Source organism: Neofelis nebulosa, chromosome 1 (assembly GCF_028018385.1).
Source record: "Neofelis nebulosa isolate mNeoNeb1 chromosome 1, mNeoNeb1.pri, whole genome shotgun sequence".
NCBI lineage: Eukaryota > Metazoa > Chordata > Mammalia > Carnivora > Felidae > Neofelis > Neofelis nebulosa.
The window spans coordinates 180,783,528-180,927,706 of NC_080782.1; the positions used below are offsets into that span (position 1 = coordinate 180,783,528).

The 144,179-nt window shown below is 36.9% G+C and overlaps 1 long non-coding RNA gene, 1 other non-coding gene and 1 pseudogene across 2 annotated transcripts; 2 read left to right on the forward strand and 1 right to left on the reverse strand.

Annotated features, from left to right (window-relative positions):
* Positions 1 to 26,960: 26,960 nt before the first annotated feature.
* On the reverse strand, positions 26,961 to 27,105 carry LOC131489335 (U4 spliceosomal RNA). Its single transcript, XR_009250491.1, has one exon. It is a non-coding gene; the product is annotated as a U4 spliceosomal RNA (small nuclear RNA).
* Positions 27,106 to 52,246: 25,141 nt separating this feature from the next.
* On the forward strand, positions 52,247 to 78,576 carry LOC131495932 (uncharacterized). The gene is made up of 5 exons (XR_009254228.1): positions 52,247 to 52,345; positions 62,939 to 63,049; positions 72,083 to 72,200; positions 74,017 to 74,118; positions 77,786 to 78,576. It is a non-coding gene; the product is annotated as an uncharacterized LOC131495932 (long non-coding RNA).
* Positions 78,577 to 127,408: 48,832 nt separating this feature from the next.
* On the forward strand, positions 127,409 to 128,727 carry LOC131489802 (heme-binding protein 1-like; annotated as a pseudogene).
* Positions 128,728 to 144,179: the final 15,452 nt, after the last annotated feature.

Here is a 144,179-nt window from a genome sequence, read left to right on the forward strand (position 1 = left end):
CATCGACAGTGTGAAAGGGTTCCTGTTTCTCCACATCCTCTCCAGCATCTATAGTCTCCTGATTTGTTCATTTTAGCCACTCTGACTGGCATGAGGTGGTATCTCAGTGTGGTTTTGATTTGTATTTCCCTGATGAGGAGTGACATTGAGCATCTTTGCATGTGCCTGTTGGCCATCTGGATGTCTTCTTTAGAGAAGGGTCTATTCATGTTTTCTGCCCATTTCTTCACTGGATTATTTGTTTTTCAGGTGTGGAGTTTGGTGAGCTCTTTATAGATTTTGGATACTAGCCCTTTGTCCGCTATGTCATTTGCAAATATCTTTTCCCATTCCATTGGTTGCCTTTTAGTTTTGTTGATTGTTTCCTTTGCAGTGAAGAAGCTTTTTATCTTCATGAGGTCCCAATAGTTCATTTTTGCTTTTAATTCCCTTGCCTTGGGGGATGTGTCAAGTAAGGAATTGCTGTGGCTGAGGTCAGAGAGGTTTTTTTCCTGTTTTCTCCTCTAGGGTTTGGATGGTTTCCTGTCTCACATTCAGGTCCTTTATCCATTTTGAGTTTATTTTTGTGAATGGTGTGAGAAAGTGGTCTAGTTTCAACCTTCTGCATGTTGCTGTACAGTTGTCCCAGCACCATTTGTTAAAGAGACTGTCTTTTTTCAATTGGATATTCTTTCCCGCTTTGTCAAAGATTAGTTGGCCATACTTTGTGGGTCCAATTCTGGGATTTCTATTCCATTCCATTGGTCTATGTGTCTGTTTTTGTGCCAATACCATGCTGTCTTGATGATTACAGCTTTGTAGTAGAGGCTAAAGTCTGGGATTGTGATGCCTCCCACTTTGGTCTTCTTCAAAATTACTTTGGCTATTCGGGGTCTTTTGTGGTCCCATACAAATTTTAGGATTGCTTGTTCTAGCTTCGAGAAGAATGCTGGTGCAGTTGTGATTGGGATTGCATTGAATGTGTAGATTGCTTTGGGTAGTACTGACATTTTAACAATATTTATTCTTCCAATCCATGAGCACGGAATGTTTTTTTTTTTCCATTTTTTAAATCTTTTTCAAATTCCTTCATAAGCTTTCTATAGTTTTCAGTATACAGATCTTTTACATCTTTGGTTAGGTTTATTCCTAGGTATTTTATGCTTCTTGGTGCAATTGTGAATGGGATCAGTTTGTCTTTCTGTTGCTTCATTATTAGTGTATAAGAATGCAACTGATTTCTGTACATTGATTTTGTATCCTGTGACTTTGCTGAATTCATGTATCAGTTCTAGCAGACTTTTGGCAGAGTCTATTGGGTTTTCCATGTATCATATCATGTCATCTGCAAAAAGTGAAAGCTTAACTTCATCTTTGCCAATTTTGATGCCTTTGATTTCCTTTTGTTGTCTGATTGCTGATGCTAGCACTTCCAACACTATGTTAAACAACAGCGGTGAGAATGGACATCCCTGTCGTGTTCCTGATCTCAGGGGGAAAGTTCTCAGTTTTTCCCCACTGAGGATATTAGCTGTGGGCTTTTCATAAATGGCTTTTATGATGTTTAAGTATGTTCCTTCTATCCCGACTTTCTCGAGGGTTTTATTAAGACAGGATGCTGAATTTTGTCAAATGCTTTTTCTGCATCGATTGACAGGATCATATGGTTCTCATCTTTTCTCTTATAAATGTGATGTATCACATTGATTGATTTGCAAATGCTGAGCCAGCCCTGCAGTCCAGGAATGAATCCCACTTGATCATGGTGAATAATTCTTTTTATATGCTGTTGAATTCGATTTGCTAGTATCTTGTTGAGAATTTTTGCATCCATATTCATCAGGGATATTGGCCTCGTTCTCTTTTTTTGCTGGGTCTCTGTCTGGTTTAGGAATCAAAGTAATGCTGGCTTCATAGAACGAGTCTGGAAGTTTTCCTTCCCTTTCTATTTTTTTGGAACAGCTTGAACAGGATAGGTATTATCTCTGCTTTAAATGTCTGGTAGAATTCCCCTCGGAAGCCATGTGGTCCTGGGCTCTTATTTGTTGGGAGATTTTTGATAACTGATTCAATTTTGTCACTGGTTATGGGTCTGTTCAAGTTTTCTATTTCTTCCTGTTTGAATTTTGGTAGTGTGTGGGTGCCTAGGAATTTGTCCATTTCTTCCAGGTTGTCCAGTTTGTTGGCATATAATTTTTCATAGTATTCCCTGATAATTGCTTGTATTTTTGAGGGATTGGTTGTAATAATTCCATTTTCATTCATGATTTTATCTATTTGGGTCATCTCCCTTTTCTTTTTGAGAAGCCTAGCTAGAGGTTTATCAATTTTATTTTTTCAAAAAACTCTTGGTTTCATCGATTAGCTCTACAGTTTTTTTAGATTCGATATTGTTTATTTCTGCTCTGATCTTTATTATTTCTCTTCTTCTGCTGGGTTTGGGGTGTCTTTGCTGTTCTGCTTCTATTTCCTTTAGGTGTGCTGTTAGATTTTGTATTTGGGATTTTTCTTGTTTCTTGAGATAGGCCTGGAATGCAATGTATTTTCCTCTCAGGACTGCCTTCGCTGCATCCCAAAGCGTTTGGATTGTTGTATTTTCATTTTCATTTGTTGCAATATATTTTTAAATTTCTTCTCTAATTGCCTGGTTGACCCATTCATTCTTTAGTAGGGTGTTCTTTAACCTCCATGCTTTTGGAGGTTTTCCAGACTTTTTCCTGCGGTTGATTTCAAGCTTCATATCATTGTGGTCTGAAAGTGTTTATGGTATGCACTCAATTCTTTTATACTTATGAAGGGCTGTTTTGTGACCCAGTATGTGATCTATCTTTGAGAATGTTCCATGTGCACTCGAGAAGAAAGTATATTCTGTTGCTTTGGGATGCAGAGTTCTAAATATATCTGTCAAGTCCATCTGTTCCAATGTATCATTCACGGCCCTTGTTTCTTTATTGATCCTGTGTCTAGATGATCTATCCATTACTGTAAGGTAGTATTAAAGTCGCCTGTAATTACCACATTCTTATCAATAAGGTTGCTTATGTTTGTGATTAATTGTTTTATGTATTTGGGTGTTCTCGAATTTGGTGCATAGACATTTATAATTGTTAGCTCTTCCTGATGGATAGACCCTGTAATTATTTTTTTTAATTTTTTAAAAATGTTTATTCATTTTTGAGAGACAGAGAAAGACAGAGCATGAGCGGGGAAGGGGCAGAGAGGGAGGGAGACACAGGATGTGAAGCAGCTGTTAGCACAGAGTTGGATGTGGGGCTCAAACTCACTGACCATGAGATCATGACCTGAGCTGAAGTTGGACACTTAACCGACTGGGCCACCTAGGCGCCCCATTTACACATATATTTATAAAGACCATTTAATCATGTTTATGATGACACCTATTTATATCCAATAAGGGTCCTTTTTATATAGATTTTGGAATATAAAGAAGCCAACATTAGTAGTAACATAAGCACATTTTGTATTCATTATCTTAACGTGGCTTGTGAAATGGTACTTTAAAGGGTAACTGGTAGAAAATCAAACTTAAGTATCTTTTCTTGAAAAATATTTATTCAGAAAAGTCTTTGAAAAAAAGTATTTTGCCTCAGACTTTTATCCACAAAATTCTTTAACTATATTACTTTTGATTTAACATTACTAGATTCATCTGTGTCACCTCTTTCCAAACAGGACCTTCTAGAGTGAATTTCTATTTGGTATAATTTATCCTTCTCTTATTCAATTTTCCCTCTGAAAGTACCAGTCTTGGGGCACCTGGGTGGCTCAGTTGGTTAAGGGTCTGACTTCAGCTCAGGTCATTATCTCATGGCTTGTGGGTTCAAATGCTGCATTGGGCTCTGTGCTGACAGCTTGGAGCCTGGAGCCTGCAGCCTTCTTCCAATTTTGTGCCCCAACCTCCCTATCTCTCAAAAATAAATATTTAAAAAATAAAAATAAATAAAAGTACCAGTGTTAACTCTATGTTAATACTTATGATATCATAAATACCTGATTTATTTCCTTTGATGACATGTATTCCTATCAATATTCCTAACCTCCATGTCGTACTCCATAAATATTTAGATTAAGTTTTAAGTCAGTTTTTAGCCTATTTTTTAAGTAACTGAAATAATGAAAATTGTTTCAATTGTTTTTGTTTCATCACAAAGTTACTTTTAAGAGGCTGGAAGCAAGAGTAAAGAAAAGTTCTATATACTGAAATATATTGAATGGTTATATGTGCAAAAACTGTTTTCACATGTATCATTGTTTTTGATCTTTACAACAATGCTGTAGATTGTTTGGAGGTTATGATCCCTAACTCCACACAGACAACAGGATATAGTAAAAAGTGTGTAGACTTGAATCCTTACAACTTCTCTTACCTCTCAGATCTTTTACCTGAATTAAGACTTCATATAATTTTATCTATGCAGAGTTTCCTCAATGTAATATCAGAATAGAAATATGTTTTGTTCAACTAATGACTGCATCAGTGGAAATAATGAGAAACTCTAGCATCAAAGTATCCACTAATGTAAGAAAGGTTTAAATTAAAGGAGATCAGATACAAATGGCCCAGGCAAATCAAGTATATTTGTTCCTATAAAGGATGAAGAAAGAAGGTAGCCAGTTATAATAGACAGCAGGAAAATCCACACTATTTTTAAAGACAGACAGAAGTTTAAGTTTCCAAGTTCTCTACAAAATTTCAGAAGTGGACACACAATTGAAAATCCTTTGAGTAAAGGAAAGGGTCACATGGGAACTTTTGAAAGCTCAAAGGCCTCCTTTCCCATCCAGGCTTAGATAAACATGGCTGAGAACATTCAGTGCACATACTAGAGACCACCTAAATTTAGGCAGGTGCACTTCATCTATCTTGGTGTAATATGTACCCTATGAATGAAGGACACAGCTGAACCCAGCACAGTGCACTCAGGAACAACTGGTCCTCATTTTTCATCTCAACATCACCACTCTTGGCTTAAGCTTACAACTAAAGGATTGAAAAGAGAGTTTGTGACCAAGATGTCCCTACTCTGCAGTCACTTTGATTAGCTACAGATATTATTTGGCAAGTCATTATGTTTACTTTCTACTTTCTGTGTATGTGTCCATAACTCATCCAAAGAACTTGACATTCACATTTTGTTGCAAACATCATATTCTCTGTGCCAGGGAGTCAGATACCCAAAACAGATAAAGTGGTCAGAAGTAGGGAAAAAGAGGAGGGACAACTGTGTTTAAATCCTGTCACCTAATGTATAAGAAGATGGTTTCCAATGACTATTAGTCTAATAGAATTAAAACACAGATCTTTTGGAACCTCCATAATTAGATAGTCATATTGAACAGTTTAGCTTGTAGTCAATTCCTGTCAACCCGAATCATAGGCGATTAGAAGACTAATGAGGACACAAAGGGTTGCACAGTGCAGATATGTCTGAAAGATGAAAGTAATTAACAATAACCAGGAAACTCAATCCAAATTACCTGCCTCACAAGTAAAATACTGTTCTTGAAATCCCAGATGGGAATCTGGGCTGTAGTCAAGGATATGATCCCAACAACCACTCCTAGTTCATTTGGGATTTGGGAGATATTGAAAATTGTGCTTTTGAAATTGTGAGGGCAGTATTTTTATCCCATCCAGATGAACTCATCCCTACTCCCACCTCCATTCCCCATTATAACAAGGCTTTTCAATATTTTCTCACTCATTGATTTAACTAGAAATTTTGAGGTCAAATCAGCTATAGCAACTGTTATTCTAGCTCCATATTTAAGAGGTAGTCAGGACCTAAAAAATTTATTATTGATAGGATTAGCCTGCTGAGTACCAGTTGGGATCTAAATTTTTCCTCCAGGCCTTTCCCTTGAGTACACACTCTAATCAATCATTCTGAGCCCTACTAATCATGGTCAGACCCTTTCACAAATATATTTTTATTGGAATTGCTTGAGACAAAAATATATTTACATATTAAAATTTCATAAAGTCCTACATTGCTTCCTGTTTCATTTCACCTCAATCTTGGCAAAGTTTTAAATTTTTTATTTTTCTTTTACATAGTCTTAGTCAAAGCAGAATACTGCTAAGCAAGGCATACACGTACTTTGATCAGGAATGATGAGTTCACTAATAAGGAAGGGTTAGAAGAGGAGACTTTTCAGTGTTTCATACTCCATTTCAAGTTCTTTTACAAGTACATTTCATAATAGTACTGACAGTGACTTAGAGTATTTTTTGAATTCCTACTACATACCCGATACTGTAAATGATTGTTATTTTCTTTTAATTCTCCTAAAAATCCTGAGTGATGTGCTAAACTTACTCCTTTCTTCCTCTATTTCCTTCTACCTCCTTCCTTCCCTCCTTATTTCAGATAAAAAAAAAAGTTGGCAATCTAGTTATAGCTTACAGGTACATCTGAGCTGTCTATACAACTGTGCTTAATGGAAACTGAATGGCTTGGAGATTAGTAAAGGAGGGATCATGAGGAAAGGAAAGTGGACACTATTGAGAAGTTTCCAGATCTTCCTGCAGGTGGCTTTAGGGGCTAAAATAATAGATTCACTAAGGATTGAGGTTGATATATATTATGAAATAATTCAGAAAAAATTATATAGCTTTAAAATTTTATTTTCGAGGAAGTAATTTTAGGCAATTATATCTTGTAGATTTTTAACAAAGTGATCCATTTTGATTCATTACCAAGTTTAAGGGTGCACTAATCCAGATATGTTTTTTTTTCTCTTTGAATAATCAATAACTAAGTTGTAATCATGAACATGTATAATGCAGTAATGGTAATAGAAATGATGTATTTTTCAGTGGAGATAAGTTAGTAGAATATTATAGGAAAACAAACTTAGTAAAGAGAATGTAACTGCCTCTGGATAACTGAATCCTTTATCTTGTTGAATGCTCAAAATTGTCACATAATTTTAATGTCTACAGTTTTGACTTTCAAAATCCTAAAAAAAAAAAAAAATGAAAACACTGCAGTCAGCCCTTAAAAACCTCTTAAACTGCAAGATACCCACATTCATCAATTTGTGATTTATCCTGGACTTATAATTGATTTTCATTTGAAATCATAAATATAAAATAGTTTCCATTAAAATAGACTCACAATCTTAGCACTGCACTAATGCACTATTCTTCTGACAATACAGAGCTGAAGTTCAAGTTCATAAAAGGAAGTGCTGGATTCAAGTAGCTGACAACATGCAGAATCAGATTTGCAACTGGCTCTCAAGACTAAGAAGATGAATGGAGACAAATGAAAGTACTTTTGCATCCTGAATAAATCATTTTAAGTAGAGTGATGTGCTAAGAAGATTTTGTCAAACAATTATTTTTATTATTTAAGCACTGTTTATAATATAATTCTTTGTTAAACTTGCCACTCCTCTTTTAACAGACATCTGGACTTAGCATGGAGATAAATTTGAAGCATTTTTATTGTTCTGAACTCTAGCATTCCCTCCCCCTCTACCCACAGACACTTTTTCCATCTTCAATATAATTTGTAAGCAACCCAAATGCACCTGTAATGGCTGAGCGGGCACTGATATTAAATAACGAAACAGAATATGATGGCATTACAGCAGAAAAGAGTTTGATATAGGATGCAAATAATAGTAAATTTCACATGTTACCAAAATGATGAAATTGAACCACATAAAAAAGAAAGCAGAAAAGGCCCATTAATAAACAGTATAGGCAAGAATATTTTGTTAAAGGGAGATGGTCAATGTATGTATGAAGAATGTATGGTCTCATTTCAAATTTCATTTCTAATCACTTTTTGACAGAACAAAAGATATTTTGAATAAAGATACGATGAGGTGGTCTCTTAGTATTCCAATAGATTCTTATTTCTTCAGAATTTAGCAATGGAAATATCTGAACCACTATTTGAGTCATGTGAAATCCCGCAGATAGTTCAGGTTGGTTCTGGGGTTTTGAGAGCCCAGTGTCCCTACCAACTGTTATGAAAGTCAAGGGAGTTGAAGACTTTCCCCCATATATTCCCCCAAATCTTATCCCTTCCCTCTGAAGCCCACTGAAAGCACTTATGACTAGGCACTGAGTCTCCCTACTCTCCAGAGCAAACCCCTGATCCTCTCCTACATTGAAAGAGTCTTCATTTCTATGCCAGCGCATATCTGACTCTCCCCCATGTCCTGGGAAAAGTCTGAATCCATCATAAGAGTCCGTTATACCACCACCAACTGAATGCTTTTGGAAAGTTCATCAATATTAATGAGAACAAGGGGATGTTTATTTCATGTGCATCTCTGTGTGCACATGTTTGTGCACAGGTGTGAAAAAGACTCTTAGCGATATCTGTTCCTATATTCCTGAGTAAATATATGGATTAATATGTTTTTCCATGGTCTGGGACCAGTTACTAACTAGGAGTTAAACATTTCCGTGGGGATATGTACACTGCATCCTAAGAAAAGAAAAAAGTATAGAATTCAAATTCTGGTGTTTTACTGCATCGATATATCAGCCTAAACATACCACAAATAGTTAACCAAATACAAAAGAATTAGAACATATTCAATATACTTAACATGTAAATGGTATTTGACAAATTTCATTGTTAATCATCTTCAGAGTTATCATTAAAATTTCCTTCTGCAGCATGACAAATGCAGAAAGAATAGATTTCTTCAAAACCACAGCTGCTGAAAAACATATATGTGTTCAAATTATTTTTACATTCTAGTTTGTTTTATTTTATCTGTTTTAAAATAGATATGAATCATCTGAGTAGTTCACATGTTTCAATCTGGATAAACATGCTCTGAGGTAGCTCATTAAAGAAAACAAAACAAAAAGTTATGTGCCCCAAACATGCTGCTTCAAATGAACATAACACATATCTCCTAAGCTCCTTGTCAAACTAGGAAAAGCAGGGAACGTTCTGTTAAAATGTGATGATGCTTCCATCAGAAAAAAAGAACAGTATTAGGGGAGACAATAGTTTCCCCCGCATCCAAGCTGCAGAGAACATTCTCATGTGGACAGTGCAGTAAGCCAATCCCAGGCTGCGAGCAGTTCTGCCAATGCCTAGAAATAATGGGGCATGTGACTGCTCAGGTCCACTGGCTAGATCTCCTGGGGCAGCAGTGTGACTGGGCAAGCGTGAGTCCTAGTCATTATTACCTAATCTGTGGTCCAGGAAGCAAGGGGAAACTGGAGGCAAAGTTAAAAATTACACCTGATATCTAAAGCTTCGATATACGTGATACAGCTTCTAAAAGTTGGGAGTTCTTTGTGATTTGGTTGGAAGTAAGGAAGTTTGACAAGCTCCTTCTTGGGAGGCAGGATGCGGTGGGTCCTGTCCCTTGACTGACGGAATCCCTTTGTGCCAACCAGCTGTGTGTCTACTGTGACGAACTGGGAGTCCTGAGGAGCCCGCATCACTGAGCCTATCAGGCTTAGCTGTGAATTCATCTTTTTTTTTTTTTTTTAGCTCAGCCCAATAGACTACAACTTTTATTTAGTTTATACAAGAGTGAGCTCATATCCTCCAGGCCTCCACCTGGGTTCTCTCTGAGACTACTACAGACCCTGCACTAGGTGAAGTAAATGGCATGGCACATAATATCGGAAACAATGATTTTATGTTAATTGGAGCAAGAGTACCCATGTAACTTCTCCTTATAAGCCTGTTAATAGGTGTTAGATGACAAAAATAAATTTATAGACAAATTCTTTTAGGACACATTGAATTTACAAGTTTAAACAGATCTCTTTACTGAAACACACAGGACTTTAGATGAGCTACTGTACATTGTGACTGTAAACTTCTCAAAGATTTTTAGAAACTCCCCTTATATCTACCCTCCGTCGCCACAGTGTAAAGATTGATCTTTTTATACCTGGTTAAAATTCCATTTACATGTGGCTTAGGTTTACTTAAAGAACATGAACTATATAGATAAGCGATCTGACATCCTATGTAGCAAATTTGCAAAATATTTCTGATGGATTAGACCTTAACAAATGCATTGTGAAGATGACCACTGACTACACCACATTTCCTCCTACGGGTTCTGAACCAACAGCATAAGACTGGGATCCCATCAAATGCATGGATTTGATATTAACCCTTGATTGGCCAAATGCTTCTTAAGACTTATTCCCAAGTCTAGGCCTTGGGATGGCCCAGACAAACATTATCAGGTTCTGCAGAGAGACAATGGCTGATTTAGATCATTCTACCCACGTTAGGGAAAGGGAGCTTGTGGGTACAGGCGGAAAGACAGGGAATCTTATAAGAGCTTTTCTCCTAGGCCCATGCATGCCAAGTTTCTCAACCATGGTTTAACCAATTACATCAGAATATCTTGAGAATAGGACCAACGGTGCATTTTTAACACACTTCTGAGGTGGGAGCACTTAGATCCAGGCAGAGGAGAAAAGCTCCAAAACAAACTCTTTCCTACAGCACCCTACAGTTCTAAAGTGGGGAATTTCAACTCTATGAACAAACATGAAAATCCTGGGGGAGAAGAAAGTGTTTCCTACTACAAAGATAAGATGATCACTCTTTTATTATGTTGGTGCTTCATCTTATACTGTATTGGAGAGAAGCCCTAAACATATTTTCAGCCAGAATTCAATCATTTTAACCCATATTTGCCTAAAACAAGCCCAGAGGAATGTGTGTGTGTGTGTGTGTGTGTGTGTGTGTGTGTGTGTGTGTGTGAGACTGTTTATTTTCAAGAAAGAACACTTTATGTGCCAGAAAGGTGACAACATCTAGTTAAAAAGACATTTGACCTTGGATGGAGAAGGCTTTGAGTCCCAGAGCTGATTCAGACTAATTGTATTGCACATATAATCTCTCACATCCCTCTTGGGTCTAAATCCCCACAACTCTTACTTAGTTCAGGACCCTCTTGGTTCTGCTTCAGTTTCCCTTTCTCTTCCAGCCTACCTTTCTCTCTGCTTTTAAGATGTGCCTTGCAGTTTCCTCTATCCAGGATTACCTGCTGCTTATTTTTATAGTCTGGATTTCCATCTCTAACCTTTACCCTTGTGCATTTAAACTCTTCCCATAAAGTGATCTTCTTTTAGTTACAATTTTATAAATAATAAGTTAATATTGGGTCTTACTAGCTTAGGCAGTCCCTTTCTGGACCTTTTTATTCAATTGAAATCTGAACAATTCCTTTATCCAAATGAATGAACAGTAACTTTCAGTTCTCAATGCAAGATTAGGATAGAATAAAATTTTTAAAAATGTTCTTCCCCAAACATTAATAAATATATACTTATGTGTAAAGTCACCTGGGGCTTGAAATAGTGGTGACCTTCCCATAATTAATCTAGTGTTAGGTCTTTCCATAAATTTCCCAATCTCTTTCAATGTACTGTGATTCACTAACATAGATATCTTGATGTTACTTCTAATCAGGTTATCCTTATTGCTATTTGTGATTTTTCTTTTTCATGGCTGATGAACATAAAGTTTCAAAAAGGATAAAAACAGTTTTATGTAGTTTAAAAAAAATCTATGTAACATTTAACCTAGGCATAACATCTAATGTTCAACAGGAAATGTACATTTAACCCAGGAACTGAAATTCACTGTATCTCAGAATGTGTTAGGACCTCAGGAGCCACATAATTCAAAAACACAAACTGTCTTCTGTGATGTGTGAGCAATTCAATTTATCCAGTCAATAAAGAATAATACAGAGATGAAGTCAGAGGTATATTTCCTCTCAATTAACTGTTTTCTGGTTATTGGTTTTAGATTGTTTTCTAACAATTTGATGTTTCTAATAAATTATATGCTATGTTCAATTGTGCTCCTTCTCCCCATACTGCTGACAGATCTTTCTAAAAAGCAAATCACATCATGTTACTCAGCTAATTAAAATCTTTTTTCTGGTTCTCATGGTCTAAAACATTGGTTTTTGACACTGGCTACACGTTAGGCCTGAAAAACTGGAAAATGATGCCCTTCTAAACCTATCACACATGAATCTTTCAGGATAGAGCTGGCCATAGTCATTTTTAAAATTAGGATCCTTGGATGACTCCAAATACAGTATTTGGAGTATCCCATTTCTACAAATGAGAACAGTTGGCTAAATATTCAAGCCCCATTTCCTCAGCAGAGCATATATGCAGGATGCTCACATACAGACTACTTCTCTAGTGTCCTAATTCTCTTCCCAGCTGCACTTTGTTGCCCAAAATACACGAACGCTCATGTAGACACACACATATACCTGCTCAGCAGACATGTGCTTTTAGAGCAGTTTAAGATTTACAGCAAAATTGAAGGGAAGGTAAAGAGATTTCCCTTATATCCCCTTCACCAACACGTGCATAGCCTCCCCAACTAGAGTTATCAATATCCTCCACTAAAGTGGTACATTTGTTACAACTGGTGAACCTAAATTGACACATCATTATTACCCAGTGTTTATACTTTCCATTGTAGTTCACTCCTGGCGTTGTATATTCTATGGTTTGGGACAAATATATAATCATATGTATCAATCAATCAATCAATCATTACGGTATCATACAGAGTATTTCCACTGTCCTAAAAATCTTCTGCCCTCTATCTATTCATCCCCCTACTCCCTGCCAACCCCTGGCAGCCACTGATCTTTTTCATTCATTCATTATTTAAATTTAATATACAGTGCAATATTGGTTTCATAAGTAGACTTCAGTGATTCATCACTTACATACAACACCCAGTACTCATCACAGCAAGTGCCCTCCTTAATATCCACCACCCTTATAGCCCATCCCCTACCCACTTCCCTCCATCAATCCTCAGATTGTTCTCTATCCTTAAGAATCTCCTGTGGTTTGTTTCCCTTTCTTCTCTTCCCCCCACCCTTCCCATATGTTCATTTGTTTCTTAAATTCCACATAGGGGAGAAGATATTTGCAAATGACATATCTGAAAAACCTATAAAGAACTTATCAAACTCAACAGCCAAAAAACTAATAACCCAGTTAAGAAGTGGGCAGAAGACATGAATAGACACTTTTCCGAAGAAGACATCCAGATGGCTAATAGACACATGAAAAGATGCTCAACATCACTTATTGTCAGGAAAATACAAATCAAATCCACCATGAGACACCAGCTCACACCTGTAAGAATGGCTAAAATTAACGACACAAGAAACAACAGGTGTTGGTGAGGATGTGGAAAAAGGGAAACCCTCTTGCACTGTTGGTGGGAATGCAAACTGGTGCAGCCACTCTGGAAAACAGTATGGAGGTTCCTCAAAAAACCTGGTCTCTATAGTTTTTCCTTTCCAGAATGTTGTATAGTTGGAATCATATATAGTCTTTTCAGATTAGCTTATGTCACTCTTAGCTGCTTTAAAACTGCTTGAAGTTTCATAAATGAACCTCAGAGGAGAGTTAAAAGCTAGGTGAATGTGGTCAGTCTAAGTTCTGGATCATCGTGTCACACAGGGAAAACTTTAGAAGAACTCTAGTTTGCTCAGGTACCTTGGTCCAATGAAGAAGAGCTGCACCTCACCTCCTCCTCTCTCCTGCTGCAAGGTGAACCACAGGGATCTCATAGAAGGGGTATGCACTGACTGCACCACCACACCCACACTGAAGGCACACAGCTAACTGGACCGTGGAGGAAATGTCTCCTCCACAGCCCAGGGAAGGACCATATTGTGTTCTCTTGCTTTCCCTGCAAATATGTGAAGACCAGGAAGGAAGCAAAGACCAACTTTAATTTCCAGCATCTAACATGCCACTAGAATTCTGCTAGTCCTGGTTATTTGCTGTGCTCCACAGATCAGTTGGGACAAAATCCCTCAAGACCCATATCCCATACCCATAGTTCTAGAGCTAGCAAAATGCTTTTTTATTTTTATTTTTATTTTATTTTATTTTTTTTTAATTTTTTTTTTCAACGTTTTTTATTTATTTTCGGGACAGAGAGAGACAGAGCATGAACGGGGGAGGGGCAGAGAGAGAGGGAGACACAGAATCAGAAACAGGCTCCAGGCTCCGAGCCATCAGCCCAGAGCCCGACGCGGGGCTCGAACTCACGGACCGCGAGATCGTGACCTGGCTGAAGTCGGACGCTTAACCAACTGCGCCACCCAGGCGCCCCCAAAATGCTTTTTTAATAATAACCTAGGCTAAAGTTTATTGATAAATGATAATAGTAATCATAGCTACCATACACTGAGTGTTTCCTGTATACCAGAAACTGAATTACATGGTTCTTATATGCTACCTTTGTATTTTAATTCTTACAAAAAACTATGGTTGAGGAGTATTATCTCCATTATACTGATGAGAAAGAGGATGATGAAAATCATCACATAATTGAAACTAAATTTTAGTTTTCCTTTTTGCTAGTCACTATACTAAGTGTCTTAGCTATACTAAATCATTTAATTTTTATTACTACCAATTGAATTATAGGCCAATATTATTCTACTTTTGCAAGTGAGGAAATTGGAACAGAGAGAAGTAAACTTGCCCAAGGTTACTCAGCTACTATCTAACATAAGTACTTTGACTTCAGAGCAGTGGTCTTAATTATGATGCAGTACACTGTTATTTAAACACTGGCCTTGGACTTCAACTCCCTATTATTATCCAATATTTAATAGTCTATAATGATTACATGACTTACAAAAATTATTCCTCTTCTAAAATTGTAAGCCATATTTGTCAGGCTTTTTTGTAATACACCATCTAGAACGCAGATATTTAACAAACAGATACACGGAGAAAGAAGCATATCTAGAAATTGAAAAAAATAATTTTACTATGACTTGAGAAATAAAAATAAATTTCATTAATTGAAAGTATTTTTAAGGAGTATATTCTATTAGTCCCCTAGGCAACGTTATTCATTTGCACAGTGGTGCAAGGCCATTGGCCTATATTTAGAGGATATTTTAAGAAACTATCTCTATGAATCTTTGTGCTTTACTTGCATATGGCTGCTGATGAGGTAGTTGTTTATATTTCACAATGTCTTCTTAATTGGAACCATTGGGGAAATGTCTCTCTGATCTCATTTTCATTAAAAGTTGTGCTTCCCCTGAGAAAATGATTTGCTTTAATTTTATGAACCTTGTAAATCATGTAACATATTTTGATTACCCCTTCATACTGGCTGCCAAAAATTGCAGAGACAAATTTATAACATACCTAAAGCAAATATTTAGAGAATCATAGCCCATATTTGGTATACTAACTTCAGTAAAAACTGTATTTTGCATTCCTACATTTATTTCATCATGAATGCTAAAGTATCTTTGCAAGCCAAGGCTATGTGAATATTATCATTAGTGTTCATCTGACCCAGTAGATGAAATCTACCCCAATCAAGTTGACTTGATAAAAAAAAAAAAAAAAAAACCTGAAAAAAATATAATCTATTTTTGGAGATTAAGAGCACAGAGGACCTAAAATGGAAATAACCAAACCATGAGCGTTCTTGAATTTGCAGAATGTAAGAAAAGGAAATGCTATTTTGTAGGGAAGGACTAAATGTGAAAGTACAACACAATTGTTTCAAATAGCAAAAGCTGTGATCTTCACTAGATGTTAGTGGCTAAGTGCACAGACTCTGAAGCCAGACCTCTTGGGTTCAATCCTATCTCTTATTAAAAGAACTAAGTGAGTTACTTAGCATCACTGTATCTCAGTTTCCTCATTTGTATAGTAGAGATAATAGTTCCTACTGTATAGGAATTGCTGCAATGATTAAATGAATTTACATAAACTTCTTAACTGTGCCTGTCATAAGCACTATAGTTGTTAGATATTGTTTGCTGGATTTTCCACAAGTGCTAATATTATCAAGAATGATATTAACAGTAGAGATAGAAATGACCTAAAGTTAACGTAGTCAGTGAAAGAAGAAAACTAACTGGGAGGTCAGTTTATGATGGCTTAGGGAGGAGTGGTAGGAAAAGTCCTTCAAGACAATGTGTGCTTTGAAAGATGCAAGAGAAAAAAAACCAAAAACCAAAACCCAAAAACCAAATGGAAGATTCTACAGCATCAAGCAGGACAATACTCCCACCTCTAGATTCTGGAGTAAAGGGTGTGATGAAAGCCAGGTCTCTGAGAAGGCTGCAGGGGAATATTAACAGTCTCAGAAGCTACTTTTCAGTTAAGAAGGTAATGGAAAAAGCTACGTAAATTTGGGGATTATAGGGGCACCTGGGTGGCTCAGTTGGTTTAACATCTGACTCTTGGTTTCAAGTCAGGTCATGATCTCAAGGTTGGTGGGTTTGAGCCCCGCATCAGGCTCCACTTTTGGGATTCTCTCTCTCTCCAACCTCTCTGGCCCTCCCCCACTTGTGCTCGCTCGTGCTCTCTCAATAAACATTAAAAAAAATCAAAATTTTAAGATTATAGGTATTTGTTATTGCCTATCAAAAGTTACAGTTTGAAACTAGTTTTCTTATACTCCTTCCCTTCTCTGTGCTAACAACTGCCATGATGTGTTTCTTAACCATTTCAATTCTTCCTAAATGAGATATTTTCCATTTTCACAGACATTACAAGCCTCTTCTGAATAGCTAGATGCTTAAGTTCTCCAACTACTTACATACTGTGACCTACTACCACTTCTATGTTAGATGCTTCACATACGTGCTTCCTTTTTTATGTTTTTTAAAAAATTTATTTTTGAGAGAGTGAGCAAATGAGCAAGGAAGGGGCAGGGAAAGAGGGAGTGAGAGAATACCAAGCAGGCTATACACTGTCAGCATAGAGCCCGACGTGGGGCTTGAACTCACCAATTGTGAGATCATGACCTGAGCTGAAACCAAGAGTCAGGTGCTTAACCGACTGAGTCACCCAGGTGCCCCTGTGCCTCCTTCTTATACCTAAAGTGGAAACGACTGCTTATTGTGCATAGTGTCAATGTGAAGGAAATGATTCCTTCCACAGTTTATACTGGAATTCTCCAAAGGGAATAATTGATATAATCTGTTAAATTTCATCTCTTGAAAAGCATTATGCTGAAAATACATCATCTAGAATACCAGACATCATCAATAACACTTCAGAAATCATTGTGGAGTAGAAGATAAACTAAGATATTTTATTATTGATTGGTAGGCATTTACATCTACAACATTTTTCACCTTCAAATAATAGGAAGCTGAGAAGAAAACATGGATCCAACATGAATTTTATTTGGTATGTGAGGCAGAAAAAAAACCCAGAGATGTTGGAAATATCCAAGATACCTGGAGGCAATCACTATTAAATATTGTCCATTTCACTGAAATGATTATTAAATGTGCCCTTAAAGCTTGTAATAAGAATATTCCAGAACTCAATTTTGGGTCTGAGCACAAAGTTCCACCTGAGAATACTTCAGGAGAGCAGCATTCACATGAAAGTCAGATCTTAGTTAATGTACTAAAGTGACAGAAAAGCCAAACGAATTTAAAGATTAGAGGGTTTATTGGTCAATCCACAGTAATTTCAGAGAGTACAATGGAAAGGTTTTGTAGAGCTCAGATTACAAGATACACAGAGGGGTGGTGGTAAAATAGGTGCTCTGGGAGTTTTGGGTTTCTGGAAGTTAGATGTGAATGGCCATAAGGCATGGAGAGATTGCTCTTGAAAATTGTTTAAAGAAAGGTGGTCTATCTATTTAAGCTGAAATTAGTAATTGCCTGGCTTCATGAAATCGGGCTTCTGAACAGCAACTCCCTTCAAAGACCCTGGGTGACTGATGGACATGGAAGGACAATCTAACAGGGAACTCATGATAAGTAAAGACATCAGTGATACTGCTTTCACGGGCAGCCATAGAAGGCATGACAATACCAGAGACAAATTCTAAGTAGTAATCCTTTAGAAGACTGTTTTTATTTCTGTTAATGTCGTTAAAATGAGTGAGGGTGTATATTAAGTGGATTTATCCTGTAAAGGGCCAGACAGGTATGGAATAAATGGATATATCGCTGAGAAGTTTCCCAGTGATGGAACATACACCCTGCTCTTCCTAAATTTGCTAGCTGTTGGAAAGCAAGAAGTCATGAAAAGGCTTACATAAGTAACAAAAAGTAAAATTCTAGGAATAGCACAACTCTTAGGGTTGAAGTATGATGGAATTTGCCCATTAGAGAGGTTGAGAGGTCAAAGTAGCTAAAGTTGTGAAGAGGGATGAAACGGAGCAGCAGGTGTTAAGCAGACCATTTTAGGAGTGGTTTTAAGCCATGGACACACTTTAAGCAGGTGGCTAAAATAATGTCCGCTTTCAAGAGGGCTAGGGGTGTAGAATGAACAGCTATAAAGCTGTATCAATAGTACTGATCAGAGGAATTTGAGCGAATTGTGGAATTCAGCGGCCAACTGAGACGCTCCTCTCCAATGAACCCAAATTTCTGTAGGAAGTGCACCCAGTCCCCTTAATTCCTTTTAATTCTTCAGGGATCATGTTCCGATGATTACTTTTTAACTTGATTTTCCACTGCTGTTGGACGCTTGGTCTGTCACAGCTTATTCCAATTGCTGAACCTCTCTCTGCCTCCAACTTGATAGCCACAGATCGCAGTTCATTCTCCATGCTTCATTCAGTACAGCACTCACACATGACCTTTTGACTTGGTAACAGAGGCTTTTTTGGTGACGAAAAGAGCAGTCCACCAACAGTAAAAAAGAAACCCAAATTGAAATCAGACGTAATAGTGCCTAGTATTTGGCTACTAACCCTAACAGCTCAACATTCATATTGTGTCGCATTTCCCCATCTGCTGCCGATAGTGCACATTCTCAACCCTTCAATATCTCTACCTCCCAGCTCCTCAGGCTGTTTCCACACCCCGAATTTAGATGAATTCACATGCAGAACACTTTAGCTGTCATTCTGTCACTATTGTACGATCTCCCTCCATTCACGGAAGTATTTTAAACAAAAAGCAACTTATATCAGAGGAAAAATTATGAAAATATTTTTGTGCAGAAGGGACAGCAGTCATCTGTGTGGTTTTAAACAACACGTTTTTATACCTTAAAACAACAACAACCAAAGAAAACAACACACAGGCAGCTACTACCACTTACTGAGAAAACATCAGAGGAAGTTTCTAATAGAGATCAGGAGTTGTATTCAAATGGAATCAATCAAATTGAGTTTATCCCTACCTGCTAACATCTGGGCAATCTGCCAATGCAATAAAAATTCAATAAACTTATAAATTATTACCAGAGCATGCAGGCCTCTTTTTCTACCAGTGTGCATAAAGATTGCTTATGGTATTAAGCATGTGAAAAATTAATTAAAAACTACAACTGTTATTTTTGTAACTATTTACCGTTACTGATTTCCATTCTTTGCTTTAAATATAGTGCTATGGGAGAAATGAGGATAAACAGGGAAAAAATAGTCTTAAAGATTTTAGTTTTAAGATCTGCAGCTGAGACGAGAGAGGAATGTAGCCTACAGGAAGTGCATTTGTTTCTACGTCGTTGTCCATAAATCTAATTATACTTTTACTTCATGATGAACTTTCAAGAACAAAGAAATTTCACTGAGATAACAGAGTATATTTTTATGTATCTTAAAGCAGATTTCCAGGTAGAAGGATTAACATGTACATTTAAAAATAACAGGTACCCATTTTTAAACAAACTGGATTCACCAATAAATTCACCATCTTGTGGAAAAACATAGTTGATTTCCAATGCCAATTATGCTTTTGAGTTCTTGAATGAGCCACTGATTCTGGAATAAATACTTGAAGCAGCTTTGTTAGAAAAACCATTTAGGGATACGACAGTTTTTTGCCAAGTCTAGGATTCATCCAAGCAGTGCTGGCATTAGGAATTACTTTGTATCATACTCAGTAGGTACATAAAAATATATGTGTCAAAGTAATTTTTAATCCATTTCTGATGCGATTTATCTGAAAATAAAGGATTTCTTTTCAGTCAGTATTGAATTAACTCCTAAGTACTGATGAAATCATTGATTTAACTGTATATGGCATTAGAGTCAGTCCACAAGGGGGCTCCCTTGCTTTAGATTTCCTTCAAAACGGATTATGACACTTTAGATGATTTTTTTTTTACCTTTGCAGAATTTAATAAACCAATTTTAAATGCACCAGAAACTCTGAAATGTATTAATGGGTCACATTAACCTTAAAGAAAGAAGTGCAGCCTCCACACTCTCTGGGACATCTGATTTTTCTTAGCAAAAACTTTTTTTTTTCTTTAAACAAATGTCATACCATTCGTCAACTATCACAAAATCGTGCTTCTCTAAGTTGTATATAGCCAACTCTATCAATGATACACAAATGCTAGGAGACAACAAAACTGCAATGGTTAGTTCTGAGAAACCCCCATGATTTCCACATGACAAAATATGTCAAATGCGCATATAGCACATGTCATTTTTTTAACGAGTCAAAGAAAAAAAAACTATTTTGCTTCTTCCATAAAATAGGATTTGGTGATCTTTGAAAATATCTACTTGACTATGCATTTGTTGGGTTCTCTTTCACCAATCCCACTATTTATTCAATTCCAGAGATTTGCTGGAGTGTGTACTTCATCACAAACCTTGTTTTCAAAACTGGATGGATTTTACAGATGAAGACAAACTGATACCTCCAAGCAGCTTACAGTTTCCTAGTAGGAGTGAAATGATATGTACACAATTGTGTGACAACATGGATGGAGGTGTTGAATATGGGGAGGTTTGTATCTTCACAAGCTAGAAAAACTATGCAGCTATGTTTACAAATACATGAAATATTGCATAATTCAAATGTGAAGAAAATTTTTGCTGCTTATTTGTCTTATACTAGTCCCTGCTGGAGATATTTTTTGGGCATCCTTTTATATAATCTTCATACCCTAAACCATGCCATGGCCTATATTTCTATCTGTTGAGCTCTTATTTCCCTGCAGACAACAATGGAGGACTAAAAATCCAGTGATGCCCAGTTTGGTCTCTAGGTGGCAAACAAGCCCTTTTTTGTTATGAAGCAGAAGTCCCTATCCTGTTCCATCCCCTTTTCTAAGAAAGAGTAAAATTCCTCAGGAAATGATAGGAGCTTTCAAATCTCACAAAATTCTGTGAGTAGCAACACAACTTAGATGTTAATTCGAAAGAGGAATAGAACACGTGACTGGAAGTTTTATGTTACCAAGAACAACTCTCAAATAACTGAAATATTTTTATACTGAGGGGAAGGGACTAGGAAGAGATAACATGGAATTGGAATATTAGAATATAAGCTGATTCTGGAATGTAAGCTATAAAAGGACAAGGATCCTTATGTTTCTGTTGCCCCATTTCTATATTTCTAGCGCCTAATATATAGCAAACGTTATTTGGTCAATAATCTGCCTCCCCACTTTCTTCTGTTATGACTTAGAGAATAAATATTTTTGAGTTTGTTAGCCATACTGGGCCTGTCCCAACTATGAAACTCTGTTTTTAATTTGACAGCAGCCATGTCCAATGATAATAATAAAAGAATGAACATGGCTATGTTCCAGTAAAATTTATAAAAAACAGGTGCCCAGCCCATCGTCTAGGTTCTTTGGCTCTCACTACATATCTTCTTTCTTGTTCCTTAGTGGCTCAAGAGTTTATAAAGTCATACTTCATGGCTCATGGCAAACCAGATATTCTGGGAGTATAGAACCATGCCTTAAAATTTACAATGGGATCTTTTTGCTTAGACAATTTATTAACAGAGGTCTAATTTTATTAGACAATTTATTACCAGGGCCCAATTTTGTCTCTTCTAAAAGCAGTGGTCCTTTGTGAGTACCTGTAACTGGACTGAACCAGCCTCTCTAATCCCACATTTTAAGTTAATAGTAGTTGAAAATGAATAATAGTTGCCTATCACATAGCAGATTAAAGCAGAGGTCTTTACTATCTGACGGTTTTCAGTTTAAATGTTTGCTTGCCCTATAATACTTCTGTTACAATAGTCACTTGAAAAAAATGTACAATAAAAAACTGCCTCCAAACTTCTCTCAATTTATATGGCTTAGCAAAAAATAATATCAGCCAGAGAGTACATGAATTCCTAAAGAAGCAAGTTTAGTAGCCATAACTGTGCAAATCCTGTTGCCTTCATTCTCTGCTCCTCCATCCCTGTATCCCTAACGTCAGATCTTTACTGTAGTATCAGTGAAAAAGAGATACTGCAATCAACCTAATAAACAGAGATATACTTGGAAAAAGAACAAGGGTGCACATCTATTTGCACACCTATTTCTAATTAATCGTTGACATCTGATGGTAAATTTAATGTGTCAACTAGACTGGGCCACGGGATACCCAAGTATTTGCTCAAACATAATTCTGAGTGCATCTGTGAGGGTATTTGGGGATGGGATTAACATTTAAATCAGTAGACAAAGTAAAAAAAGATTGCCCTCCACAATGTGAGTGGGCCTCATCCAATCAGAAGCCTAATGAAACAAAAAGCCAGACCTTCTACTGAGAGAGAATTCTTCCTGACTAAAGTTCTTTGAACTTGGAGATAGTCTTTTTTCCTGCCTTTGGATTGGAACTGAAATATAAGTTCTTCCTGGATATTAATCCTGCTGAAACTTTAGATAGGAGTTTCACCATTCTCTCTCTCGGTTCTTAAGACTTCAGATTCAAGCTGGAATTAAGCCATTGGCTCTTCATTCTCCAGCTTGATGACTCACCCTGCAGATGCTGGGACTTCTCAGCCTCCATATTCATATGAAGCAATTACTTATAACAAACCTCTACGTAAGTCTTTAATATATATACTATATACTATGTAATATACACATACCCCATTGATTCTCTGGAGAACACTATATACACACACGTGTGGTTTCACTGGGTACCGAGCTCCCTTTCACAGTCCAGATACTCTCCTATACTCTCTGTGCTTCATCTGTGAACACAGACTCAAGAGCCTTTCTCTGCTTTGACTAGGAATTCAATGAACGCCTCACTTCTTTAGGATATTTGCTACAGTTGAAATCTTGATATTCTTATCTCTACAATGAATGTTTTCACTATTCAAGTTGAGTATAGGAAGGGAACCTACTTCTTCTGCAGGTGAGCACATACCAGAGGAGGATGATGTGGTTGACATTCCAAATTGGAACATCATTGTGTTTTCCTAGTACACTCTGGTGAAGCTGAATTCCAAAGATATTTTAATTTTTTAGGGTTTCATAGAAAATCAACATTATGAAATTTTTAAATATATTCAATCTTCCACCTAATTCTCTAATAACTCTTGGAACATGGCATTGATGCAATTTAGAAACCAAGAAATGCTATTGTTCTTTTGGTTGGTTGCCCAATTTCTTAAAGTTTGGATTGACTTTATAAGTCTCCAGCTTGTGGATATATGCTGATTTGTTTAATCTACTTAATGGATAAAAAAGCAGTCTTTGAACTGCACTGACATTAGTGATGAGGCTGAAGAAACCAAGGCATTTGGTTTACATAAAGTTCTATTGAAATGTCTGGAACCAAAGCAGCAGTGTGTATTTCAAGGCTGTTTAGAAAACAAGACATAAATCTTTACTTGATAAGAGGAACAAATCAATAGAAAACAAAACACATTTATATGCTCCTGATAGCACTACAAATGGGGAATAGAACACTTAGCTTAACCTATTGCTCAAGAAGAGCCATTAAACTCTGTTGTACACAGTGAATATCATTCAGGAATTTTGATACTTTTTTTGAAGGGCCTCTATTTTTTAAGTACCTCTAGCCCCTCTTGTATGAGTTGAAAATTTAATAAGTTTTCTTATTTTTAACACTGTGAGATTTCCCTGCAATGTGCTGAAACAAACAGAAAAAGGAAACAGTGTGTTCTCTTACAACTAAAGAAAATCTACCTTGGCATTCATAGTTTGCTAGGCAAAGTCATTGGTTTTGTTTTGGTTTTTGAAGAGCTAGAAAATATGTAGTGAGGAAAGAAAATAACTGTGACCCAATACTGAATATTAAATCAAATTAACAGGCAAAGATAGAGTTATGACCCCAGAGATTACACAATGAAGGAAATTTCCATCAGATCTTGAATTTGATTTATATCTGTTAGTAATGAAAATAATGAAGAATTATCTTTGTGTTATACTCTCTTAACCCTGTCAAAAAAAAAAAGCTTTTTTTCCCATTTTCAAATGGTTCTGTAGAAAATTCCTAGTGATTTACTACTTGAAATGGAATCTAGCATTGTGAAAAATGAATTCCTCATTGCAACTCTTTCGTCTTATGCTCTCAGTAGACATTAAGTTTGTGCTTCAGAAAGTGATTGTACATAAAAGCAGAGAGAGGCATGGATCCTATATTCCTCTTCTAAGACTGAAGCCTTGCAAAGCCAGGTTTCATCACCCCGTTTTAAATCCCATGGGATTTTGGACATTCCATTTAGAGATGGATTTTTTAATTTTAAAAAATCCCCATGTGTTCTTTTATACATTATAATAAAATACGTTTATCTCTGGTCACATAGCACAAGCTTGTTGCTTCTGCTCTGACATGGTTAGTTAGCACACTAAAGGGTATTTAGAAAGTATTCAGATATGGTATGGCCATGGGTCACACAGATGTTGAGAAGTTTCCTCTGTGCAGTCTGAAGCAGCAAGTGTGATTAAACTATGAAGTAGTATTTCTAATCCAGTGCCAAAAAAAAAAAAAAAAGAAAAAAAAGAATGAGCAAAGGAAATATTTTTACTCAATTTTGCTAAATTTAAAACTTTTTGATTTCTCCTTTTGTCTTGTACCCCTTCACCTTGCTATGTTTACACTGATAAACTGGTTCCAATTAAATGAGTTTATTGGTGCACAAATTCTAATTTGTTTGAGCAAGTATACACAAACATTCCTATGATAATAAGGTGTAGGTGTGTTGTACCAGTACATGAAATGAATTCACAAAAAAGTTACTTCTTATAAAACAGAACTTAAAAAGATTCACATCCATTAAAAAGATTTTTAATAAAAATAGTAGGCTCACAAGCCTATGGCCTTGATTCAGCTCTTAAAATGTCCTCTCCAGAAACATGAAAGGTGGCTCAGAGATTGTCTACGTGATCAGATGGAATGCATTTAGAGGGACATTGCAATTATCTCCAACTTACTAGCTTTGCAATACTATTCTAAAAACAAACTTATGTAAAGCCTTTTTTCCCAAGGTGAAAAATTTTTATATTCAATTTTTAACCTATCTTTATAATTAAATGCTATAATTAATCATTGCTTTAATAAAATAGAATTCTCCATTTAATAGGTTAAATATAGAAAAGAACAGATAGGCTAAACATCCACCATTTTTTGGTAAGAAATATACACTCATGAGTCCTCTTATATTTACTGCTACATTATACTAGAGTGCATATAGATACACACCCAGGGTTCATAAAACCTATACAAGAATGCGGATTTCCTTGTCCCCAGTAATAATGTTCTCTACCACAGATTACTAGAATGATCTACACAGTTATTCATATGCAGTCAACACAGAGTTGACAGTCATTTAATAATCTCAAAACAAATGCAAAGTTGATGGTTAGATAATGCATCACAGAAGATCTGTGGGATCTTTTCCAGCATCTAATGTTAGTGCCCATTTTGCAAAGGATTTTAAGCAAGCTTTGAGGACATGGCTTATTTTTTCCCCTTTGAGTTTGCCTTCCTTTTTTGAGATATTCTCCTTTTCTATTTTTTTTTTTTTAGCTCTATCAATCCTGCAGGGTTAATATCTGCCTTTCTGACCATTTTAGGATTCTGGATGCTCTTATAATCTGACAATGGTCAGATTTTTGCTATTAATTTTATATTGTAATATTGTAATTAACTTTATATTGAATTTATTTCCTAAAATTGGCCATCTACTTCTTAAGGGAAGTGACCACATGTTAGATATTTTTGGACTTCCTTTGAATCACAAAGTGCCTCAGTGGAAGATCAAGGAATGCATAAATGGATTTATAGTTATTTAAAAACTTTAACCTGTTACCTGTACCAATTCCATTTGCTTATTCTATGTCTCAGAGCAAGTACAAATGATCAAGAGTTGTTTTATTCTTAGATTGAATTCATGAATTCTACTCCATAATGTTGGCATCAATGGATGTCAGAATATTCAAGAAAATAATTTTTTGCCCATTATGATGACCATTAAATTTTTATTAATGATTTTAATAAAACTGAAAGAAGCAACCAGTAAATAATTGGTTGGTTGAGAAATTCCTAACTTCACACTTCTTGATAGTTTAAATTATTGATCTTATTTGCCATGGTGCTGGCATTTGACCAAGTATCCTGCCAAGTTAGTAATTAAAATACAAATTGGTTTTATGAATCAAAGTGCTTTCTTTCTAGATAGATAAATCCTCAGGGACACCGGCAATTGATATCATACACACTTGTAATGTCAAACAAGAAAAGGTTAGTTGCAATTATAGACAGAAAACCATTAGTGGGGCTTTGGATTGTACTGATACAATTACTCTAGCCTGGGATTCTTGGTCTAAGCCCTATTGTCCATTGAAATAAAATTTGCCAGAAAATCTGCACTATGAAGCGTTTAGGTGATAGTAATCCCCTTTAAAATGAAGATAATGCAGTGTCATAGTTTCAAACAGACCATACCTGGGGAATGAACTACATTACAAACCTCTAAAGTCCTAAGTATCATGCTGAGGATGATATTGCCTCAAAAGTAACTTTACAAACTCAGTACACATATTCCACTTGAAATTGGGTGTCTTCTTCCCTCCTACCTATCAGTGGAAAGAGGCATGAGTGCCTAGAGGGAGAAACCAGGTCCTAGATGGGGAGCACAAGGGAGTTACACGTTTCAAAAGGGCACGGAACAACTATTCTTAGAGTCTGGGTATGTATGGAAAAGGAACAGGCTGTAAGTATAAGAACTGATGTGATACACCACCTTCTGGATGTTGTTTCCTTTTTTCCTTTTATACTTCTCTTCATCCTGGTTACTGAAAATAGAATGAGAAGGGGAAAGTTACAGTAGAAGGAGGGTCTCGGCCTCATTTTCAATTAGCAATAATCGCTCCTCGGATAAACCTCATTGGCTACAATACTGCCACTGCACAAAGCGTCCGCCTCATTTTCAAGCATTTCCTTACTGAGGTAGATTTCATTATGACTTGCATGAGAATTGCTCCACTTCTTGTTACATACATATTTTCTTCATCATTTAGATATTCCTTTTCCCATATGGATTTTCTGAAAACCAAAGGTACATCCCAGCTACCTTTTGACATAAATAATAAAAGATGCAGACCCCTTCTTCTGTGTTCTCCTCTGTATTCCAGCATAAAAAGGAAGTGAAGAAGCCAGGGCTCTAAATGTGAGGTCGTATGCAGGGTTGGAGTCTCTAGCCAGTGGTTCTCCAGTTCTCTTGTTATCTTTTACTGTTTGAGTCAAGCTAGGAGACTCCAACAAAAGTAACTACTGCACACAGTTCATTATTTGGTTCATGTAGTTTTTTTTTTTTTTTTTTTTTTTTTTTTTTTAAAGATTTTTTTTTTCAACGTTTTTTATTTATTTTTGGGACAGAGAGAGACAGAGCATGAACGGGGGAGGGGCAGAGAGAGAGGGAGACACAGAATCGGAAACAGGCTCCAGGCTCCGAGCCATCAGCCCAGAGCCTGACGCGGGGCTCGAACTCACGGACCGCGAGATCGTGACCTGGCTGAAGTCGGACGCTTAACCGACTGCGCCACCCAGGCGCCCCAGGTTCATGTAGTTTTTAAAAACACTTCTAAAACTGTGAAATATTGAAGAAAGTGATGAGGTTGGATATTAAGTTGACTTCAGAAAACAAGGAAAGGGAGATCTTAGATGGGCTATTATCATGGCCTCATTACTTGACATCCCAAGTAGACACAGGTGGTAAGACACGAAGAGTAAAATATTAATCCAATAATAAATTCAGTTAAAATAATCCATTTCGGTTATGTAGCATATGTTCACATCTTGGTGCAAAAGTCCTTTGGATGGAAAGTCACCCACCTTTTCCCAGGAGTCCAAAGGAAGGAACCCAAACAGGACTATGAAGATGACAAATGACTGTAGGATGAAGATTGCTCTTTTCTCATCTGCCAATTTAAATGTATCCTTCTAACTATATGAATGTTACTTAATACTGGAGCTTAGTTAAAAAAAAAATAGAGAGAGAGAGAGAGAGAGAGAAAACAGACACTGACTGGGGCTGTGGCGTAGCAAGGACAGCTCAGTGGTTTGAACTGGAGGGTTGGTGGATAGCAGGTAAGAAAGAATTCCCCTACACAACCAGAGAGCAAGAACAGTTCATGCAGCCCCAGGTTGTAGATGCCATTCTTAGATAACCCATATACAGACCAATGGGGAGATGACTTGTATTATCTGAATCAGAATTTTCAATAGAGAAAAACAATCTTTTTTTCTACTTCTAGAAGCATTATTTGCCACTAAAAAATCTTTATTATTTATAATAACAAAAATGTGTATTCTTCAGGAATGCTGTCAAGGCTACAATTGTATTTTCTCAAAAATTTTTAAAACTCACATAAGGTCAAACAAATCATCAGGGGTCTCAAGCCAGCAGAACCATCACATATGAAGAAGGGGCGAAACTGGCTATTCCAGAAAGGAGGTTTAGGAGGAGGTAGGGATGCAGGAAGTAGAAGAAAAATTCTTGCCCAGTATGTGATGACACCTTAGCTTCCTTCAAAATTTTAGTAAATTAATACTCATGAAGTGTTTCAGGCAAGTCATTTTGTTGGGGGATGAAGGATATGAAAGAATTGGTCTTCATGTTTAGCTTGATGCAGGAGATGCTGTGTCATCAAATCTGGAACAGGAGTACACAGAAAGATGGGGAAAGAAAATTGTATAGAATTTGAAAAATTTCAGAAGCTATGCATGTGGAGGGGGTAATCTGAACTAGTGTATGACATGACGTTGGGAGTTAAATCCAAATTTATCTGCAATGGGCTTTTAGCTAACTGGTGGTTTATAATATAGAGTCACTTTTTAAAAATCTAAATCTATGTGTGTGGATATATGCTTACATGCAATTGAGATCTTACTATATATAAATGTCTTCATTTTTTGAGGCTATAATTTGTTCTAAAAAAAGCTACAAATGTATTAGTAAACACGATTTCTACAGTATTTTGTAAAAGGAACACTCCATATTTTATTTAAAATTTCTGCTTAGTTTTTTTCAGACCAGTTTGGAATTACATTTAATGCTGTAATAAACCACCATGTACTTAAATAGTTTTAAATATGATCGCCTCCTTTGGAGAAATTCCTGGAAGTTTTACCTTTAACGATATTGATACCTACTGACAAATCACTTTCCAGGAACTTACCACTTTCTACTCACCCCGGAAACTGGAAAATCTCCTTTTCATCAACTTTCAGTGGAAGGGAGTACTATCAAATTTTGATTTTTGGTATTTTCAATCTGGCAATATTTTTTTTTAATTTAAATCTGAGGAGTGCCTAGGTGGCTCTGTCGGTTCAGAGGCTGACTTCAGCTCAGGTCATGATCTTGCAGTCTGTGAGTTAGATCCCCATGTCAGGCTCTGTGCTGACAGCTCAGATCCTGGAGCCTGCTTCAGATTCTGTGTCTCCCTCTCTCTCTCTCTCTCTGCCCCTCTCTGCTTACACTCTCTCTCAAAAATAAACAAACACTTAAAACTGTTTAAAAATAAATAAATTTGGCATCTGGTGGCTCAGTCAGTTGAGTGTCTAATTCTTGATTTTGGCTCTGGTCACGATCTCATGGTTTACAAGACTGAGCCTTGCATCAGCCTGCTTGGATTCTCTCTCTCCCTCTCTCTCTGCCCCTCCCAGCTCACATTCCCTTGTTCTCAAAATAAACAACCACGTGGGGCGCCTGGGTGGCTTGGTCGGTTGAGCGTCCGACTTCGGCTCAGGTCATGATCTCACGGTCCGTGAGTTCGAGCCCCGCGTCGGGCTCTGTGCTGACAGCTCGGAGCCTGGAGCCTGTTTCAGATTCTGTGTCTCCCTCTCTCTCTGCCCCTCCCCTGTTCATGCTCTGTCTCTCTTTGTCTCAAAAATACATAAACGTTAAAAAAAAAAAAAAAAATTAAAAAAAAAAAAAAACAACCACGAAAAAAAAATTTTAAAAATTTGACCACGAATAAACTAACAGTATGAATATGTTAATTTTTGGGAGGGTCTTGGTTTTCTAATGAATTTGTATAATATTTGTATAAGAATATTAATGAATATTAAATGTTTCAGACATATTACTTGGAGCTATATTAATACAAGTATTTTTGAAAAGGTTTCTTTGAAATCTAAATGAATTAACTTTATACCTTTTGGAAGAGTTCCTTATGTTTAGAAAGTGCTACATATATTAGCTTTTTACGATTATTAGTACTTCACTTACAAATCATCAATTATAAAAGAACTTACAAAATTCTTACCATTGAAGATATCTTAGCAACTATGGAGAAAAATGGTAATAGATACTTTTACTATTGGATAACTTAGTCTAATTATAAAACATGTTTTTTTTTTATATTTTTATGTATTTTTGAGAGACAGAGCACAAGCGGGGGAGGAACAGAGACAGAGGGAGACACAATTTGAAGCAGGCTCTAGGGTCCAAGCTGTCAGCACAGAACTTGATGCTGGGCTCGAACTCATAAACCGTGAGATCTGACCTGAGCCGAAGTCGGACGCTTAACCAACTGAGCCACCCAAGTGCCCCAATTATAAAACATGTTTTAAAGGAACAAGTAAAATAACCACTCTGGCTCAAGTTGGGGGAGGGGGGAAGAAGTGCCACCAAGTCAGTTTTTCCTGGTCTTCAGAGTGATCCATCTTCAAGACACCTCTTAAGAACTTTCAGTGTCACTGAACATCAAGTATTGAACACCATTACCAAAGATCAAATCCCTCATTTAAAAATAAGATTCAACCATCCCTGAGAAACAAATTAACAGTCCTTGATCATACAAGTTAAAAGAGACACATCCTTTTATATTCTTTCTTTGCAGTTGATACAGAATAAAAGAAAATCGATGTAGTATATTCTCCAAGAGTATGAAGTAAAAGAGTCCTTATTTCAAAACATTTTGTAAAAAGAAAATCAGGAACTATTTGCCTGGTTATTTGTTTTGTGATACTGGTAGTGAAATGGATGTTAATTTTCTAGAAAAAGGTATATTTCAGCCATCCAAAAATTTTGACTAGAATTACACATTTAATTCTAATTGCATAAATATAATTAAAATACTAACTCAACAGTGATTCATATTTAAAACACAAATCATTCACAGAAGTATAAATTATATGAACTTATATGGCACACACATAAACACAAAGACATTTGGATATCAGAAGAAATCTCAAAGTCACACCAATGAAACATTTTTCTTTTCCAAAGGGACTAATATCTCATACCTTATTTTATTGTTTAGCTTCATTATTATTTTCATTATCTACCTGCAGAATTGAGAAATCACAGTACTTTTACTTATTCTTCTCCTACCAAACCCAAAGTGTCAATGATATTGACATTTTCTGCAGAGAAAGGCTATTTTAGGTGACTAGTGTTTGCTTTAGGGTTGCATGTGATAAACAACAAGCTAAATGCTAATGCTCACAAGTTTAATATATTTTTCTGTTTTGCTTCTCTTAAGGTTGCTTTGTGAGATTATTGTATAGGTTACACTTTTAGAGCTCTCTAGAAAACCCAAAGAGTACTTTATTCTTTTGGATTTGAGAGTTTAACTACAGGCACATAACAATGTGCAGTCCATCTTTATGCAAATAGCTTAAAAGGCAGTGTGTCTGAAGGGCTGGTTTATGGCATTATTTCGTTTTATATCTTTGCAATCAACACCATACAGCTAACATGGCCATGTAAATTCATGAGAGATTTTTCTACTGAAACCCAAACAAGGTCATCTGCTTTTGAAGATCGGAGTGAGATAAAAGTGACACTACTAAAACAACCTGCACAGCCTCTTTTTTTAAACTGCTGACTCTACCTTTGAAAGTAGATCATTGATTTCCCCCCTCCAAATTTGGATTTCTAATGCTAATTCTAATGAAGGAATTTTAGACAAGCTCTGATACCAGCAATTCATGTTTATTTCCTTTTAGAGAATGTTCTCTGAAACACTAAGTTTCCAAACATGTTTTGCTTTCCATGTTAGAGTTAGCTTTTTCAGGTACATTTATGCATGGAGGTAAATGGACATTACGTTTTTGTGTGTCTTCAGGATGCATTCTATGATGTATACTACAGAATAGGCTGTACTATTTTAAAAAATCAACTGGCAAATAGATTTAATGAGATATTTATTTTTGAGGAGGGAGGGTAACTGCCTTTATTGCCTTCTATCCTTTTTACATAGTTTTATTTTTTATTAACAATAAAACTATTCAAAATGAAACTTACATTCACTTAAGTTTTTTCTTTGTGATTTGCAGTAAAATGTGTTTGTGCAAACTAAAGTGTGTTTTGCTAAAGTTTTCCTTTTTAAAAAAAATATCAGTTTATTATTTTTTTTAATGAGAGAGGGAGAAAAAATAGAATCTTGATACCTAGGCTATACAAACAAGACAAGACCAAAATCAGGCCTCTCTGGCCATGCAGGTAATGATTTAAGAAAACCCAAACTAAAGGTTCTCGCACACCTTTTCTTGAATAACCTACAAAATGGAGAAACAAGATCATTATTTTCACATGCCTTAAGATACAGACAGGTAACTTTCATTAAATATTTGTCACACTGTCTACTCATCTTCTACAATTGTATGTACTCCTAACAACACGATGTTAATTCCAATGGCATTTTTAAATATAATTAACAGTGTTACATTAATTTTAGATGTACAACTTATTGATTTGACAAGTTTATACCTTATGTTATGTTCACCATAAGTATAGCTACCATCTGTCCTGTTACATAGCTATTACAATATCATTGAGTGTTGCTATTTATACTAAAATTTGTATAGAACCACAGAATAACTAGCCAAAGTAACTCTGAGAAAGAAGAACAAAGCTGGAAGTATCATAATACTGGATTTCAAGATATACTACAAAGCTGTAGTAATCAAAACAGTATGGTACTGGCACAAAAACAGACACAAAAATCAATGGAACAGAATAAAGACCTCAGAAATAAATTCACAATTAAATAGTCTATCAATCTGTGTTAAGAAGGCAACAATTTACAATGGGGAAAAGACAGTCTTTTTAATAAATGGTATTGAAAAAATTGGACAGCTACATGCAAAAGAATGAAGCAGGACTACTTTCTAACACCTTACACAAAAATTCAAAATGGATTAAACAAGGGAAACAAAAATAAAAATAAACTAGTGGGACATCAACATAAAACAAAACACAAAACAAAACAGTCCAGGAAACAACAAAATAAAAGACAACCTACTGGATAGGAGAAGATATTGGCAAATGATATATCCAATAAGGGATTCATGTATAAAATATATAAAGAACTTATAGAACTCGATACCAAAGAAACAATCTGATTTAAAATTGGGCAGAGGACCTAAATAAACATTTTTCCAAAAAAGACATACAGACAGCAAATGGGCACATAAAAAGGATGTTCATCATCAGGAATATGCAAATCAGAACCACAATAAGCTATCACCTTACACCTGTCAGAATGGCTAAAATCAAAAACAAGAGAAAGTATGGACGAGGATGTGGAGAAAAAACACTTGTGCATTGTTGGTGGGAATGCAAACTGGTGCAGTCACTGTGGAAACAGTATGGAGGTTCCTCAATTAAAAACAGAAGTACTTTGTGATCCAATAACAAAAACACTAACTTGCATCCTTATGTTTATTGCAGCATTGTTTTTAATAGCCAAGACATGGAAGCAACCTTCGTGTCCACCGATAGATGACTGGATAAGGAAAATGTGACATAAATGGAATAATATACAGCCATAGAAAGGGATGAGATTGTGCCATTTGAGAAAACATGGTTGAGCTTAGAGGGCATTATGGTAAGTGAAATTAGACTGAAGAAGACAAATGATACCACATGATTCCACTCATAAAAGGAATCAAAAAAATCAATAGAAAGCAGAATCTGACCTATAAATACAGAAAAGTGATGGTTGCCAGAGGGTTTGGGAGTGGGTTTAAGCAAAATGGTTGAAGGGGAGACACAGGCATCCAGTTGTGGCATGAGTAAATCATGGGAATAAAAAGTTCCAACCCCTTTCTGAGATTCTCTGTGCTAACAGAGAACATACTAGCTGACTCAGAAATTAATCCCAAGACTTTCTCCTTACCAGCCTGCAGTTTTTACATACTGAAATTTTTTTTCTATTTTCTCACTTGTAATATTTCTAATAGGATGTACTCTAAGCACTTCATGGATTATTCAGTTCACTCTTAACAACCTTACATCTCAGTACTATGAGTTTCCCCATTCCTGATGGACTAAAGCAGAGAGTAAATAAGTATGTAGTTATTGAAGTCCACAAAGCTAGAATGTGGCAGAGCTGAAATTCAAAGTCAGGCACAGCCTTCATCTCCTACATCATACGCCAGTACTGAAATTCTAGAGCACCAGTCCCTTGTGTTTTCTTAAGAAACAAACTATGGAGTAGGGAGAGTAGATGAGCACACTAAAATTTCCTAGTGGTTTTTTTTGTTGTTGTTGTTTTGTTTTGCCAACTCTGGATAAGTGCAGAAGTTTTTACAATGTTGACAGACACTCAGGAGAGCTATACGACACTGGTGTGAGCCTCAGAAGAACTGGGATTGAAATTCTGCTTCACCTCTTAGTAATTGTAAGAAAAATTGGGGTGAGGCTCCTCATGTCTTTGAGCCTCGGTAGATGAATAATAAGATAGCTACTTTACCTCACCTACATCATAGGTGGTTATGAGGCATTAAATATATGAATACAGGGCATGGTATACATATAAGGGATTACAGGTAAGAAAAATTTCTCTTTTAAAATTTTTTTGAAAAGTTTAAACTATTGTAGAAAAGTACAGAGATTGAAAGACATGTATTTATCACCAATAATTATGTTTAAATTTTTTCATTTTTTAAAAAGTGGAGAAACAAAATTGTAGCCCCACACCCCTACTTTTTATTTCCTCAAAGTTTATTTCCTACATTCCCTCTCAGAGGCAACCACCATGATAAATTTGGTATTTTCCAAATTTATTGGACCACGTTTGCACACTTTTACTGAAAACGTCTATACCCTTGTTTCATCACTTTGTGTTTTCACAAATTTAAATAAATGCTGTCAGTTTATACAAAGCAATTTTCACACCACAGTATTTCTGAACTCTTCTCTGTACATTTCTATACCTGATTCAAGTGTATGAACATATCACAAATATTTATCCATTTCCTGACTGGTGGATACTTTGTATCCAAATTTAGCTATGCTTTAATAAGCAGCTTTGCACACATCCAATACACCCATGGAAAATTTTCTCTACATGTATCCTAGATCAGAGGCATGTCAAGATTTAAGCACAGCGCCATAATGTGATAAGCACACCTCATTTTAAAAAGTGTTACATGTTTGGTGTTTCCTGCAATGAAACATTTGCAAGCCTCACATTTCTAAAGCATTCAACAAAACGAATGTTTTGGATCATAGTTCCTTGGTTTAATGATATCTTGAAACGTTTTCTCTAGATATTAAAAAAGCATTTAAAATACTCTATCATCTGGTCATTGGAATTCACTTTCAAAAATGCAAATGTGAACATCGAATTCTTCAGTTTAATGCTTTTCCATTAAATTGCTATCAAATGACTACCAAATCCAAAATGAATTCTTACGAAACTTTAAAGAATCCTTCATGATCTCAAACCCAATTTCCCCTTTCGTATCCTGATTTATGCTTTGTCTATAGCAAACAGTCCCCAATCAGTACCTTAGAGTCTGACACCTTCACACTCTGGTAATGCTGCTTCCTCTGTCCTCCCTGAGAAGACCATTCTTTTGTGCTTGACCAACATATTCAATCCCTGTTTGTTGAAACTCTTTAGGACTACTCTTTGACTTTGCATTTTACCTGGTCTCTAATATACTAACTAGTTTCAGGACTGGAACAGGAGGGGAAAAAAAGATAAAAAAAACTGACTAGATTAGGTTCCCATCAGTGATTTTACCTAGATGTGAAGGACTGACTCAAAGCAGGCGTCCTAAGCGCTTGCGGGCATATGCGCGCGCGCGCGCACACACACACACACAGACAAATAGCAGTTGCGTGAGAAAAACTTGTAATATCTCTCCTAGCCACCAGGCCACTCCATGCATGGGGTATGCTCTGTTGCGAGAGACAAAGCTGAGTGGGAAAGGACTGAAGGGAGCGTTGCCTCCTTCTCGTAAGCATCACTTGCATCACACTTGCCGGGAAGCCTCACCGGGCAGATGTCCTGGGCAGCTGCAATGTCAGGGGTTCACAATCCCCAAAAACGGGTACTGTGAATTTAGTGTACCACAATTCACTATGTTTCAGAGAGTAGTGTTACAAAAAGATAAAACCAGTGTTTTAATCCCAGCTCTCTCTAACTCTCAGAGAAGTGTGTCGGTTGAATTGGGTCTTCTCAAATTCGTATACTACCGCGCTAACCTACAGTATCTCAGAACATGGCTGTATTTGGAGATGAGACCTTTAAAAAGGTGATTGAGTTAAAATGCCCTTAGGGTAGGCCCTAATCCAGGTTGACTGGTGTCCTTATAAGAGAAAAAGTGAATCCACAAGAGACATGCCAGGGCTGCGTGAGCACAAAGGGAAGATCATGTGAAGACACGGTGAGAAGGCAGCTGACTACGAGCCAAGGAGAGAGGCCTCAGAAGAAAACAAACCTGCACAAACTCGCATCTTACACTTCTAGCCTCCAGAATTGTGCGAAAACACACTTCTGTTGTTTAAGTGGCCCAGTCGTGGTATTTTGTTACAGCAGCCCTAGAAAACTAACAGAAGTGAATTGGAAAGTAGTCCTGTGACTCAATGTAGTGGGCACACTGATTAGGACGTGTATCTCATCAGATGGTGAACCTCAGTGACGTGTCCTTGATCGTCCAATATAAGGCTCATCCCAGTGTTTCCTGTCACTTACCACTCTTTTGCAATCCAAGTTTTTTTACATATTTACTCGTTATCTGGGACCCCTATCACCTCCCTCTCCCTTGCAACTCTCCCTGTATATAATTACTTCACTAGAATTTAAGTGCCAGAGGGCAGAAATGTGTCTGTTTTACACACTGGCAAGTGGCCAATATCTAGAATGATGCCTGGCCCGGAGTAGCTGTTAAAAAAACTCTGTTGTCTGAAAGGAAGACTCGTTTTAAGATTAGATCATATTTATATTTCTATATAGAAAAAAGAGCTGTGTAACGTAAATACATACCTCGTAGACAGTATTTGTTACATGAATGCAAGATCTTGTGTCTTCTCCAGAAAGCCTAGTAATTGCACAACTTCCATTCTCTTTTCAAACCCAGTGTTTCTTGAAAAAAATAATTTTGTGATTTCTTTTAAATTACAAATCACTGTAATGCTCTAGGCATGGTCTCAAATATTTATAAAAGCGGAGACATTTAGTTCTCCTAAGAATCCTTTGTGGATATATATATTTATTTTAGAGAGAGAAAGAATGTGCAGGCAAGAAGGGAAAAGGGACAGAGAGAGAGGGAGAGAGAATCCATGCTTAGCATGGAGCCCGACATGGGGCTTGATCCCACAACCCTGGGATCATGACCTGAGCCAAAACCAAGAGTTGGAAGCTCAACCAACTGAGCCATACAGGTGCCACCCTTTGTGGATTTTTAAAAGCAAATTGCAATCTCCTAAAAAACGGGAGAGAGGGGGCCTGCTCTGCAATAATTCCAGTATGGATTTGGAAATCGATAGAGCCATTAAAACCCAGATTAGCAGCAGACCATGGGAGAGGGGGGAGCCATCACTGCTGACTTGATTTAGTATGTAGGGAATATATAACCCACACACGTATTTAAAAAAAAAAATCATTCCATTTGCGGCACTTTTAATGGTAATTTCCACTGGGTTTGAATATATGGTCACTTTTTAAAAGAACACATCAGCTTATGGTATCATTGTGTCAAAAACTGTGAAGGGTCTGAATGCTCACCCAGTTTACAAACTAACAAGTTAGCCTATGTAGTTTTATACATGCTGGCAGAAGACAGGAGATTCCCCTGTCAGAGACAATGGACTTTATCACTCATGGCCCCATAGGAAGCATGAGCTTCATGTTCACATCAGTTCTCTTTCCCCTACAAGTCCATGGGGGCAATGTAGGAGCCCAGACAGACGTTGCATACACAGTGGGTTTATGCCACAGCTGAGGCATTCTGAGGTGAAGCAATTTCCAGTCTTAGGAAGTATCTAGCAAATCTGTCCAGCTTTTGACTTGGAGGGAGATGTCTTTATTATGTTAGACAGCAAACAAATCTGCCTTTGGTCCCATAAGGAAATATTTTCTCTATCTTCCAAAGCTGTTCCTATAAATATTTGAAAAGATAATCCAGAAAGAAAAGCTTCCATGAGGAGTGCAGAAATACACACAACCCATGAAGCATGGTCTCCTCATTTCTTGACATTTTTCATTACTCTCTTATACATTCATGAGACACTGAAAGGCTGCTGTCCTGCACCTTGAATCTTCATTATTCTCCTTTAAAAATATTCTCAGTGCTCTTTTAAAAATCCGATTGTATAGTTTCTCCTGAACCTCACTGTGAATCCCAGTTTGATTTGCTATGTTAAATGATTTACTCGACAAATATATACCGAGCACTTTCTACGTGCCAGACACGGTACCAGCAACTAGAGATAAAACAGTGGACAAGACAGACAAAACCCCTCCTCTCCTTAATGAACAAGAAATTAAATAATTTTAGAGATTGTTAAATACTCTTAAGAAATACGCAGAGCCATGTGATAGATAACAATTTGGCAACTGGTAACATTAGATAAGGGGGATCGGCAAAATGCCCTCTAAGAAGGTGATTTTGAAACTGACATTTGACAGATGAAGAGAGGCTGGCAGATATTAGGGATGAAGAACATTCTGAGACGAGAAGCACTGGTACAAAGAACTTGGAAGGGGTGAGCTTCTTAGTAAACAGAAAGCAAGCATTTGTGCAAATATAGTAGGGAAGGTAAAAGTGATAAGAAATGAGATCAGTGGTAGAGCCCAAAATATGTAGGATTTCCTTGTAGTAAATAGTGAATACCTTGGTTTTTATTCTAAGTGTTATGGATACAATTTGTCTAAGAAAACTACGAAGGTGTCGGTGGGCTGGTTTGGTCTAGAGTGGTAGATGTGAAAATGGAGAAAATTAGGTTACTTTGGAAGTTTCAAAATTAGAGCCAATGAAATGATTTTTGTGTCTTTGCTGGTTTATATGCTCAGGTTTAATTTTATATTCAAGCTTTTTCTATATTCAATTTTAACTGTGATGCCTGTTAATGCCAAAATCTCTCCAAACATGAATCAGATTTTTATTTTATGCAACATAATTGGTCATTTCATCTCAAATACATCATAAGGAAGTCAAGGATATTGAAAGAATCTTGCTAGGAAAGAAGACCTTTTGATAGAATAAAGTAGTTGTCAACTAATAATTCACAATCTAATAGTAAGAGGATTGAACAGAAATAACTTAGTAATTCTTCTTAGGAGCACTTTTTTGGTCGCGACATAGGATGACTACTAAATACATTTGGGACAAAGCAAAGAGTCTTAATATATTTAGGCCACCAAAATTATAAAATTTTAATTATTTCTTAAATCGTCTTGGTCAAGCACTTAACTGAGGTTTTTGTTTTTTTGTTTTTTTTTTTTTGCAAAATTGCTGTGATATGCTCAGGCTAAAATGTAAGAACAAGCTTAAAGAATAGGAAATAAGCTATATAAAATATTTATCCCAAACATGGAATTGACAAGGAAATCTTGGATTCTTATTAAATATGATTTTAAGGTAATTATCTGTAACAATTTGCTATATTTTTCCTCCATCTTAGATTAAAAACATATATATATATGTGTGTGTGTGTTCAGAAAAATGAAATCTAAAACATTTGAACTGAAAATAGTTTCATTATCTAATTTGGCTCAGTCTCGTCAAGTGTGACTTTTACCAGAAGAAAGGTGATTATTGTATGAACTTTAAGGATTAATCATTCTAATGAATCAATATGGCTGTAAGTGGATGAAATATGCAAGATAAAATTTTGAAAACACCATTCAATATGCCATCCAAGAGATTTTATCATAACATAAAACTTATAATTTTAAAAACATAGTTATAATTTAGACCTATACTATCCAAAAAAATTTAGCCTATGTTTTCAATATGTGGTATTTAGGTCTAGATGTAGAATAAGCAGATATTTATAAACGCTGATCTTGAAAAGCTTTTAGTTATTTGATACAGATATTTAAAAGGCAAGAATTAATTTGGCCAATTGAGGTCACCAGCTACTATCAATGAAAAATATTGTTAATTTAATGTTAAAAAACTTTTTGTCAGTAGCTTGAGACTTTCCTGAGAACAGAGAGAAAATGGTGTATCAAGAAGTATTTCAATTGTGTCTAATATAATTATCCATATAAACATCTAAGAGAAATCTATTATTTCCGTACTTCACACTATATAAATAACATACGGTTAAACCAGATCTTGTCTTCTTTGAGCTCTATTAGAGAAACGACTTTACATCCATTTTGATTTGCATTCAAGAAAGTAAATCTTTCAAGGTCAGAACTTCTGTATCTAAATATTATTTACAAAGAGAGCTACAGTGGTGCCATTTTTACATATATTAAAGTGGCTGAGAAACCTGATAAGCCAACTGTCCATTCCATACTGTATAGTTGCAAAGACCTTGATTCTTGATGTACTGGGTTTAACTCTACATTTGGTTGTCTTACAGGCTTTTGTTTAACAGTAGCATCCATGCATTTGTTGGATAGCTATTCTCTCTCTCATGCTTTTTCCCTTTTACATTGTTTTAAGGTGTTGATTATACCCTCAAGACTTTTCTTTAGCATTCACCTAACAGAGCATTATCCAAAGTATTGTATGACATACAATTAGTATTAGCCTCCATGTGAGCTCTGTCCAATAGACTTAAGTTGATCATATTTTGCTTGCACATTGAGTGAATTTTAGTAGCTTTTGATGTTTTTATCTCCCTATTTAGCATTAAGTATGACTCATGAGTGACATTACTGAATAATGTGTTACGAGGAACACCCTATGAATACTACAGAGAGTGCCCTGTTTCCACCTATAACTTTGTCCTTTTTATTGCCCTTCCTTGTTCAATTTGTATCATCTTTCACCACCTACATAGTTTGCCTTGTCAGAGACCACCTCTCTTTCCAATTTGTCCACCATTGAATCATGGTAGTTTGTTTTGACCTCCAGCAGCTTCTAACAAATTCCATTTTATTCCCTCTTTTATCTAAAATGAACCTTATTTTGTACCGAATTCAACTGAATTGCATTTTCTTGGCTTAGTCTATAGAATTCCAACTTGCTAATTGTTTTATATATCTTTTTAAAAGCAATTTTGGAGGAACAGATGGCTGCAACTGCCCAGGATCTGCAGCCAAAACCACTAGTCAACTACCAACAATCTTTGGCACCTATACTAATTTCTTGTTATTAGATCCCCGGGAAGAGGTTGATAGAATAATTCCTCTCTTACAGTCTTGACTCTGTTTTCTAAAATAAAGCATAGCCACACTGTCCATAGTAACGGTCATAATTTTAACACCATATAACCATTTCCACTGGGAGAGCTGTCAACATGAATCTTTGATAAGAACGTGGGGACTCTTATCATTATTTTCCTAATCAGAGATAATTACTGTAGCAAATAAATGTTCTCAGGGAGTTGCAACCTAGGTTACATCAGACTTCCTTTGGTTTTCTGTGATATACTTCCAGCAGAATAAATTACTTTCCACAGTAGTTGTGATGTAGCAAAATTTCTACAGATGTACCCCCTATTACTGTTATCAGATTCTATTTTTCAATTGCTCTGTCTATATTGAGAGTCAAACGAAATAAATTCCCCTTATCAACAAACATTTATTGAATGCCTGTCTTAAGAAGTGTAATGGCATATTATCTACTATCATTAAAAAATAAATAAGAGAGTCCACTGTTCTGCTGAAACATTTCTTTTAGGATTAGTTCCTTCATATTGATGTAAAGTCCGTTGAGTATTTTGCATCCTTCTCCATATGGCATATTTAAGCCCTAGCTGGGGTATTCTTTAGATTCAATGTTCTTTAATTTGGGAAATATCCATGTGCAGTTCCTTCTAGAGTGAAAATGTGATCATAAAATTTATCACATATATCCAGACAATGTGGAACTGTATATTTACACTACATTTCACCAGAATGAAGAAACATGATTAGCAATTGATCAAATTCTGAAGTCTCCATGAATTTTCTTCAGTATTTCATTGCCTTGCCCTAACACCACTAACAATTTAGTTGCTTACTGGCTTCTCCTTGGCATAACCCCCATCAGCACATGCTCTCAGAAATTACTATACTTTAATCCTAACCCACTAGCTCTTGAGCAATAACTTCTCTGGCTTAGCTTTGAGAAATTATGTGCCTTTCATAAAGTGTGATAACAGGTTCTTCCCACCTTCATCATGAAGTTGGCATTGTTCTCTCTCCATTACAGGGGGTTCTCTATTCTAGGAAGTAGATGTAAACAAGTTTTTTTTTTTTTTTTGCCCAAAAAGAATCCCTTTATCTTTCGTTAAAAGCACTCATCTTGGGGGTGTCTGGGTGGCTCACTTGGTTAAGTGTCGGACTGTTGATTTTAGCTTAGGTCATGATCTCATAGTTTGTGAGATTGAGTCCCATGTTTTACTCCAGACTGACAGCATGATGTCTGCTTGAGATTCTCTTACCCTCTCTCTGCCCCTCACCTATTCACACACATGTACACACTCTCTCAAAATAAATAAAGTTAAAAAATAAATAAAAGCACCCATCTTGTATATTACACAGTTCTGGAAAGACTGCAAATAAGAGAACTCAGCACAATGGTCAGATATGGACAATCTGATTATTCCATTCTCCAACAAAAAATGATTAATCCAAACAGTGGGCATGTGAATTCTTCTCTGGTATTGACACATGGAAAATGAAAGGGAAAAAAAACTTAAATTTTCTATCTTTGGTCACAATAAAGTATGTTTGACTCATATACATTCCCTGACATTTGAAGATTTAACTACAACAGGTAAAAATAAAGACAATATATAATAATTTTTTTAAAGCTCATGAAAGATGATACTTACTATATCATAGTGGCATTGAACTGAATACTTAGGCCAAGGCACTTTGACCCTGTGATCTTCCTATTACCTTTCCCAGTTTCAGGAATATCCCTTTTAATTTTTTGTTAAATTATCTTGAGTTACTAGTCTTTAAAATTGCACATAGAAATTATTACTGTAGTAAATAAGGTGATCCAATTTAAGGTATACAATAATTACAATAACTAATACATACTGCATATTTGTATTTGGGACTGTTCCAGGGGGTTTCTACATATTAGTTTTAATCCTCTCAACTCTAAAATATTTAAGGCACACAGAAGTTAAATTGCTCAAGGCTTCAAGGGCAGAGTTGCAATCTGTGTCCAGGCGGTCTGACTCTAAAATTGACCTTAAAGCAAGTTTATATACTGAACAGGAGAGATGAGGTATGTTGTGGCTCAAAAAACATCACTTTTGGTGTAATAAAACCTAAGAGTTGTTGTATACTTGTTTAGTTGCTGCCAATACTGAAGTTGAGACTTCAATACTTTTTCAGTGTTGTTGAATGACAAAAATTGTATATATTTAAGGTGTAGAATTTTCACCATAATCCTGTGGTGTAGAGATGATTAGCAAATAAGGAAACTAACTTGAATATTATTGTAGCTTATTCAATTCATAACTAGGGAGAAAAGGTAATGGGATCTAAATAAACATCTGAAATCGAAAGTTGTGCTCTTCACTCTGCTTGACCAAATAGAGACATGTAAATGTTAAGACCTGAGACTTACTTTGGGTCATGGGTCTTTTTAAATTAAAAGACAAAAACCTACTTTAAGAGAGAAAAGTAAGCTCTCTGCATAGAATTGTGTTCATAGCAAATCAGTTTTAACTCCAAATTCCATTTGACCTTATAAGGTAGAAATAAATGCAATGCAAATAAGTAGAGGAAGAAATGTTTAGGACAGGATACGAAGAGAGAGGGCAATGGACATAGGACCTGAATTTTAAAAAATTGGCCAAAGGAAAAGGAAAGTAGATATTTAAGAGAGACTAGAACAGCTTGAATAAAGCAGAATGGAAAAGAGCAGGATGACAGAGGTGTTCACTGTGAGTAGAATGGCTGTGAAGACATTTGACAATTTGTCTGGGGCCAGGCTGTTAAGAGCTGTTGGGCTTAGATAAATCAAATGCAGTTGGTAACGGAGAATCATCATAGGCTTTTGTAAAAATGAGTGGTGTGACCGGTTCATTTTCCAACTAGTGAGTCAACATCCAAAATGAACAAAATATTGCTCAAACACTGTAGGAATCAATGGAATAAAGGCATATCCCAATGGTATCATGTGAGTAGACAACGGTCATGCAAACATACAAGACACAGTGAAATGGGTCCTATACAGATGTATAAACAAAGCTGCAGAGCTCTATAAAAAGTACTGACAGTCCCCAAATAAATTCAGATATCAAGGTAATGGGAGCGGGGGTTGAGATGAATTTTCAAGTAAAGGAGAGTAGAACACACATTTGATATAAGCAGGTATAAGCCATCTCCTTTTGGCTTTTAACACTGTTTTCATTATTACCTCTGTATTTCAGTATATGTCCCATCAAATCATCATGATGAATACCTTGGCTAACTGTGTGGAACATACCAATAGGTAGAAATTTGGAAGAATCACTCATATTAGCAGTATCATTCTGAGTTTAAAAAGTTAGGAAAAATGTATTGATTATTGTATTGCCCACATCTGTATATTTTACTAATTTTCATTGGAACCGTGCAACATGCTTCAACAGGCACATGGTGACTTCTCAACAAATATTTGTGTAGTGAATAAACTTGGTACGTATTTTTTCTCTACACAACAATGTGTTTGGAATTATTAATGCACGTGCCATCATAAATGTTTACTATAAATATTTAAATTTACTTTCCTTTACCTCATGCTGTACTCAGAGTTGATTGCTTTTCAGCTTCTAAGTGAAAGGTCACCACGTATAAGTAGAGGAAAATGAAATTGGTGACTTATAAACACATTTATTTAAATGGAATCAGGGCAGCAAAATCATTCTATATATAGTATTGTGAATTATTCATATTTTTTGTAGAAGTGGGCCACAAGCATTTGATGACATTTTGTAAATTCTAACATTGTTATTACGCTGAATCCTATTGTGGTGCACATTTACAGTATCTTCACAGGTGTCCTAAAAAACAAATACTAAGACATTACCCCTCAGTACATATTGTTTTAATTACAACTGTATCTTCAAACAGCTTAATTGGTTGACACATCTTTCAATTATTCATAAAACCAAATAGCTGAATTATTTTTGGTTATTGGCTTAATAAGTACAAATAGTGATTATGTAGACTAAAATGCTAAGAGAAAATGGAACAGAACTGATTTTTGATTTATCTATATTCAGACTGAGCCAGAATTGTTCACATTACTGAAAAAAGCATCAAGTTTCTATAATCCTCAGAGGTTCAAAATATGTAATTGACCATTTGGCCCAATACACATAGAGGAGCTAGTTCCTATACCTATTAAATTTAAATGGAAAGCAGAACATGACCCCATATAAACAAAATCCTTGTAACTTAACTATTCAAAAGAAAACCTATGTTCACCTTGATCTGATTTAAATATTCATCCCTGTGATTCTGTGGCAGTAACTTTCTTTTCTGGCAACCTTCACTTTCCTTCCTTCCTCTCTCCATCAATGGTAATGCTTGGACAAAGGGACACAGAAGAGTGGAGTGAGATGCTCCTCTATGGTTAATGAGAAGTATATAAACTTAAAATGTCCATATGTCAAAATATCCATGCAATAATGACCAAAATATCCTATGTTATCTGTGTCAGTTTAAAAACTGGGGCATTTTTTTTTTTTTTTTTGAGAGAGAGCGAGCGAGCGAGCGAGCATGAGCGGGGGAGGGGCAGAGAGAAAGGGAGTCACAGAATCCGAAGCAGGCTCCAGGCTCTGAGCCGTCAGCACAGAGCCTGACGCAGGCTCGAACTCACAGACCGCGAGATCATGACCTGAGCTGAAGTTGGATGCTCAACCAACTGAACCACCCAGGCACCCTGAGAACTGGAGAATTTTAATGCTAAGAAACCTGAAGTTCAATGTCTTCTCTTTCAATAAAGCTAAACTTGCTATGTGTATAGGTTGAACCTGTGATTAAGTATATTTTCTGTTTCTTAATGTTGATAACTGCATGCATTTGTTCAGTATGTGACTATATTCAGTATATTTGCTCTTGGTGTACAAAAGGTAGATGCATTTTTAGGAGTGTAGTTTAGAAAAAATAGCACAAAACTGGAGATGTTAATTCAATCAAGTCAGGTTTTCTCTATCACAGACCTAACTTCTCTCAACCTCAAAATTTTAATCCATAAAAAGAGCATAATTGCCATACTCACAGGGTGGCTGTTAATTAATAGATGTGAAACCACTTTTATTTATTTTTTTTTAATTTTTTTTTTCAATGTTTTTTATTTATTTTTGGGACAGAGAGACACAGAGCATGAACGGGGGAGGGGCAGAGAGAGAGGGAGACACAGAATTGGAAACAGGCTCCAGGCTCCGAGCTGTCAGCACAGAGCCCGACGCGGGGCTCGAACTCACAGACGCGAGATCGTGACCTGGCTGAAGTCGGCCGCTTAACCGACTGCGCCACCCAGGCGCCCCGTGAAACCACTTTTAAAAACATTGTTGTAAGATATGCAAATCCAAGGTGTTAAGAGATTGTTGTATAAAAATGAAAGATTGGCCTACAATCCAGAAATAATAAATTTTAATGTGAGTTCTATGTAAATGATCTTTAGATGCTTAGCAGGCAGAGATATAATCTTTCTGACCCATTAATGCCTTTCTTCATGCCAACCTAAAATAAACTTAAAAAGGCTTATATAATTAAAAAATGTAACCTTGACCTTGTGTTACCTCTCTTTCTTGAACTTTAAGGTTATCATGCTACATGCCGTTATAAGACAGAGCAAACTGATGTTACTTTGAAATAACCAGGCTACTGGACACATTTTCTAAGGAGTAGCAGTATTGACAGCTCTCATTTCAATAGTTTAATCTACTTGTTAAAGAAGAAAATAGCCTTATAAATCTCGAGCTGAGAAAGGAAACCATCTAAAATTCAAGCAGAAAGTCTAGTGAATGAAGTTTTCTTAATTGAAAAAAAAAAGATTAGAGATATTCATATTTAAAATAATCATGGCTATAAAGAAAAGTAGTATTTTTATGGTATCATGATCTCTTTTTCAACGAACATCTGAACTGGTGAAGGGACCCAAAACAGTGGATTATGTTCACAGAATTCGAGTTGCTAATGAGTTTTCTTGCAGCTTTAGTTAATAATCTCAAAATGTCAATATTTAAAAATAATTTTACAAATGTGTAAAATGTCTGTATGAAGTCCAAATTCTATTGGTGTTTCACAAGGCATTCTAACTAGTTTTATAACCGTTACTTTCATGGTACTAATCTAAAGGACTCCAAATACTTGGTCAACTCACACACTAGTTGCCATTTTACGGACCTATCAACATGTTCCTTTAAGCAAATCTTATACCAAGATTCCCACTCAAGGTTCATAGAGTTTATGAACATTTTCAGATCACATATATGTTGCAAAGTCGGTAAACATTTTGGCTCCAGTCCACAATAGGGACCCATATACATATCATTCTATTTGTCATTTCAGTTTTCACAAACCCATAAAGTGAGTTTATGGAAGCTTTAGAGAAGTGGTAGGCAAATCTTTCTGTAAAAGGCAATATTCCTGGCTTTGTAGGCTGTAAGGTTATTAGCCAAACTATTCCACTCTGCTGCTATAGAACAGCCATTGGACAATAAGCAAACAAATAAGCATGAGTCTATTCCAATAAAACTATATTTACAAAATTAGGCAATGTGCCAGATCTGGCCACAGGCCATAGTTTACTATCCCCTATGCTGGGGAACCAACTCTTAGAACAGGCCATAGTTGTAACAGAACTTCAAACATCTGGTATTTGGAAGCCAGTGTTCCCAGCATTAGTGTAGCTCACTTTTGAACTCTTAACACTATAAGATGTCCCTCAATATTTGATTCTCTGTATAATTATTATTTTTTTTTTTTTTACCTAAAACTGTGGTCACCCAGATCAGGGGCTATAATCCTGCTATGGCTGAATGTGTCTCGTGAAATTCAGTTTAAGCTCTAACCCCCAGTGTGATACTTGGAGACAAGGCCTTTAGAAGGTAATTGGATCTGATGAGATCATGAGGGTGGGGTCTTCACGACTGGATTAGTGCCCTTATAAGAGGAGAACCAAGAGATTTCTCTCTCTCCCCACCAGGTAAGAGGACAGCGAGAAGATGGTCACTTGCAAGTCAGCAAGAGAGCCCTCACCAGAACCTGTCCATTTTAGCATTCTCCTAAAGAACTATGAGAAAATAAATTTGTTGTTTATGCCACCCAGTCTACAGTATTTTGTTATGAAAGCCTGAGCAGACTAAAACAATGGATCTTGAGGACAAGAGCTATCACCTTTAGAATGGCAGAACAGTGAGCTGGAAGAATAGTTTTCCTGATTATTTTGTAAAACAGAGACCATGTCATTCCAGGACCAAAAAGCCCCAACAGATTTTGTTAGGAAAAACAAAAAAAACAAAAAAACAAAAAAACCTCCATCTTGTTCAACAGCTAGATGACTTACTAGTTATTTGGTTTTTTTCCTCACATACAAGCAAACCTCTTTTTAACTAGTAAAGGAGATGTGGGTGAGTTCACCTCACACTTCCGTTTATGGAGTTCTGGTTATTTGGTATAATCTCTCCAGGCCATTTCTTGAGATTTGATGTCAGTATTCACTTGTGGGGCCAAATACCATGAATGCATTCATAGCTGTCATTCACCTCAGGATGGTGATGAAAAGCCTCACTCAGAGCCAATATAATCAGGGTGTCCCGATGATAACTGATCACATGGGTAATACCTGATGGATTTCGGTAGGGCTACCCATCCAGGAATGTAATAAACTCGTCCAAGAATGTAACCAATACTGCCCTTGCCCTCCTGTGCTATCCATTTCGTTCCTTCTTTGTAATCACTTTGAGCCACTGTTTTGGTACAATACATGAGACTACTATTGCCATTTCTCTTGCATCTATTATTCCCTTAGATGGGCCAGAGCAGTACAGAGTCATAGAGTCCTTGGCAGCAACCGGAATAAAGTACCATACAAAAAACCAAACAACTTAGAATTAGTGTTACAATAGCCAAAAAAATTCCTTTGTGTTAGTGACTGTCATGAAGTCCCAATGAAATTAAGGTCCTCTTTAATTTTGGCTCCAGTTTTTAACTGGGTTCTTGTTGGTTAGGAAATGTCCATAAGTTGAAGTTAAGAATATTTTCACATATTTGCTCCTTTAAAAGACCATCAATCTCTGTTACTTCCCCTGCCTAAAGATAAAATCAGAAGTGAAACTGCAGTTCTAAGAGCACAGTCTGACATCAACGGTGGTGAAATGAGTTTCTTAATGGGGAGCAACAGGAGCGGGGATCCCAAATGCCGAGAGGACATAATGAGTAGCCCAGCGAATCACGCCTAAGAGATTCTCCTCAACAATACACTATTCTTTTCTGGTCCCACTGAAATATCCAGGAACAGATACAAATTTATTATTTCCATATAAGATTATCAATCAGAGGCTCTTGCTGTTATTGGGTTAGAATACCTGTGTTCTATAAATATCCCATCCTCCTAGAATTTTCTATATAGTCTGTACTTGCTTAGAATCAGTACAGTTGCACAGTATAAGTAAGGGTTGGCAAAGACCTAAGAGGATTATCCTGAATACTCACAGGAATCCTCTTTAACTAAAAATTAGCAACTTCAAACATGTACACTTAAAAGCCCATTCCTCTTTAGATAGTAAGGGGTAGCCAGCAGCCAAAACCCTAAACCACAGTTCAACCCTCAATTTTCATTTCCTAAAAATGCACAGGCCATCAGATACCAAGAATTCTTACAGGTAATTTCAGTACCAGAAGGTTTCATTCTTAGGTGTCTCCACTCATTCTCATATAATCACATCAACGTGACAGATCCTTAGGAGTATGCCAAATGAGTTAGGCCATGCTCAAAGGGGTGATCTGGGCTTAGGACTAACAAGGAATCATTAGATACAGCTGACGTTGCTTCCACCTAATTTTACTACTCAGCCAGGAAATAAACAATGTAATATGCATGTATGCGGTCAAGGCAACACCTTCCGATACTTGTCAGGTTCCTCCCCATGGCACACCTCAGTTCAGAGGTCTTGGTACTCTTCGTGGAGAGTGAGGAGTCACCCTGATGAAGAAACTCCAGAGGCTTGAGCTTATGGTCTTCCCACAACTCTCCCCCCCCCCCCCCCCAGGGTCCACTTTAGTAGACCCAGGGTCAACTTTATAGACCATGATTCTGCAACAGTAACCATTTCTTGCTATGCTACAGATATATACATGTTTCATTTGTCCTCCATCAGATGACACAAGATAATTTGGCAAGCCTGGTCATGGCCTTCCTCAGACACCACATGAAATTATGTATAAAATTATGAGTATATCATTACATCTTTATTTTTCTGTAGAAAAATGCCATTCTTTCATCTAAGTGGTCTGTGACCCCAAATTTAACAAAACAAAAAATCCCAGGGCTATAGAGGTGCCATCCAAACAAGGGAACAAGTGATATGATAACTATAGCATTTAACCCAAAACAATGAAAAAAATTTTTGTTAGGATAATAGTCTAGCATGATTCTAATTTATGAGGATATAGATTTACCCCATTAGTGAATTCAAAAGAAAATTAGAATTTGAGTCAAACTCCAGAAAGTATTTCTGAGAAATGTCCTATATGTTGGACACTAACGTGATTTTTATTGTACCTGTCACAACCACATGCTGTAGTTTTGGAATTATCAGTAACTCCACAAAATTAGCTTCCACTTTATTGAAGACATGGTCATTATTCAATAAGCAAGCAGTTATTGACTACTTATTGAAAGCATGGTATACTTTTTTTTCTAGGAAATTCAGGGGTAAACATGTCTTTGTTCTTATGGGAGGTAGGCCCTTAAGGTAAAATATTAGAGGCAGAAAGTGTTCAAAGATAAATATATGAAAGACTATTTTGGGCTATTAAGAAAATACAACAGAATAATGTGAAGGAAAGGAGTAAAATGGGCAGGGGAGAGGGTGGGAATTTTCCCTGTAGGCGAGGTAGTCAGAAAATGCCACACTAGGTCTGTGTGGCAGACACACACAAGATTGCATAGAGTTAAAAGGATATGTTCTCTGTCCTCAAGAAATATGGAAAAAATACATGATAATAAAATGATATAATGAAATTTCACAAATGGTATGCTTGAAATGTTGAGCTGTGGAATACAGACAATGAAACAAACGACCAGTGCAAGAGGCCCATTTGTCTATCTGCATGTATTAGCTTCTTGAACTATGTTTTGGATATAGATAAAACGTGCAATATAATCTTTTAGAATGCTGTTGTAATATAAGCTTGTCATTATTTCAACTTGTTTATAGTTAATTTATCCTACAAATTGCTCTTATGTATGTACTTAGCTAAATTTAGTTGAAGATAGATGTATTCATTTCAGAAAGATAAAAAGTCATGAAGAAAATGATAATTATTCAGAAACAGGAAGTGCGCCTGGGCGGCTCAGTTGGTTAAGCCTCTGACTCTTGGTTTTGGCTCAGGTCATGATCTTGAGGTTTCATGGCTGTGCACTGACAGTGCGGAGCCTGCTTGGGCTTTCTCTTTCTCTCTCTCTGCCCCTCCCCCACTCACGTGTGGGCGCACGTTAGCTCTGTCTCAAAATAAACTGAAAGAAAAAAAAAAAACAGGAAGCAAGACCAGTCTAATGGCATAATTAGATATAGTTTGGTTTTGGAGAACACGATAAATGTTGAAAAAACCAAGAGGAAGGTACTTTAAGTATAGTTATTGATGGGCTATAATGTGAGAATCATATAAACCCAATCCAAATCATAGAGTTGGTCCAATTCTATTTAATATTTCTTGCACACAAATGAGTTATTTAAAACTTAGAGGAATCACGACACTACATCTTTAAAATATTCAGCATAATGTTAATAGCTTGGCCTCTGGTATTAGGCTCTCCAGGTTGAAATCCAAATTCTATTATATACCAATGTTCCGTACCTCCGTTTCCTCATCTTTAAAATATATTTTGGGTGATTTTTAAAAGTTACAGGAGATAAAAAAAAAAATGAACATTTTTAAATGAAAATAACTATTAACTAGCTTTAATATCAATAGGCATAATACTCGCTCTTAAGAGAGATGCAGGGGCGCCTGGGTGGCTCAATCGGTTGAGCATCCAACTTCAGCTCAGGTCACGATCTTGTGGTCCGTGAGTTCGAGCCCCGCCTCGGGCTCTGGGCTGATGGCTCAGAGCCTGGAGCCTGCTTCCGATTCTGTGTCTCCCTCTCTCTCTGCCCCTCCCCCGTTCATGCTCTGTCTCTGTCTCAAAAATAAATAAATGTTAAAAAAAAAAAAAATAAAAGAGATGCAAAGTTCTGTGGAATTCAGAAAATAGGAAAGTTGCTCCTGATAAGATGGATCAGAAAAGACTTAATAAGTTGGGATTGAGCTGCACCTGTAACTAAGAAGCATTCTAACATGTAGAAATGGAGGGAAAAGGGCAAGAAGAAAGGGGGGGTGGAAAAGCAAGGATCTTTTAGAGCAGTCAAGTAAACCCATTTTTCTGGATTGATGGTACCTGGCTTGAAAAAGTACGAGTTTAATTTATTCACCCTGTTCTGATTCATTGATTAAACCAATTTTTTCCCCAACTCTGTGTGAGCTATGAGGATGTACAACGAGAAACAAAAATAAGGCAGGATGGAAAGATGCTTTGGACACAGATTGTAGGTTGCTGCACGGCCTGAGACTTCATAGTATTCATTCTCTAGATGAAAGGGGACTCTAATACACATGACACTGAGGATGAAAATAGTAAGCAGTCACCTAATTAGAAGTTGTGTAAGACATTTAACTCCACAACAAGCACCATCCCAGGAGGGCATGAAGAGGCTCTTGTAACCAAAGAGAGTCAAAAACACATTCTCATCCTCATGGTGTACCTAATCTATTAGAATGGTTAAAGAACAAGGTGAGAAAACATTTAATGAAATTTAGTTTAAAACTTACCACTGCCAACCAATATGAGTGTTTGTTACATATTTCTAAAAAGGATTTATAGGAGATGAAACATTCCCTGGTAAGAATAAAGGTAAAAGGGAGCTTACTACAGGCAGATTTATACAAGCTTGCAAAGAAATGATTCCAAGGAAGACAGGTTAGCTAAACATGCATAGCCTTAGAAAGACCATCATTACAACATTGTATTCAGATAGAGTGTCAATGGATATATTATTACATAATATGATCTATGTATTCAAAAACATTCCCTACAAATATAAGACACATTTTGGGGAAAAAAGGACTAATATATAATCTCTTTTTCAATTCAATCCATGCCATGCTTATTCCAACAACTACAGTTCTTTCCAAATATTCGAGAGTATAAATGAATAACTATTTGCGTGTTGTCTTAGAAGAATTTGATTTGGAATACTGTAAAAAAAAAAAAAAAAAAAAAAAAAAAAAAAAAAAAAGCTTAACTGCAAAGGCATACAAATCCAGCTTGTATAGGAAACTAAAATTAAATGGCTGGCAAGATTTTTAAGAATTTGAATGTGTAAACATGATTGTTTCTACCCAGAAAATCTTCTGGAGATTTCTTTTAAGCATCAGCATTATGTTAAGAAACACTTGTAAGGCCTCCAATTCATCCCTAGAAAGCTGATGTGCTAAATGAACAACTGAGGCCAATTTAGTTCTACAGGGACATAAAAAGTACTTCTCTGAAAAAGCTGGTTATTTCTAATATAAAGGATCTGCTAAGGGGAAAGATTAGTGAGACAATAAAAATAAGACAAGGTATAAATACAAAATGGCAGAAGAAGAAATAAATGTCAACAAATAAAAAATACTCTCCCTCAAGCAACAATGTATTCTCAAATATATTCAAGCAAACAGCACATATACTCATTTTTCCCTTTATAAATGATAGTGAAACAAGGAGAATGGCTTAGGAACTCAGAGTTGACAAGGATTTAGCAGCTGTGTATAAAAATGCGGTGTTTGGTTTCTCATAGGGAACCTTGTTTTAAGTTTTGATTCACAGTTTATGGGAATATGGAACATTTTAGCTTGGTTTAATGGTTAGAAAAAGAAAAGGAAATAACCTTTTGTCCTACATTCAGCTCTTGCAAGAATCCAGATCTTACCAGGAAAAGAATAAAAATATACATATGTAAACGCAGAAAATAATTGGCCAAACACAGATATTTAAAGCATTTAAACAAAGTGTCGGCATTTCTTATTCATGGTCACCTTACAAAATTTACCTTAAAACAAATTTATTCAGAACAGAATAAAACTAATACATAAAAAATTATGAGAGACTCGGCTTATAAAATCGAAAGACATAAATTTGGCTGTCAAGATGCTATGCTGTGAATTGTTGAAGTAATGATTATTGCTATCTTTCCCATGACACCTCAGGTACTAAGAGAACCATCATCCCTCAATTTACATAATACACTGAATGCTGTGAAAGTGATGTTTATGCCCCAGCCAATGGCAGAGTTAGGGAGATAATCTGACTACAAATGTAATGCTTTGATTTGCTAACCAACTCAGATGTTTTTTTTTTTTCAATAGGAGCACAGTCATCAGTAGGCATATTTTAAGTTAAAGCAAAACATTCTGTTGTACAATTTTAGACATGATATTAAGTCTTTGTGCAGAATATCTCATGTCTCCTGTTAATCTATTTTTAATATCTCACTTCAAATACAGGACCATATTCCTTTCACCACTCCATTTCAGATCTTTCTTTAAAATCGACATAACTGATAGGTGTGTGTATGTATTACATCTGAATTCCAAAATAAAATAGTAGGGTGAATTATTTTTTTAAACCACTAAATATAACAAAATTGAAAGCAACATATGGGAAAGGCAATGAAAAAGCAATCCTAAACCAACTGGTGGCTCTAGCCATGAGTTCTGAGACCTCGGAAATCAAATGATGTTTCTGTATGTTCTCTTATCACCAAGTTGGGAACATTCTTCGATTAACAAAAACCTATAAAAGTTTACATTCATGTAAGAAGAGAAAGGGACTCCTGTGCCCATCCATCTTTCTTTCTCTTGCTCTTATTCTCTCCTTCTTGTGTCCTCTCTATACTGCTTATTCATCAACACTTGATCATGCATACTAAGCATAACATTACATGACATAAGGTCCCTTCTACATGGGACTGCATACTTCTATGATAGACCCTATAAATTAGACACAAAATTGAGCAAAAATTTTGAGTTTACATTTTCTGAATCATTCTTTTCACTTTAGGTTAAATATACAACTTGTTTCAAGCATATGGTACCTACATATTTTTTCCTAGTGGTACTCCAAACTTGCCTCTGCTTGGGTAAATAAAGGTAATGATGTTACAGGAAACAGGATTTCCATTCGAAAAATAGGGCTCTCAACTATTGTATCTAAACACTACATGTATCTATGTATCTAAACATTATCAAGATAATGATGCTGTTTATACGTAGGTTATTTATAAAGTTAACCTAATGCAGGAGGATCTATAGCTCTTACTTTCTCTTGTGTTTCAAAATTAGGCACTGCTCTTTAGACAATGCTCACCAAACTTCATGTCTCTTAAAAACTTTATAATAGGAAGTAGTAGAGAGTTCTAGTTTTATCCTTAGTTGATGACTTAAAGCACAAGTAATCTGAATTTTTGGCTGTGGTTGGATCTATTTGCTTTAGGAAAGAGATAAGCATGTCTATATGAAAAGGTGTCCTACTTCCCCAAGGAGGGGACCTTGGTAGGCATGGAGGACATTGAATAAAAATTTGTATCTTTATCAATAACGTATTCTAGGTCTATTGAAGTTTTTTTCTATCTTTTCTCCCAGAAAAGCAAAAATTGTTCTGGAAATTTGAACTGGTATGTCAACGTAAGGTCTTAACATTTGGGGTAGATAGTACATGGCAACTGTGTAGGCCAATATTTTAATCATAAGCTGGCAGGTATAGCCTATAAAAAAATCTTCTTAAAGTAGAGCACACAGAATTGTTATCTGTAACTTGAGATGGCAACATATTTTTCACAGTATGCAATGAGTTTTTAAATCATTCACTATTTAGAAGATACTATTTAAAACTTATTAAATTGAGAAAAAAATTATAAAAGCTAGAATTAACGAATATGGCTAAATTATTTCACATATCTCTTCATAGCAGAGATACAGTAAGCCATACAAAACATCAATTTAAAGCAAATGAATATTTAAAGAAAAAATAAGATTCTTGAAATTTGAAATTTCCTACATAATCACGGAGTCAAAACATTTAATAGAAATAATGCTTTTTTATATGAGATATCTATTAGCTCGTGTCAAATAGTACTAAGAGGGGCGCCTGGGTGGCGCAGTCGGTTAAGCGTCCGACTTCAGCCAGGTCACGATCTCGCGGTCCGTGAGTTCGAGCCCCGCGTCAGGCTCTGGGCTGATGGCTCAGAGCCTGGAGCCTGTTTCCGATTCTGTATCTCCCTCTCTCTCTGCCCCTCCCCCGTTCATGCTCTGTCTCTCTCTGTCCCAAAAATAAATAAAAAAAGTTGAAAAAAAATTTATTTATACAAATAGTACTAAGAATTTTTTAAATATTATTTTACTAACTATAAAATGCTTTGAATCCTTGCCATTAGAATCAGACATTAGTATATAAGAAGTATTATTCCAATATTGTTTATTCTGAAATAATTATCAGGAAAACAAAAGAAAAAAGAAAACCTATGCTAATAGTATGTCGTCCTTGACTAACTGCCCAATTTCCTGTTCCTCCTTTGAAGGTAAACTTATTTTTCAATTCTAAATGTCTTTCCAGGCATCTTCCTGTGTTTTTTTTTTTTAAATATCTTTTGAGATCATATGTATTTTCTTTGTCATTCAACTCATTCATAGGACATCAATTTACAAATATTAACCAAGTTCACTTTCCTGTATTATTTGTATACTAATTTGTTTTAAAGCTCATCTCTTTTAGATAGCATAAAAGTGAACTTTGCCCGTTTACACTCTATTTGTATGAGCTGCCAAAATGAAATTCCACAGATTGAGTGACTTAAATTTATTTTCTCATGATTCGGGAGGCTAGAATTTAAAGATCAAGGTGTTGGCAGGTTTGGTTTCTTCTGAGTGCTCACTCTGGCTTGAGATGCCTGCCTTCTCACTATGTCCTCACTTCCCACTGTGTGCACCCACGTACAAATTTTCTAAGTACTAATCGTGATGGATTAGGACCCACCCTTGAAACTTTAACTGTGTCTTTGACAATTGTATATCCAAATATTATATTCTCGTGTACTAATGGTTAGCACTTCAATATATGAATTTGGGGGGAGGGGAACACAATTCAGTTTAGAACATTACCTAATGATCTCTGCCTTTTAACTGGAATGTTTGGTCTACGGTTTAATATTTTTTTTTTCAACATTTTTAATTTATTTTTGGGACAGAGAGAGACAGAGCATGAACGGGGGAGGGGCAGAGAGAGAGGGAGACACAGAATCGGAAACAGGCTCCAGGCTCCGAGCCATCAGCCCAGAGCCTGACGCGGGGCTCGAACTCACGGACCGCGAGATCGTGACCTGGCTGAAGTCGGACGCTTAACCGACTGCGCCACCCAGGCGCCCCTAATATTATTTTTAATATACTTAAATTTAGGTCTGGGGCACCTGCATGGCTCAGTCAGCTAAGTACCTGACTTCGGTTCAGGTCATGATCTCACGGCTGGTGGGTTCCAGCCCCGCATCGGACTCTGTGCTGAGAGCTCAGAGCCTGGAGCCTGCTTCGGATCCTGTGTCTCCCGCCCTCTCTGTTCCTCCCTCCCTCATGCTCTCTCAAAATTAAACATTAAAAAAATTAAATAAATGCATTTAGGTCTGCTACTTTGCCATTTTCTATTTGCCCTACTATATGTGTGTGTGTGTACATACATATAAAATTATATATATTTACTTTGGATTAATTGTATGTTGTTTACTACTTCATTTTAATTCCTTTATTGGCATTTTAGCCCTACCTCATTTCTGCATGTGTAGTGGCTCAAGGGCTTATGATAGGTATCCTCCACTTGTCAGAGTTCACTGAGAGTTACCACTGTGCCCCTTCATATAAAATAACTTTGCAACAGTTAAGTACCATTTCTCCCATGGTTTTGCTATGATTTTTTTTCATTTTTTTTGTTTCAAATTTTTATTTAAATTCTAGTTAGTTAACATTTAGTGTAGTAGTAGTTTCAGGAGAATTTAGTGATTCATCACTTATGTATAACACACAGTACTCATCAAAACAGGTGGCCCTAATATTACATCTACATAGATTATAAGCTCCACAATATAACTTTATATTTTAGTTATATCTTTGGAATTTATTAATAAAGGACATTTATTTCTTTCAGTCGCTTCATTCCTTCTTTCTTATGTCGTTTTCCTTCAGCCCAAAATGCTTGTTAGATTTCTTAGAGCACAGGGATTTATCTTGCTACAAGTTCATGCTGTTTCTTAATTTCTAAATTTATTATTAATTTGGGTAAATTCTAGCTAGTATTTTTCTAACATGCTTCATACTCCAATCTCTAATTTTAAGATTGAAAATACACATGATAAAACGACTAATATCTCACACTTTATGGTTTTTTCTGTTTAGATTTACTGACTTCATCCTTTAATCTTCAAATAATTTCTCTGATCTTTTGATATTTTTCTCTGCCATTTACCATTGGCTATCCATGTAATTTTTTAAAATATAGATATTTATGAATACAGATATTATACTTTAAGGTTTTATAGACATCTATTGTACTATTTCATTAGAGTATATTTCCATTATATATGAGTTAAATAACCTTAACATTTGATATTGAATATAACAAAATTACTTAAGTAAATTTACAGATTTATTTGATGGAGCTGTAAAATAATATGAGTTAAATAATCTTAACATTTGATATTGAATATAACAAAATTACTTAAGTAAATTTACAGATTTAATGATGGAGCTGTAAAATAACACTGGACTCTCAGCTGATTTTCTGATAAAAAGGGGCAAAGTTAAATTGATATTAAACAGTTAGAAACAAAAATATTTAATACAGTATGTCTTAATAAAAAGCTGATGAAAAATTGTGTCTGATTCTAATACTCCCTAATAGACATTATTCAGCATAACTTAACCTTAAATCTTGTTTTTTTCAAACATACATTAGCAAAGTATGAAATGTGTTAAAAAATAATTAGTTTTCACTGTTATGTTAGTTCGTCAGCTTTTCTGCATATATTTTCTCAAGTCAATTAAACATTGAGTGTGTGCTCAAGTTCAATATTCTATCACAAATAACTCAATTACTGAATGCTTACGATGACATAAACAAGCAGTTTGTTGGTCTATCTTTCCATTATTTACCATTTAAAATCAGTGCAAGTGATATATATTACATGTATTTGAGCATATGGAAAATATCTCTTTGAAATAAAATTTTAATAGTATTTTATTTATTACATTTTTAAAATGGGAATTTAATAAAAAATTAGTATACAGAGAATTTTTTAATGTTTCAGACTTTCAATAAACTGAAATGCAACAAATATGATTCTACTTAAGGTCGGGGTACATGTTGCAAATACACTAAATTAGTAGCTATAGGGCTATGAATATTAGCATCTAAAAATTAAAATTCTGAATATTCTTACATATGAAAGAATACTATTTTGTCATTGCCCTCATTCTTACATAATGGCATGTTTCACTTAAAATGACAGCATTTTACAAAGGATAGAAAATTAATGCTCTAACCCACTCCTTTTTAGGATGGTATTGGGGTTAGGTCTTTAGGAGGTGATTAAGTCATAAAAACTGAATCCTATGAATGGCATCAGTACCTTATAAAAAAGGATCCCAGAGAGCTAGCTTGTCCCCTCCACCATGAGAGGGCACAGGGAGACACTGGCAATCTGCAGCTGGAAGGCACCCTTCCCCAGAACTTGACCATAGTGGAACTCTGAGGACTTCCAGCCTTCAGAGCTATGAGAAATTTCTGTTGTTTGTAAACCATCCAGTGTATACAGCACCCTGAATGGTGCTAACCTAAGACACTAATCTGATGATGCTATGCAACTTGCCTGTGGTCATAGCTGAGAAGTGGCAGATAGGAGAGTGGAATTAGATCTCTGTAGAGCTAGTTCCAGAATACCAACCCCTTTCTAATTTACATATAACTTTTAAAAGAAGTTTGTTGCATTTCCCTATTCATGCATATTAAATTTTTCCATCCAAATTAGCAAGTGCTGTACACAGAGAAGGAACGGCCAGTGTTCAAATAGAATCTGGCAAATGGGCAGTGAAAATAAAATTTCCTTCTAAAACCTAAGTTAAAACCTACATGAGTATGTGTATGTGAACATGTATTATTTTCTTGAAACAGTAAATATTCATATTAACAGAAGTCATTTTCTACAGAACATAAAGATGATCATTCCTCAAGACTGTTTTTAAATTTTATGCCATGTGCTCTTAAATACAAGATTATATTCATCATATCGTGATTTTAGGAAGATGACCTTGTTCCAATGCCTGCCATTAGATAGAATAAGGCTTGCTTCCTCCTAAAAGTAGTAGACATGAAAAGCAAAAAAAAAACAAAACAAAAAACAAACCCCAAAACACAGGTGTTGTAGGCAATCTCTAAGATGGCCCCAAAGATCTTGGCCCTCTGTTAGTCTCACCCTTATGTAATTGCCTCTAGTTGAGTGGGGACCGGACCTATTGACTTTTAACAAGAAGAATGCAGCCTATGCATCTCAGGCAGCCTATGGAGAGGCCTAGGTGGTAAGGAGCCAAACCCTTCCATTAGCCATGTGCGTGAGCTTAAGAGAGTATCATTCTGCCACAGCCTAGTCTTAAGTTGCCTGAAGTTCAGTCCAACAGCTTGCCTGAAACCTCATGAAAGACCCTGAGCCAGAGGCACCCAGCTAAGCTGTACCCATATTCCTACACACAGAAACTATGAGGTAATAAGAATGTTGTTTTAAATTCTGAAATTTGGGGGTAACTTTTTACATAGTTGTGCAAAGCCCCTGTAATAGAGTTTAACAGAAGCAAAAACTAAAACTCAAGAGTATCATTATTTTCTTTCCCATTCCAAAAATATTGCTTTTGAGAACTAGCTCATAGCTAAAGGTCAAAATCAATCTTGATTTTCCTTTTAAAAACTATCGTGTTTGCTTCCCAAAAGAGTATTTATATTTCCATAAACTTTAAGGCCACACTAGGTTTCATGTATGTTTTAAATAATAAAATCACTCTGCAAATTACATTGCTTTTTACTTCTTCTAATCACCTGGGATGATGGAAGAGAAATTATTTCCCAGTTGAGTTCCCTCGAAGTAACATGCCACAGCTAATCAGTGTTCTTGCTCTGTAGTTAGAGACTGTTAGCAAAGGGGTTCTGCTTTATGATGCTGCAGGGCCACCATTATTCTGCCCTGGTTTAACACCATGTAGAGGTGGCAATAGGAAATCTAATGAAGAAACCATCAAGCCCGGAGTAGTAATTTCGGGAGAAATCATGCATGGTTGTTTGAATAGGGTTGAGTAAGAATTGACATTTTATGTTATTGACTGTTGTATAGGTGCTTTACCCTCTCGTCCTTTGTACATTTATGCTACTGTGATTCCTTCTGTTTTAGTAGGCAATAGAGCATATTATCACCAGAGCCCTATCTTTGTGCCAGACTTTCTTCTGCAGCTGTTCCAGTAATATATATTTATTTGTTTTACTAAGCAACAGTCTCTAAAAAGGCTCTGAGAGGCTTTGCTACTCTTGGTCTGGCTCCTCCCTCCCCTCCCCCCGCCACCTTAAATCAGATTGCCTAGCTTAGAATACTCAGGGATTTTTTTTTTCCCTTCTTTATCTGGAATATCTCTTCTTTCCTCTAACTGAAATAAAGTAGGACCTTTTACATATTTTATTAGAGTTGTGATATATACATGAAGTCAAATTCTCTTTTAGGAAAGGTGAGCTCAGGCTTGTCAACAAAATTGAAGCAATGCTATTATAAGCACATTATAACATCTTGTCCTATTAAAAAAAATTATATACTTGAACTTCAAAGGAGATCTAAGTAAACTTTCTTTAAACAAACTTGAAATATTGAATGTTTTTGTCTAGCTTTTAAAACTTTTTAAGTTCATAGGGGAAAAAAAAACCCCTACATTAATTTATAATACCTTTGTTATCTAATACAAATAGAAATATTTCTATTACTTTCATGTATCTTTTAAAAACCATAGAAGATAGAAATGCATTCTGTTTTATCAAGCTAAAAAGGATATTTCTATTTCAGGGATTTAAAACAGTGATCGTTGGCATAAATGCCTGAAGAGAATTACTTAATCACCAACTGAAATTTAACTTTACCATTTTTAAAACCATGATTCATCATTCTTAGTTGAAAATCTATAGCTGAGGTAACTATTGTTTATTATTTCCGAGTACTCTAGTCAAATGCCAGCATTTTTTTTTTTAACGAGCAACTCTTTAGAATAAATTTAACCACAAATCACCTACCAAATTAAAAACAAACCTAATTTCTCAAGTATCTAAATGCCAAATTATCCCAGTTCTTGCAGATCTAACTTCTGTAATTGTGTTTAAAATTTACACTCTGTTGCCCCATGGCAAGGACACTACAGCAGTATATTTAGCTGATGGGTCTCTAAGAGACCAATTGAAGCTATTCAGTTCAAATGGTAGAAAAGAATCCAATCCAGGTGACTTATTGAGTGATTTCTTAGCTTAATCAAGAGGGCAGCAAAAATAAGACTGGTGATATTTCATCTGAGACATAATTGTTAAAGAACTAGGCTCATGGCTGGAGATTAAAGATGCACTGATAGAATACTCATTTCCTTATTCTCCCATTTAAATACCTATTTATCATTGTGGTCTATCTCCATCAATAACTGTAAACTTGTAAACATTCTCAGATTGCTCTTAACAGCAATGCTAAAAGCACAATATTGCCTAATGGGTCTGTGCCCCAATTTCAGTAGTCCTCTGGCTTGTAGAAATAAAAAATTTCCTTTCCAGTAGTCCCAGAGTTGCTACCTTTTGAATGATGTCAAGTCCAACATCTGGTTTTTCTACTAGGTTCCCTTCCTAAAAAAATTCAACATGTTATTGAACAAGGCTTGAATGCTCCACAAAACTGTCCAGGGGATTGCCGACCTCCTTCAGAATTGTCGCTGAAGAACCTGGTGGGCCCCTGAAATCAACTGCTTGTTTCTCCTGTAGGTGTATGTTTCCTCCAAGCCATAGGCAGTTTCCCCCCCTTAACACATCAGACCATGTGAAGTCCAGACTCGGCTCTACGTGTGACCCCAAAAGACAGAGACTGAATAGTAATAAGAGAAACACAATGAGAACATGGTACACACTGGTCATAAGTAGTTACTTCTTCCAGGCAGTTCCTAAATTTGCAACCTCAGCCTTGAATTCAACACAACCCAGATAGGGCAAATAAGTCTGTCTTTACTCACTGTATTATTTTAGTAGTCCAGGAGGGAGAAAATGGTGACTCAGATACATGTGTATTTCTAAACACATGTATATATTTGAAGTGAATACTGGATTTCTTGACGGATTGCAGGTAGAAGTGGAAGCTGATCAGATTAGCATAGAACTCTATGATGGAACAGGTGTGGGAAATAAAGCTCTTTTCATGGTTTTGAAAATCTGGAAACCCTCTCTCACCCACAAAGCATTGCTATTCCAGTTTTCACCTAATACGGTACAGACTCATAAAGGGCTAGAAGGAAATGCCCCATTTCAGTACCTACCTCTTCATGGTAAGTCCATTCCCTTAAAAGCTCAAATGCTTAAACCATAATAATTCTTGTTTAAAGGGACAGGCTGCAATTTGCTTTGATTAATAAAGTTACCTAAGTAGAGAGATTTTTAACATGTTTTATGTTAAAATCTATGTTTTAACATAGATTTTTAACATTTAACATTTTTAAAAGTCAATAGCTGGATGCCTGTTTAAATGGACATGTAAAAAGCACAATGTTAGAAAGCATAGTGAATCAGCCATGAAATCCCATCAATATAGTCTGTTACTACCTTCTGTAAAATGGCTAGACAGATTTTCATTGATTTTATTTTTCATTGAATTTAGAGTGCAGTTTCCTAATAATACTTTTGACTCATCTTAAGTATTCTCCCCAAGATAGAGGCAGACATTCTTCAGCAAACCCAACACTATGGTATAGGGGAGACCCTGATGATGCATTGCTAAGAGATCTCTCAATGGTTATTTCTTCAGTGGTCTTCCGGACCATGATTTGTAAATGCCTTCCCAAACTCCTTTTTCTTTCTTCACAGCTTTATCACTATCTGGCCAAGTTATGAATTTACTATTTTACTTTTTTTTTTTTGCCTGCCTCTCCTTCCTCGGATCCAGAATGGAGGGCAAGTTTTGCTATGTGTTTTGCTTACCACGGTATGTCCAGCAGAGACTAGCACCTCATACACAGAAAGCAAGCACTTAAGATCTCTTGTGAAAGGTGTACATGGATGAATAAATGCTCCATATTATTTCTGGCTGCAGTCACTAGTAAAATCAGTCATTTAGCTTCTGCTCCAGCCTTAGCCCTTTAAAGACAAAATAGAGAAATGTCAACTTCTTTGTCACTTCTGACATTCCTGAACTAGTGTGTGATCAATGATTATGTTAGCACACAGGCTACCATTGTACCTCATCAGTAACACAACATCAGGAATAGGGTCAAGGAATGAATAACAAAATACTTAAAATTACAGATGGAACTTACAGTAAAAATAAAATTACTTTCTATGCTGCATGTTTTAAAATTCTGCCAGTTAAAAGGCATATTCTGAGGAAAATAGTACAATATTCAGTGATGGATATGATGGTCATTAACTGTAATAAGGCAATTAAGAACTTTGAAATATTTTTATTTTTATTGTTTATTTTTGAGTGAGAGAGCGCATGTACAAGAAGGGGAGGGGCAGAGAAACAGGGAGACACATAATCCGAAGCAGGCTCCAGCTCCAAGGTGTCACAGCAATGGAGCCTGATGCAGGGCTCAAACCCACGATCAGCTATATCATGACCTGAGCAAAGTCAGACGCTCAACCGACTGAGCCACCAAGGGGCCCGAACTTTAAAATATTTTAATAATTAGCAAAATAGATTAGCAGTTAATAGATAATATTATGATAACTTTGTATGGTGACAGATGGTGACTTATCGTAGGGATTGTTTCCTTATGTATAAAAATATCAAATCTCTAGGATGTACACCTGAAACAGAATATTGTATATCAATTATACTTCGATAAAAAAGAGACTACATTACCTAAGCAACTTATTATGAATAGCCTTTCATGCAAACTTAGGTTTATAAAAAGTTTAGAAATTATACTAGACCCAAAATTAGAAAGAATAACTATATTTATCTCAGAGTCATTTACTTCCACTGAGACCATACTTGTTTCAAGAAAAGTCCTACTGAAAATTCTTCACATAGTTGACAATGAAATGAAGTTAAAACAGTAACTTTGCCACCTCCAATTTCCCTGAGAAAAATTGCCAAAATCACTTAGGACATCTATAATAAATTATCTCTCATCTGGTCTGAAAAGGAACATAAAAGTACAAAAAAAGTGAAGAGTTAAAGTAAATGAGGTACCAAGAACATATTTTGTTTCCACAAATGAAACTGCATAACAAGCCTTCAAAAACGCATTGAGTTTAAAAATGTGCTTAACAACAATAGTAAACTTGCTCTAAAACAATTCCTTAGAGTGTTCAGTTTATGGAGGCTAAAACTTTAATCGAATTTGCTGAAATAATTGTGCTAGAACACCAAATATTTTGACTAATTAAGAACAAGTTGCTTTTGAGAGCTACCTAAAGTACAAATGAAACAACTTTTCTTAAAAACTGATGTTGAAAAACATTTTGTTTCTGAACAATTTCTCCTGCAAAAATATGTTTAGTGATATTTAGTGAGCCAGCTGCAAATCAGCGTGTACTGGAATGTGCAACTGTAAAAAGCATAGACAGCGAGTGTAGCCTGCGGTGTTAAGAACTTAACTCCTGCACTATGTATCATCAAACATTAAAATTTTACTACAATTTTAAATAGTAAAATTGGACTTAAAATGTTTTGATAGTTCTAAATTCTTTATCACACATGTTCTTTCTTTAAATTATATGTCAAGGAATATACTGATTGATTTTCAGATGCAAACATTCATCTTCCAGAAAAAACCATTGTTGGGTGATACAATAAGTAGTTTCAGGCTTGAGCTCTCTACTCTTAACTCCATGCAGATACTCTGAATTTTATACTGAGCTTGATAATGTGGCCCTCCCACCAGGACGACTCTATTTAGAGGGATTCATGGTGAGTAGCAGCACATGGAATTTATTTAACAATGTTTTATGATTCGTTATTGCAGCCAAAGTCATGCCAGCTTGTCTACAACCCTTATTGTCCTTTTCAAAGCATTAGCTTGACCCATGTTATTGTCACAAGGAGAAAATCTTTGATACTGGGTTGTTTTATATAATGTATTAGGGAATGGCCTTTGAAAATGGCACAGCTTCTTTGATAAGAGCACAGGTTTCCAAAAAATGCAGTTGTTAAGTCATCTTATTTTCATACATACTATGATGCACGGTGAGCATAAACATTTTAAGAGTAGGAAATTTGCTTGGGGCGCCTGGGTGGCGCAGTCGGTTAAGCGTCCGACTTCAGCCAGGTCACGATCTCGCGGTCCGTGAGTTCGAGCCCCGCGTCAGGCTCTGGGCTGATGGCTCGGAGCCTGGAGCCTGTTTCCGATTCTGTGTCTCTCTCTCTGCCCCTCCCCCGTTCATGCTCTGTCTCTCTCTGTCCCAAAAATAAATAAAAAACGTTGAAAAAAAAAAAAAAAGAGTAGGAAATTTGCATGAGAAAACATTGAAATTAGCATTTTATCAAGAAATAAATTTTGCTTAGCTTTCTCTTGGTCACGCTGCTCTTCAACCTGATTGATGAGAATGATCTTAGTCAGCAATGTAATAATTTTTTCATGTACCATTGACTTCCAGTAAAATCAAGAGAGACGATCTTGTTCAAAATTAGAATTCTTGTTTGAAAGCATTTAGTGAGGTAACAATGTTTTTGCTGGCTTTGGTTTGATGGGAGGTATGGACATTCAACAGTATTTATATGTATTATAGAGAACTACAACAGAAAGTATCTAGAAATTATAATTATCTTTATTTCTGTATTTTCTATGGAAATATATTAGAAAGCATCTATAACCTATGTAAAAAACATTTTATGTGAAATTTTTATAGAGTAAAACTTTATATATTGAAATCTAAAAACGAAACAAAAAAACCCCCTCAATCCATTGTATGAAATTTAAAACAAAACAAAACACAGTATTGGCTATATCTTTTAACATATTTGGGCCTCAATTTTAGGTATTTGTGAAAAAGAAAAACCTCTAAATCTTAAATCTTGCTCCTTATTACAAATCAAAATCATAGAAAGTTGAACATACTTTTGAAAATTACTTATGTTTTTGGCTTGAGTAAGCCTCAGCCATCATTATCACCTCCAAATGTGAAAGGCTTTTTTTTTTTTGTACTGTAAAAAATACTAACATTTTTCTCTGCAAGTAGTATCAGACTGGGTTTGGTTGAGAAAAAAAAAACACACTACAATTATTATGAGATAATATAATGAGAAATTTCATGTAGGAATCAGGGTTTCCAACCTTGCAGAAGGAGCTGAATGAAGTTCTAAAGAAGATTAGGAAGGCGGCAGCCAGCAATGAGATACCACAACCTGCTAACTTGCTACAAAAGAGGAGGTGCTGGCGTAGAGGGAAGGAGGCAGACACACAGAGCAGGGAAGCCTGTAAACTGCACAGCAGGAAGCGCTCTGGCAACACGCCCCATCAGGGGCCGGTGTGACACTGAAAATCCTGACTTCCACTAAACGTCCACTTTGCAAATCTCTCATTGGTTCCTCTCCTCAGCAAATAGCCATGAGCAGCACAGAAAAGGAATTCTGAGAAATGGAATGGCAGCTTTTGAAGAAATCATTGATGGTGCTAAGGGGACAACCACCACCCCGTGTCAAAAATACCCTAACGGTGTATTTTTAGTATATTCACAGTACATATCATCATTGAAGTAAAAATATTAAATTCCCAACATTCTCTAGACTTTGTCCAGAAGAGAAGGGGCCTGCAAAGGGGATGGCGAAAGCAGAGTCCTGTGGAAAGGGGCAGAGACGTGCGGCAGGTGCTTATGAAGGCTTTAACTTGGGGCATCTGGGTGGCTCGGTTAAGCTTCCGACTCTCTTTCTTCTCGGATCACGATCCCACCATTGTTGAGTTTGAGCCTTGCACCCACCTCTGCGCTGATAGTATGGAGCCTGCTTGGGATTCTCTTTCTTTGCTCGCTCTGCATTGACAGCAAAGCCCGATGCAGGGCTCAAACTCCTGAACCGTGAGGACGTGACCTGAGCCAAAGTAGGCTGCTTAACCAACTGAGCCACCCGGGTGCCCCTGTGTGTATCCACTTTGAATTAAAGCTTTCTGTTTTTAAGTTTATTTTTGAGGGAGAGAGGGAGAGAGAGAAAGTGCACACAGGGGCACCCAGGGGGCTCAGTTGGTTAAGCAGCCAATTTTGGCTCAGGTCACGTCCTCACGGTTCAGTTTGAGCCCTGCATCGGGCTCTCTGCTGTCAATGCAGAGCCAGCTTCAGATCATCGGTCTTCCTCTTTGCCCCTGTCCCGCTCCCTCACATGTGTGCATTCACTCTCTTAAATATAAATTAAAAAAAAAGTGGATAAAATATCCCTTTCAAATACTGGCCTGCTAGACACTGTACTCAATCCTTTTGATTTAAATGTTTTTATTACTCCTTTAAAATATAAATGTTCTACGATGGGTAGTCTTCAAGTAGGAGCTGTCTAGATCATTGTAATCCATTAGGAGTCTGAGAGATTTTTGTGTGTTGATGGTTGGTATTAACTTCTTATTCTGTTCAGTGAAAAGTAACTTCCAGGGTTAGAAGCTCATGATTGACTTTCCAATTGGATGCACAGGCATGCCAGCCCTGTGTGTATGGTATCGTTCAATACTGGTCCTGGCTGAGGAAGCATGGGAAGCACTCTCTTTCACTTAGTCACCTTTGCAACAGGAACAATGCTAAGCACAATTTCTCATATACAGGAGATGATCAACATTTTTAAGTGAATCTTTAAAATTTTTTTTTAACGTTTATTTTTGAGACAGAGAGAGACAGAGCATGAATGGGGGAGGGGCAGAGAGAGAGGGAGACACAGAATCGGAAACAGGCTCCAGGTTCCGAGCCATCAGCCCAGAGCCCGAGGCGGGGCTGGAACTCACAGACCCTGAGATCGTGACCTGAGCTGAACTCGGATGCTTAACCGACTGAGCCACCCAGGCGCCCCTAAGTGAATCTTTTATATGGAAATCTTAAAGTTAAAATTAGTATCTGGCAATTATACTGTTCTTTTAATTTTTCCAATTATTCACTCTGCAGTTGTTGGTGTTTTTTTCCCCCTCACTCCTTTAGCCTTTTTTTGCTTCCCTTCCCCTAAGTTCATCTGTTCTGTATCTGAAATTCCACATAGCAGTGAAATCATATTTGTCTTTCTCTGACTTATTTCACTTAGCATAATACACTGTAGTTCCCTCCACGCTGTTGCAAATGCCAGGATTTCATTCTTTTTGATCGCTAATACTCCATTGTATTATATATACCACATCTTCTTTATCCATTCCTCAGTTGATGGACTTTTGTGCTCTTTCCAAACTTTGGCTATTGTCAATAATGCTGCTATAACATTGGGATGCATGTGCCCTGGGCTGAGAATTAAGATAAGAAAGCTGCCAGGTCACAAAGATACAAAGGAGAACCACTCTAAAGCTCACTGGTAGTAAGTGGCCAGCTATTTCACAGAAAGTGTTAAAGACAGTCGGTCTGCTTGCAATTGATTGATTGAAACTATATTTTTAGTAAATTCTGTGATTTTTATTAATAGACTGAGGATATAGGTCTTATACATGGGAGGGATATCACAATATAAATTTATATGTGGTAAAAAAAAAAAAAGTCAAAGAATGGGCATATAGGGAAGGAACAAAACTTAGAAAACACCTGAATGTGGTCAGAATAAAGACATTTTCCTTTAGGAGTCTGAGAGATTTCCACTTAGGAAAAGGGAAATAATGAAAGAACAATGGATTGTTGATTGAAGAGCAGAGATCAGAGAGACATCCATGTCTGTCTATTTCTTCTACTTAACAGTCATGTTTGAAATGAGTCACAGGGATTTTTCAAATGTCCTGACTTTCAGAAGCCCTTTAGGGTTTTGGTGTAAACGATTTCCGTACGAACCATATGGTAGCACTAGTGTTCTGCTGTGTTGGATGTAGGCCTATGTACACAAAAAAGCATCATGATTTAAAAAGTGATAGTGCAAACAATATTTGCCAACAGTGAAAAACGAACTTGTTTTTTTTTTTTTTTTTTAAGAACAGTAATTGTTGTGGTCCTGCGGAAGGATATCAGCTTTTAAACTACCTCTAGCGTAAACTTAAGCCTAATAACCTACTTATGAGGCCATAATAGTATCGTGTCTTCAAATTAGGTGGAAGGTCCGTGGAAACTTTTAGCAATGCATCTCACTGATACTAAAATTGTATTACCCATTACAAAATAATTGTACCTGGAGGAGCGATAGAGGACACAGTTAATTGAACTGTATTTCTAAGTGGTGCACATTTATGGAACATTTACCTTCTCAGAACCCTGGAAAATGCACGTATCTAAAAACAATTCTAGTCATAAGGAAAAGTGGAAAAAAAACATAAAATAGAATCTGTTCCATATATAATTAATTCATTTACATAATCGAGTCATCTAGTTTCAAAATTTCATTTCTCCTTGAAACTCATTCCAGAAAAAAAAAGAGGGGGGAAGACAGATATAAATAGGTCTTGCACATGGGTCTATTTCATTTTCCTGAAAATAAAGTATTTGTTCCTGTAATTGCTTTACTGGTCCCAGATAATGTTGCATTGGTAAGTAATTTGAGTTCACTTAAAAGTTAGGGATTTAAAAACAAACAAACAAACAAAAAAACGTTAATTACATTTGGGTTTTTATAATCATTATCCTTAGGTTAAAAACAAAAAACAAAACTCTATCAAGTGTCCAGTGTGACTTGTGGCTCTTAGTTCCCCACAAAAACACAATATTGTCTCGTCAAATAATTCAGAGACAAAAAGCCCAGCACAAAATTTAAAACTGATGCTCATCTTACTTACCATGGTACATGGCAGAAAGCTCAAAGTTAGAAAGCAGATGTTCTGTCATGCTAATTTAACATACAGCTGTGAGAATGTAACTACTTTGAGCCTTATCTTTTTGTTAATTTTTAGATCCACGAGAGATCCTTTTGAGGGCAACATTTTCTAGTTCTATCACTTTGTGTTATTTGCAGAACCTACACTGTGTGAGAGAGTTTCAAAAAGACCATGCTTCTAAAAACAGAAGAAGGTAAGCCCGAAACTACAATCCTTGAAAGTAAAAGAGAATACAGGAGAAATTCTCCTAGAGATATTTAAGGAAGAGATTCCTAAGGTCTTACAAAAGGATTCAGACTGGAAAAGAGATCCAACATGGCAGATGAAGGGAACCTGAAGTTCCCTCCTCCCTCAAACACAGCAGTGTCAAGGTCAAAGGACTTTGAATTCCAAGGGTCTGGGCTGCAGAGTGACAGAGACATTTTCAGGGGCCCACAGAGACAACTTTGCAAGCCATAGGTGCATGAATGCAAACTGGGAAAGATAAAAAGTCACCGTAGGCATGGAGGGGAGGGATCCCCTTCTGTGGAGAGACAAAGGGAAGAGAAAGAGAGGCTGTAGAAGTGTAGGGCTGTATTTGGACAAGAAAAAATCCATGGACCTGGGACAGGGAAAGATCCAATCTCTAACTTCAGGTCTTTTTCTGGACTGGGGAGGGCTGCCCAGTTCACCCACCTCGGGGGGGGGGGGGGGGGTGGAGCCAGCCCTAGGCCCAGTAACTAGCTCAGAGGTGCAGTCCACAGTGGGAGAAAGCAACACCCTCCCTGGAGAACATTCGAAGGACAAAGACTGCCTGCCCCCGCCAGCCAGAGGCCATTTATTGGAGGGGCAGAGCAGCACTTTCTCAGACCTGGGGTGCAGAGACATTGGGGTTTAAATCCCAGCTGAGCACTAGCTTGGGAGTCAGCAGAGTGGGACAAACTGCCTCATTCATGCCCACGTGGCAGTGGGAGGAGCCCCTCCATTGGTGGGGCCGAGTGGCACTTCCCTGAAACCAGGGCACATGGAACAGGACCCTTCAATACATCTGAATTTGAATCCCACAGAAGCCCCAGGGAGGCACCGGAGACTTGGAGGGGGAGGGGGAAATGGCCCGCTAGAGCCCACACGGCACAGTGAGGACTGCCTGAACAGAGTGGTGTGGGACACCGGATCCGGGGAGGAGAGACCAGGGTGCTGCCATTTTTCTCCCCATCACCATCAAGGTGGGGCTTCAGGGAATGGCAGGCAGGGGGGCGGGGGGACCATAGTGGAGGCAGGATACACATACGCCAAACCACGCCCCTCCACTCCCGGTAACTGTGTATCTACTGGAGCCAGATACACGCTGACCAGACAGCCCCTCCTCCAGACCAGTGCTGTTGCATTGCCTGATTTAATTCTCGAAAAATTCTTTATATATATATGTATATATATGTATATATATATATATATATATATACATATATACATATATATATGTATATATATATATGTATATATATACACATATATACATATATATATACACATATATACATATATATATACACATATATACATATATATATACATATATACATATATATATACATATATACATATATATATACATATATACATATATATATACATATATACATATATATATACATATATACATATATATATACATATATACATATATATATATACATATATACACACACACACACACATATATACATATACACACATATATATAATTTTTCTTCTTTTCCTTCCTCTAGTCTGGTTATTCTAATTGTCGGTTTAAGCAGACATATATAATCTATTCTCTTGATACATATTCTACACCTCCTTCTTTATTTTCCTTTCTCTCTCTCTGGACTAAACCATATAGTTTCTCTGGTCAGTTTTCTTTTCTTATTTTTCCCTGGTCCTGTCATTTCTCTCTTTGTATGGGATAAAACTTCTTCCATCAGCACTGCCTCCACCTTGTTGTTTACTTGTAGCTGGTGTTTCTGTTTTTTGTTTGTTTTCCTTTCCAGGGCTACTTCAGTGAAAAAAATCAAAGCACACCTAGCAGAGGGTCCAAAACATCATTATGAATAGGGAGATAAAGTAACCAAAGTCACAACAACAGAGAGCAGGTAACACACTCCACAAAACACCTCCTGAAGGGCCAGGCCCTAGACAGCGTATGACCCCTTCTTTAATATAGTAGTGATCACAGGTTCAGGGCACGTAACAAGCTTTTAAAACATATAAGGGACAGAAAACTAGCCAAAGTGACAAAATGAAAGAGTTCTCCTCAAAAGAAGTTCCAGGAAGAAATGCTAAAGGATTGCTCAAAACAGATATAAACAATATAACTGAACAATAATTTAGAATAATGGTTATAAGATGAATTGCTGGGCTTGAAAAAAGTATAGAAGATAAAGAATCTATTGCTGCAGACATCAAGGAACTAAAAATTAGTCATGATGAATTAAAAAATGTTGTAAATGAGGTGCAGAATAAACTAGAGGCGGTGACAGCAAAGACTGAAGAGGCAGAGGAGAGAATAGGTGAAATAGAAGATAAAATTATGGAAAAAGATGAAGCTGAGATAGAGATAAAATAATTCTGGACCATGAGGGGAGAATTAGAAAACTAAGTGATGCAATCAAATGAAACAATATCCGTATCATAGGAATTCCAGGAGGAGGAGGGAGAGAGAGAGAGAAAGGGACTGAAGGTATACCTGAAGAAATGATGGCTGAGAACTTCCCAAATCTGGGGAAGGAAAGACATTGAAATCCAGGAGACACAGACAACTCCCTTCAGACTTAACCTGAATTGACCTTCTGCACAACGGGTCATAGTGAAACTGGCAAAATACAAGGATAAAGAGAGAATTCTGAAAGCAGCTTGGGATAAATGGGCCTTAACCATCTACAAGGGTAGACACCTAAGGGTAGTAGCAGACCTGTCTACTGAAACTTGGCAGGCCAGAAAGGAGTGGCAAGAAATATGCAGCCAAGAATCCTTCATCCAGCCAGCCTGTCACTCAGAATACAAGGAGAGATAAAGGTTTTCCCAAACAAAAACTGAAGGAATTCATCACCACTAAACCAACCCTACAGGAGATCCTAAGGGGGACTCTGTGAGTGAAATTCTGCAAGGACCATCACTACAAGCATGAAACCTACAGATAACACAATGACTCTAAATCCCTGTCTTTCAATAACAACACTGAATGTAAATGGACTAAATGCTCCAATCAAAAGACATAGGGTATCAGAATGGATAAAAAAACAAAAACAAAAAACAAGACCCATCTATTTGTGGTCTCTAAGAGACCCATTTTAGACCTGAGGACACCTTCAGATTGAAAGTGAGGGGATGGAGATCTATCACGCTACTGGAAGTCAAAAGAAAGCTGGAGTAGTCATACTTATATCAGACAAACTAGGCTTTAAATTAAAGCCTGTAACAAGAGATGAAGAAGGGCATTATATCATAATTACTGGGTCTATCCATCAAGAAGGGCTAACAATTATAGATGTTTATGGACTGAATTTGAAAGCACCCAAATATGTAAAACAATTGTCACAAACATAAGCAATTTTTTTTTTTTTTTTTTTTAAATTTTTTTTTTCAACGTTTTTAATTTATTTTTGGGACAGAGAGAGACAGAGCATGAACGGGGGAGGGGCAGAGAGAGAGGGAGACACAGAATCGGAAACAGGCTCCAGGCTCCGAGCCATCAGCCCAGAGCCTGACGCGGGGCTCGAACTCACGGACCGCGAGATCGTGACCTGGCTGAAGTCGGACGCTTAACCGACTGCGCCACCCAGGCGCCCCAGAAACATAAGCAATCTTATTGGTAGGAATGTGGTAATTGCAGGGGACTTTCACATTCCCCTTACAGCAATGGACAGAACATCCAGGCAGAAAATCAATAAAGAAACAATGGCCCTGAATGAAACAGTGGACCAGATGGACTTGACAGATCTATTCACAACTTTTCATCCTAAAGCAGAATTCGCATTCTTCTCAAGTGTACATGGAATATCCTCCAAGAGAGATCACATACTGGGTCACAAAACAGCCCTCAATAAATATAAAAGAATCAAGATCATACCATGCACATTTTCAGATCACAATGCTATGAAACTTGAAATCAACCACAGGAAAGGTTTTGGAAAACCTCCAAATGCATGGAGTTTAAAGAACATCCTCTGGGTCAACCAAAGAAGAAATTTAAAAATATATGAAAACAAATTAAACTGTTCAAAGCATCAAAAAAACAAGGAAAATAGAAATAGTCACTTCCAGGTGGAGTCTAAGAGACCTAACTAAATGTTATCTAGTATCTTAGATGTAATTCTGGAACAAAAAATGTACATTAGACAAAAACTAAGGAAATATAAATATGAGCTTTGACTAACCAGAATTATCAATATTGACTCACCATACTAACATGTAATGCTAATAAAGTGAGTGAGGTGTGAAGTATAAGGAAGCCATCTGTACTATCTTCACAATTTTTCTGTACATCTGAAGCTGTTCCAAAAATAAAGTCTATTAAAGGGGAAAAAAATCTTCTGGCTTTGAACATGTCAAATCTTGTTCTCACTCACTACCCATATATATCTTGTGTTAGGTAACCTCTGGCATTACACACTTATTGTATCGGCTGAAAAAGTGCAATGGGTAATAAGAATATTCCTGGAAGCCATCCATTTACAGAATGCTAGTAATAATCTATTTGAGAATCACCTAACATCCAATAAATTCAAGCTATATGTATTGCCAGGTCTATTTTTCCTTTGCCAGACTCTTAAAATGCTTGCAACAACTCTAATGTGACCCGACATAAGCGAAGCGTGGTAGAGTGGAAGTCACTGTAGAAAGAGGCAGTGCTCTTAACAGAATGCAGTTAAAATGCATTATTTCCATGAGTTTTTAAAAGGATATGATAGGTTCAGCTTCTGGAAATACCAAAGTATCATATAGGAAATTAAAACATCTTTCAAAGACAATTATGCTTTCTTACTAATTATTTTTTTTATGTAACTCAAGGTGCTCGCAAGTGAACAAAACTAGTTAGAAACCACAGATTACATGGTCCTTAGAAGAGAAAGAGACTGTCTATAACTAGATCTATCCAGCTTTTTTTTTTTTTTTCTTTGCTAAGCCATGCCAGCAATAGAGCTCTCAAATGGTGAAGTCCCAATGAACCGAGAAGTCAGAGGCCACAGTTCAAGGTCAAAAGCAGAGGGAAAGTGAAGAGAAAATGCTATTTGAAAAGAGAGTCATAAATGTAACCTCCCAAAACCCACATTCAAGATTCCCCAGACCTTTAGCTCTTCCTTCAACTATGCACATGTTGGGGGAGACCCCAAGCTGCTCAGAAAAAACAATAGTGGGAAGGCTAAGAGAACAGAATATCAACAGGCACTGAGTACTAAAGGAGGCAGAATTTAGAGTGTGACTCCTGATAAAAGTCTTTTTGAAGAAATTATAAGGGGATTCTGAAATTTATATGAAAATGTGTACACTGAAGATTGCCAAAACAACTTGGGGGAAAAAAATACAATAGGCAGGGTGTTTGCCTGAGTGGGACAGAAGCCTTGGGGGCACAAGTAACTTGCTGGCATGATAAGAATGTTATGTATTTTGATATGATTACTAGTTACATAAGAATATAAGTTTGTCAAAATTCATTGACCTCTACATTTTAAATCCATTCACTAGATTTTTGCAATTTAATCTTCAATTAGAGTGCTGGAAAATAATAAGGCAATTTCAATACATTTCGTGTCTTTACAGGATCTTGTGCAAGTGAGGAGTTCTGAACCTTCACTTTCAATAGCTTCATGGAAAACTATGGTTGGTGGTTTATTCCGTTGTGCCCTCTTGTTTCTGTCCATGCAGGTACTGGTGTGGGCAGCTCTCTCAGTTACTTCTGCAACTTCCACCTCTTCTCTTCCCCACCTGAGAGGCCCTGTAAAGATTTGGCTGATCTTGTGCTTTTCTGGAGCTCTCAGAAATTTAGCAGAGTTGTGACATGCTCCATTCTCTGTGCTTTTCTACGGATCAGGAAAAAGTCATACTACTTTACTTTCAATGCTGGAGACATCTGAATATGATAGGAGGCCAACAACTTGCATTTGGACCATCTACCTAGACATACCGTGCTAACATTTCTTCTACTCTGGTCTGATGGTGCCCTTAGAGGAACTTGGGACTCTTGCAATTTCTTTGCTAACTGCAGTATAAAGGCACAGGTGCACTGGATCTTCAGGCCTCCAAGATTTTAAAAAATTATTTCGTTAGTTAGGCTAATCTAAAAATCCGAAGAATATGGGGCATAAGAATCTCTCCCGTCACCGAGGCCTTCCCTTGGGGGTAAAGATTCGACTTCTGAAGCCTCATTCTACTTCTTAACATCCATGTAACCTGGGACAGGTACCTTATTTCAGGTCTGTGTAAGGTTTTTTATAGTACCACAGTACAGCTTTATAAAATGTGTATGACCATAGCATGTACCTCCTTGTGTTTTACAGAGGATTAAATGAAATAATGTAAGATACTTTAAAAACTCAATATTATAGAGTAAAAAGTCAAAACAAATTAATACTATTACTTACTCAAACTATAGTTTTGAAAGAAATGAGGTTTTTTTTTTTAACCAGTATTACAAAATTCTGTGGTGACTTATTGAAGTGTCCATAAAATATCCTAACATGGATGCATGAAGAACAAAAAATATATAGGGGAAAACACAATAGTGTAATATATAAAAATATTACCCTGATTCATTTATTCAGGCCACTGTTTTCTATGTAGAGAAAGTGACATCCATATAAAGTTACTGGAATAACATTGGAAAATAATGCACTCAAATTTCCTAGCACAATGACTGATACACAGTAAGCACTCAATAACATTAAGTGAACGGACTTGTACAATCATTTTTTTCTCATGAACCCAGAGAAGAACTCATACAGGAAAACATTTATCAAGAATATAATGGGGGTGCCTGGGTGGCTCAGTTGGTTAAGCATCTGACTTTGGCTCAGGTCATGATCTCACAGTTCATGAGCTCGAGCCCGCATCCGGCTCCAAACTTATGGTGCAAAGCCTGCTTGGGATTCTCTTTCCCTCTTCCACCTGCCTACCCTTTCCCTGACTTGCTCTCTCTCAAAATAAATAAACTTACAAAAAAAAAATATAACAAGGGCCAATAGTTATTTATAAAAGTACTGACCCAAGTAAACTAACCATTTAATAATACTGAGCCCCTACCTTTCTCACTTAATAACTTACACCAACATACTACAATTTCATAAAGTCTCAGTATACAAATTATCTGAAACAATCCTAAAACCTGTGAGATAGGCATTATCTCATAATGAAAGGTTACAAGTCCTGTGGAGGTGACACAGCTAAGCATCAGAGCTAGAATGAAAACCTGTGAATCTTGTCAAAGTCTCTGGGCTCTTCTACCAGTGCAGAACTTTTTCACTTGCAAAAATAGAGCAAGCTATTTCCAGGCCTTCCCAACTAGTCCCAATTAGGACTCCCCTGAGAGCTCTCTCTTATCCAAGTTTTTTCTGGCTTGTTCTTCCATGAAAGTTTTTGCCCCTTATTTTTCTAATTAGTTTTGAAACAGAGCCATCTTGTGCATTCTTTTCACAGGGTCTGAACTAGCACAGAGACTAAAAGAAAGGTGAAAATATGTTGTGGGGATGGGAGGTATGAGCACTTAAGAGAAATAAATGGAATTTAAATGGGTATGTCGGTTCAGAAATGGGCAGGAAAGAACCAAGAAAATAGTTTTCATTTATCTTCTTTTTAATCAAAGCCTGCATTTAAGGAGATGAGGTCCATCCTTCAAGGAGGAAGGCTAAGGACTCTGTAATCACTAGATATTAATCTATGGTAGAACTGACTCTACTGTCCACGTCTTCCCTAAAACGGGGCAAATTCATCTTTTAAAGACACATCTTTAGTTTACCTTCTGGAAAGATGAAATTTTATATCTAGTTACTCTGATACTTATCAGATCTCAGATTTGGCCAATGTTCATTTGTTCTTTTGTACAAATATTGCAAATTAACCACGATATCGACCAATAATGAATATCTTTAAAAACAGAGGGCCTGTGAACCAGGATGAAAAATAATACTTAGTAATGGGAGAAATATTTCCTATATTAGTGTTGATATATGAGAAGTTAAAATGGGTTTTCTACTAGTTACACAGAATTTTAAGGTTCTGATCAACACATGATATTGCAAAATAATGGGTAGGTTTTAATAAGTTCAAGTACTCATTAGGATACACTAAAGTTATCTATATGAAAGCATGTTATTTGGTTTGCTATATCTTATTGAATAATATAATTATGAAATCAAATGCAGAAGTGTTTACTGTTCTTTAACAGCACAATATTCATGATTAAAGAGTCATGGAGTATTATATACTGAAGTCCTGGCATTTAAATACAAAGTTAAGCAGGGTTTCAAGTGTCCCACTTTGTCTCAGGTCATGATCTTGCGGTTCATGAGTCTGAGCCCTGCGTAGGGCTCTCTGCTGATAGCTTGGAGCCAGAAATCTGCTTAACATTCTATGTCTCCCTCTCTTTCTGCCCCTTCCCCACTCATTCTCTTTCTCAAAAATAAGCATCTGAAAAATTTAAATACAAAATTAAGTATCACTAACACCTTTGTTAGAGGGGATAACATGAAGGGTCTGAAGCTAGTCTTGCTATGACAGGAATTGAAAATGCATCCCCAGTTTTTAATGATTCCATGCCTCAGTCAACTGTGATATAAAATAACGTGGGGAGGTCTAAATTATATTATAAAACAATTTATTCATTGGTCAGTATTTGTAAAAAAAAAAAAAAAAAAAAAAAAACCCTATAGAGCAGAGCTTCAAATAAAAAGAACTCACTAGATGAAGATGTAATTCATAGAAGGTCTAGCTAATTGTAATGAATTCAGTTGTAATGAAGAATAAGACCAAAACCCATGGTGAGAGTGACCTAAGAGATAACTAAAAAGTGAAATGTGTTGCCTGCTCTCTGGGAATAGAATTAAATCTTAAGTCTTGAGTGTCAATTTCAGGAGGCTTCCGACTGGCATAAGACTTTACAATCAGGGCTTACTGTGTCTACATCAAAGTGGGAAAGAACTCTTCAGATACAGCTGGTATCCTTTGGTTCCTTCCTGGTTTGGCCTGGGTCCTGATTAGTGACAACTAAATCATGATGGGGTCCTCACTGGCATTTTGGAATGAAGAGTTTGGTGAACCCATGTCCCAGACATTTACCTCTTTTCCTTGTTTCCAGACTTAGGCTGCTAGCAACTCTGTATCACCTCACAGGAGATAGGGAGAGACTGGGGCCTATGTGAGGACCACATGATGTGATCATCATCATTGTCGACCCCCTCAGGTCTCCTGCTGCCTCATAGCCTATATCAGGGACAGAGGAGAGGTCTTCTCTGGTTGTAAAATATCCATTGTTTCCCCTGAGACCTGCCTTCTGAGAGGTCCTTAAAAATTCAGAAAAATGGGTTTTTCTTCACAAATCCTGACAATTCAAGAATATTTCTGATGTGTACTCAAAAACTCCATTTTGGATACCAGAGGTTAGAGAGTAAATGCCTTGTTCCAAAGATCTTTATGTCCTGTCAACCTGTAACCTCTTCTTCCCTTCTCCTTAGAGATCAAGGTCTCGGGAAACTGAAGAACTGTATATAAAAGTACAAAGAATATATTAATATTTCTTATTAAATGTCTTGCTATAATATTGGTTTGAACTTTACTACTTTTGTACTTATAAGAAAAAACGTTGTTCATATTGTAATGAACTTTGTAATATTAAAAAAAGTTATACTGAAGTACAGAAAGTTTGTGTGAGACAGCCAGACTGAACTTTCCCTTAACAACCTTATATAGGCCAAATGTCAGAGAAGAGGTATTAAAAGAGGTGCACTTTATTTTATTTACAGGAAGTGAGTTGAACATTGGCCTCTTCTCCCCATTCATTATTCACATTTTTGTCTAATTCCTGATTCTGACAATTTTTAACATTAGTGTTTTTGTGCTTTTGTTATCAGCTTTTATGAGTTCTTCATACATTAAAAACCTTTGTCCTATTTATTACCACTCATTTTCCTTTAGTTTTAGATTTTTCCTGATTGTATTGCTTATTCTAATTTCCACAATTCTTTTAGACTAAGTTCTGTAAGAAAATGAACCACAATTTTGTTATTCTTTAGTTTACCTGAAGTGCTTTAAGACAGTGGCTATAAATACTTGTTGCTCAATAAATACTGTTGAATCAGTAAATGTTTGAACATTCTCAAGTCCTAGGAAGCTTTGATTGTATTAACATAATTCCTATCACAACCTATGGATAGCTAAAAGAAGTAAAACACAAAGAAATAAAGATTCAATTTTTGCTATGTAGATTGATTTGGCTTAAATTTTCCTTTTCAACCATAAGGGCAATTTTTACTTTTCATATAAGTTATTGGAAATTCAAAAGGACACTGATCTGACTATATTTACAGATTGTTTTGACCACTCTTTCTCTAAGCTCTGTAACCTCTCAATTCTTAATTTCTGTATTAGTTTTAGACAGTAGTGTTAAAAGTAAACTAAGATGAGGCACACCTGGGTGACTCAGTCAATTAAGTGTCCGGACTTCGATTCAGGTCATGATCTCCGGGCTCAGTGAGTTTGAGCCCTACACTACTCTGTGCTGACAGCTCAGAGCCTGGAACCTGCTTCGGATTCTGGTCTCCCTTTCTCTCTGTCCCTCCTCAGCTCACACTCTCTCTCAAAAATAAACATTAATTTTTTTTTTAAATAAACTAAGACATATTAAAAGCTTTCAGAACTTACTTGAGCCAAAATTCATTCCTACCAAGCAGCTCCAGATGTGAAACAGTTTGGAGTGCTCCATGACAGAAACTTGGGGGAGATGCTTTCAGACAGAATAGGCAGAAGCCAAGTAAGAAAATTATGGATTGGCCATAGCTTAAAGCCTTGTTGGCTGTTTGGAATTAGCTGTCCTTAGGTTTTAATTTTGTAACCTTAAGAAACTAACGAGCTTAGGGTTTAGTTTGCTTAGGTAGGGTACCACGGCATTAGGGACCACTTGACTCTAATGACCTCTTTAATGAATTTGAGTTAAATTTTTCCAAAAAAAAAAAAAAAAAAAAAGTATGTAGGTATTCAACTGATAGCAGTTGTGATTTTGGTAGCAACAGATTAATTGATAACGGCAAGTGGCAAATGAATTTGAGTGTATATATCGGCAAAGCAATATAAATATCAGCATACACTTGAAAAATGAACTATTCAGTCTGTAGTCATGCATATGGATTCCCAGACCCATTTTGATGTCCTGAAGCCTCAATATCATCCTCCCTCTTGAAGCCTCAATTGTCATCCTCCTGTGGCGCAAACATTATGAACCTCTGTTTGAAGAGGATAAATGCATCTGTCTGTCAGATGCCCACAAAATGTATAGTCCCATTAAATAAACAAATGTCACTGAAAAAATGGTTGATTTGTCTACTGTTTTTCCTCAAAGCATAATTTGCTCATTCCCAAAGCAGACATCTTGAAAATTATTTCCTAAGTAGGTCCATCTTTCAAGATAAAAAATAGCTTTAGTTCACAGCAAAACCCAACGATACTTTGAAGAGTTATGGGCTGGCTTCTTCACCTCAAATCTATGTAGGATGCTCTGACATATGTTACTTTGGAGGCGAAAGTTAGCATTTTTAAGAAAAACAAAAGAGCATTTTGCTTTTTCATCAAAGAGACATTTCAATATCTTAAGTGCTCATTTGCAGTCTCATAAAATGTTTTCTTTCCCTTTAAATGTCAAGGTGATGTTTTCAGGATTAATATAAAATCATTCATTACACCTTAAGTGACATTAGCAGTGGGAGACAAACAATTATAAGTAGGTTTTTCTAAGACTAAAGCTAAAACACGTTTACCTTTAGAACTTAAATTCTTATGTAAGAGGTAATAATTTAAAGAACATTTTCTGCTCCAAGTATTTTAAGATGTACAATGAACACTAATGTACCAAGAAGCAAAAACATTCACACACTAACAAATTGCATATCCAGCAGAGAAGGCAAAAACATTCACACACTAACAACTTGCATATCCAGAACTATATTTAAATATAACTATCATTACTCAAATAATCAAATTTATTTAAACTGCTAAAATTGTACCAGCAATGATAGATCTTATATTTTGTCATTCACATTTCCAAAATTACAGTATTACCACAGTTATTTTGCTCACAACAACCCTAGGGAGTATATAGATTACGTATTAGTGTCTTCATAAAAATTCCCAGGCAGAGAGAATGACAGGACCCAACAAAAAAATCACATAGATAATTAACGATTAAGAGAAAACAGTAATCAAAATAATTTCATTCTTTGCCAAGTTTTTATTCAATGAGTACTCCTTTAAGGTGGAAAAAATAGATTGTGAACACTGTTGCCAGCAAAATATCCTGTCAATATTGATATAAATTATAATATTCTGCTGGGCAGAGGTTGCACCCCTATGGCTCTGGGTAAACCCTATTTCATGGCTTCAGGGCCAGGCTGGCCTGAGGTAGTGGCCCTAATGAGATCTGCATTGAGTTTAGGGCCATTCTCCCCGTTTTGTAAAGAATAGCTCAAGTTCACAAACAAAAAACTTTATTATATTGTCCTATAGAAGTCCAGCAGCCTTTCTAATTTCATGCCACTTAGCTGTGTTCTCTTTAGTCCCAGCTGGCAGTATTCCTGCTGGTTTAATCCCATCTCTATTCCTGGTTTCTATTAGATGGCTGATTAGGTCTATGGTTTATATCCACTGTAATTTCCTTATCTACATGGGCAGTCAGTCACACTCTGAGTATTCTCTTTGGAACATGCTTTCTCGTTTTTGGGAGGAAAACAGATCAGCTGAAAACTTTTTCAGATCTCTAAAATCTAGCTCCTTTTTTCTTATTGCTTAACAAATCCTTCAATTTATTTCTCTCTCCTTGCATTCTATTATAGGCTGTCAGGAGGAAATAAGTCACTGCTTCAACACTGCTTAGAAATCTCCTCCAGCTAGGTTTCTGGTTCAAGATGGTGAAGTAGGAAGACTGAATTCACTTCCTCCACAGAACACACTAAACTGCACCTATGAATAGAAAAGTTCCTCCTGAAGAATAACTGAGAACTGACTGAACAGCTTACTAAACAACCAGAGAGAATGGTGAGAGAACAGCAAGAGAGATGGAAATGTGGTAACAAAGGGAGCCCTCACCCCTAATGCTAGAAAGGCAGTGGTAAGTGGGACAAGGAAAAGATCCCTCTATCCTTGGGCACAGAAAAAATAGCGCTACAGTTTAATGACAACTAGCATATGAAAGAGAACACAAGAACTCCACTGAGGAGCTGTGAGAAAGTTCTACAGGTCAGAGGGGCTGGAGAAGAACACAATTTACATTCCAATGCTGCCTTAAATGCCTACACTGGAACAGGGTCTGTATACCAAAAGAGGCCAGTCTTGTAGGCTCAGTGAACTTACAACCTCAGTGAGCCTAGGGTCTATAAGCCCATACCATCTCTAGAGTCACTAGGGCACAGATAAGAAGCTGGGGTTTTAAAAGGGCAGGGAAACTGTGGGAACAGTCTCTTCCCTTCCACCCCAAAAGCCCTAATGGAGTAGGGTCTGGATGCCAAAAGGGGCAGGGGCAGATGCCATAATTGGCGGGTCTGTCATCACAGGGAGCTTGCAACCTTAGCAAGCCCAGGGCTCTCAAGCCCACACCATCGTTAGTTTTTCTGGGGCACAGATAAATGCCATGTTTAAAAGAGCCAAGGAACTGCAGGAATATACTCTCCCCATCCACCTTAAAAGTCTAGACAGAAGCAAGATCCAGCTCACAATGAGCCTGCAACCTCAGTGAGCCCATGGTTTATAAACCCGCACCAGCCACCCTGTGATGCTGGGCCACAGATAACAAAGGGTAGTTGTGTATTGCTTATTTCCTTTAAAATTTTTATTTTAAAAAATTTAAATCTTATTTAAGAGAGACAGTGTGAGCAGGGCAGGGGTGGGGGGGTGCAGAGAAGGAGAGAGAGAATCCCAAGCAGGCTCCACCCTGCCAGCACAGAGCCCAGTATGGGGCTTTGACTCACAAAACCATGAGATCATGACCTCAGCCAAAACTGAGTCAGATGCTTAACCAACTAAGCCATGCTTTTTAACATTAAAATTTGTCTTATATATTCTTCTTTTTGGTTTTGTTCTTTTTTTTCTTTTTTCCTTTTTCTTTTCCCTTTATTTTTCTTTATTCGGTACAAAGCCCTAATTTACAAGAGTAACTAGCATATACAGCCACAGCTCTAGCCAGCCACCAAAAGTGAACAAGCACACACAGCATGAATAGGGGACACCATACACAAGACCTCTTCTTCAACTTTAGGAGAAGTGGCCATTTTGCCTAATCCATAGAAACAAATACAGAAAGTCAAACAAAAGAGGGAGACAAAGGAATATGCTCCAAAAGGACAAGGAAAATACCTCAGAAAAAGCATTAAGTGAATTAGATATAAGCAATACACTGCATAAAGAATTTAAGGAAATGACTGTAAAGATAATTACGAGGCTGGAGAAAAGAGTGCAAGAACTCAGTGAGACCTTCAATAAAGAGAGAATAGCAACAAGAACCAAAAAGAGCTGAAGAATTCAGTAACTGAAATAAACTAGAGGGACTCAACTATACATGAGAAGATGCAAAAGAATATTTCAATGATACGGGTAATGGAAATAGGGTAATACAAAGGACACAAACAGCCTAAAGAGAAAAGAGTTTTTTTTTTTTTTTAAAAAATGAGGATTATGAGATCTCTTGAACATAAAGTGAACAAACATTTGCATAATGACCCCCAGAAAGAAAGAGAAAGAGGGGTGTATGGAACTTATTCGAGTCCAAGAAATGCAGAATTTAAACAGGATGAACCCAAAGAGGTCCACACCATGGTACATAAAAATTAAAGTATCAAAGTTTAAAGATTAAGAGAGAATCTTAAAAGAGACACAAAAATTATGTATAGGGGAAAACTTATAAGACTATCAACTGATTTTTCAGCAGAAACTTGGCACACTGGATATATTCAAAATTCTGAAAGGAATAAATTTACAACCAAGTATACTCTAACAGTCAAGGTTATCACTCACATATGAAGGAGACAAAGAGCTTTCCAAACAAAAGATAAAGGAGTTTATCAACACTACAGCAGCCTTACAAGAAATGTTGATGGGACTTTATGAATAAAAGATGTAAAATAAGACAATTTATACATAAAATGTAGAAAGGAGTAAAAGGAGTAAAAAGAGGAAAAGAAGGAAGAAAAGAAAAAATTTTTTTTTGTTCTATAATGTGTTTGAACTTAAAGGACCATCAAATTAATATAGATGCTATTTACTTAGGATGTTATATGTGAATCTCATGGTAACCACAAACCCAAAACCTATGACAGATATTCATAGACAAAAACAGAGTCAAAACACTATAGATATTCATCTATCACAAAGAAAAAGAGCAAGAAAGGAACAAAGAACTACAAAAACAACCATAAAACAAATTTTAAAATGCTATTAAGTACATACCTATCAATAATTATTTTAAATGTAAATGGCCTACACGTTCCAATCAAGAGAGTAGTGGGATAGATTAAAAAAAAAAAAAAAAGGCTTATATGCTGCCTACAAGAGATTCATCTTAGACCTAAAGATGCATAGAGACTGAAAGTAAAGGGGTGGAAAAACACTCATAATACAAACGAAAGTAGAAAATAAGGCCAGGGTAACAATACTTAACCAAATAATCTTTAAAACAGACTGTAACAAGAGATAAAAATGTGCATTACATAATAAAAAAGGGATCAATCCAACAAGAGGATCAACAATTGTAAAGATCTATGCACCCACTGCTGAAGCACCTAAATACATGAAGCGAATATTAATAGACATAAAGAGAGAAACTAATGGTGGTAATATGACAATAGTAGGGGATTTTAACACTCCACTTACATCAATGGATAGATCATCCAGATAGAAAATCAGTAGGGAAGCAATGTCTTTGAATCACACATTGCACCAGATGGATAGAATAGATACATACAAAACATCCATCTCAAAACAATAGAATATACATTCATTTTAGGTGCACATTCGACATTCTCCAGAAGAGATCACTTGTTAGGCCATGAAACAAGCCTCAATAAATTTAAGAAGACTAAAATCATACCATGCATCTTTTACCTTCTAAATAGCATGAAACCAGAAATAAATCCAAAGAAAAAACTCTGGAAAACCACAAACATGTGGAGACTAAACATGATACTAAACAACTAATGCATCAGTGAAGCAATCAAAGAAGAAAAAAAATGTGTGGAGACAAATGAAAATGAAAACACAACAGCCCCAAATCTCTAGGATACAGCAAAAGCAGTTCTAAGAGGAGCGCATATAGCAATACAGGCTTACCTCAAAAACAAGTAAAAAACTCAATCTAACTTTATGTCCAAAGGAACTAGAAAAAGAGCAAAGTCCAAGGTAAATAGAAATGGAAATAAATAACAGAAATAAATGAGTTATAGACTAAAAACAATAGAAAAGAAAAAAAAAAGTCAATGTAACCAAGAGCTGGTTCTTTAGAAAACAAAACTGACAAACCCTTAGCCAGACTCATCAAGAAAAAAAAGAGAAAAACCACAAGTAAATAAAATCAGAAATGAGAGAAGTAACAACTAATATCACAAATACAAAGGATGTTAAAAGAATACTATAAAAAATTATATGACAACAAACTGGACAACATAGGAGAAATGTATAAACTCCTAGAAACAATAATCTTCCAAAACTGAACCAGGAAGAAATATAAAATCTGAACAGGCTGATTACAAGTTACAAAATTGGACCAGTAATAAAAAAAACTACCAAAATATAAAACTCCAGGATGAGATGGATCCACATGTGAATTCTACCAAATATTTAAAGGAGAGTAATACCTATTCTTCTCAAATTATTCCAAAAAATAGAAGAGGAAGGAGAGTTTCAAAATACATCCTAGGAGGCATTACCAAGGTACAAAAACCAGAAAAAGACCCCACAAACATCCCTGAACATCCCTGATGAACATAGATGCCAAAATCCTCAACAAAATACTAGCAAATTGCATACAACACTACATTTAAAAGGTTATTTGCCATGATCAAGTAAAATTACTGAGATGCAACATGTTTTAATATTCACAGAACCAATGCCATACATGTACCACTTCAAGAAAAGGATAAAAATCATGCGGTCTTGGGGCGCCTGGGTGGCGCAGTCGGTTAAGTGTCCGACTTCAGCCAGGTCACGATCTCGCGGTCCGTGAGTTCGAGCCCCGCGTCGGGCTCTGGGCTGATGGCTCGGAGCCTGGAGCCTGTTTCCGATTCTGTGTCTCCCTCTCTCTCTGCCCCTCCCCCGTTCATGCTCTGTCTCTCTCTGTCCCAAAAATAAATTAAAAACGTTGAAAAAAAAAAAAAATTAAAAAAAAAAAAAAAAAAATCATGCGGTCTTCTCAACAGATGCAGAAGTATTTGACAAAATTCAACATCCATTCACAATAAAAACTCTCAACAAAATGAAGTTAGAGAAAACATACCTCGATATTATAAAGGCCATATGCGAAAAACACACAGACAACATTATACTCAGCGCTAAATAGAGCTTCCTTTAAGGTCAGGATGTCCACTCTCACCACTTTTACTCCACATAGTACTGGAAGTCCTAGCCGCAGCAATCAGACAAGAAATAGGGAGCAGCCGTGATAAAGAAGTTACATTGTCACTACTTACTGGTAACAGGCATAGAAAATCCTAGACTCTACAAAAAAAACAAAAACAAAAACAACAAAAACAAAAAAACAAAAAAAACAAGAAAACCCCCCAAAACACTAAAATAAACAGATTTAGCAAAGTGGCAGGATGCAAAACTAATACAATTAAAATTAACACAATTAATACGAATTAGTTGTAAAAAGTATTTGCATTTGCACCAAAAAGAGCAAAATACCTTGGGATAAACTGAATCAAGGAGGTGAATGATGTGTACTCTGAAAATTATAAAACACTGATGACAGAAATTGAAGATGACACAAACAAATGGAAATACTTTCCATGTTCACGTATTGGAAGAATATTGTCAAAATGTCCATATTACTCAAAGCAATATACAAATTCAATGTGATCCCTATCAAAATAGCAACAGCAATTTTCACAAAGCTTCAGTGCTACTGAAATGTATATGGAACCACGGAATAGTGACTAGCTAAAGCACTCCTGAGAAAGAACGAGCTTCAGGTATTACAATACCAGATTTCAATACATACCAAAAGCTGTAATGAAAATAGCATTTTACTGGCACATAGATCAATAGAACAGAATCGAGAACCCAGAAATAACCCCATTGTATGGTCAATCTAGGACAAAGGAGGTGAGAATATACATGGCAAAAAGTCTCTTCAATAAGCGGTGCTGGAACACTGCCAGCTACATGTGTAAGAGTGAAACCGGATCACTTTTGAGCATGATACACAAAAATAAACCGAAAATGGACTAAAGATCCAAATGTGAGACCTGAAACCATCAAAATCCCAGAAGAGATTTCTCTGACATTGTCCATCACAGTATTTTTCTAGAAAGCAAAAATAAACTATCGGGACTACAGCAAAATAAAAAGCTTTTTGCACAACAAAGGAATCCTTTGAGAAAACAAAAAGGCAATCTACTGAATGGGAGAAGATTCTTGCAAATGATGTGCCTCCTATGGGGTTAATATCCAAAATGTATACAAATTTATACAACTCGACACCAAAAAAACCGAACAATCTAATTTAAAGATGGGCAGAAGATATGACAGACACTTTTCCAAATAAGACATACAGATGGTGTACAGGCACATGAAAAGATGCTGAACATCACTCATCAGGGAAATGCAAATCAAAACCACAATAAGATATGACTTCACACCTGTTAGAATGTATAAAATCAAAAAGAAACAAGTGTTGGTGAGGATGTGGAGAAACAGGAACCCTTATGCACTGTTGCTGGGAATGCAAACTGGTACAGTCACCACGGGAAACAACATGGAGATTCCTCAAAAAATTAAAAATAGGAATACCTTGTAATCCAATAATTGCATAATTGGGCATTTACCCAGAGAAAATGAAAATACTAACTCAAAAAGATACATACAACTCCATATTTAATGCTCATCATAGCATTATATATAATAGGCAAGACTTGGAAACAACCTAAGTGCCCATTAATACATGAATGGATAAAGAATAAATGGTGTATATATGTATGTGTGTACATACACACACACACTGGAATATCACACAGCCATAAAAAGGAGGAGATCATTCCATTTAAGACAACATGAGTGGACCTATAGGGTATTATGCCAAGTAAAATAAGTTAGACTGAGAAAGACAAATACCATATATCCCCACTCATAAATGGAATCTAAAAAAAATGAACAAACAAAAAGCAGAATCAGAACTATAAATACAAAGAACTGGTAGTTGCCAGAGGGATGGGGAGGGGTTGGGCAAAATGGGTGCAGTAGGCAGGGAGATACAGGCCTCTAGTTATGGAATAAGTCACTGGAATAAAAAGCAGAGCATAAGGAACATGATCAATGATGTTGATCATAGCTATACTTGTGGTGAACTTAGCATAATGTACAAGCTTGTCCTATCACTAAGCTGTGCACACGAAACTAATGCAACACTGTATGTCAACTACAGTTAAAAAAAAAAAAAACTCACATAAATATCCAATTTTATCACTCACAAATTCTACCTTCCACAAAACACTAGAACATGAACAGAATTCAGCAAAGTTCTTGGTCACTTTATAACGATGACCACCTTTTCTCCATTGTCGAGTAACATGTTCCTCATTTTCCTCTGAGACCTCATTAGAATGGTTTTCACCACCCATATTTCTATCAAAGTTCTGTACATGATAACTTATGTATTCTCTACAATGGAACCTCTCTACAGGTCCCTTTTCCTTTCTGAGCCCTCATCAGAATCACTTTTATCAGTCCACAGGATTTTTCTTTTTTTTAATATGAAATTTATTGTCAAATTGGTTTCCATACAACACCCAGTGCTCACCCCAACAGGCACCGTCCTCAATGCCCATCACCCACTTTCCCCTTCCTCCCACCCCCCCCCTCCCATCAACCCTCAGTGTATTCTCAGTCTTTAAGAGTCTCTTATGGTTTGGCTCCCTCCCTTTTTTCTCCCCCCCTCCCCTCCCCCATGGTCTTCTGTTAAGTTTCTCAGGATCCACAGGCTTTTTCTAATATGCCCCTCAAAAAAGACCACTTATGTGTATTTTGTAAAGTATATGCTCTTGGAAATTGTTTCATTATGCATCTAAAAGGGCTCCGGTAAGCCATTAAATGGTAGATAACCACCTTTACTAGAATCAGGTAACTTTTTTTTTTTTTAAACCTTGAGTGTTCATTTATTCAACAAATATGTATCAAGAGCACATAATAGGTCAAGGACTGTGTCAGGACAGGGGAATTTTAAAGTAACTTTTTTTAAAGTTTGAGAGAGAGAGAACATGCATGAGCAGGGGAGGGACAGAGACAGAGATAGAGAGAGAGGGAGACAGAGAATCCCAAGCAGGCTCCACACCATCAGGGCAGAGCCCAATGCAGGGCTTGAATGCACAAACTGTGAGGTCATGACCTGAGCTGAAATCAAAAGTTGAACACTTAAATGAATCACCCAGGAGCCCCTAAAGTTAGTAATTTTTATTTTTAAAGTAAATTTTAATGATTAAGTCTTAGATGCTAAAAGTAGCCTATTTTCTGAATATTATGTTCCACAATCTTTTATTTTTATAAAGTGGATTTAGAACTAAATAACCATAGGGGCGCCTGGGTGGCTTAGTCAGTTAAGCATCTGACTTTGGATCAGGTCATGATCTCACTGCTTGTGAGTTCAAGCCCCACTTTGGGCTCTGTGCTGACAGCTCAGAGCTTGGAGCCTGCTTTGGATTCTGTGTCTCCCTCTCTCTCTGCCCCTATCCTGGCTCATGCTCTCTCTTGAATTGTCAAAAAATAAATATTTAAAAAACAAAGAACTAAATAACTATATTTAAATATTATGTTATTACAATGAACTATGGAGATATTATTTGTAACCCATGAACCCATTTGTCTTCTACTGGAGATTTTCAAAGGGAATCAAAAAATAAAAAGATGCCTTGATTGGAACAATTTATTTTGTTTTTTGTCGCTAATTACATCTGCCTTTTCTGGATATGCTCACATTCAAACATACAAAATTTTGAATACCATTTGATAATTCATTTCTAACAGTTTTTTCTATCTTTAAAGTTATTTGAGCTTGAGAATTCCTCTTGAGAAAGTATCACTGAAAAGGTGGTAAGGTGAAATGAAAAGATAGGAAGGAAAATGTCAATTTTAGGAGGATCAGACATGTTTAGTACAGTGGCATGTCATTTTGGAAAAGTATATACCACATAGCAGTAAGAATAATAACAGCATGTATAATATGTCTAAAGTCCAGACTAGGCATATTGAATGCTTATGCAACGTGAGTTAGATAAAAGCAATTATGACCTGTCCTCATGGAGAAGGAGCTTATAAAATTTTTAAAAATGGACAGAAATTCATATTTTAAATGTGTATCTTATTTCAAAACAAGAAATAAAGGAGCAACTTTATAAGAACAAAATACAAATTGAGATTAATAAAGTGATCTGCAATTAAAGGACATGTTGAAAGAAGCAAAGAATGGGTATGTTTCACTAATGTCTGCTGTAGGAAAGTCAATTCTATTTGCTGATGGTTATCTATTTCTCAAAGTGTCGTTAGTAACATCTGAAAATTTTTTTTTTAATTTTTTTTAACGTTTATTTTTTTTGAAACAGAGAGAGATAGAGCATGAACAGGGGAGGGCAGAGAGAGAGGGAGACACAGAATCTGAAACAGGCTCCAGGCTCTGAGCTGTCAGCACAGAGCCCGACGCAGGGCTCGAACTCACGGACCGTGAGATCATGACCTGAGCCGAAGTCTGACGCTTAACTGACCAAGCCACCCAGGCGCCCCATCTGAAAATGTTTTTATTAAGGTTTGTATCTGGGGTGCCTGGGTGCCTCAGTCAGTTAAGTGGCCAACTTCAGCTCAGGTCATGAGCTTGCTCGTTCATAAGTTTGAGCCCTGCATCAGTCTTTTGCTGCTAGCTTGGAGCCTGGAACCTGCTTCAGATTCTGTTGTCTCAGTCTCTCTCTGTCCCTCTCCCACAGTATACATTAAAAAACTTTTTTTTAAATAAAAGTTTGTATCTGATTTAATCCGGAGCAAAAATTAATTTAGCATCCATATTATGAAGCGTTAAAAACACTTTAGTAAAATTATTTCATAATAATGGAGAGAAGTGGACCTACTCAATTATTTCTCAAAATTTTATATACAAGATATTAATTTCCACTGTTTTTAGATTACAGTGAAAAATACAGAGCTCTATTAAACTGGAGACTGCAGTTATTCAAAACAATGTGTTTTTCCTTACTACTGCCATATGTCATCCAAATAAAAATGTTTACAATTTAATAGACAGTATCTAATAAGTCCATTTCTTATGTTAAATTTATTCAGATGCCTATCCCCAAAAGAACACTTAACTATCTTATACACAATTCTCGTGGTGGCCACATTTTTTGTGTTTTTTTGGTTGTTTGTTTTACCACCACACACTGCCCTTTTTCACCTTAGTTGCAGTTGACTAATCCTGAGCAAATACTTTATCCAGGGGCAATGAATCTACAGCCTGGTCAGGGGCTTTTGAAATGAAAGATAAAGTTACTCTGAAATATTAACTAATTAAATCTGAGAAAGTAAGGTCGTTATATGAGAACATCAGATGAATGGTCATGATGAAGGATTTAAAAAAAAAACTCAATGAAAAATGCTCAATTCGAAGGTCTGAAATAAAGGACTTACTCTCTAGCAGAGAAATGTTGGTAGAGAGGCATATGGTAATGCTCAAATATGCCACGGGAGAGAGCATGGACGCCACACTGGAGCACAGTCCTACCGGTTTTAGAGGGCTTCCACATCTTTTCTACATTTCTTCACAGTAACATTCTTCCCTTGGGCTTCTTTTCCTTAAAAAAAAAATAGTGCTGTGCCAGATCGAAAGAACTCAGAGAGCAACTTAAGAACCATATTAGGGGCTGAGAGGGGGTGGTGGTGAAGGCAGGGGTATTCCAGTCCAACAAGAATTCTCTAGAGAATTGCTCTAAGAGCTCCTTTTATATACAGGTCAGCACATTGGGCCTCCTAAAGTTATTTAATATAAATATACACACAGAACCGATGATGGCCTACTTCTTAGGTTAAGAATTCTTACAGTTAGTGGAATTATCCTCATTTCCTACAAGATAACCCAGTTTTTCATGGCTGAAGGAAGCCTCTAAAGAATCTAGTAGGTTTTAATACGTACGGGGGAAAAAAATAGGTGTTAATCTGAATTTGTGTATTAAATAAAAACATCTTAATGAGACAAATTATAAAGCTGACTAGTGAACACAAAAGGACAAACTTGAATATTGACTGTCTTCATCATCAAAGGAGTAACCACTTCTAATTGTTTTCAAAAGTGCTTTCTCCACTGCCTCCCCAGCCAGAATGAGGTTTTGAATACTGGAGGTAGGAACTAAAAACCTCATTTTCACACTTAGGCATTATTAAATGATATCACTTAATTCATTTTCATCAGCTTGTGAAAAATGTTCATTATGCAGAAATCTTAGCCCCATTGACTCTTTACTGCGTAAAGCTATTATACTCATTCCAATATAGTTAGTAATCTGGTGCATTTTAATTCTTCCTTTGAGACAGTCCATGTTGAAAAAAAACTGAAATCCTGTATTATAATCTATAGTTAAAAATTTTTTTAAAGTAAAAGGGCATCTGCCGTATGACTGGAACCACTTAAAAGGGAGTACTTATCTAATTCAGATCCCCAGAGTGACCAAAGTTGAAAATGAGTTAGTATTTTTAAATCACCTGTTTGGATTTTAAATCTCTGAGTGACTTAATGCTAGTCTATATGCTATGTTGGAATAAAAGGGCAATGGTTACATGTTAAAAATCACTTGGGAAATTAAAAAAAAAAAGTCTTCAAAGAAAAAAGTTTTTACATAAAGAACAATATTTATTAGAAGAACTGATCTTAGACCTCCTCTTTATCCCTTGAAGAATTTTAAGTGACAAGAAAGATTATACCTTTTTGCTATTCTCTTGAGTCCTGAGACAGAATTAGGGGGAATCTTAGAGCCAACTTGAGTATGAGGTTCCCAAAGGTGAAAAGCAGGTCAGATTCAACCTCCAAAAGTTTTTCTGTGGCATTAACTGCCTGAGAGGCTGTCAGATTGTTCTGGGTCTTTTGAGGGTTAAGGCCCTGGCCATTTTTTTCTCTGAATATAACTACTATATAGCTGACACTTAGGATGTTACAATGCTTTTTGGACTATGGAATTATCAAATGCATTATGATAATAGGCAGTGATTTTATATTTCCCATTTTGCTCAAGCTAGGAATAAAATCTGTGGTTGGCATTTTCAAGGAAATTTAATAAAGCATTACTGTAGTAGTTAGTGCTGATTCCGTTGTTTACAAGATTTCAAGGATGCTAAGTTCTCAATTATTCAGGTCAGTGGGTAACTATCAATGAGCAAAGGTACTTCAGCCAATTGTTTCAATTTCCTCTTTCAACTCCTCTAAAATGTCAGCAGCACTTCCTGGAAGTGTATTTGAACTATTTTCCTTTTATGCCTCCTAGTACACCTTCAATGTTAAAATTGTTCCTGTGTAAACTGGCAAGTTCTCATGTTATGAAGGTAAATGGATGTTTTTTGGTGTTTTATTGCTTTACCTCTTTTCACTCCTTCATTTAATGAATTACTGAACATCTCCCATTGTAAGGTACTAGGGAAACAGGTCCACAAGACAGAGACCACATTTTCAGGGTATTCACAATTTAGTTTGAAAGACAGACACTGAATGTGTAATTATGGGGTTGCCAAATGTTAGAAAAAGGGGACATAGAACTGAGTGACCTATCCTAGTTTAGATAAAGTTTAGTTAGAAGTTTCCAGTGGAATCATTTTTTAGCTGAGTTCTAAGTGAAGAGTTGATCTGTGAAGTAGGGAGAAGGATTTTTTTTTTTTTTTTTCAATGGGAGAAAAGCAAGTTTCACTTTCTCACCTTTCAGTTAACATCCATTAATCTAGCAAAGTAGTACTAAATCTAGATGAGAAATAATGAGGATCTAAGTTTGGGGACAGAAAAAAAATATTCATTTGTATGAAGATTTGGTAAATTGGGTTATGGTATACATGTGAAGGTATGAAGGTCAGGGGGAGGGTAAAGTTAAGGAAGTTCCAAAATTCAGTCTGGGCTTCCAGACAGGTGATGATGCCCCTTACTAAAACTGAGAACACTGGCATGTAAGTGGGTTTGGAGAGCGCTCAGGAATCCAGTTTTGCACGTGTTCAATTTAAAGGGTTCTAGAGGTAAACTAGTGTGAGTGATAAGTAGGCAATTAAACACACATTGCCCCGAAAAGAGGCTGGAGGTACATCTAATTATCACCATGTCCCTCTAATTACACTTTTTAAGTTTCCTCAGCCTTACCCTGGTCCCCTTCTCACTGAAGTGTGTTCTTTCTTAGAGAATTCCAAGAGCCTGCTAATTCAAACCCTTTCCTCAGTGGCAGCATTAAAATGAACATTTACATTGCTGCTAGGGTGAGCTATTTAAAATAGAAAACGTATTTGTTTCCTCCTTTCTCCTCTTCCCAGTGTTAGCTTCTAACAGTCTTGCTTATGCTTCTGTGTTACTGTCGAGGGCTTTCTTTTTTCTTCATCTTTTTTCCACCAAGTATAAATGGGTATAAATTCTTTTCAGATCCTTCTCTCATCAGCCAATTGTTTTGCTTAAAGTCTAGTCAATATAAAAGTATGAAGCATTACTTCCATAATGGAAGTAACAGAAGAATAAGATGAACAGCATAGCCTGTAGAAATACCGTTGGCATTCAGATTTCAGACCCAATATCTGGTAGCTTGGTGACCTTGGACAATTTACCTAAGCTATCTGTGCATGTCTTCATATGTAGAATAGGAACCCCAACAGTGACTATTTCAGTGTAGTTTTGAGATTTGAAGTAGTCGATATATCAAAGTGCTTAGAATGTTAACTGGCATGCAAAACACACTATATTATTAACTATAAAAAATGACTTTAACACTCCTAAAATGGGGCATGCATAGGATATTAACTAAATTAACTCAGTTATTAACATAACCAAGATTTATTCAGTATCTGGTGTGTGACAGGCACTATCCCACTATTAAATAGGAACAAACAAAAATCAGTTTCTTCCATCATGAAACTTAGCACCCAGAAGAAAAAAATACACATTACACATCTATGAGGGGAGATGTGTGTACCAACAGCTGGATTACCACATGGGCATATTTAATATTCTTGACATAAGATTTATCTTTTTCTCTTCAACTTTCCTTTGTTTGTTTTCAATAATGGAAATATCTACTTATTCACTCCATTTGGAACTAGGGATTGTCCACTCCTTGTCCTCACTTGCATGTATTTATCAAGTATTTTTTGGGTGCAATCTTTAGTGACAGATCATTGAACATGAAAGACACAATCACCGCCCTGTCAGAACTATGCTATTGTATCTTACACTTCCTGGTTAATTTCTTCAAGGAGGTAGTGGTCCTGGTGGGTACTTGTGAAAAGCATCTGAAGTATTAAATCGCATTAGTTAAATCATCCAAGGAAACAATGTAAAAGCTACTATAAGGCAGCCAGTGACTCTAATGAAAAAGAGGAATTCAGAATTAGAAGTGGCCAACTTGATCAGGAATCATTATTGAAGCTTTGTATATGAGGAGTGGGGTTTCAGAGATGGTGAGCCTTACACAGGTAAGGAGGAAATAGGACATTCCAGAGAAATTGAGTCAAATTTATTATCTACTCGTTGGAGCTGATTAGTTTCCTTTCAATTCTGATCAGAGGCCTGACTGTTCAGACTCCTTTTCAGCCTGACAGTGGAGATCTGGGTTCTAGGAGCAGACAATGGCAATGAAGAAGACTCGCAAGCCCCTAAATTGTCAGCAACTACCTAGCCAACCCACATGAGATCCTAAAACTCACCCTACCCCAGTCCCAGCTCTTATGATACGCTTATGATTTGTCCGTATTGTTTCTTGGTGAGCTGAGGAGACCTCAGGCCCCGAGACCTGTACCAAAGATGTCAACCAAAGGGTCTCAGTGTTAAGAATTCAAGGATACATGCAACACAGCAGACAAGTGATACAAGTAAGAAAGTTTATTAAAGTGAAAGCACAGTCTCAAGATGTCAGAATGGGCAAGTTCAAGACAGCTGCAGTCAATGGGGTTTGGGTTTTTATCTTATTGACAGGTGTTAATAAGACGGTGGAATATTCATTACCTGGACCAAGGATTTCTTGGAAGCAAAGTTTTGTACCTCTTCTTCCTTATCTGGTCCAGGGTTTCCCGTCATGGCACCCACCATCTTGGGCCTATCTAGTTTGATCAAGCTTCTTGTGGTTGTTTTTGGAGTGCTACCAGGACAGACATCTGAATTTCCCAGTAGCTGATCATGACTTCCTTTTTGCTGGCTTGCAGGTCCCTGTTAGAATCTAATGAACTGCCACTAACAACATTGTCTAGAAGTGTTTCTGTAGAATTATTAAAGATTGTTAAAGTGGCAAAATGGATCAAAACTATTTTCACAGTACTAGGAGAAATGAAGCTTAAGACTGTGTGTCTTGGGAGCAAAACTGGCAGGAGAAAATCAGAAACCCAACAGAAAAACAGGTTTAGATTCACACCTCCAGAGTTTGCTCTGTCTACCTTTTCATGAAAGGCACGTTGGCCTTACCTATTTACTCCATGTAAATCGGTTCACCACCGATTCTTGTTCTGGTCCTCCTCTACAGATTGGTCTTCTCCCTGCCCAACCGACCAAAGCCTGAGCACAGGCTCTGCCAGAACACTTGTATTGTGAGATCTCAGTCACTGCCTAAATTCTGCCTGCTCTAGGACCCCGGCTTTCTAGACGAATTTTGGGTTCCCCGTTAACATAATTCCCTGATCTGACACACAGTCACTTAAGGGAAGGAATATATTTTAATTAAAACATATGATTAGCTTTGTCAATTTAAATGAAAATGACTCTAATTTAGACGTAGGCATAGAATTTTTAAGTTAGAAGGGGACTTAGAGATCATGGAGTAAATGGATGGTTTTGGTAATTGTCCTCCCCTGCTGTGCACATTAGCATCTGCATCGCGTTCACTGCTGTCAAATACATATTTTAAGAGAGACAATATGACCTTCGGAACATGGAAAGTTTCTAATCGTTATACTTCTTAACAATCTTGCCAAAGTCCTCTGACCTTAGAGTTCATGACATAATTATTTATTAGGTTAGGGATAGAATTATTTATGGCTTAGAGTAGATAATAAAAGGGATTACTACACCCAGGCAGTTTCTTCCTTAAACTCACAGTTTTCCTAATCTCTTTCCCTATGGCAACAGAGCAATTACTTGCCAGCATGTGGATTCCTTTGTACTTTAAATATAGATAAATATAATCATGCTAAAAACTTGGGAATTAGCTAGTGCTCCTGAATTAAAACCCCAAACTGCAGAAAAGCATTGATTTGCAGCTTAATTTTCTACACAACCTGGTTGCAACTGTACGTAAAGGACCAGATGGCTGTCAACCCATAACAATAATAGTTGCGATGAATAAAGCCTTATATGCCTGATCTTGACTAAAACATCATTTGCAGAAAATAGACTAAGTTTGCTGGATTTTGTATTTTTTTCTCAGAAATTATAGGTAAAAGTTAGCATACAAAAAAGTTTATAAACCAAAGGATGTTGGCTTAAGAGGGGGGGAGGAGGGAAAAGATACAGCAAAGCAGAATCTCTGAGAAGTGAAAGACTCAAAGGCATCAGATGTGAAAACTAACGTACAGTAAGGAGAGTGCATATTAAAATTGATATTACACAAGTTACCAAATGACTGTAGGAGTGTAAGTCTGTATCTATTAAAAAAGAGACAATAAGCCTAAAATAAAGTCACTTGAGCTAAGCCCCACTTCAGCAAACCAAAACGTAATACCTAATTTGAGTTTCAGCCTCTCCCAGGACTCATTTTGCAATTACCTGATCAATATAGTAAAGATATCCACATCAAAGACACTCTCTGTCCCCCACAGCAAAGTATCCTTACCTGAAACAATCCACTCTTTACTAGAAACTTTTTTCTTCCATCTTTTTTTTATCTGTAAACACCTTTTTGTTAGGTCTTCAGAGCTCCTTTCTATCTGCTGGATGGTACGCTGCCAGATTCATAAACCACTGAATAGTGCCAGTAAGATCTTTAGAACACCTGAATTAAGAAAAATTTCTACAAGCCTGGGTGTGAATTTGTCCCAAATGGCAAGTCTACCAAAAATGGAAAGTCCACCTATACCACTATGAGAATCCCTGCATTTCATATGAATCATTCTATTTTTCTGTTCCAAAATAGCTTTCAAAATATTGTTAATATGTTGTAATTATAATAATTTATGTAAAAACATGTGGCAGCAGCTTATATTCAGTGTCATAACGAAAATAAAGTGTTATTTCTTGGGTTAGTAAGATTGAAGAGCAAATAACTGAAGATTTTCTTCCTTTTCAAGAATAATATTAAGACATATAATGGCAGATCTCCTGGAGATTAAAAGGGATAAAATAAGACCATGTCTTTCCCAAAATGCAGCCTTATAAATAATCCTGTTCTGTGATGGTTGATATAATATTTTGAGACAAACCAATTTCTGCTTAGTTCTCAAACTAAAAACCAGTAATTGATGGAGTAGGTGGTTGACTTGATAATCTAAATTAGATATTGCCTGAATTTGTAAATGTTGTCTCTTATATTCAACTAAGGCTGTCTTTCAATATAATGAGAATAGTACTTCGAATTTTTATTTATTAACTGAATAGTCATATCTTTATACCTTATACATAATTGATATAAGTATTAATTTCAGTGGTATTAAGCAGAAAAGGTAGAAACAAGTCTTAAAAAAGCAGATCCTCGACAAGTCCCAAGTGTGTTGATAAGGTCATATTTTAATCACTTAATCAATGCTAATCCAGAGGTAATATTTTTAAGCAAAAGAGCAATGTAATTAGATTCATCACCCAAAGATGATCCAGATAGTGAGGAAGGACTAATTGGGGCAAGATGGTAATAAGGAAAGCCACTTAGTTCTAATCTACATGAAAAACGTTATGGGGCCAGTTCAAGAGCACATTATGATGAAGAGGAAAATAAAGATTAAGACAATGATTAGGGAAATATAATTATACAGACCTTACCACTGATTTGATGTGTGGTGGAAGAGAAAGAAGAATCTAGAATAATAGTCACATTTTTGGCTTGTGTAACCTAGTGAGTGTCTCATTTTCTCAGGGAGTAGGAATAGAACACATTTGAGAAGGGAAGATTTTGACTTCCAAACATCTAGAGCTTGAGGGGAGTACCTGCAAACAACGAATGGGTGGAGTTGAACATGGTGAAATAGGGACTGTGGTTGTAGTAGCCCAAGGGACAGACAGGAAGACAAGTGAAGGGGAGATGATCAGAAACGTCACCTTTAGGTGGAGAATTGAAGCTCGGGAGGATGAGCAAAAAGAAAACACAGAGCAAAAGAAGGAAATTCAACAAAGACTTATCCAAGCAGCCCAATTTTAGTAGTGTTTTTATAAAGAGCGAAATAATTAGTGTCAAAACTCAACGCCAAGAGGAAAAAGCAATGAAAAGATGCCATTTCATTCATGAATACCATCAAGTATCCTTAGCCCATAAACATTAGGGAAGAGATGAAATGTGTCTAGAAATACTGTAAAATTGAAAGTTAATCTCCACGATGGAAATCTTAAAGAGCAGAAGGCTTCGAATTTTGAAGACACTGATTTAACAAAACTAGAGTCCATTGCCCATATAAGTAAAACCATTAATAAGTTACATTCACCGTTCTAATATAGGCACATTTAAAACCTAGAGCAGGATTAAAATTTTCTAAATGACTGAATAAAGTAGAAATAAGTGCAATAGTTAAAAAAGTTTATTCCAGCTAATGGTATGAACATGGTGTCTCTCGGTAAAAAGAAACGTGGAAGAAAAAAATACAATCTTGAACAACTCTCTGTGATGGGGTGAAAATGTTCAAAGGGTCAGAAGAACCTTGCCAAAATCAACCAGAAAGTCTTGTTTTCTTCAAATGTTAGCTCAACGTTTATGAGCATCTTCTCTAACATAAAGCTTTTAGTCTGAATAGCAAAAGCAAGCAGTTTATTTTTAAAAGGGGGAAGATTCCTGCTGTGTATTATTCATATTATTTTGATCAAAATGTCTATTGTTTATTACTGAAGAGGAAAGAGATTTCTAAAGAGAATTCATATCCTAGGAGGGGAAAACTCCCATTATAATTATCTCCTGCTCTCCAGCATCCCCACATGTCCTAAGGACAAAGAAATGAAGAAATAAAAATCATTTCAAAAGCTTTCAGAGGCAAGCTGATCATCCTGATGATACAGTGAGACCAGAGTCCTGTAAATTCTCTGAACACCAACTGCTTCCAGATAGCATTTGAATAATTTCATTTAAGCAACGTGCCCTTAGGATTACTTTTTTTTTTTTTTTTGATTAAAAGAAATCTTTTTGGGAACTGTGTAGTGTTAAAAGCAAGATTTTCATTTGCAAAGTGCACAGTCTACCTGGGAAGCATACCATGTCACTAAAAAGCAGTTCTCACCCGAAAAAGTTATTATTACCTTTGTTCTTTACTACAAATAGTAATCTTTACTAGTTAGTAGTAGGGCTACACCATCACATTTTTCTTCTAACCACTAATACACAGGTGTGGAGAAAGGTATTGCTCTTTTCTATATCATGCATTTTATTTTCTCAACATGTTTATCAAGTATTTCAATGTTAGATTCTCAGTTGAATAACAAATCTATCATGTAATTTTAGGTCAGAAAATGATATGAACTTTAAAAATCAGAGTTAGTTGGAATATTGGGGTCTTGATTCAAAGATGTAAACATATAATTTACTAAGAAGCAAGCAATAGGAATAAACTGGAGCCTTAAAATTTGCCTAATGTTAATCTTTAATTCAAAAAGATTGTACTGTGGCCTTGACTCCTTGGTTCTGCTAATCAGCTTCATCTTGAAAAGTGAAATAAACTTAGCTCTATTTCATAGGGATTTCAGGATTCAGTGTTAATTAATTACTGATTACAACATATTCCGAAGAAACAAACACCCATTAAGTATCAAGCTGTGGGAAAGGTTCTATCTCTACCCGACTAGTGAGCTCTGCGTGAGCTTGAAAAAAATCACATAAAAACTTGGGGCTTCAGTTTTGTCATCTTGACAGCATAAACTCCAAATTGCCTTGGCATTATTTGTCCTTGTGAACTCTCCTTGACTAATTAGTTCAGGCTTCCTTTGCACCCCCTCTTCTCACCCCTCCCATTCTTCATTTTATGCTTCAGTTCCATGTAGTTTCCAGAAAATGTTCCATTTCTCATGCCTCCATGCCTTCACATGTACTTATCTTTCTATGCAGAATGCTTCCATCCCAGGAGTTGGCCTGAACTGGCTTTCTGCACTTTCAGCCTACTGCACAATGCTCCTTCAAGCAGCTGAGGTGATCTCTGAGAACTAGGGTCTCCAGTGATGACCAAATCACGCTTATTCGTTCTGCTTTTAAAGGAGTCCTGAACATCTATCTTGTTTACCATTAAATACTAAGCCCTTGAAGAAGCTTAAAGTTTATCAAGGATATACACTTGCTTAACGTCTTCAGTGAATATACTTACATAATGGATTTATCGACTGTATTTAAAAAAACAAATAAGATCAACTTATCATTGTATATGAAATATTCCGTATGAAAGAACATCTGAAAATGTTACTGAGCAACAACTACGTACTAAGACAAATTGTTAAGTACTGAAAATACAAAGCTAAATTATACAGAGTCCTGGTTCTAGGGATGCTTGGTACCAGAGAAGTGGGTAGGACTACAAATAGACCAACAGAACCATCTGCTGATTTCTATCAATGGATACACTGTTTTGTGTATTATTTGAGGCCAGAGAATGGAGAGACTAACCCTGCCTAGAAGAGAAGGATCAAGCAGGTGAAGTCTGAAGTGGTCTATTGAAATATGGCAAGAGAAGGGAAGAAAGACCATTTTAGAAGGAGTGACTGGGATGTGCAGAGATAGCACTGTATTTTGAGAGAACACTAAGAATAGTGTGGTCGGATAGGAGATGTACATACAGGGCAAATGGAGTAGAAAGTCCAAAGTTGTAAACATATTTTGAGCATGGGTGGGGTTAGGAATTATTTTCTTATGGAAAGGAGTGACATGATGTAACTTGTATTACTAGAGGAGGACACATCTCAGAAGCTAGGGGAAAAAAACAACAACACAGATGAGAATGAGGAGACAACAGGGGCAGGAAAGGGAGATGAGAATACGTGACCAAGAAGGCCTTAACATTCCTCTCAGCATGACTCAACTTTAGACGAGTTTCTTCCTAATTCCACGCCCCTGACTTCCTTTTTCTTACGGCATTTGCTTGAGAAAATGTGCAATTGTAAGTTCTTTACCACTTTGAGGCATAACTCTTCTCCCAGCCTCTTCCCATTTAAAAATTTTTTTTGTGTGTTTATTTTTGAGAGAGAGAGAGAATGAATGAACGAGCAGGGGAGAGAGAGAGAGAGAGAGAGAGAGAGAGAGAGAGAGAGAGAGAAACACAAACAGGCTCCAGGCTCTGAGCTCTAATTCACGAACTGCAAGATCGTGACCTGAGACAAAGTCGGACACTTAACCAGCTGAACCACCCAGGGGCCCCATAGCCTCTTTCCATTTTCACAACTCATGAATGCCTTCCTCAAAGACCAAGAGCCATCCTTTGTAAACTCAATCAGCAACAAAGGTAAGGTCCTTACCGCCTGGTCTTAATGGGAAGGTGAGAGCCCAACTTCACTAAGCACCAATTACCAAATTGGTAATGTAAGGGGCCTCATCACATTAACCAATCCCCCTCATTAATGTCCTCTACTACTTCCCCACTAGCTCACTCCAAGCACTTAAAACTTTCCTACATTTAGTTTCAGTGGAGCTCAAGCATTCTACACTGCAACAGTCTTGATCCCTCATGCAATAGTCTTGAGTCAAGTCTTTCTTCAAGTTTTAAATAAATGTCTGGGGTAATTTTTCTTTTATACCTGAAAGAAAGCACTAGCTCTGAAGAGAAGTGCATGGATCAAGTCACATTTCTGAGATGTGATCGTTAGGGGAAAAGTTGAGGATAATCCTGAGATGTGTAGCTAAGTAGATAATCATATCAAGTGCCTGAACTAGAAGACGAGAGCAGAATTTTTTTTAGTAAGTTCAGTTTAAAACTTGCTTACATATCAGATTTCCATAGTAGGTACTAATAGTTGCTGTTGTAACAATGATCTGCAATGAGAGAAAAAAAAATATGGCTGGTTATGTACCAACCAATAGCTACAAATTCATTACACACACCTTTCAAGTAGATGTGAATTGAATACAATTGTAACCAAAGTTTTAATGGAAATAGCATTGAATTTGGAATTTACAAATATGTATTTGAATTCTGGTTCTGAAGTTTAGTTACTAGGTGATCTTGAACAAGCCTTTTAAATTTCCTAAGCACCTGTCTTGTCTCTATCTGTAAGGCAATGCTAAGAATAAAACCTAGTAGTGGTATTTATAAGAGTTATTCAACATTTCTGGTACTCCTACCTTCTAGGAACAAAGATAGGTTGTACTTCCTGGTCTCCCTGTGGTTGAACCGGTTCTAGCCCATGAGTTGTGAGAAGTGATGAATGTCACATATGAAGCTCAGGTTTTTTTGTTTTTTTTTTTTCTAGTTTTGAGATATAATTAACACATAACATTGTATTTGCTCAAGGTTTACAACACAATGGTTTCATATATTTATCAAGAAATATTTACCATAAGGAGTTTAGTTAAAAATAACTATGTGAGGTGATGGATATTTTCTTGTGATGACAAGAAATCTTTTAAGATTTACTCTCTCCGCAACTTTCAAATATACAGTATTTAACAGTAGATGCAAGACCCCTTTCCCCCCACTTCTCTTTTCTTCTGACATGTCAATATTTGAGATGTCTGCTGCTCCCTCAGATTAGCCCAACACACTACAAGCAGGAGAACTCCTTCCTCCTCCAGGATGGTCTAGCTTGAGCAAGAAACAAGCCTTTGTTCTTTGGAGTCTGGAGAGTTTTTGTGATACTAGAATTTTCTCAGAATAACCTACTCTATCCTAAGTGGTATTCAGTTGTGAAACAGAAGTGAAAAACAAAAGTATTTGCCACAAATCACTATATATTTTTATATTCTTAATTATTGTCAAAACATTCACTTTAAAGTTTAATAAAAGCATGCCAGAGATATTTTCTAATCTGAAATATAGGTGGCAAAAAATTGAAAAAAATAGTTTAAAAATTATTTTTAGCATAGATATAACAAAAATTTGTCAGAGAATTATTCTTCTAGTTTTCATTATACCATGTGTTATATTACCTTTAAGTTCTGAAGCTTATCAATTTCATACCAAAGTTATAATTTCCCATTATATTATACACACATTCTTAACCCTATTTTTCTTAGTGTGAAAAAAAAAGGGATCCTGGGAAGATGGCAGCATAGGAGGATGCTGGGCTCACCGCGCGTCCTGCTGATCACTTAGATTCCACCTACACCTGCCTAAATAACCCCAGAAAACTGCCAGAAGACTAGCAGAATGGAGTCTCGGGAGCCAAGCGCAGACAAGAGGCCCACAGAAGAGGGTAGGAAGGGCAGAGAGGCAGTGCGTGCTCCACGGACTGGTGGGAGGGAGCCGGGGCAGAGGGGCAGCCCACCGGCCAAGCAGAGCCCCGAGTCTGGCTTGCAAAAGCGGAGGGACCGGATAGAGTGTGTTCTGACAGCAAGCAGGACTTGACATCTGGAAGGTTATAAGCTAACAGCTCTGCTTGGAGAATGGGAGGGCTGGAGGACAACGGGAGGGAGAATTGTTGAGCCCCGGATGACAGAGCTCAGCTTGGCAGGGAACAAAGGCACTTGCCAGTGCCATCTCCCTCGCCCATCCCCCAGCCAAAATCCCAAAGGGAACCGGTTCCTGCCAGGGAACTTGCTTGCACCGAGCAAGCACCCAACACTGTGCTTCTGTGGATCCATCCCTCTGGCAGCAGGTCTGACTCCCTCCAGGTGCCGCACGGCCCCTCCCGAAGCAGATCTCCAAAGGAAAAGCGAGCTGAGCCTGCCCCTCCCGCCCCTGTGCACCTTGCCAATCCACCCCAGCTAATACGCCAGATCCCCAGCACCACAAGCCTGGCAGTGTGCAAGTAGCCCAGACGGGCCACACCACCACACAGTGAATCCCGCCCCTAGGAGAGGAGAAGAGAAGGTACACACCAGTCTGCCTGTGGCCCTAGTGGTGGGCTGGGGGCAGACATCAGGTCTGACTGCGCCCCACCCACCAACAGAGTTATTCAAGACAACAAGGGGGAAGTGCCCCGCAGTTCTGCACAACTCCAGGGACTATCCACAATGACGAAACAGAAGAATTCCCCTCAAAAAAAAAAAACGTCCAGGAAATAACAACAGCTAATGAACTGATCAAAAATGCTTTAAACAATATAACAGAAAGTGAATTTAGAATAGTAGTCATAAAATTAATCTCTGGGCTTGAAAACAGTATAGAGGAGAGCAGAGAATCTCTTGCTACAGAGATCAAGGGACTAAGGAACAGTCAGGAGGAGCTGAAAAACACTTTAAACGAGATGCAAAATAAAATGGAAACGACCACGGCTCAGATTGAAGAGGCAGAGGAGAGAATAGGTGAACTAGAAGATAAAATTATGGAAAAAGAGGAAGCTGAGAAATAGATAAAAAAGTCCAGGATTATGAGGGGAAAATTAGAGAACTAAGTGATACACTAAAAAGAAATAATATACACTTAATTGGTATCCCAGAGAAGGAAGAGAGGGAAAGGTGCTGAAGGTGTACTTGAAGAAATAATAGCTGAGAACTTCCCGGATCTGGGGAAGGAAAAAGGCATTGAAATCCAAGAGCCACAGAGAATTCCCTTCAGATGTAACTTAAATGGATCTTCTGCACAACATATCATAGTGAAACTGGCAAAATACAAGGATAAAGAGAAAATTCTGAAAGCAGCAAGGGATAAACGTGCCCTCACATATAAAGGGAGACCTATAAGACTCGTGACTGATCTCTCTTTTGAAACTTGGCAGGCCAGAAAGGATTGGCAAGAGATCTTCAATGTGTTGAACAGAAAAAATATGCAGCCGAGAATCCTTTATCCAGCAAGTCTGACATTTAGAATAGAAGGAGAGATAAAGGTCATCCTAAACAAAAACTGAAGGAATTCGTCACCACTAAACCAGCCCTACAAGAGATCCTAAGGAGGATCCTGTGAGACAAAGTATCAGAGACATCACTACAAGCACGAAACCTACAGACTTCACAATGACTCTAAACCCGTATCTTTCTACAATAACACTGAATGTAAATGGACTAAATGCGCCAACCAAAAGACATAGGGTATCAGATTGGATAAAAAAACAAGACCCATCTATTTGCTGTCCACAAGAGACTCATCTTAGACCTGAGGACACCTTTAGATTGAGAGTGAGGGGATGGAGAACTATTTATCATGACACTGGAAGTCAAAAGAAAGCTGGAGTAGCCATACTTATATCAGACAAACTAGACTTTAAAGGCTGTAACAAGAGATGAAGAAGGGCATTGTATAATACTCACAGGGTCTATCCATCAGGAAGAGCTAACAATTATAAATGTCTATGCACCGAATATAGAAGCCCCCAAATATATAAAACAATTACTCATAAACATAAGCAACCTTATTGATAAGAATGTGGTTATTGCAGGGGACTTTAATACTCCACTTACAACAATGGATAGATCATCTAGACACACAGTCAATAAAGAAACAAGGGCCCTGAATTATACATTGGGTTAGATGGACTTGACAGATATATTTAGAACTCTGCATCCCAAAGCAACAGAATATACTTTCTTCTCGAGTGCACATGGAACATTCTCCAAGATAGATCATATACTGGGTCACAAAACAGCCCTTCATAAGTTTACAAGAATTGAAATCATACCATGCATACTTTCAGACCACAATGCTATGAAGCTTGAAATCAACCACAGGAAAAAGTCTGGAAAACCTCCAAAAGCATGGAGGTTAAAGAACACCCTACTAACCAATGAGTGGGTCAACCAGGCAATTAGAGAAGAAAAAATATATGGAAACAAACGAAAATGAAAATACAACAATCCAAATGCTTTGGGATGCAGCAAAGGCAGTCCTGAGAGGAAAATATTGCAATCCAGGCCTATCTCAAGAAACAAGAAAAATCCCAAATACAAAATCTAAAAGCACACCTAAAGGAAATAGAAGCAGAACAGCAAAGACAGCCTCAACCCAGCAGAAGAAGAGAAATAAAGATCAGAGCAGAAATAAACAATATAGAATCTAAAAAAAACTGTAGAGCAAATCAACGAAACCAAGAGTTGGTTTTTTGAAAAAATAAACAAAATTGATAAACCTCTAGCCAGGCTTCTCAAAAAGAAAAGGGAGATGACCCAAATAGATAAAATCATGAATGAAAATGGAATTATTACAACCAATCCCTCAGAGATACAAACAATTATCAGGGAATACTATGAAAAATTATATGCCAACAAATTGGACAACCTGGAAGAAATGGACAAATTCCTAAACACCCACACGCTTCCAAAACTCAATCAGGAGGAAATAGAAAGCTTGAACAGACCTATAACCAGTGAAGAAATTGAATCGGTTATCAAAAATCTCCCAACAAGTAAGAGTCCAGGACCAGATGGCTTCCCAGGGGAGTTCTATCAGACATTTAAAGCAGAGATAATACCTATCCTTCTCAAGCTATTCCAAGAAAGAGAAAGGGAAGGAAAACTTCCAGACTCATTCTATGAAGCCAGTTTTACTTTGATTCCTAAACCAGAGACCCAGTAAAAAAAGAGAACTACAGGCCAATATCCCTGATGAATATGGATGCAAAAATTCTCAGTAAGATACTAGCAAATCGAATTCAACAGCATATAAAAAGAATTATTCACCATGATCAAGTGGGATTCATTCCTGAGATGCAGGGCTGGTTCAACATTCACAAATCAATCAAAATGATACATCACATTAATAAAACAAAAGATAAGAACCATATGATCCTGTCAATCGATGCAGAAAAGGGATTTGACAAAATTCAGCACCCTTTCTTAATAAAAACCCTCAAGAAGTCGGGATAGAAGGAACATACTTAAAGATCATAAAAGCCATTTATGAAAAGCCCACAGCTAACATCATCCTCAATGGGGAAAAACTGAGAGCTTTCTCCCTGAGATCAGGAACATGACAGGGATGTCCACTCTCACTGCTGTTGTTTAACATAGTGTTGGAAGTTCTAGCATCAGCAATCAGACAACAGAAAGAAATCAAAGGCATCAAAATTGGCAAAGATGAAATCAAGCTTTCACTTTTTGCAGATGACATGATATTATACATGGAAAATCTGATAGAGTCCACCAGAAATCTGCTAGAACTGATACATGAATTTAGCAAAGTCGCAGGATACAAAATCAATGTACAGAAATCAGTTGCATTCTTATACACTAATAATGAAGCAACAGAAAGACAAATAAAGAAACTGATCCCATTCACAATTGCACCAAAAGGCATAAATACCTAGGAATAAATCTAACCAAAGATGTAAAAGATCTGTATGCTGAAAACTATAGAAAGCTTATGAAGGAAATTGAAGAAGATATAAAGAAATGGAAAAACATTCCGTGCTCATGGGTTCGAAGAATAAATATTGTCAAAATGTCAATACTACCCAAAGCTATCTACACATTCAATGCAATCCCAATCAAAATTGCACCAGCATTCTTCTTGAAACTAGAATAAGCAATCCTAAAATTCATATGGAACCACAAAAGGCCCTGAATAGCCAAAGTAATTTTGAAGAAGCCCAAAGCAGGAGGCATCACAATCCCAGACTTTAGCCTCTAATACAAAGCTGTAATCATCAAAACAGCATGGTATTGGCACAAAAACAGACACATAGACCAATGGAATAGAAACCCCAGAACTAGACCCACAAACGTATGGCCAACTAATCTTGGACAAAGCAGGAAAGAACATCCAATGGAAAAAAGACAGTCTCTTTAACAAGTGGTGCTGGGAGAACTCACAGTAACATGTAGAAGGTTGAAACTAGACCACTTTCTCACACCATTCACAAAAATAAACTCAAAATGGATAAAGGACCTGAATGTGAGACAGGAAACCATCAAAGCCCTAGAGGAGAAAGCAGGAAAAGACCTCTCTGACCTCAGCCGTAGCAGTTTCTTACTTGACACATCCCCAAAGGCAAGGGAATTAAAAGCAAAAATGAACTACTGGGACCTTATGAAGATAAAAAGCTTCTGCACAGCAAAGGAAACAACAAAAGTAAAAGGCAACCAACGGAATGGGAAAAGATATTTGCAAATGACATATCGGACAAAGGGCTAGTATCCAAAATCTATAAAGAGCTCACCAAACTCCACACCCGAAAAACAAATAATCCAGTGAAGAAATGGGCAGAAAACATGAATAGACAGTTCTCTAAAGACGACAACCAGATGGCCAAAAGGCACATGAAAAGATGCTCAACGTCCCTCCTCATCAGGGAAATACAAATCAAAACCACACTCAGATATCACCTCATGCCAGTCAGAGTGTCCAAAATGAAGAAATCAGGAGACTACAGATGCTGGAGAGGATGTGGAGAAATGGGAACCCTCTTGCACTGTTGGTGGGAATGCAAATTGGTGCAGCTGCTCTGGAAAACAGTGTGGAGGTTCCTCAAAAAATTAAAAATAGACCTACCCTATGACCCAGCAATAGCACTGCTAGGAATGTACCCAAGGGATACAGGAGTACTGATGCATAGGGGCAGTTGTACCCCAATGTTTATAGCAGCACTCTCAACAATAGCCAAATTATGGAAAGAGCCTAAATGTCCATCAACTGATGGATAAATAAATTGTTTATATACACAATGGAGTACTACGTGGCAATGAGAAAGAATGAAATATGGCCCTTTGTAGCAACGTGGAACTGGAGAGTGTGAGGCTAAGTGAAATAAGCCAGACAGAGAAAGACAGATACCATATGGTTTCACTCTTATATGGATCCTGAGAAACTTAACAGAAACCCATGGGGGAGGGGAAGGGAAAAAAAAAAAAAAAGAGAGAGGTTAGAGTGGGAGACAGCCAAAGCATAAGAGACTCTTAAAAACGGAGAACAAACTGAGGGTTGATGGGGGGTGGGAGGGAGAGGAGAGCACCTTTTGGGATGAGCACTGGGTGTTGTATGGAAACCAATTTGACAATAAACTTCATATATTGAAAAAAAATAAAAACCAAAAAAATAAAAATAAAAATATAATAATGCTAAAAAAAAAAAAAAAAAAAAAAAAAAAAAAAAAAGGTCCCACAATCTCTTGTTAACAAAATCCATCATAAGTAACTAACTTCTGGGCATATTTACAATGTCAATGGCTGATAATTGTCATAAAATTGATTGTATTCATGTGTGACTTACAGTGCATTGTGAGCTTGTACAGTCTAAGTACAGTGTACAATAGGATCCAACAACTATTTTCTCCTCTGTTGAGTTATAATTGATAAAAATGGTCTATTTAAGATGAGCTAAAACCAACCTCTGATGACAAATGCATATACAAAAAGCTTAATGCTGGGTCATAGCTTGCTAAGACAAGATAAGTTTTGGGTTAGAGAACAGATTTCCAAAATGTGAGGCAGGGCCTCAGAAACTGCTTTATGTACAGATCAATTATTTTCCAAATTGGAAGAACTTTCAAGACCATTGGAGGAGACTTGCATATAATGAGTTTTCAGGAGAGAGAAACTAATGATGGAGTGAACACCTCACAATTCAAGGGTCTTGTCTGTAGGTATTTGAATTTCATCCTTCAAACAGCCAAACAAAGGATGAATAGTCACTGCCACTACATTATTATTTTTGCTATGTGCGATCTTTATTTTCATTAACTTTCAGGGTCATCATGTTTTGAAATTAGGAGGGAGCAAAAGGACTCACTCCTCCTGCCAAATAACAAATTAGCATCTTACATTGTTTATTAACTGCATCCAATTGCAAATGTCACCAAACAGCTATTAAACAGCAAGTCCTATGCACAAGACTCAATGGTGCATGACACTCTGATTAGGTGCAGTTTTCTCTAAAAAGGTGATTATTCTTAGAAGGAATATTTCATTACCTTTAATCTGAGTCCAGTTTATGCAACCATAACCTGAAGCCTCATAAGGTATGTAACCAAACCTCAGTATAAATCTATCAATGCTGTGGGTTATCTTAATGAACCATCTGTATGATTGAAATGCACTATTCTGAGTTATGTGTCAGAGCTTATTAAAACTCTCATCAATTGCATTGTTGAAATTTTAAAAAGGTTCTACTATTTTAATGCATGATTTGTATTACCCTTCACTTGAAACAAAGCGGTGCTCTCTGCAGTTTCCAAGCAACATATCTTTTTCAATTACTATTTAGTATTGAATTCTGGCCCTAGATTTCTAATGCACTTCCCTTCATCACTGTGTGTAGAGAGTCTTGCAGAAGAATAAAACTATCCCATTACTTTGACCAAATCTGCTATATGTCATATGTAAACCTTTTATAAACAATATAAATGCATTAGGACATTCAAAAATGACTTATATCATTTGAACTTACTTTAAGCAAAGGAAGAATTCAATTTAGGTAAAACTATTCAAAAATAATTTTTACTGATTGGAGTTTTCATCTTATTTAATAAAAAATAGAGTAAGAATTCTGAACTCAAAATAACCATATTCACTCTTACATTGTAGACCAAGATAGGATTACAACTACAGAGTAGCAAAAGTTTGACTAAAGCAGGCTCATAAACATGATAATGAAACATATGTTTATCATGTCCTTGGCCTTGATTTAAGCCATTGACATATATAAGTTTTATAATGCTCAAATCAATGCTTAGATAAGTTAGCCACTAGCATTAGTCTCACTTTATAGATGAGGCAGCATTTGAACCAAGATAGTCTGACTTGGAACATTTAAGTAATTGATGTTCCAAAATTGTCATAATTGATAGTCCTACTTCAAGTTAAATCTAATCATCTACCAAAAGAAATTAACAAAGTTTCAACACATCCAAAATTAGTTGTGAGTTTTATAAAGTTACACAGTAATTATTCAAAAAGCAATTAAAATTTCATGATAAACCTTGCAGAGGAAAGCATTACAAGTAAAATGAGACATTTTATTCCCTGTGCATGGAGTTCCATCCCTACTGTTCGCTAACCTACTGTTAACCTATTTCTGTAGAAGTTCCACTGCTTTTTTATGTTGCTAGGGCAAATTCCCCTGAAAAAAGAGCGAGGATATGGAAAAGACTTGACAAAGTAGCTGTTGTTGCCGACAAGAGATTCTCCATTGCTAGAGCCTCTGTGTGTTTCTCTGTAAAACTACAGGTTACTGTTATTTTCCAGGTAAGGAAATCAAGTGGGATAAAATGCATCAGTTCATCACATAGCATGTTCTAATTATTTACTTTAACAGATATGTCTTGGTTTCCTCATACACAGTGATTTATAAACTTCTCAGCTTTCTCGCAAGCGTTGATAACACATTTTGATTAAGTGACACAATGCAGAAGACAAAAATTGCCTTCTGAAAAAGATGTTTTTTAATGCCTGGTAGGTTTTCTTGGGTAGTGGACAGAATTTGTACATAATGAGAATATATGCAGGGGGTTTAACAGTTTTGATGTGATTATCCAGCATGATAACAAATTGCTTAGCAACATACAGTTAGCAGCCAAAAAAAAAAATAATAATAAGTTTACCATGGATATGTAAAAATAGCCCTAGGTGGTTAGATATTTTATATGCACTGCTGTTAGATGTATTCTATGCTCTACTGTTCTAAATCCCAAAATAAATGGGACACTTCTCTGTTTTTAGCTTTGGTGCCTTAACGCCAAGTGTGTAGAGGAGCTCAAGTTCACCACTAACTGTAAATGGAATAAAATATGCCACTCCATTGGTTCCTCCCATAAGTAGCTGTGGATTATTTATTATATGATTATCTCATCATACCAAACAGAATTCAAACAAAATACTAATTAAAGTAGCCCTACGTCGGGCTCTGTGCTGACAGCTCAGAGCTGTCATGAAGAGCCTGCTTCATGTTCTGTGTCTCCCTCTCTCTCTTCCCCTCCCTTGCTCTTGCCATCTATGTCTCTCAAAAATAAACATTAAAAAAATTAAAAAAAAAATTTAAGTAATTAGGAATACCTTGCCATGTGTCTCCAAACAGTGGCCATGTCTATCTCTTGAAGGAACAGTTCTTTAATCTTTTCATTTTGGTTCACCACTTTATGCAAACCTCAGTGCCTGATACAGAGTGAGCAGAACACCTGAAAGAATGTTGCTGAATAAATAATTCCTATTGTGTACTGGTCTAACTGACCTGCATGAGCCTACATAGTAGCATAAAGAGGATCAGAATTGCCACTGTTTACACCACTAATGCCCAGATGCAAGACAATACTAGTCAAACCTTGCACGATCCTTTCTGGCCAATGAGAAGGACAGACAAGTGATAGTTTGTATGTGTGCGAGATGTGGAGGGAGGGAAGAATAAAAACAGAACATCAGCAACAGTCTTCATGAAAATCATTCTCAGTTTGGTTTACTTCCAGATCTGCCATCTTAAACGCATTCTGTCACAGCCAGAGGAATGTTTCTGAAACACCAATTTCATCAGTCTTCCCTTCCCCATAGAAAGTCCTTTAATTTTCTTCCATATTCCAACATTTTAAGCATTCTCCCTCACTACCACCACCCATGTTGTTTATGGTCAAGACATACTAAAGATGATTGTGTCTTTGCAAGAAGAACCAAAACAAAACCACTAGAAAACTCAGACATTAAATATATAAAACTACCATCATCAATAGCTATTCTTACCCATTTTTCCTATTCACCTACAGGAATTATCTTTATATAACGTGTACTCATTCAGAATTTACTTTTCTATCCATTGATACTACTTTCATCCCTTCTTTGCTCCCTTCTCAGGAACTGGATACACGAAGTGTGCCTGGCCCCTCCTTGTATCTTTCAACTCTTTTGTGCATTCTCCCAATTACTTTTTAAACATAATCTGGTACTTTGCATAGAAATTCCTCCCAAAGCCCATGTTCCCTTTTTTAAACTACTATTCTCTTCCCTATATTCCACAACTCAACTTATAGGCCAATCAAAATCAATGTGACTGCTCTTGCCGAAGTTACCAATGACTTTACACATGCAAAATCAGGAATTGGATGCTGTTGACTGCTCCATTTTTGAGAGACAGTTACTGCACTTTTCACGGTGTATTTCCCCGATTCTTCCTTCTTTGCACTCTTGTTTTCTCCATTTTTGTTGAAACTTTAAATACAAGAGTTCCTTAGGGCTTTGTCCTATACATTCTCTTCTTTGAAAACTATACTATTCTTGTAAGGAATCACATCACCTCCTATGGAATAAAAACTAATCTGTATATTGAAGGGTAGCAAAATGTACTACCCCAAACATGCCACTTTGTCATATTGGCCATTTTGAGCTGTAAAACCTAAAAACAGCAAATGATGGTCGAGGCTTTCTCTGAACGTCCCTTCCTCAAAATACATTATCCAGAAGGAACTTAATTGTCATAGATCCCTTTCCTGAGAGTGAGTTATATCAACAAAGGGAGGTTGACTAATCAGAATAGACAAAGTCAACACTATACCCAGACCAGCTTGTCACAAGTTATTACCAATTATCACACCTCCCCCGTCTATTCTAAAGACTCACTTATCCTAAAAATCATTGGCTCTCCCCTAAAAGGACTGTAACAGCCCTGCATCTCTTTTCCTTGTTAACATGGTATTTAGCCCTGAATTCTCAAGCCACCTTTGTGAGTTACTCATTTTTCCCTGGTTATCTTCCCACCTATACATGACACACTTGCATCTTATTAACTGGGGTCTCAGCCAAGAACTCAGGAGAGTAAGAGAAAAATTTTTCTTCCCTTACAATGTCAACAAACTCCAAATTTACTGATAGGTGAGACCTCATTATTGAGTTCTGTGCACACATAGCTGACTGCCTATTCAGCATTTCTACTTGGGTAACTCTCAGGCATCTGAAACACAATCTATCTAAACTGAATACCTGATCATCTTCCTTCCTCTTCCCCTCTCCATCCATTTTTCCTCCAATGTTTCCTTTATCCACTGATAGCCTCATTACTTACTGTTACTCGATATCCTTGGAGACTGATTACCTTCTGTAACCAATCAGCACATCTCTAGTTTTTTATCTGATCATACCTCAAATCCATTCACTTCTCTCCCTTTGCATTATAATTATAACCAACCCAAGTTAACACTGTTGTCCACATGACTCCATTGGCCTCTAAGTTTGTCTTCCTAGGTGTTCTCTTACTTTGTTCTAACTTTGCCATTGGTTACAAAGAACCTAGAATAACCTTAATTTTTTTTAATTTTATTTTTGAGAGAGCAAGCAAGCAAGCAGGGGGTTGGGGGCTGGGCAGAGAGAGAGAGAGGGAGACAGAAACCAAAGCAGGCTTCATGCTGTCAACGGAGAGCCTGACATGGGGCTTGAACCATGAACTGTGAGTCCATGACCTGAGCTGAAACCAAGAGTTGAATACTTAACCGACACTCAACCAGAAACCCCAAGAAGGTAGAATAAGCTTGAAAAAAAAAAAAAAAAATCAAACTTGCACATCTGATCATGCCAATTCTCTCTTCAATATGCTTTGACTTCCCACTGGTCTTAGGATAGCTTTCAAAAATTTAACCTAAGTGACAAAAGCCCACTATATTCACTACTGCCTAGCTCATTAGTTTCAATTTAATGAACTCTTGCAACTGTTTTAGCCACCTGTGTCTCCATTTCTTTACTTAAAAATAAATCCTCTTTTCTCTCCTCTTAACACTGCATGATATCTATCAATCTGTCAGAAAGCTTTCCCTATTTCTTCTAGTCTTGAAAATCTTGAATCACCTTTCATCAGGGCTGAGATTGTATCCTATGCTTCTGGAAAAATATACCTGACTCTCGAGGCTATTTTGAGGGTTCCCTGTTATAGTATCTCATTTTATTTTTTTTCATGTGATATTTAGCAAATGCATTGAAATAATTTATGTGATTTTCTGTTGCATGTATGCATAACATAGTCATGATTCCATGAAACCAAGAACCTTGTCTTTATTTTTTATCACACTCTGCCAAGTTAATACTAAAGAAAAACCTATGAAATAGATATTGGATCAATTATGCAACCATGTTACTGAGGCATTTTTCTTTAGTTATTCCTCACCTTTAGCAAAAACCAAAGATAAACCAACTACAGAGTTTAATGGAGTTCTTACCAAATTCCCTAGGCCTTCTGTGTCCCACAGGTTTGAAGACAATATTAATCAATTAGTGTACTGGTGACTCTTCCTATTTAGTGTATCAAATATCCTATAAGAGGTTATTTTGGGCTTTCAAGATTAGCAAGAGATCCTTACAATTTTACCTTGAGAATCCACATTTCATAAGTTAGATCCCTCATACGATCATATTTGAGCTTTAGATATTTAAATGAATCATCTGAAGTTTGTTTATCACAAGTATCAAGGCCAAATAGGCATTAATTTATTGCATGTTTTATTAAAATACACGAGGTAACCTATAAAAAATAGCAGGGTAAAAAATTATCTAAAATACTCTTAATCATTTGGGTTTACATTTCCCCCCTTCAACCTATTCGTAGAATAATAGGTCATCTTAAGAATTTTTACTTTCAAAAAATTAATAATGCACTTGAATAAATCATTCCAGAAAATTTCAGATTAATTTGGCATTTGCTCACAAGTTGCAGATGTTATATTCTATTTATATTCATGTCCCACCAAGAAAATTTAAAACATAAAATAGTTGGTCCTTTTGAAAACCTAAATTATATAAAATTGAAATAACCCATTTTAAGAATATTGGATTGGAATTTCATAATTAAGAATACTACTTTTGGGATGCCTGGGTGGCTCAGTTGGTTAAGCATCTCACTCTTGGTTTCGGCTCAGGTCATGATCTCACAGTTCATGAGTTCAAGCCCCACATGGGGCTTCATGCTGACAGTGTGGAGCCTGCTTGTGATTCTCTCACCACCCCCCCGCCCCATCCCTGCCCAACTTGCACATGTGCATGCTTTCTCTGAAAATAAAAAATTTAAAAAAAAAGTACTTTCATTTATATTTCTATTAGTGTTTATCTCACAAATTCTAGTTTATATCATAATAACTAGAAAGTCAGTGGAGTGTAAACCACCTTCTTGGTACATTTTAGTCTCTATCTTCATTCAAAATTTTAATAAACTAAGTTAGAATCATTGGCACAATTAAGGTTTCAGTTAAATCTAAACAAAAACTGAACACACAGCAAGGGGCAGGAAGATCGTGCATCAGTCATGTGCTGTTGTAAAACACTGAATTCTTATGCTCATAAACGTGTAACATTCAGGTACAGAAACTCAATACATCAAAACCACATACAGTGAATCACAGTACTCTTGACATACATAGAAATAGGTCTGTTTGAAGATATTTATCAACCACAATTTTATTAGAATTGTGGACTGAATGGCAACCTGTACTGAAAGTTTATGTTTCTGAGAGACATGATATGATAGAGTAGGAATGGAATGTAGGCATTAGAAGTCAATGTTTGAAAAGATGTTTTACCCACGTAACTTATTTGCCTAATCATTCTATTCCTCCAGAGATAGTATTGACAAATGCAATGTTCTTCTAGGCGTGAAGTATTTTGCTGTATTCATACAGAAATTGTAACCTCACCATTTGATTTCAGTTAGAGACTTTTTAAGCACTGCTCAAAATTTTACAACACAGATAAGCAATTCAAAATGGAAATGTACAGTTATAATCAAAATATTTTTGAAAAATTACCAATTTGGTATTTAAAAAAAATTTTTTTAACGTTTATTTTTGAGACAGAGAGAGACAGAGCATGAACGGGGCAGGGTCAGAGAGAGGGAGACACAGAATCTGAAACAGGCTCCAGGCTCTGAGCTGTCAGCACAGAGCCTGACGCGGGACTCCAACTCACAGACAGCAAGATCATGACCTGAGCCGAAGTCGGCCGCTTAACCGACTGAGCCACCCAGGCGCCCCCATTATTACCAATTTGTAGTAGAGCATCACATAAATGACTATTTGTCCTGATTCCATTCCAGCGCATTCTTCTCATGGGTGCCCAACCTTACTGTGACACAATGCACACAGAAGCAGTGAGGCATGGGGAATGACAGGTACCTAAATTTGAGTCCTTCTTTCTTATGAAGATTGGACAGAATATAAATTGACCAGCCATACTTAGCTCATACTAGATAAAATTGTGAATGTTTTTATTAGGTGGTCCAAAAAAATCCTATATATGTCCTGTAAGAAAGTATCTTTCATCTTTATAAGATGGCCAAGAATTAAAGAACAGAAATATTTGGCAGAATTATGGAGAATAGAGGATCTTCCTTAGAAAAGCAGTAGAAAAAGAATTTGTATTTAAATAGTGCCTATTTTTCCCTGGTTGGTTTATATATTTTGTATCAAAATTCTACAATTATAAAGGTTTTTTGTTTTTGTTTTTTTTTTTAACTCCCGATCTTCCAAAGAGGATATTGTGGCTCTAGGAGCTTAATGCACTTTTCTTCTTGACGCCAAATCCTGTGTTCATGCTTCCTTAGGCTGGGCTCTAGAATCTCTATGTATGTTGTCCATAATTCAGGAAATACATTTAGTGGGAAAAGCCTAGACCTGCCTTCGGGTGAAGGGCAGAAGACAGGTCTACAGGAGCATGAAACTGAGGGCATTAAAACTTCCTGTCCAAACTTCTGCCAAAGAAGGCTGCTGGTATACAATTGTGGTAACTTCTACAAAATATATTGATATGTATATCTTTGTGTATTTTATATCTACCCACACATTTGTTTTTTTAAATATACATACATATTTTTTACTTCAATATAAACAAAAAAAATCAACATCCAATGTGTACTTATAACAAAGTATTCTGGACCTTGCGTTAGGGAGTAAGACAGAACTCATTAAATTAAATGGCATTTAAGCTTTGACCTGAAAGACAGAAGAATCTAACCAGAATTGCATGGCAATAGAAAAACTGAACTGTGTACAAAACGGTATATACAGGGGTCAAGGAAATGTTCACAAATGGAGGAGAAGATTGGGATCCCAGGCAGAGTGTTATTGGAATAATCTGGACAGGGTAAGATGCTTCTAATAGGTTTAGTTTGTTAGTGCAATGGGAAGACTTACTAAAAATACATGAAGTAAATAACTTTACAAGAAAGCAAATGTTAAAATCTCACACCTTAAGTTAATGTTAGTCATAACCCAACTTTTTGCAGGAGTAAAAGTTCTTCTTTATGATTAGAATACTTTAAAGAGAGGTCCTGCTGTGAGAAAAGTTTAATTGGTTGTTTTCTATATTCTGTGAAATGCACTTTTAAGAACTTGTTCCTTGGCAGCAATATTGGCATTTTGCAATGTGTGTGGAGCCTGTATTATAATGAGACATAGGGACCTTTTCAGGGATAGAGCAACACAGCCTGTTGAACGTTTATATTCAGTTTTCTAAATAATTAAGAACAGAATTTCCCAGATTAGCTCAAGAGCTTCTGCTCGTCTCTGATTAAGAACTGGTTGGGAGACAGAATAAGGAATGTCATTGAAGTCTGCACTATCTTGATTACTCACAAAATTTAAGTATTAAGTAATTTAAGGCAATTGTTTAAGGCAATTATTCTTAAAGTGTCATTTAACAACCAACCAGCAGCCTCAATATCACCTGGGAATCCATTAGAAATGAAAATTCTTAAAAAATAAAAATAAAAAGCGGGCACCTGGGTTGCTCAGTTGAGCGACTCTTCATTTCACCTCAGGTCATGTTCCCAAGGTCATGGGATCAAGCTCCACACTGAGCTGCTTAAGATTCTCTTTCTCTCTGCCCCCCTCCCCCACTTGCATTCTAAGTTAAAAAAAATGAAAATTCTGGGGTCCCACCTCAGATCTACTGAATCAAAATCCTGAGGTAAATCCAGCACTGTGTTTTATAACCCTTCCATGTGGTTCCAAAAAACACTTAATTTTGAGAACCAGTACTTAGAACTTCCTCCCACCTTATTACTAATCATCAGGGAAATGCAAATCTAAACTACAATAAAGATATCACCTTACGCACATCAGAATAAGTAGAATCAAAGAAATAAGCGCAGGTATGTATGTAAACTGATGAAGCCACTGTGGAAAGCAGTATGGAGGTTCCTTAAAAAATTAAAAATAGAATTACTATATGATCCAGTAATTCCACTGGTGGGTGTTCATCCACAGAAAAGAATACTAATTCAAAAAGACATATGCACCACTACATTCACTGCAGCATTATTTACAATAGCTAAGATATGGAAGCAACTCAAGTGTCCATCCATGAGTGGATAAAGAGGTGGTATATATACTATGGAAAATTAGTCATAAAAAATGCAATCTTGCCATTTGCAACAACATGTATGAGCTGGAGGGGAATGCTAAGTCAAGGAAAGATAAATAACATGGTTTCACTTAAAAATGGACAAAAAAAAAAGACTCAGAGAACTGGTAGTTGCCCAAGAGAAGGGGGGAAATAAAGTAGGGGGATGGGTGAAATAAAGGGGATTAAGAGGAGCTCCTGGGTGGCTCAGTCGGTAAGCAGTAAGCGTCCGACTTCAGCTCAGGTCATGATCTCATGGTTTTTGAGTTTGAGCCCCGCATCGGGCTCTGTGCTGACAGCTCAGAGCCTGGAGCCTGCTTCAGATTCTTTGTCTCCCTCTCTCTCTCTCTCTGCTCCTCCCCCACTCTGTCTCTCTCTCTCTCTCTCAAAAAGAAATAAACATTAAAAAAAAATAAAGGGGATTAAGAGCAACAAACTTCAAGTTATAAATCATGGAGATATAAGGTACAGCATGGAGAATTAGTGATAATATTGTAACTTTGTATGGTGAGTATACTCATTGTGGTAAACACTGAATAATGTATAGAATTGTTTAATCAATACATTATATACAACTAACGTTGTATGTTAGGTAAAAAAAAAAATTCTACTTTAACCTATTAGTTGGAAACTGCATAAAAGAAATCACACATATCCAAGGACCACTCAAATGCATGTAGTCCCATCTCTGTATGGTTTTTGTACATTATCAACATCAGTAGTCTGTACATTACATTCTTTCTCTTAACACAATGTGCATCAGTAATCACGCTCCCCTTATCCCACTCCAGCATTACCTCCTCTGATTTCGTCAACTCCTGGCTATCTGGCTTCCACCCCAGAGATTACTTCTCTTTGGTAATTCCTGTGAGCTCCTCACTTAATGCGTCTTAAAAATTGCATGCCTGCTTATTATCTATGTCCTACTAGAATTTAATTGCTTGCTACTAGGTGATTTTACTGTGTTGTTCACTATTCTATTTGTAGCAGCTGGAAAAGTACCTGGCAGAGATTACTTGCTCAACAAAATGTTTTAAATGGCAAAGAAAATAACTTGCTTTCAATTCCTTGGGTACTCTACAAGGTTAACACACTTCATTAACAACAGTATTCAAAATCATGAAATCTCCACCATGGACTTCAATAGTACTTCAGTGTCTGGCTCTCTCTATATGGTTCTCAGTCTTCTATTTTCATTATCCCTTGCTGGAGATTCTTTTTCTCTTTGTTTTGCAACCTTATCCATTCATAGAGGCAGAAAATGATGGTAATTCAAGAAGGCAAATTTTGAAATCAGATCCTATGCAAATTACATGCTATAAGCCTTGCTTATCTCATCTGTAAATGGGCGTCCTGATATTATTTATCCTGTGGTATTTTGAATACTAGATGAAATTGCAAATTATAGCAACTAACCCTTATTACATTTTGTCATTGTTCCTCTGCAAATAATGGAAATCACTAACCTCCAACTTTTAACTTTTTCAGAGCTACATTTTCAACTTCCTGATGGCCGATACAGATTTTTTAACTTTCTATTCAACTTGTTACCACCACACTGATTAGTTTTCCTCTTCTTTCAGATGACTTGGGAACCCTTGGCTCAACTGCTCACTTCTCATCTTCAACATCCAATCAGCTGTATTTAGTTTTAAGTTACATGATCATCTTTTCATGTCCAACCACCCCCCCAATTTTTCCCCCCATTTCCATCATGACCTCACTGGTGTAAGAGCTGGAGATGTGCCCTTTACAACAGTCAGCAAAAACAAATGCTTCATGAATTCCCTCCAGAATACCTTATTCCACCAATCTGCAGCCAGAATGTTTCTTTAAAACACAAATATATTGAGACCATCAATTGCCTTCTCATGGTCCTCAGAAAAAATGAATGTAATTACTACTTCAGTCCAGTAATCTCAAGCTGGTTTAGCACAATCCCAGCCCTCTAATGTACAGAGAATATATATTCCTCCATAAAGCATGCTAGAGATCTTGAGGGCACATACACACTAGGATGGCCACAAAAGGCATCCAACAATGCTTATGCACATCCTATCTCCTGGATACAAGTGAGAAGGCCCCATATGGTCCCGAACAGATATCCTGAGTGCTTATGGCCTCATGCAAATAAATATATTTTCTAAGCCCCATACTACACCTGAAACCAATTTTTACCATACTGTTAACTATCTAGAATTTAAATAAAAACACCTAAAAAAGAGAAATTCTTAACATGATCTACAGCATCCTTCCTTGTCTAGCCCTTACCAGTCTCTTCAGTCTCCTCCAATACCATGAGCCCTCTTACTGTCTTCTGAAGTCACTACTGGACCTAAACCAGTTTCTCATACTTGCCAAGCCCTGTCCTGCCACTGGAGTTGGGCAGGCTATTGGTATAGTTTGAAATACCCTTCTTTTCTTTCTTTACCTCAGTTAACCCTCACTGCTCCTTCTCAGCTGCAGCCATTACTCTCCTCTCCTTGACAGGGTAAAATAATTCACTATATAACACTTTAATAGCACTATATTCTTAGGTGCAAGATTTATCGTAAGCATTCCATAAAAGTTAATGAAACCAGAATTAGTAAATACTTTAATAAATTATTTTTGTAGGGTCTGTGGTCTAAATTTGCAATCGTTTATGGGTCGCCCCCCCCCCCACTATTGCTGATCTGCCAAGAATGAACCTTTCGTTTTTTTTTTTTACTCTAACAAACTTCATGACTCAAATTTCTTCCCTAGACAGTTTATATTTCCTGCTAAATCTGATGTTAAATTCTGAAATGTCAAATATGGTTAAGTTCCTTCCCTGCTCAAAATCCTTCATTTGTTCTTCATTATGTGTAAGGAATAGATACAAGTGTCTTAGCATGATAAGGTTCTTGCTAGTCTGAACTCTATCTTTCCTGTATTTACCAACTTACACTATCTCCAACAAAGTACCTTCAGAATTACCTGAATCAACATATCTGCTTTACCTGATATATACTTCAAGCTCCCATGGGTTAAAGCATATGTACAATAAAAGCTGAAAATCCACTGGACTTGATACAGGGCAGAATTAAAGAACTAAACAGTCTGGGCAGACATAATTTCCCTTCACGTCTCAGGGAGAATTTCCCTCCTAGATACATGTTTGACCACCCCACATTTGCTTCTCTATGTATTTTCTCTTAATATCTTAATATAATGTGGTTTTACTGGAAAAAAATGTTGTAAATAAGTGCTATTGGTTGTATTATTCATCATTATAGTACCTTAGAAACCAGTCAGAAAAAAAGAGTGCCACAGCCACATTATGCTGAGCACGGTCAAGAACTTGCTGTTTCAGACTGTTGGCAAGGAAGAAGTCTCCTATGAGGACGCAACCTGTGAAGGCAGGCGGTTTGCCACAGTGGAACTGACAGATAAGCCTGTGGATGAGGCTCTATGGGAAGCATTGCCCAAAGCCATGAAGTACGTGGGAGGCCCCCAGGACAAGGGAGTCGGGATGGGGATGACAGTTCCTATCTCCTTTGTTGTATTTCTCAGTTAAGAAGTCCGGTTCTGGATTCCAAACCAGTTTCAGAGCCACCTGCCAGTTTGCATCGATGAAAGCATTAAGATGGAGAGGGAACACATCTATTCCCTGCAGTTTGGTGGCTACACCGAGCAAGCAGACTGCACAGCTCATGCCGCCCAGCTACGGACCACCTGGAGGGCACAGCCACGTGCCAGAGTGACATCTACTTTTGCACCGGGTAGGACTCTCCCATGAAGCCATATGGGCATCACAATGAGGTCTGGCGGTGAAAGCAAGAATAATTCACTGACCCAGAACTTCCTGGATGTGTGCTTCTGTGTCCACTTCCTCAGGGGAGAAGGAGGAAGCAAAGTTTGCAACTGTATCTCCAGCTTAACCAAGTCTTCTTCAAAGCTGGTTCGAGTTAGTTGTCTGAAATGAGCATAGTCCATCTATGCTCTCCTTCTTGTGGTGGGTAATACAGCCAAGATGGGCAGCATCCCTCTGACCAGAAAAAATCCAGCAACATTTTCCCGGCTAGCTGGGTCGCTAAAAATGGATGTTTTAAAAATTACTGAACGTGTATTTTTGTCATTGAGGGAAAAATGTGGTTTGTGCATGATCTTTCATCTGTGATTCTTATAAGGCCTTTGTCTAAAAACAAACAGATCTTTGACTTAAAAAGAATTGGATATTTTCCTTATAGGGACAACTGGATATGATGGAGTAGTTCAAAGCACTTCTGCAATATTTAACTCAGGGCTGACTGTATATGCAACACTGTTAAGACCTAAAGGAAGATTATAAAGGTGATTATACACAAAATACTGTCCTCAAGAAGCTTCGTGTCTCCTGAGGTTCCAGAAGAAGCAGGCATAGGATTGTATTCAACACAAGGTGCACAGTGTAAAGTGCCAAAAGTTCTATAAAGACTAAGTGCTTTGGCAGTGCCTGAAACGGAAAAAAGATTAATTTTTACTGAGATGACTGGATCTGACTTAATGATGTGAGTGACATTTGACCTGAGTCGAAGACAGTGGAAGATTTGATTAGCCAGAAATAGGGAAAGAGGTCACCCCAGGCTAAGGGAGAAATACGAGGTGGAGCAGGGTCCACAGGGCGTGACCTTTTTGGAGAAAGGCAGCTAGAACAGAGCTGAGGTTACACAGGTCTTCTGTAAGAAAAGTGATTCATGGGGCGCCTGGGTGGCGCAGTCAGTTAAGCGTCCGACTTCAGCCAGGTCACGATCTCGCGGTCCGTGAGTTCGAGCCCCGCGTCAGGCTCTGGGCTGATGGCTCGGAGCCTGGAGCCTGTTTCCGATTCTGTGTCTCCCTCTCTCTCTGCCCCTCCCCCGTTCATGCTCTGTCTCTCTCTGTCCCAAAAATAAATAAAAAGCGTTGAAAAAAAAAAAAAAAAAAAAAAAAGAAAAGTGATTCATATGAGAGATGAGGTTCAAAGGACAGATTGGGATCAGACTGTGAAGTCACAGATACCATGTGAAGAAATTTTTATGACCACAGCAAGGGACAATAAGAAACATTTTTTTTTGTTATTCTTTTAAAATGATCAGGATTTAGTTGTAGCTATTCTACCATCTCTAGGACATTAGGAAACACAAACTGTTTTAGCCTCAATCTCCTATACAATAAAATGATACCTATTAACTATGCGGTGTGTTTTTTGTTTTTTATGATTTACTCTATGCCAGGCTTTGTTCTGGAGCTGGTGATATAGCAGTGAAAGAAAGAAAAAAAAAAACTCCATACTTGTATGCGCATTAAATTTTTGAGGAAAATCAAGTAATAAGCCCATACACAGTATGTGACATGGAGAGAAATTCCACAAAGGGAACGACAGCAGAATTAGGGGGGTGGGTAGAATGATGGAGGCCATGATTTTAAATAAGGTGTTAGTGTAGGTCTGAAGAGGAGATTGCTGATCAGGTTCCCAAGTGGTTTTGTGGTGTTCAGAGTCCAGGCAGACGAGACAGCAAGTGCAAACCAGCTGAGAACGAAGGGTGCAGCAGTAAAGTGGTCGAATTTCAGCTATTTGGAAGGTATAGGCTACAGTATTTTCATACAGATCAAATGTGAGATGTGAAAAGTAGTCTGGGATGACTGATGGGTTTTTGGCCTGAGCATCCAAAGAAACGAAGGTGTCCAATGAAAGCACACTTGACTCAAAGGTGTCAGAACACAGGAGGACGAACTGGTAAGGAATAGAATCTGGAGATTTATTGGAGGCTCTTTAGACATACACATGGAGATTTCAAGCTGTCTTACTCGCCGTTTCTCTGGACTGATCTCATACTCTGTCAAGCTCATATACCATCTGTGCACTCACTGATGGTTCCTAATGTGTGTACCCAACTTTAACTTTACCTTGAACTAAAGATACTCATCTTTTGAGTTTGGGAGTGTAGGAGATCAGTCCCAGAGAAACAGAGAATAGAAAATAAGACTGAGTACAGAACCTCTGAGTTTTATCATGCATTAGTGTTGAGACAATGAGGGTCTGATATTAACATCTGAGGAAGAATGATGAAGAAATAAAGAGTATTCTGGAAGGAAGGTAGAGAAAGCACATCAAGAAGGAAGGAGTGATCAATGAGGGCATGTGCAACCAATAACTCAAAGAATAACTCAAGGAAAACTCAGAACTTACTAGATTGAACAACATGGAGGCCTTGGTGAAAGCAATCAGGGCAGTTTGAGGAAGAATGGTAATATGGTAGGCTTAAAATCTTTCCTACTAAAAGTTCCTTATACCGTAAGACTTTAGTAAAACACCCAAAATATTAACAAAAAAATTTAGCTTTTTAAACATTAAAAAAATTTTTTAAACATTGCTGAAGAATGTGAAGGAAATTTTTGAAGGCCAAACCAAAAAAACATAAATGGAATTATTTCTATGACATGCTGCCACATAGCAAACAGCATACCAAGCCTAAAATTATTTTTGTTTGCCAATAGCATTATTTGTAACTGCCAAAAACAGATAGGAGTAACAAAAAATCTAGGCCATAAAATTGCCTGGAGCTGGATTAAAGACCCTAATATAACACTGGGAATCTAGCAGAGAGCTAAATCGTCAATGAAAAGGTGATGTAAGACACATGCGCATGCGTGCGCGCGCGCGCGCACACACACACACACGAAAAAAAAACACTTATTTGTTACAAGTTTGGCTCTAGTCAGGAGAAAATATACTAAGTACTTTTAGATCACAAGTCTTAGTTCACATGTTTTGAGGCCTAAATACATTCTTCAGAGCTTCTATCCTCAGTCTTACTTGGTTTCTAATTAAATCCTCAATTGGAAATGTTTTCGAATATCCAGAAGCAAATATCATTTTTTTCCTACAGGAATTGTGCTCATCTGGGGCCACAAAGAATTCTTGTAAATTTCCAAATACAAAAAAATAAATAGATAAGGGAAAAAGACACCATAAATGTAAGTCAGCCAAAAAAAAAAAAAAAAAAAGTAACAAAATGAGAGTGGAGATGCTATCCTATGGGATGTTTACAGAAATTCTCACAATAAGGCAGCTTTCCACCCAGGCTTCAGACTAAATATTTTATTTGGGCCTATTATCCAGTTTAATTTTTTTCTTCGGCTACATAAAATCTTTTAAACTCTTAGGTTGAGTATTCAAGTTCAGTTATTACACTTTACAACTTTTTTTTTTTTTTTTTTTTTTTTTTTTTTCAATGTTTTTTATTTATTTTTGGGACAGAGAGACACAGAGCATGAACGGGGGAGGGGCAGAGAGAGAGGGAGACACAGAATTGGAAACAGGCTCCAGGCTCCGAGCTGTCAGCACAGAGCCCGACGCGGGGCTCGAACTCACAGACGCGAGATCGTGACCTGGCTGAAGTCGGCCGCTCAACCGACTGCGCCACCCAGGCGCCCCTACACTTTACAACTTTTTAAGTATAACCCATTTGATTTCTAACTTTTTTTTTTTTTTTTGAGAGAGAGACAGAGAGAGATTAAACACATGAACAGGGGAGAGGGAGAGGAGACAGAGAATCCCAAGCAACCTCCATGCAGATACTGACACGGGGCTTGATCTCACAACTGTGAGACTATGACCTGAGGTGAAATCAAGTCAGCTCAACTGACTGAGCCACCCAGGTGACCTTTAACCCATTTGACTTTAAACATTTTTTACTTCTGTAAAATTCTCTCAAAATATTTTCTGTTTTCTCAAAAATTTTTAACATTTTAATGAGTTACTAACAGTGTCTTATTAAACCAATCTTGATCTTCAGGTATCTTTGTTGTGTTTTTATTTTTGGCTTTTGATATCCATCTTTACCTGTGGATATTCCAGGTAAGTTTGATTTAATTCCAGATGTGTTTAAAATATTGCAGAGAAATTTTAAAGACCTGAGTCATCTTCTCTAAAGGGAATTTTTGGGGGCGCCTGGGTGGCGCAGTCGGTTGAGCGTCCGACTTCAGCCAGGTCACGATCTCGCGGTCCGTGAGTTCGAGCCCCGCGTCAGGCTCTGGGCTGATGGCTCGGAGCCTGGAGCCTGTTTCCGATTCTGTGTCTCCCTCTCTCTGCCCCTCCCCCGTTCATGCTCTGTCTCTCTCTGTCCCAAAAATAAATAAATTAAAAAAAAAAAAAAAAAAACGTTGAAAAAAATAAAGGGAATTTTTGTTTTTAATATGCATTTAGGGGAGGGGCAAATGTCAATCTGAGTAAAGTTTAAATTGATTTGTAGCTAGGCTTATCTATTTGTTATTCCTTCTCTTCCTCACATCCTCTACCACTTTCAAAGTATTTACCAAGACCTCTCATCTTAGCTCTGCAATCCAGTTTTGTTCCTTATTTCTGTAGGATGCTCTGAAGATTTCAGCCACTAAACCTCCCACTTTCCATACCCCACCTAACTTCTCAAACTTATGACTCCTGATTAATGCCTAGAAGGCAGGCCTAGAATATTAGGTTCACTGTTCTTAAAGAACACTCTCCCTTGTTAACATTTGAATTTCTTCACACATTACTTTAAAATGTTTCTATATTTTTTGTGTTTTTCTTCTCTGTAAAGGAACTGCTCTAAAATATAAGCCAAGATAGGAAACGATCAAAATCCTAGAGGAGAACACAGGCAGCAACTTATTAGGAATGTCTCCAGAGTCAAGAGAAACAAAAGCAAAATGAACTATTGGGACTTCATCAAGATAAAAAGCTTCTGCACAGCAAAGCAAACTATCAACTAAAAGACAGTCTATAGAATGGAAGAAGTTATTTGCAAATTACATATCTGATCTAGGGTTAGTATTCAAAATCTAGAGTATTTATCAAACTCAGTACCCCAAAAACAAATGACCCAGTTAAGAAATGGGCAGAAGAGGGGCGCCTGGGTGGCTCAGTCAGTTGAGCATCCAACTTTGGCTTAAGTCATCCTCTTGCGGTGAGTTTGAGCCCCGCATTGGGCTCTGTGCTGACAGCCTGGAGCCTGTTTCAGATTCTGTGTCTCCCTCTCTCTGCCCCTCCCCCACTCATGCTCTGTCAAAAATAAACAGAAAAAAATTTAAGAAATGGGCAGAAGACATGAGTAGACATTTTTCCAAAGACAACATCCAGATGGCCAACAGACACAGGAAAAGATGAACATCACTCATCATCAGGAAGATACAAATCAAAAACACGATGAGATACCACCTTGCACCTGTCAAGATGGCCAAAATTAACAACTCAGGAAACAACAGATGTTGGTGAGGATACAGAGAAATGGGAACCCTCTTACACTGTTAGTGGCAATTCAAAGTGGTACAGCCACTCTGGAGAACAGTATGGAGGTTCCTCAAAAAGTTAAAAGTAGAACTACCCTATGATCCAGCAGTTGCACTATTAGGTATTTACTGTAAAGATCTAAAAATACTGATTCAAAGGACACACACACACCCAAATGTTTATAGCAGCATTAACAATAGCCAAGTCATGGAAAGACCCTAAATGTCCATCAATTGATGAATGGATAAAGAAAAAATAGCACATACACACACAATGGAATATTATTCAACCATCAAAAATTGTGTAATTCAGCCATTTGCAACATGGAGAGTATTATATGCTCAGCAAAACAAATGAGAAAAACACATTGTTTCACTAACATGTAATTTAAGAAACAAATGAACATAGGAAAAGGGAGAAAAAAAAGCAAATCGTAAGAGACTCAACTATAGAGAACAAATTGAGGGTTTCTGGAGGGAAGGTGGGTAGGGAATAGGTGATGGATATTAAGGATGGCACTTATTGTGTTGAGCACCGGGTGTTATATCTAAGTGATTAATCACTAAATTCTACTCCTGAACTGAAAACAAATGAAAAATAAAAAGAAACAAAACAATTAAGTAAAAAAAAATAAATAAGCCAGTCTATGCCCACAAATAGATAGCCCAAAGATAAAGTTTTACCTCTAGGAAGACAACCAGAAATGTAATTGTGAAAAATTTACAGAGAAATTCAGATATTCCATTGATGCTCTACTCTGTGGCCAACCTTGGTATCGGCATTCATTGTATTGTTTTTATGCCAGACACACACATGTTAGTACTACATAATGTGTAACATGGATCCTGTATTTTAACAGGAAAAAGGTGGAGAGTTAAAGAAATGGGAATCAGCAAGTACAGACAAGGTTTTTTATTTCATTTCAAAGGGGAAATTGAGAACTTGGACATTGCTTACAAGGATTTAAAACAGAAAGAGCCTCTTTTAAGACACAGTCTACAATCCAGAACGTCTCCACGCTGACATGGGGTGGTATGAAGATTGCATTAATCCATCATGTAAAAAACAAAGCAAACCATGAATACTTTTTTTTTTTTTTTTAACATTTATATTTGAGGCAGGGAGAGACAGAGCATGAACGGGGGAGGGTCAGAGAGAGGGAGACACAGAATCTGAAAAAGGCTCCAGGCTCTGAGCTGTCAGCACAGAGCCCGACACGGGGTTCGAACTCACAGACTGTAAGATCATGACCTGAGCCGAAGTCGGACGCTTAACCGACTGAGCCACCCAGGCGCCCCAAACCATGAATACTTATAACAAGAGTATGTATTTAAGTTTCTTTCTAGCCTTATTATTTAAAAATTCTAGTTGTAGGGAGAAGAGATGGTAAGGCAAGCAGGAAAAGGGTCTTGGAAAATAGAAAGATGAGGTGAGGGAAAGTGGGAAGTTCATAACAATTCTTGGATTTCTAAGCTCCATAACTGAAAGGAAAGCAAGACAGCCCTTTATGTATTAGAAAAGGTAATGTCAGTTTACCATATTAACACCTAGTTCCAGGTCCCAATAAGGAAAGTAATAGTCTGCTTGGGAAATTACTTTGATATGGTGTGTAAGTTGGTATTGATGTCCATCATACCTACGATTATCCTACGCTATGGCAATATGGTAATTTTAACGGGCAGGCTGCTAGATAAACTTACATTCTACTTGAATTCAATATACCACTTAATCCTGAGCTATTTAAGGGTCAGCTAGCAGCAAAATACTTTTTTTTTTTGCCATACTTAAGTGTCCTAATTTCTTTCTCTTAAAGAGTACAATTATCCAAAATTGGTGTTCAGATAGAGAATAGACAGAGCAAAATAGACAAAATTCACATAATCCACAGGAGATGTTATCTCACTGGGATTGCTAGTTTGCATTAACTTGGTCAATTTGGATGCCAAGAGCAATGCAGCTCTGCCTGAATTGGGGAATATTTGTCAGTTAATTATTCAGTGCTGTTCTGAATAGTCCCCTAGGTATAAAACTGGAACCTCTGTCGGAGAGAAAGTTAAGTAGTTATGAAAATATGAGAAATTATGGGAGGATAAATTACGTTTCACCTGACATTAAACTGTTGATCAACTATCAATACTAATGTTTTCCTAAAGGGGAGAAAACCTTACAATAAAGAATGTTTTTAAGAAAAATTACCTTACTATAAAATGTGCCATATCCCATTTGTGTTTCACTGTATTCTAGAGCTATCAGTCTTATGAAGCAATAAATTTCTGTTGTATACTCCATGAGCTCCTGTGATAACATTTTATATTGCTTGTCTGCTGCCTGAAGGAGGAGGGTAAAATATTATTTCAAGGTGCATTTTGCATCCAAGGAGACTAGACCTGTTTATTACAGTAGTCCTATTTGTTACTCTAGGGCAATGGTTATTAGATATGAAACAAAATGAGAAGGATTGGTTTCTCTTCCCCAAGGAAAGGAGAGACGAATACACGAAAGAAGGAAAAATGGGAGGGGAAGATAAACCAGTGAAATCTTGGGAGGTGGACACTAAGTGGGTGATTGTCTATTGAGGCAATCTGCCCCTTAAGAGGTGACTGGCTGAAATGCCTTAATATCAACAAGCAATATTAAATACTTGCTCTGAGACGAGGGCTGTAATTCTAACCATGTCACCCTCAAATATTCACTATTCCTGTAGACGTGGTGGTTTTGTTCATGTGGCCCATGAGGAGGTGGTTAGGTGACATGTTTGATGTTCAGGTTTGTGTTTTCTCAAAATTCATAGGTTGAAGTTCTAACCCCTGGCACTTCATAAAGTAACCTGATTTATTAAGAGGGTCATTGCAGATATGATTAAGTAGGGTAAGCCTCTAATCCAGTATGTCTGGCATGAAGCCGCCTATAGAGAGAAGATATTAAGATAGAAAAAGAACACCATCTGCAAAGAACACCCAAAATTGCTAGCAGTTTACCAGAAGCTGGAAGACAGGCATGGAACAAATTTTCCCCCAAAAACTCTGTAAAGGAACCAATCCTCACACAATTTGATCTTAGACTTTTAGCCTCCAAAACTGTGACACAATAAATTCTACCAACTACCCAGGTGGTGATACTTTGTTATTGTAATGCTAGCACGCTATTTTTTTTTAACATGGTGAAAAAAAATAAGCACGAAAGGAATCTGTTCTTCAGAAGTGGAATCACCTGGTAATTTCAGGTCCTCTAACAGATGGGATTTGATGTGTAAGATTTTATTGGGGGAAAGACCTATGGAAGAAAAAGGGGGTGAGGTGGGGAGAGTTAACTACATGCAAGTCTAACTCCTACGAAAATAGAGTGGGGAGGAAAGAAGGACTGGGTGAAGGAGTCTTGGAATAGAGCATATTTCTAAGCAAGGTTAAGATAGGTTAACAGAGAATCTTCTACCTTAAGTTACATATCACTGGAGTCCCAGGTCTTGCAGTAGTAAGCTTTCATAGAATCCCTGTTGTGCTTACTCACAGAGAAGCCTGAAGACAGTGTGACCTCAATACAAATGCAACAGTGGATAGATAAGGGTGGCAGTTGGGCTGTCTGTTAACTATGTTCCCCACAGCGTGATATCTGAGCGACACAGTTCCCTGGTTGCCACACTGGAGGATCTGAAGATCCCTTAGAATATTTCTTGAAGGTCAGCTGGAAGTTATCCGTTTATGGTACCCCAGCTATCATGGTGATATCTTTTTGATCAGGAGATGGCAAACAATGGCCTATGGCCCAAACCCAGCTACTGTTCTCTTTTTGTATGACCTTTGGACTAACACTGGTTTTTAAAGAGTAAAGAAAAAAAAAAAAGAAATGAAAAAGAGGAAGAGAAGACCCAAGAGACTACATGTGACCCACAAAACCCAAGATACTTAATATCTGGTTCTTTACAATATCTGGTTCTCAAAAAAAAAGTAGCTGACCTTTATTTTAGAAGTTACCAACAGCCATTAGTATTGGGGTTCCACACATATCAGGTTGGCCTGTTTCAGCCAGTTATCCCTAGACCACCTAGGTCTATGGAAGTAAGCCAAGTTGGGCATGATTCAGTGAGGTGGAGCGGGTAGGTTGTATTCTTTAAAAGGAAGGGATATGGAATCATTAGACACAACATATCTGTCTTCTGGCAGTCACATATTAGTTCAAGCTTCACGTCATTTTCTCCTTTCCAGATAAGAATTTTCATGTTCTGTATGATAGGTGTGGCCAGTTCACAGCCACTGACCTACTGAGAAGTGGGTGATGGTGGCCAGTGGTCTATCATCCAACCTTACCCACTGGATGTCAACCTATGCTAAATTCAAGCCAGTTCATCTTTATAGTCCTTTTAGATCTCAGAAAAATTAACGTGTGCTATTTTTTTTTTGAGAAAGAAAGGGTATGCACATAGGTGAGGGGCAGAGAGAAAGGAAGAGAGGGAATCCCAAGCAGTCCCTGCACTGTCAGTGAAGAGCCTGACACGTGCTCGATCTAACTAAATGTGAGCCCAAATCCAGAATCAGATGCTTAAATGACTGAGACACTGAGGTGCCCCAATGTATGCTATTTAAAATTTGAAAGTTGGCTGATGAAATCATCTTTGAAAATACCTACACCAGCAACAATTTTTTTATAATTTTTAGATCTAGGTAAATATTGAATCAACCATTTTAAAGTTATTAGCAAAGGAACAGATGTGAATTTTTTTTTTTTTTTTTTTTTTTTTTTTTTTTTTTTTTTTTTTTACCATGAGTGAAGTGTAGGAGGTGGCTTTTGAGAAAAGGAGCATTATGTATTAAAAGGATCAGTCAAGCTGCTGGAATGTGAATACACTATATAAGGGAATATAGAAAGTCCAGAAATAGACCCAAGTGCACATATGCAGCCTATATGTAAGTAGTCACTAAACCTATTCAGTATCAACCATCACTTTCTTGTCCTACCAGCTTTAGGCTCAATTCATTTTACCTTCTTTTACTCTTTCTTCATGTGACTTCCAGGATAGGGAAAGAATGAACAAATGGTATAGGAATAATTGGCTAACCATTACAAAAGATCTTATTTTCTTATATGTAAAAAAAAAAAAAAAAAAAAAAAAAAAAAAACACACACAAAAAAAAGAAAACAGGACTTGACTATTATATAATAGTCCATAGAAATTAAGAGCATTTCAAATGCAAGAATGGAAAGTTACAAAAACAGTTCCGAATTAAGTGTATAGGTGCTCCCAATAATCAAGTATTTCAGGTCTGTTTCAAGAAATGAATTAGGCACTTAGCATGTATCAATGAAGAGAATAAACCACAAAATAGACCAATTGTGCCATTTATTTCTAGGGAGAGATCATAAAATAAGCCTAATTATAAACATTATTTACCATTTTAGGTAAGTACACAGGGATCATGAGTGGTGGGGTAGGAGGAGGGGCTTTGCAGAATTAGGAACTGTGGTCTGGGTAAGCTGGGTTGAAAAAGTGAGATGTAAGGAAGGACAGAAGAAATTTAGGCTAGTACATAATTGGGGAGGGAGTGTCCTGGGTAAAGAAAATAATAGAGTTATGTACTATGGTAAACCATGTGCTAAGTACTGTAGGAAAGTAAGGATGGTCCATGTGGCTGGAGCATGGTGAGTAGACCATGATTCCTGGTCTCAAGAGAAGGTCAGTGAGGTAAGTAGGTTCGACAATGATTGGCCTTGGCGGTATTGTACAGAACTGTGATTTTTACTAGAAGTAAAATGCAGAGCAGGTGTTAGGTGTTTACAACAGAGAAAAGATCTCACACAACATTTATTTCAGGAAAATTACTCCATAAATCTCTTATAGATACCTCATAAGTGGAAACATGCAATGTTTGCCCATCCATGACAGACTTAATTTCAGTAGTATGATGTCTTGTAGGTTCATCCACATTCTTGCAAATGTCAGGATCCCCCCCTTTATATATATTTTCTTTATCCATTTATCTAAATGGATCTAAATCTACCTATCTAAATCTAAAGCTATTTAGATTATTTCCACATCTCGGCTCTTGTAAATAATGCTGTATTGGAACACAGGAAGACAGACAGCTCTTCAAGATCCTGATTGCCATTCTTTTGGATATATACACCCCACATGTCTCACCTATTTAAGAACATCACTTTTAGGATCTAGTGTTCCTGAAAGGGCAGAGGGTGGGGGGGCTGGATTTACTTAAATTTGGTAAGATCTGGTAACAGGTGGGAAAAACAAGGGGCAAAAGTTGATGGATGGGGAAGTTTTGTTGATAGGAATATGTGAAGTTCTCTGCTGATGGCTTTTATATTGACATAGAAAATAATCCTAATATATTAAGGGTTACAAATGGTATGTGGGTAACCCTGTTTACTGTGTCTGAAAGTGATTTTTGAGGATGAGCACTAAGTTTCTAACACTAGAAAGGACTCTGGTTAGTCTGAGCCCAGGAATCAGAAGAAAAAAAAGGCTCTAACAATTCAAATGCAAGATTTTCTTCTTCAAATGCAAGATTATTAAAGGTGTAAATCAAAGGTAGGTCAAAATAAGTGCCAAACTGAACATTCATCTGAAGACGACATTAGGAGAGAATATTTGGGGGAACCCCAAAGTCCATCTTTGCTTATTGGTCTTTAATGCTGTCTTTAAAATAAGGGTTTGAGAATGGAGTATTGGAGAATAGAGGCTACAAAGGCACACAAAGTCTTTCATTCCTCACACAGGTTTGTATTCAGTACAGATGATTACACTGGTTGTTGCAGACCTGAATGTCAAACTCTCCAATTCAAACATATTTTGTTTGCTGAGATACAGGCACCACATGACTTACAATGATTCTAGGTAGCTCCTATTTAATGTTCTTTAATAAACCCTTACAGATTTCTAATTGAGTTCATGACTTGTCCAAAGATTAAGTACAAGGGTGTTTTTTAAAGTTTGAAATAATTTCATAACTTGAAAGATGTGGTTTATAAAAAAGATTTTATAATTAAAAAGTTAATTGAAATCATAATTCTGAATTAGAACAAAGACTTGTAAATTACTATGAAGTTAAAAATGAGTATTTTCAAAACATTCAAATGTATTGAACATTTCAAAACATTCGTTCTTTGTAAATACGTTGCTCAGCAAAATTGTTACTATTTTGTGGGGCAAAAGTTTCAATTTTCCTTCATATTGCTTTTGAATATTTTATTCTAGATGTTTGATTTAGCTATTGAAGACTCCTAATTGCTTAACTTTGAAAAATAGTGATTAAAGACCTTTACTTTTAAATTTATCTTTTTAATATGCCTCTGCATTTATTTTTTATGCACACCTTGTGACCAAAAGCAAGCCACTTCTCATCCAGCAACTTCAAGTCCTCATTTGAAAAAGTTGTTTCAGAATACCCATAAAGTACCTTCCAACTTTAAAGCATAATGATTCTATGTGTACTTATTCACGAGTATTTCTGAACTTTTCTGAACTTGTGAAACTTAGCAAGAGCAAGGGCTGGGGATTTTCTAGTTCATGCTAAGTTTCCATTTTGCCAGAAAAGGCTTAAAATATTGAATAAGAATTAAAACTAAAGAATTATTAATTTATATGAGATTAGTTTATATATCCATACAACTTTCTGGAAGATTAAACAGAGCAGAATATAAGTAAATTTTAATTAAAAATCTGTTAAAATATTTTAAAATATGGTCACTTATAAATGATATATATATACATACGTAAAAGGTAGTTAAATTTAGCCATATTATCTATTATGTCCTCAAGGAAAATTTGTGGGTTATTGATGCTATCTGTACCCAAATGACAGAATTGATGCTTATAGAAACATTGTCTGCATTTAGTAATGCTTCCTGGTACTTTGGAGTATCAGAGAACATGTTCAAATTTTTTCGTCCTTGTTTGACAAAAAGGAAGAATACCAAATACATAGGATTAAGGTAAGGATTAAATATACAAACTATTTATGATAAATGGTATTACTTCAGGTTGAACTAGACACATTTCTCCGAGTGCAGATAAGCCATTGTTTGAAAGTTGGTCCACAAAATGGAAAAAAATTATGATTCTTAAGTGGCTAGATTTACCTTTGTGCACATTCCTTTTAAGTCTGTAACTGCTTAAAATATGTATTTTCTCTTTTGCTTTATTTCTTCCTTTTCCTTCACATTGCCTTCTCCCATCCTTCATTTTTGTTGGTTTGTTTAATAAAGTGTTTGGAGATACTCTATTAGCCAGGGTTCTTCAGTGAAGCAGAACCAACTGGGGGTGTATATGTATGGAGTGTGTGTGTGTGTGTGTGTGTGTGTGTGTGTGTGTATGTATGTACATGTATGTATGTATGTATTTGAGATTTTGAGGAATTGGCTCATGCCATTGTGGAGGCTGGAAACTCCAAAATTTGCAGTGGAGGCCAAAGGCAGGAGCCCCAGGAAGAGTGGATGCACTTTAAGCCTGAAGGTCATTTGTGGGCAGAATTCCCTTGGGAAGCCACTCTTTGGTTCTGCCGAGGCCCTCAACGGATTGGTGGAGCCCTACCCAAATTATGAAGATTAATCTGCTTTATTCAAAATCCAACTTAAATGTTAATCTCATCAAAAAACCTCAAACACAGAACAACATTTGACCACACATGTGGGCACCATGGACCAACAAAATTGACCCATAAAATTAACCACCCCCCTTTCAAAATTGGTATTCTTTGCAGAACACTTGAACACAATGACAGCATAGAATTCATCCTGTAGGCCATGAGACACAAACACAAACCATCAGCTTTCAGATGGTACTTATCAGATATGGTAAAAAACTAAAGCAAATATGGGGGAGGAGAGAGTTCAGTCTTTTCTGAATGTACAGGAACTACTGAGCTGTGAAGATCTCAGGAAGTAATTCATCACAATCTTGTATTTTAGAACAGAAATATTACATTTGTAATATAATGGCTTTATAGTTCTGTTTATCATGGAGAACACTTATAAAAATATTAAAGATAAGTTACATGGATTGAAAACATCTAGTTTTATTACCCATATTATATAACCTAGAATGACTAGTCAAAAGATTAGAGAAAGTAGTAAACACTAGTAATTTGTATGATTAGCTTTGTGGATTGAGCAGCTCTTGATAACTGAAATTTAACTTGTTATGAGTATTTCCAAAGAAACGCCTTTGGAGCCTAAAACAAATAGAATTACTGTATTAACAGAAAGAATACTATTTTGAAGGAAATATTAAGTGTCTAGCTCTAGAAATTACTTCTAGTTATTTACCAGGTAGGGATTTCACATTAAATTCATTTATGTACTAATGCTATGGCCTTGCACAACCCCCAAGCTGTTGGGCCGGCACTGATCACCCAATAACTGTGCTAAGCAGTTACTGTGGCTGCAGGAGTGACACAGAACATGCTCTGATCCAATTAAATTGGAGAGTAGATTCTAGTTCCAAGTTTTAGTTTGGATGGATTCCAAGCAGGAAAGAACTTTGAAATTGCTCTCATCATTTCAGACTAAAGAAAATGCCAATGCTGATGGAAGGAAGTAGCAAGCAAAAAAAAAAAAAAAAAGGAACGCACAACAATATTGCACAATTTAGAGAAAGAACTCACTACCTCACCATCCTTGCCTCTGAGGACAGTGACAAAGACTTAAGAACTCTCTACATAGAACTTAAAGGACTTGGAAAAGTAAAAGTGTACATTCCAGAACAGACCAGAGAATGGGAGACAAGAGCAATGTGGGGCCCAGAGAACAAGCTGAAGAACAGAATTTATCATCTTAGCCACAATAATTAAGGGTTTTTGATATGGGGTACCCTGGGTCCCATCTCCCCTATCCCAAATTCATATGTTCAAGTCCTAACACCCAGTACTTCAGAATGTGACTGTATTTGGAAATGGCGTCATTACAGGTAATGCAGAGAAAATGAGGTCATATCTAGGTGGGCCCTGGTAGGACTGGTATCATTATAAGAGGAAGATTAGTACACAATGTGTATACATGTGAAGACAGAGTAAGAAGGCAGTGACCCGCAGGCCATGGATAGAGGGCTCAAATGAAACCAACCCATTCAACACCTTGGATTCCATCAACTAGAGCTGGAAAAAATGCATTTCTGTTGTATAAGCCACCTTGTCTGGTATTTCATCAGGACAACTCTCATAAGCTAGTAGTTTTACTATTAGCTGCTTGGTTAGAATTCATTAGACACATAGCACAGAATGAAATACTGTAGGACACATTTTCTGTTAGTGTCAACAGTTCATTAAAATTATTTTTCATTAGGAGAGACTGAGTGGCTCAGTTGGTTAAGCATCCGACTCGATTTTGTCTCCGGTCATGATCCATCGGTTCCTGAGATCAAACACCACTGTTGGGCTCTGAGCTGATAGTGTGCAGCCTGCTTTGGATTCTGTCTCCTGATCTCTCTGCCCCTCCCCCACTCGCATGTACACATGGGTGCACTCTAACATTTTTAAAAATTTAGAATTGAAAAAATAGTTCTCATAAAAATGGAGGTTATTTTTTCATTTTATATTTATTAAGCATCAAGTTAAATAAGTTTTTAAGTAACAGTTTTCACATATTTATAGATTCTGAATTGCATGGCCAATTGTGTTTGCTTCAAGATTTTGAGGTCAAGAATAAAATAGACCAGAAAATATGGATCCTTTGGTGGTTCCTATTTGGGTATGCCATTTTCTTTTTTTCTTTTTTGTAAAATTTTTTTAATGTTTATTTGGGGGGAGGGGGGAGAGGGAGAACGGAAAACACTTGCATGCAAGGGGGAATGGGCAGAAAGAGGGAGACACAGAATCTG